This window comes from Chiroxiphia lanceolata, chromosome 3 (assembly GCF_009829145.1).
Source record: "Chiroxiphia lanceolata isolate bChiLan1 chromosome 3, bChiLan1.pri, whole genome shotgun sequence".
Classification (NCBI taxonomy): domain Eukaryota; kingdom Metazoa; phylum Chordata; class Aves; order Passeriformes; family Pipridae; genus Chiroxiphia; species Chiroxiphia lanceolata.
In genome coordinates, this window is record NC_045639.1 from 23,024,032 (window position 1) to 23,145,927 (window position 121,896).

Sequence of the window (121,896 nt, forward strand, 5' to 3'; positions counted from 1 at the left end):
CAGATTTCTGTTTTCCTTGCTTAATTGATACCTCTGATCCTAGGGTTTATTTTGCCTGCTTGCTCCAGCTTGTCTCAGGACTTAATTGCAAGGTCTCTGGGGGAGGGTTTGTTCTGTGTAACAGGCTAGCGTTCTTCGAATGACACAGCTTTTTCCCTTTGGAAGAAGCTGATTCATTGACATGGAAACATTTTGCACAATGGTCTTCACTTTAGTTAAATTTCCAGTTAAAGGAATTATCAAAGCAACTCATTTTGATATGGGCAATTTCTCTTGTCTCACGTTGCAGTGTGGTGCACCAGACCTACCTGGCAAGCTGGGGTCTGTGCTTCCCTGGAGGATGTGAGGGATTGTGCCTGAGCGTGGGCACAGGCACTGTGGCCATGGTGGTGGCACAATCCTGTGTTGCATCTGAGACTGCGTGAAACCCCTCTACCTTCAGCAAGGCTGGGAGCTGATGGGAACAGTGCTGAGCTCCAAGCCAGTCTCCTGCACTTCTCAGAGGTCCACCTCAACCATGGCCTTCTCCTGGGACCTGTCATGTGGTCCTCAGGTGCCCTTTTCATCACATGAGCAGTGTCCATAGGCCAGTGTAACATGTGCCTGCATGTTTTCCTCTGCTCAGGAATGGCTCTTGCTTTGCCTTGAAGCATTTTGCAGTAAGATTGAAGCACCTCCATCCTAGTGAAGGAGTGTCTGTCTGACTGTGGATTCCTTTCTTCATGAATTAATCATTCTGCTCTTGACTGTACCCCCTTTTTTAGGCCTATTCCTCAAGAGCATTTTCATTTTTCATAACAGGAAGTTTTTAATGAGCACATTGTTGTTGGGATTCACAGAGCAGGCTTTGTGCTGCTTCTGAAGAAAGTACATTTGGTAGAGATTATTTTTCTGGAATGGTTTAATGGAGAGGAAACTGAATGTGTCCCTACAGTGGTTTCCTTTCAGGATGAAGCTGCCAGAAGGGCTGGAGCCAAAGCCAGCCTTGACCTCAGCATCTGTGAATGCTTCAGGAGGTGGCTGAGCTGGTAAGCAAGGCTAACCTCTTCACCAGGAGAGACAGTGGCTTGCAAATGATGCTCCCCAGTCCTCATTCCAAAGAGGTCAGCTCCGCTGTTCTCCCTGAGCACCCAGGAAGGGTGTTGGTATGTCAGCATTAGTTTTCTCCTTGTGCAGCATACTTTGTTTGTTGTTTTTTTAAGCAGTTCCAGCTACAGCCTCATGAATGGGCAAGGTGAGCAACGTGTTGTGGAACTGAACACGATGTCAGACAGAGAGGCTGGAGTGGCAAACAACACTATGAATTCAGTAGTAATCATCAAAGACTGTTAGTTTTCAGAAAGGAGCCAGCTCATTCCTACTTATATGTGGCTACAGAGAAAACAGCTAGGGGAGTAAAAGTGAATTTTGAGTATGACAGAAACCACAGCACAGAGCTGGGCCAGGGATTCTTCCCTCCCAAGCGAGCTTGAGCAGAGATTATTGGAAACTGAACATTGCTGCAGGAGTGATGGCTTTTGCTCTTGCTCCTAGTGTGCATGTTGGACACATCAGTTGGGAGTCCAAGCAGAAGGAACCAGAGACGGAAGAGTAAGAGAAACAACATTCTCCTCATCCTTGGTGACATCCTGTTTGTATGAGTCCTGAAAAGATGGCTAAAACCTCCTGCACATGTAATGAGTGGTTAATTTGACAAAGTCAGAACAGGAGCCTTTAAGTTTAAGGAACCCAAAAGCAAAAAACATGTCACCTCCTATTTCAGGAAGTTATGGGTTGAGCAGCTGAACTTATATGAACTTTATCTCAGCAGGGGATTTTGGCAGGAAAATGTCTTATTTAAAATTTGGTGAGTTACCAGTAGTTTGCTTCAAAAGGATATATCCTGCCCTTAATTAATATCCTTAGATTCAGGACTTTTATTTTGCTTTGGCGAACAAGTGTTGTGAAATGCTTTTGTGAATCAAATCTAATCAAGTTGGTATTCCCCAGCTGGAGCCTGGAAATCTGCCCACAGTTCAGGGCAGGGGAGAATTGTGTGATAGGCAAGGAGTGATGACAACCTGCCAGAGGAGAGCTGAAAAAGGTGGAGCAGCAACTGTCTCCAGCAGACAAGGATATGTCCGTGCTTTTCTTCTCTTCTCTAAAATGTTTGAACTCCAGGACACACTGGGTGTGTGAGTTTACTCCAGTGAGCCTGAGGCAGTTTCATTTATGCAACTGTTTGCTCAGCAGATGAGAGGCCCAGCTCTCTCTGATCTCAGTGATATTCAGAGAGCAGACTCTTTTGTAGCACTCTCCAGCATCCAGATGGGCATCTGCCTGATGCCAGGTGTGGATGTGTTTTACATTTTTCCAAGCCATGTTTTTGAGGGGGCTGTATCTGAGGCCCCCGTAGAGACTTCAGAAGAAGAAACTGTTAGTATTCAAGGGACAGGGGGAGCAGAAAGAAGGGACACGTCCCTGAGTTTTCATTCTGGACATATGAGGATGACTCACTCCTGTGACTGGGGTAACACATGCAAAGGGGTCTTGGGCACAGGGATACACAGCCCTGTGAGCCTCAGCACTTTGACAGGCACTGCTGTTATAGTCACAGTAGCATCTGAAAGAAGGACTGTTCTCCAGGGTCTCATTGCATTCCCAGGCCTTCCCTGAGTGCTACAGCACCTGAGCTGGCAGTGACAATTCTGGTTCTCTCTCCACAGCTAAAGACAAAGCTAAAGACTTGCCCAGGTCACTTTGGGGAAAACCTGGGACATGGTCTCTGCGGAAGTTTGTGTCTGCAGTACAGCTCCACAGCAGCATCGTGTGCTGGCAGTGTCTGCAAGCACTTGTGTGCTCATCAGAGAGTTTGGCAGTCGCAGCCTATCACTCCCACAGGGCAGGCTGGCCACACAGAGGGAGCTGCAGCTGTAAACTGGCATTTCAGGATGTGCTGATGTATCTGTCCTGTACTGATCTGCACAGCTGGAGCAACCACCTTGACTTGACATATGCTAATTTGAGAGGCAGAGAGGAGTCTTCTTGTCCTCCCATGTCTCCTCGTGGGAGTTTGTGGTGCTGGCAGTACAGTGCCATCCAGCACCAGCACTTATCACATGCTTATTAATGGGAAGATTAGGAGAAACGTACCCAGCATGTCAGTCGCACTGAGCATCGCAGGGCTGACAGCCTTCACAAAGCGCTGTGGGTCGCCACGTGAAATGAGAAGACTGCATCAGCTCACCGTTTTCTTTGCAACAGACAAACAAATAGGTGTGTCCTATGGGCAAGCACTGTGCCCACATGCTGTGTTGAGCGCAGGGGTCTCAGGTCTTTTGGGGAAGACAGGGAGCCAGAGCCCTGCAGCACATGAGCCTGGAGGAGTACCACTGTCCTTCAGTATCGAATCCAAAGATCCTGACGTGACCCAGAGCAGAATGTAGGACAGCCTTGCATCAGGCCCAAAGTACACACCTGCCTTTTAAAAAAATCAGCAAGTTTGATTACAGCGCAGCGTGGCAGCCTGAGCAGGGAGACAAACAACGTGACTGGTACTTATCATCGGGACTGTAATTATGCCTGCAGGTCCCATGCTGCCTGGGACCCAGCACAGTAAGCGTTGTACGAGACATGATAAAGGATCGTCCCTGGCCTGAAGAAATTAGAATCTCATTTAAAGCATCCCAGGAGGGCAAGCCAAATGGGGATGGTGTAAGGGACTGAGGTTGGGAAAAAGCAGCGTGAGTTTGATTACAGATAAGGCTGCTGCTTCCTGCAGGCTCTGGCAGAGCCGGGAGGGTTTGCTGGCACCTCTGCTGCACCACGCCGGGCTGCTGGTGGGAATGGGCAGGCGGGGTGTGGAGGCAAGACACGACGGCACTACAGGCTTTGAGTTAAGGAGGAGGGAGGTGGGCTGCAGCGATATATATATATATATATACATACGCGTATGTGCGTGTGTGTGTATATATATTCAGAAAGGGAGGGAGGAGAAAGCTCCTTCTCCCAAGGCTGATGGAAGATGAGGGCGCACAGAGTCCCCTGCCAGCAGCGAGGCCACCGCCCCCGGCGGAGCAGGCGCTCCCCCCGCCGTGTGCCCCCGCTCGCCCCCGGGGCCGGTGCCGGTGCCCGCCGCGCGGTGTCACTGCCGGCCCGGCCGCCGCACCGAGCCGGGCTGCGGGCGGGGGGTGCGGGCTGGCAGCCCGGGTGAGCCGGCTGAGCCCATTCTCTCCCCCGCCCCGAGCCCCCCACGAAATCCCGCGGGTGCTCCGGGAGAGCTCCCGGGAAGGGGCAGCCCGGGGGCCGAGCACGGCTGAGCCCCTCACCTTCCCGCGCCACCCTCCGGGCTGGAGGAGCCGGAGGGATTAGCGGAGCCGGGAGTAGCCCCTGACTCGGCCGGGAGCTGACAGGAGGAGCAGGCACCTACACCGTTCCCAGCCCGAGGAGAGCAGCCAGGAGTGACTAACCCGAGGCTGGGGCAAAGTCGGGCTGCGTGCCACTGATTGCTCTTTGATTTATTAGCAGCGTTATTGATTTTCTCCTCTGTCTGGGCGCTTGCTTTGGAGCAGCTCGCAGCTGGCTGCTCTCCACATGATGCCGCCTCACCAGCCCGCTGCACCTTTCCAGGGCGGGAGGCGCTGGAAAGCTCGGGCCTCGCTTTTCTCTCGGTGTAGACACATCTGGCATTCCTCGGATTGCCCACTGGTAATTATTTACACCGGACATCGCAACTTTCTGGTTACAGATGGGGCTTCTGCACTACCAGAAAAGACTTCAGGGCAGTCAGTGCTATTTTTAGCACATGTTGAATCCTCTTTTTTAGGTAGGGAGAGGTTGATTTCTGCAGCCCCCAGGCTGAACTCACTTTACCCTACATTTTTACTTTCAAGAAGTGCTCTGCAGGCTGTAGATTTGGCGAGCTCTGTTCAGGAATCTAGCCATAGGGAGAAGGGAGATCTCTCTATCCCTGGCAAACTGTGAGCATGGTATTAACCCACTCACAGAGAACAGCCAACTTTTCTGTTCTTACCAGAAGCCTATTCAGCAAGGTTGCTGCAGATGAGTCTTCCTAACAAGCAGATATATCTGAGTCAGTAACCTTGCTCTCATAAAGCTCAAAAGGCAGCATATAACCATGTTACATTTTCAAGCAATCTTAACTTAATTATCCTTTGAGCAGATTTTAATAGCTTTCTCTGCTTCCTCTGGCTTCAGAATTTGCTTTGATAATTACAGAGCCTAAAATTTCATGTTTCTTTATGATGCCTGAAATTTACTACAGAAATCCACTTTCTCCTCCAGTTTGAGGAAGTTACCAGATCTAATATGAGATGACAGGCAAGAATTTCATACAGCAGTGTATATACACCGAACAACCGTGTCTCTGCAGGCTCCTGTCCTCTGATACAACTCAGGGTAGTTTTGGAAAGAAAAGCCCCTCATTTCCTAGGCATACCTAATCTCCAGCACCCCTGTACTGTTTGTATTTCTGTGCACAATTATTTCGGCATATGTGTTCAAAGCACTTGCAAGCAGTAACCCCCAGTGTGGCTGGGGGTGGTGGGCAGTAAACCTGCAACTGATGTTTGTGTTGGGTGTTGGTGTGGCCAACAACAGTCTGTCAAGCAGGGCAGGGAGCAAAACACTTGAGCAGCAAACCTCCTTCCTTCCTTAAGCTTCCAAGGGGTTTACTCTGTTCACTGTTTTTTGCCTTTTAGGGGTGTTCCTCAGTTTAAAGGGCTCCCCTCCAGATATAGGTATATCTCAGTGTGAGTAATATGAGCTGCAACTGCTCTCATTGCTTCTGTGCAAGGTCTCGTAGTTTTTTGTTCTCCTCAAGTGCCTTCAAAGAATTACAGAATTCTGTGAGAGTCTTGCTTTTGGATAAAAAAAAAAAAATCAATTCTGGCACTCATCTTTCTAGAAAGAAGCCTCACAACATAACTGGAGCACATCCAAGAGGCTCAAAATCAGAAGAGAAATTAAAATAACCTGAACTTGATTTTACGTTAAAGCTGGCAATTTTGAAAGCACATTTTCTGTGCAGGGCTGGGGAATCAGTGGACTTAGATACACTCCTTGATTTTGGTGTTGGAAATAGCTGTCTCAGTGCAGGTGGAAGTATTTGCTTCTACCATGTGTCTAATACAGAACTGGCCTGTGCATAAAACTACAGAGTAAATGGTGACAGCTGAGACTTGGCAAGACTGTTCTCATCTGGATTAGTTTTAGAGACATCTGGGCCCAGAGATGCAAGCTGGCACTGTCCTGGTTGCGCATTATACCACCAAACCATCTCACACAAAGTTCCCTTCCCAACGGCAGATATTAACAAGCACCAATTGTTACGGTGTTTGTCAGTGCCTTTCTTCACTCCCTCCTCTTCACCAGCTGTCAGTTTGTTAGATGATTTCTGAATGTGGCAGGTGGATGCAATTTCCTTTTGCAGCAACTCACACCAGATTCTACTGACCACACTTCTGGAAGGAGCAAAATCAGGTGCTGGTGGATATGGTTCTCTGGGGTGGTAATGGTTTTGGGGGCGTTGAGGATCTACCTCCCAGAGCACAGCTTATCAGTGTCTGAGGCCAGTGACAGACCCTCAGCACTCAGGAGACTTTGTGTGGCCTCTGGCAAGGTGATGTCTCTGTCACCAACCAGCTGCAGAGGGGCTGCCCCAAGCGTAGGACTGTCTGACCCCATGGAGAAGGCTGAGCTGGGCAGGAAGAAACTTTCTGGAGACAAGCACCTGGCAGGGGTCCTCCTGCCTGGAGGGAGGCTGTGAACAGTTCACGAATGGCAGGTTTGCGTAACAAGAACAAATGATGTAGCATCTGGACACAACATAGGCTGCAGTCATTTTAGCTGTCTTACTGCATATAGTCTTGCTTGCTTGAGGTATTTAGGAGATGAACAAATTTTTGCACTCCCACAGACAAATTAAACGATGCTGTGTACAACAAATATTGTATAACAAGTTTATTAAAGGCTGGAGGAGGCTTGGGCTGCTATGAACAAAGATGTGGGCAGAGATGTGGATTGATTTGAATGCATCTACATGATGTTTTTATGTATAGGGGTACTGTAAACTACCTTTACAATTGGCAAAGTTGCCTTAAGTTGCAAAAAGAAATCAGACTGGACACAAGGAAAAACTTTTTCCCTGTGAGGACAGTTGAACCCTGAAGCAGGTTACTCAGAGAAGCTTTGTAGTCTGCGTCCTCAGAAGCTTTCAATACTTAGCTGTATAAAGCCCTGAGCAACCAGGTCTGGCCTCATCGCTGACCCTATTGTGAGCAGGAGGTTGGGCTGAGATCCTCTGAGGTCCCTTCAAGGCCTTAATTATTCCTGACCCTGTCTCCATTCCTGGGAGGATTTGGCTTTGCCATGCAACCATGGCTTAAGTGGTGTCTGTGTGCACACCCACGCAGGCACACTCTCACCCCTTCCCTCCCTCCCTGAGCAGCTGGTATGTTGCCGGTGGGTGATGTCATCCCATTTGCTTACTTAAGAGAGGCATCATTAGTGAGTAAGTAATTTATGTAATGCTGCTGCTGGTGCAGATTAAGGTAGAGCCGTGTTAGGCAGGCCCAGGGCAAGGGGAGCACACTCTGTATGGTGGGCTGTGGAGGAAATTGCTGCAGGAGGCTAGTGGGCTGGATTACAGGAGATCAGAGGATTGAGGAAGGCTGGGTTTGTTTCCTACTCACCATACTCTTTGAGGCAAAGCAGTAATGGGAGAGGGTATTTAGTCTGTTGCCATAAGGGAGCTCAGTAAATGCATGTGCCCTTTACCCAAAAAGACTCGCCTTTGGTGATCAAATGCAGGCTCAGCTTCTAAAAAAAATCAGTTAAAAAAATCAGTCACTGTTGTAAGATCACTTTTGTTCTCTGCCTGTGTGGAATTCCATGACAGTTTTGCCTTGTGAGTCTCTACCAAATCCCAGAGCTACTGAGGTGCCACAGCAGCTAAGGACTACAGGATGGGGGATATATGGACCTCACAGCAACAGCAGAAGTTGCTCTGCAGACTTGAAGGAAAAGGCAAAACTCAGGAAAAGAGAGAAAGAGCTCTTGGAGGTTGTTTGGGCAGTAGATGCACCCCGGTGGCTTCTTCTCCCCCACTTGTGTGCTATTACTGCTTATGCTCCAGTGACACTTTGAAATGGCTCTGCTCTTGGAACAGAAATGGTGCACAAGAGAGTGCTTGGCACTGAGGGTGTATCTCAGACCAAACAAAAAACAAGTTTATGGGAGAACAGCAACTAGAGAGGGCTGGCCATGGGGCATGTCATTCTATCTCCTGACTGTACTATAAAATTAACCTTTTGAGATGTGTGTCAGATTGGATTCTCCTGAACTCTGAGGGAATTTAGAGTCTAGAGAGCTTATCTATCGTAGCTCAGGTCAGAGTCTGACTCTTCCCACCTCATGTAGTTGAGCAGATGATGCTCCTGCCCAGTTTAGCCTACACAACATTGGTTTACTTATGTTACCAGTAAAGGTCTTGTTTGGATTAGCACAACGGGCTAGGTGATCAGGAAGGAAAAGAAGTGCAAAGCCCTTTGGTAGTCAGGGTAATAATCACTGCTCAATGGCTCACTAACAAGGATTTTGCTGCCGTAAAGGAGTAAGTGTTATTGAATAACATCCTAAAAATTATCCTAAGAGATAATGGGAGAGGAACACCTTTGAACCACATGAGTTCTTGGGCTTTCCTGGGAAAGGAGCAGCTGAAAGGGTTGTGGAGGCTTGCCTTCTGCATCCACCCCCATCCTATACCTGCCAAGAGGCTGCTGGAGAGGAAAGAGGGGATTTTCATCCTGCCAGCATCTGCCAAACGCTACATCTTTGCTATAATTTGGGTTAAGGACGAAGGATCCCTGGTTAACATGTGTCATCCCTGTTCCCAGTGTAAATCACACCAGGAGAGCCACATAGCTGGTTATTAACCTGACCTTACACCTTACCCTCACCCTAATGTGGGCACACCCCTACTAACAGTTTAGTTTGTGCATTTAATTACAAGATCATTTACCACTGGGAACTGAGGCTGGCACTTGAGCTTTCTGGGCGTGATTCCAAAGCAAGTGGAAGCACACCTCTGTCCCTCAAGCTGGAACCCACTGAGATTGAGAGGAAGTAGCTCAGTTACCCTCCGCAGAGAGAATGGGCTTAGGATCTGTGGAGGACCCACTAATCCTGGCTGATGAACACCATCTGCACCACCTCCCTAGGGCAGCCTGCCTGATTTGGGGATCCATCCCTAGGCACTATCCTTAGGGCTGTCTGGCCAGGGAAAGCTGCTCTCTCTTTGGCTTGTTTTTTGGTACATTTTTGGGCATCTCCAAGGACTGCACACCAGTATGTTCAGCCAGTCTGAGGGTGACCAAAGTCGTGCGTAATTTAAAAGTAAAATTATTCATTACTACACAAACCTAAGTGCACAGTTATGGTTCTGTGTATTGTTTTTAAGCAAATTATTCTTATAATCACATTCATTAACAATTAAAAGCTTATATATGGAAATTTAGCTAAAGATATAAATGTTGCTGCTTGATTGTAATGACAAATTGCAAAAAGAAAGGAAAAAATAGTCATTCTCTTTGTTCTGCTTCTCTTACATCAAGTAAGAACCTACTTAAATCAGTTAACCACCATCCTACACTTCGGAATAATACTACTAAAAATGAAACATAGAATTAGCCTGTCATTTTTCTGTCGCTCACTTGAGATTCAAGCTATCCTTCTGCAAAGCTTTTAGTTTCCATTAAAATGCCTTGCTGCAGATGCCTGGAATTTTAGCAGCAGCAGCAGTGATAGACCCCAAACCAGTCCAGTCCTCATGTCCTTCAAGTATGCCCTGCCTGGCCAGTGCTGTTCTGCTCACTACTCACTGAGGGGGAAATTTTGTTTGTCCTCCTGAAAAGACCCTCTTGTAGCAAATCCTGCTAGGAGTGCAGCCACACCCTCCTGCCTGCATGCTCGAACTGTGCTCCATGGGTTGTCCAGCCCTCCTCTGCTGGGAGGCTCATGGTTACTGGGTGGCCCTGTTACAGCCTGTCCAGCTGTCCCCCACAGTGTGCACAGAGTCGAGGTGACTGCGTGGCTGCTCTGCTGTGTGCTGCTGTTGGGAAATAGGGAGCTGCCAGGAAGGCTCTGCTGGGAGCTTTGTCAAGCCAGTGGGAACCTGCCTTGATCCTCAGGGAGGACTACAGATGTGAGCAAGAGCAATCTCCTCCCCCTTCATGGCAAGTCTTTGGTGCTGGGTTTCAGCTGGACTTGGCTCAAATGGCATGAAGACCGGCCCTGGCAAGAGCCCAAGTATCTGCACGAGAGGGCCAGAATGAGAAAGACAGATGGGCTGATGGTCTCAGCATGTGCTGTAAGGAGCCAGTTTACTCCGGCAAAAGCTAAAGGTGCAGGTCAGATCTAATGCAGGACCACCCCTTCCATTCCAATGAGAGTCCCTCTGGAGACGCGGTACTGCGATTTCTGCCTCAGGCAGAGAGTTCTGTCAGTTTTTGCAGGACATCATGGGTTTCAATCATGCCTTATTGAACAGATGGGAGGCAGTGCTATTCAGGCTGTAGTACGCATTCAGGTTTGTTTTGGCTATTTTGGTGAAGGAGAAGTTTTTTTCCTCTGCTGGATCATGAAGAGGTCTGCTCTGCTCCCATCTGTTTGTACAGCGAGTGTCTTTGAACAATTGTGCAGCCAAACCAGCTAAACCACCTCTGAGATTCTGCTCCTTCAGTCCTAATCTCCTCAGTTTTCTCTTCAAGCTGTTGGGATCAAACAGAGAATTTTTTAAAACCCTGCAGAGAGTCTAGAGGCGAATTCGTTTCTAGTTTTAGCTGGAGGACGCTGTGCGTGTGTCAGCTGGCACGCAGCCAATGCACAAGGCCTGCCCAAAGCCAGCTGAAGCACTTCACTCGATAGCAACTCTTAGGCTTTCAGTTTTATGCCTTCAGTCCTCAAGCTGCCATGGATTTTTCAGGCAGTCGTTCTGCTTAATGCTAATTTTAGGATTTCACCAGTAGTTTGTAACAAAGCTTGGCCTTGCTTTTCCTCCACAGGTTGAAATGTCTATACATCACATCACTAGGGCCAAGAAACAAGTGCCAACTGAAACCAGTTCTAGCCATGGTGCGGGCTCCAAGCAGTCCTTGTATGCAAATTTTCATGCCAGGTTGAAGCAGGCATATCCAGTACTATAGCAGTGACCATTCCTAAGGACAGACCTAAGGCAAAGCTGATCAGTGTTTGCCATCATGCCAGCTCCTGCCAGAGAAGTGCTCGAGGACATGACATTAATAACCTGGTATAGACATGTTCCGGCACAGGTGGTGCCTGGTGATAAAATCTGAGTTAAGTTGTTTCTAGCAGTTAAATAGCTGGTTACAGGCTTGAAGGTAATTGTGGTAATTGTGAACCAGGGATTTTGCCAGTGGGGGAAGCCGGCTGCAAGAGGAAGAGATGTCTTGGTCCTTAAACCTGTCACATTCAGATTGTGCAGTAATAATTTTGAAATAGCTAAAAGCCTTCCCATGGTGCAGGGAGTGCATGAGCCTGCAGTAAAACTGCCTTGCTTACAGCTATTCAGTCTCTATTCCTGCTCATTTACAAGTTACTGTGTGCCTTTGGTGCTGCTGACAAGGAGTGCTGGCCAGGGCCAAACACTTCCTCCAGCTCTATGCAGTGGCTCACTTTTGACCTGTAATATTTGGTGAGCTTTTTTTTTTTCAGCGGAAACTGTCAATCGTGTTAAACAATGTGGAGGACATATGCTACTGGTAGAAGCTACTGGCAGAGATCATCAGGATTTGGGATTAGTTTGGTTGTTGTCACCTCTGACCTGAGCTGCACCAGGAAAGTTTGCTCACTCCTGAGCCCTGCCTGGTTGCTGGGTAGGAAGAGATGTCAGCGCTCCTGGCAGTTCACCTCTGCCTGCAGAGATCAGCCCACGCTAGGTCCCAAACTCCCCTGCAGTGCAGGGAGCTCGACTCCTCTTTGGTTTGATAGCCTGTTTTCCTTTCAAAGGTGACAGTGACTGCAGCTGAAAGGCAATGGTTTAAAAAATGAACCCCCTCCTAGAAAACAGAGCTTTTAACTTTCTCAGAGAGCCTTAAAACTTCTGCTAATGTCACAGGAAGCGAAAACAGTGGTGTTAGGAATAAATGAATGAATGAAACATGCCTCATCTACTGCTGAAGTTCATCTGTGCTCAGAGCTGTCATGCCTGGGACTCCCCAGCCACCCCATCGCAAGCCTTTGGGGCGAGTAGTGACTCATCCCCCTTATTCTGCTTTTTACACCTCCACACATCTGCTGTGTTTAGCGTGGCACTCCACTGTTTGTTTGCTTGGTGAAGGCAACACTACCAGTGCCTCGAAAAGCTCTGGCTGGTCCTGCTCTTTGTGAATGGCATTGGCATCTTCTTCAGTTATGTGAAACTGTTTTGACATGCTGTCAGAAATATTATAAAGAAATACACTGAGTGGGGATTTTTCATTAATTACAGTTTGACACTGGAGGATCTGGGATTTGCATCCCTGTGGCTTGCAGGTCACTGAGCCTCTCTTTGACCAGACTGTGGTGCATCCTGCTACTCTGCAGCAGCAAAGTCTGGGGTAGTATGTGACCGCCCTCCCTAAGAAAACATTTGGGAGGAGAGGCTTTGTGTTTGCAGAACCCAGAGAGTTCTGAAAGAAGGACATTTCCTTTGTATTTTCCTGGGGTTGTGATCCTGACTACGAGGTGACAACTCTCACCCAAAGCTCAGGGAGATACAAGACTCACCGTAGAGACTAAGGCTCATCTGCCAGCTTGGTCCTACAGGGAGCCCTGCAGGAGGGATGCAGGTAACTCTCCGTGTGTCAGTGGTCCCCTTGCAGACCCCGGTGAGTTGCTGCTGGGCTGTCCTGTTCTCCAGGCAGTGAAGGCAGCTGTGCACAGGAGCTGCTTTTCACGCAGGCTGCTGGTTCCAGCAGAGTTTCAGGTTTCCATAGGAAACTCTCCTCTCAGGAGCAGCGCCTGGTGTAACTTCCTGGCAGCCAACTGCAGAGTGGAAGGATGGCTTGACTTTCCACAACCATTTTTCTGAAGTAACCCACACACATACTTGAGGCAATGCCTGAGTAGATGCCTAATCTGAAGACTGCTAATAAAACTACAGGCAGACCAGTATTTTAAACTTTATTTTATTTATATTGAACCATCTTATAGTTGAGCATTTTTTACTTCAGAGTCAGTAGCTTCCTCTTTTTAGGTTTTCTCATTGCACAGTTAATAAGAACAGACTTTTGTGACTCTCACATTTTGTCCTCTTCAAGTTGGCTGTTCAATATGTGTTTAAAAACCCCAGGTGTGTGTCTGCAGGTTTGTGTGTGGCAGGCAAGTGGGAATGAGAGCTTGTAATAGAAGACAGCAGGAGCTCTTGATTTCTGCTCTTTCTATCACTTTCAGATACCTGTAAAACAAGGTGCTCCACAGCCATGCAGTGCAATCTGCAGCTATGAGACTGCATTCTATCTTTGTATTTTCAATTTCTTTCTTCTTTTTTGCTGATCTGAAGGTCTAATCCCTTTTCTGTGCTTTGCTGTCAGTTCCTGCAGCACAGCTCCTGACTCCTGTCATGCCTGAAATACGGTTTAACTGGCAATGTGAAATCTTACTCTTCGGCCCAAACCTAACTGAGAGGACAGTTCCATGTACATAGTCAGCTCCCAAAACAGTTGTGCATGGAATGTTCATGCATCTTCCCCTTTTCCTAGACACGTCCATCATTAAATCATCCCCAAACATACTAAGAGTGCACACACACATATGTTCATCCAGTTACAGAAGAATCACTCGTTACAGATGCCAGGACTCTGCATTTCTCAGGCGCGAGGTAAGCAACGTGCTGGGCACCAGCTGCGCACAAGCTGTCATCCCTCACATCACACATCACTTGCTACACACTGCTTGACCTCTGCCAAAGCATTATCCCAGCAGTCACGCCACATTTGGCTGTGTGAGGGGTGCCAGTGCCCTCAGCCAAGCAGAACACCGTAGCATTGCATCTGATAAGTGCAAACGCAGAGAAGGGGCCAGGTCCTTGGCTGCCATAAACTGTTAGGGTTGTACTAACCTCGGAGGAGCTACCTGCATTTGCAGTGCATAATCACCTTTTAGGAATCTGGGCCATTAATCAGACAGATGGTCCTAATCAAATTCTTATTGGATAGTTGTGCACATCACAAGTAAGACTTATTGGACTGTTATGGGCCATCAGCAGAGACCTCAAGGACTAGGTGTCAGTGGAAATTGAATGATTGCTGCCTCCACAGCCGGTCCCTCCCAGCCAGGCTGGAGCAGATGGCAGGTGGGAAGCTCTCTGTACAGTACCTGTTCGGTCACTGAAAGGAACACCATTTCTCAGGACAGTTACAGCTTCCATAAAGAAGAAATAAACCACCCACTGAGCCAAATAATAGCTCTAATAGCGATGAAACACCTTAAAGAATAAATGTGCAGGTAAATCCTGTCACAAAGCCACCTGAATCAGGATTCTGCAACTCCTGTAACTGATGTGTTTCTGCTGAAAACAGCATTGCTTGCTGGTGTTATGATTTCATTACAGTTGGTATCATAACTCAAAAATGCATTTGTCTGTCTTTGTCAAGGACCAGTATGGCATGGTGCGGGGGAAAAAAAAGATCTGTTTTATAAGCTCAGTGAACACTTCAGCTTACTGCAACTCAATCTTTCTTTCTTCTTTCCCTTGTGCTATTGCCTCAGCCATTTTTGAGCTGGCCCTGCTACTTTATAAACTGTCACAGAGCCCATGGGTGTCCATCTCCACCTTTCAGCTTTCTCTTGCTAGCATACAATGAACATCAGTCAATGCCAAGGATCGGGCCCCATGAACCAGTGTGATTTTTTGGCCATTCTCCGTGTCCCTTTTCAAATCCACAGCAAAGCCTTTCAGTAGAGTTAATGAATTATAGCTAGTCACTTTCTGGAACGCTGGACTCAGACATCACAGAATTAATCCTCTTGTAGCCCTATCACTGAAAACACATCAGTGTTTTCCCCCTTCATTTTCCTTGCATTTCAGCTGCTGGCATAGGACCAGCTTCATTCTGGCTGAGCTGTGTTTCACGAATCACATCAAGCCGCTCCTTGCAGAGATGATAACCATTCTAATCTTCTATCATTATCTCCCAAAGCATCAGGAATGTGCTATTTGCAGCAAAAAAGAGACCTCAACTCCCTGTGGCTGCGCTGGGTTAAAATCTGACCTTCTGCTTTGAGCTCTTCTTCAGTCTAAAGCTTGAGTGTATGACAGACACAGATGAGCAGGTGTGAAACAAGAGTAATGAGAGGGTGAAGGCATCCCTAGCCAGATTCTGCTCTAATGTATACGTGGGTTAGATCCCATGCTGGTGTGAACTGAGTGAAGTCAACACAACTGTGGTGGTATACCTTATGCTGAGTCCTTCAGGGTAATAGATACTGAACTGCAGCCATCAGAAATGTACTTATGCAAAAGGAAGAACACCTGAAACGTTAAGTTGCTAGATCTGGCCCTCTAGAGTGGGACTCAGTCTACCTCACACACACACATGCTCTCTTTCACAATAGAGCACTAACTGCTGCTGCACTATTTGTTTTAGCCTGTCTGCTCCTTCACAGTCACCAGATCAGCAACATGATGTGAAGAAGACTTTTTCTCCACCTGTTCCTTCTGCACAGGGCAGTTCAGCCTTCTGCGAAATGGAGCAGGTCCACAGCCATACAGGACCCATCATTCCTGTGATGTGGATCAGCGCGGTCATTGGGTCTGGCCCAGAGCCTCTCAACTCCATGTTTCATATGAGGGTGTAGGGCTGAGCTCTGAGGAGGAACCAGAGCCATCTGTATCATAGCACAGATACCAAGGTCACCATTGTTTCTCTCCAGGTTACTGGGAGGCCTTTAATGAGTCTTATGTTATGAAAGACTAAGATGGACGAAGGTAAAGCAAATGAGCAGCAGTGTCCCCATACTGGCTGAAGAGGTTGGGGATGGTATTTCTCTACATCAAGACTGTCACTTTGTGATGATGATATATATTCATAAGAACATCAGAAGACCAAAGCAAAGTAGGCAGTGCCAAGGCTCATTTCTCTGGCTCAGCTGTACCGATAGACATAGGGACTGGCTGGGAGCCTGAGGAGGGAGATGTGCTTACACCTCTGGAGAGGGGGCAGTGCCCCAAACTGTTATGTTGTGCCCAATCACAGACAGCAAGGAAGACACCCTACTTGTCAAGGAAGCAGGTTACCAACTGCTAGCACCACAACCCAAGGAGTTGATCACCACTGCTGAAGCACTGGCCACTCCTCTGAGCCAGCATCCCTCCCATTCATGCAGCTCCTTTCAGAGACCACCCCATTGGGACAGTTCGATTTCTGGTACGATCTAACAGCGGCTGGAGGGAAAGAAGATGGCAGTCAGATGCTCTACTTTGAATGCTACAGCTTTTTTGCCACTAGTATCCCACTCCAGAAGTTACATTTCCCCCAGAATTAGTGCTGTGTGTGCACTTCCCCATTAGAAGCACTCAGAATGTCAAAGAAAGTTGGTCACTGCCTGCAGGAAGCTGTGCTGGACTGTGCTTGCAAAATGAAGACAATATGAGCTGCCACGCACGGACAATATACCGTGCATTTCTGTGCCCCTTGCTGGCAGACAATTTTGCTGTAGCAATAAGCAGCTGAAATGGGAACAGGTTATTTGTTTTGCATTTTATTTTTTGTCAGTAATTTTCCAGGGGAATTTCTGTAGTTCTGCTACCTGCTGCTACAGTGGGTCCTCAGAGAGGGCAGTGCCTAGCCTTCCCTCTTCAGGAGAGTAGCCTGGTCACTCAGGTTTGTTTCATCTTCTGCTGGCACTTGAGGCTTGACTGCATGAAAAAAATTAGACAGCATTGAAACCTATGTAATATGTTATTTGGGATAATTGGGAAAAAGCAGTCTCACAGCAAAATAAGTGTGTCCTTGCAGTATCTGCTCTCAAATGACAGTCTCTTCCTCCCAGCAGGCAAGCTCTGAGCAGACTACCACTTCACAGTAATAGCAGTACTCAGGAAAGAAAGGAGGCTTTCATTTTTATGCCGTTCCTTTCCAGGTCAGCCATGGGTTGAGAAAGCATCAGCACCACTTGCAGACTGTCAGCCCTTGGTAAGCAGAGCTGCAGCATCCACCTCCAAACAGACAGAGACATGGGAGAAGCTCTGCCCACTGCCATGAAGGACCTCCATCCCCTCCGAAGGGCCAGGCTCCAGCCCTGGAGCACAGCTCAGTCACCATGCACATCTCCATGTGTGATCTTTCTCTCCAAACCACAAACACTGGAATTGGGGTTGAAGAGAGTGACCCTCTCAGAGACTGGAGTGGCAACAGTACCCACTAATGCATGTAAAACCACTTAAAACCTTTTTCCTCTGCAAGTCCATGGAGAGGCCAAGTGAGTATGGTGTGAGAGAGATTTTCTTTTTACAGAGGATTAATTGAAAGCAATGCTGAACAGAGATGTTCAGTATTTTTTTGCTAACTTCCATGAGGGAATGGCTGTCGTTTCTTGATATAAGGGGGTGGACAGCTTTTGCATAAGAAAAGAACTTCTTACTTCTACGTTTTTTCTCTACAGTGCCTCTGCTCTTGCTCAAAGAGCTGCCCAAAAACCCAGTCCTCGCTTTTCCAGCAGCTTCAGTCCCTTTATTTCAACAAGTGCTCCCACTTACTAAAGTGGTGTTTTCCACACTGGGCAGAAGGTACCAAAATCCCTGGTAGGTAAGAGACAAAAGAAGAAAAATTCCTCACAAAACCAGAGCCTGCATACTCTGAATTTTCATTCTGTGACACTATTCATAGAAAGGAAAAAAAATGCTCTGGTACAGTGGATGTGATTTTCCTGGCACACCTACGGGGAGGAAATCTTCAATGAAGTCCATATTGGTTCTCTTTTGTCCATTTAAGCTCACACAGATAATCCTGGTTTAAATCTCTCTCTGAATTTGCAAGCAAGTTCTAGCTTCAACCTGGGAGGATGTGTGTCCTGTACCTTGGAGGCTTTGTGTATAAATGTCTAAATGGGTGTCCTGGGAGCTATGGTTGGCCCTGACTGCCTTTGTCCCACAGAAAGGTAGCACTTCGGGGGACATATTTCTCTGCTTGTCTTGCAGAGCATTAATGCCACTACTCAAGAATAGATAGTCTTCATCTTGATGGCTGTTGAAACAGCATAAACCAGAAGAGCAAATCTTAGTAATGTGCAGGCCAAATCCTGCTCTTGGCTGCACAGACTTCTGTGCAACAATTTAGAAGTTAATGATGCACTAGGGACACTGTGGTGTAGATGCAATACCATAACAAATAAATGCTGGTTGAAAAATCACTCTCTGAGCTCTCTCTGGTTCCTTTATCTCAGTGTAAGAGGTAATTTCGAATAAGGTCTCAACAGGGATGTGCTGTGAGCCTGTCTCTGCTGGATATTTTTATTAGTGTCCAGTGGGGCTAACTGGAGAACATATTTATATAATTTTGCTATGACCTTCTTGCCAGAAGGGACTAAAAGCAGGAGTCTTTGTCACCAGTAGTGACCACCTTCAACACCTGGGCATCCACAGCACAACAATAGGCAAGTCAGCACCATTTAGCTGATCCCTCTTTGCTGCTTTATTGCTAGGCTTGGAGCTGGTCCTGCCTTCATCTGGCAGAAAAGTGGATCTTATTCTTAAATCCTTATTTGAGGGAATACACTTCCACCATACAAATGTCAGTAGGCAGCAAGAATAAGGCCTGGAAGGATAGAAGTTTTATTCTGTGCAAATTGTGGGACAATTGTGCAAACTTGCTGAATTTCTCCATGTGAAAAAAGAGGTCATAAGAGGGCATTTAAGCCATCACGTGTCTGTAAGGGTGTACGTGGACTTTTACAGAAAGAAAGGGGAAATTCACAGTGTTGTTGCCATATGTTAAGAAGTCACAAAAGACCACTGACCAGGCTTTGAGAAAATAATTTAAGAGGATTGGATTTTGAAGAATTCATGTACATTTTGAACAGCTCTCTCCCTATAAAAACCCCAAGATTATTTCAGAAAGTTATCAAGTAACACAGAGGCTAAATATATTGTAAAGACTGTGTAATCCAGACATTCAATTCTTAAAAAATTAAAATAGAATCTGAAGGACAGGTCAGGAAAAGCTTGCTTTTCTTAGCTGCTGTTGGGTTTCTTGTTCTTCTGCTTCTCCTGCACACAGGACCCCCTCCCTTGCCCCCATATTCCTTCCTTGCTTCATTTTCTCTATTGGGAAGAAGGTAAAAATGATGTGGTCAAAGAGACAACAAAAAAACTATAAGAAGAGGGAGCAGCATTGCAGTAAATAAGGAAACACAAATAGATCTTGATAAGTGCAGCCCACCTCTGCTACATTTACATATCCCCCTTTGCCAACATGAACAAAGGCAGGTGCTGTAGCACTCAGGAGAGGAAACGGGAGAAAAAGAGATGGATCTAATGGTGCATTTTTTTTGTCAGTTTTTACTATTTTTGGTTCTACTCTCTGAGGGAGGCAGCAAATGAAAGGCTTTAAAACAGCTGCCTGGCACTGGTGTAAAAATGCTGGGGAAATGCATACCTTGTGTGTGCAGAGGAGTGACAAGGACCTGTGCAGAGTACTCACCGTGCTGCTCCTTTACTTCTCTGCGGACTAAGCCCTAGAAGCCCCTTCCTCAACATTGTACACCACACTCACCGTTTCCCCGTGTCCCTGCAAATGCCAGGTAATAATGGCGTTACTTTCTTCTCTATGGAAAATTTAGATGTTTTAAACTTTGCCGTTCATAAACAGGTTGTTGGAAAAGTTGTTAGCCTCTGAGATTCAGTTAATCTTTGGACAGACTTTATATGGTGCACCGTTGTCTAGCAACTATACTATAAACAGCACTCCATTTGTCTCCTGTGGGTAATCACTGATTTCTTGGGGATTAAAGCTTAAGTAACACTCCAATCTAGGTGCATGCATCAGACCCCAGCGTATTACAGCAGATTACGCCTCCTAGCATACAGTTTGCTTAACCATTTAGAATCACAACACAAGACCGACAGCTGCAGTGATAAGAAAATGAGCACTAGCTTGTCAAATAATTAATATTTTGAGTTACGATGTAGAACATTCTACTGGCAGGCCCCAAACAGTTTCTGTCATACAGAAGGGTGGGGTGGCAGATAAGCACCATATTAGAATATCTCACCTAGGCTGAGCCTGATTTATTTCAGCTATATCTTGATAGCTGTCTTGATGCAGAGAACAGCCTCTGCATCATCTCTTGCGTTTGCTGCCTCATGCCACCTTCCAACGGAGTGCAGGACCATGCTGCAGTGAGGTTCTACAACTCACTCGTGGGCACAGAGGCTCAGGACTGACTGAACTGACTCTCTACGTGTTGTGAATACAATTTGCTAGATGCATCTGCTTGCATAGAGCACCGGCTGCTTAAGAGACCGAAACATGTGCTATTGCTAAATCACTGCATTTAACACCTTCCTCAGTGAAGCTCCCCTGCGGCAAGGACTGCCCTTGGTCTGATAGTCTCAGTGTAATGGGGGGTAATGGGTGAGTGGGGTGGCCTGGGGCTGGCCTTAAGGAAAGAGCAGTGGTTCGGTTGAATTTAAACAATATCTAAAAAAAGAAAAAAATAGAAAAATTACAGGCTCTAGATTTAGAACAAATCTCAGCATTTGTGGGATTACAGTTTCAAGTGTTGACCTCCCACGCTGAAAGAAATACAGGTCTGTGGGTGGGTAATGCTACGTATCTTTTGGAAAATAGGCATTTGACTGAAGGAGTTATGTTCAAGACATTTAAGATTTACCTTAAGAATCAGCATTTTAAAGAGAGCAAATTAGATATGGTCTGGAAAAATAAACTTATGCTAGAGCTCCCTAGTTCCCCACCCTCCCCTTGCGATCCTACTTTAATGGCTTGTTTGTGACCCACAGGGAGCAACTAAAGTCTCCCCTTGCCCCTGGAACACTCGGGCTCTTCAGGCTGTAGGTATGAAGTCAGGAGGCAACAGAGGCAACACAATCATTCTCTCTGAAACAATGTGTGCAGGAATGGGTAAATTGCTGTGAGTGCCCTCTGCTTTTCCCAGCCCAACTGAGCTGAAGTGTCTCTTGCAGCTCCTGCAGCAGTGGACCCCTCTGTCTGCAGGCTCCGGTGAAGAAAGTACACAGAAAGCAGGGAGCAGCCTCCCCAAAGGGAAAATCCTCCCCTGGCCCAAGCCAGTGTAAGCGTTGCAGTATGCCAGCTTTTGTTTCCAGCTGTGCCAAAAGGTATTTGAGGCTTATGGCCAGTGTTAGAGTACTCAACAGGTTAGTGGAGCAGTGCTAGGGGCACCCCAAATACTGGGTTGAAACTTAGATATAAGTGCTTTCCATGTGCTATGTGGATGACCTGTGAAAGAACCTGTGGATATAAGTGATATCTCAGGAAATGTGGGCTTACTTCAAATGCCCACAGGATGCCTCTCTCTAAAACACCACAATTTCAGAAACCTTCATTCTTAAGCAGTTGTTGGCAATGAGAAAGTGTTGATGCTACTTCCCTAACTGTGGAATGTAGGCTTTAAGGTTTTAGGGTGTAGTAACAGGCAGATTTTGTACCCTGCATCTTTTCCTAGAGCGTTTAGAAGAAGCACCTGTTAGACCCGAGGAGGATACAGGCATGCTCCAGAGCTCTGTCCGGCTCACTCAGAGTGGGAAGAGTTGGCTTTCTTTGGGAGCTGCTGCACAAACAGTGTGATCCCATGGGGACTTGTTTGAGTTTTCAGTTCTTGCCTCCAGAGGATCTTACTGCTGTTGTGTCCTCCAGTCTCAAATCCCAAACAGTTTCTTAGGTATCCTTGTCTTTTTTCTTCCTCCTGCTATCTCCTGAAGGGGTTTTATGTGTTAGTTTCTTGCCCAACACATTCCATTAAATTTCAGTAATATAACAAGTTTAGGCACTGTATGGAGAAATAATTAGATTCCCTATGTGCTTTGTATTTGTATTCAGAGAAATGACAGTATTATCATTACACACAGCCCTCTTTTTTTTCTTTCTTTTTTTTTTTTTTTTAATTTCCTTCCCAAATCAGCTGAATTCCCACCCACCCCCTCTCAATCCCCATCTTGCCACCCCCACCAACACTGATTTCAGTAGACTCTGGAACAAACTCAAACAGAGCATGGACAAAGCCTTGTTCCTGTTGATTTTAATGGCAAAACTCCTGTTGAACTGAATTTTGAACAGTAAGAAAGTCGCTCTTGAATGAAAGAGAACAAACAATTAAAATCCTCCTGGGACTAATGTAAATCTGTCAATTGTTGTCAGATTTGCAACACTGTAAAATAAAATAATATGTATTTTGGTAAGACAGAGACAAACCCCTTCAGATATGGTGTGAAAGTAGTTACATCTCTAGTACTAGAGCAATTTTCATCACATAGTGAAAATTAATGTTTAAAAAATTATTTCCCCTATAAAGATGACATCATGGACTGTGTCAGCTTTTGTGATTGTGGTCATTTTAAAAGCGAACGACCTTGACAACATCTTTGAAGATTATTGTTTGTTAATAGTGCACATTAGAAACCAAGCAATCACAGAGAATGCAATTAAGTGCATAATCACAGATATTTTTGACATCTGTCTACTTATAGGTTCTATGGCATTTTTTTGCATCTCCCCCCCTTGTGTCTTCGATTAATTTATCATGACCATCTGTGTTGTATTTTTTGCTGCTCAGCTTGCCTCACTACATCTGTTTTTTGGCTGAGTATTTCATGACACTTCATCATTTTCACTCATAGCGTTAAAAGTACAGAATTTACATTTGCCCAGTTAAATTGCTCAGTTAACATAATCAGCAGTTAAACAGACCACTACATTTATGGCAAACGAGTCTTTAAATGGCAAACAGAAAGGCAAGACGGAAGCCACAGCAGTTAAAAAACTGCACACCATGTTTTCTGGTGCTGCACAGGGGTTCTGCCACGTGCCGGCTCTGAATCCCCAGCTTCCAGGATGTTTCAGAGAGAAGAGGGTATGTCATGGCTGGAAGGGTATTTGGTTATTGTGCTCTGGATAGTCTCCTCAAGTATAAGTGTTTTTGAGGTTCACAGCAAACTACACTCTCTGCATCAGGGTTAAGGGTGCTCTTGACATACACAAGGAGCAGCGTAGATCCAGTCTCCCTTCACCCATTACAGTCTGTCAGAGGGAAAAAGCAGTTCAAGGTGACTGCACCTAGTGGGCAGTGCAAGCAGCAGAGAAGAAACATTTGTAGGTTTTTATTTCCTAGTGCTACTGGGGTTAGAGGTATAATGCTCCTAGTAGATAACTCATTCCACCTCCCTACAGTGAAGTAAATTTTCTATTGCTTTTCTAGAATCCTCTGAAATATTTAGCTTGGGGGCTCATCCACAATAAATATTTGGCCATGATACAAATCTTTTTTCTGAAGTCACTGCTTATGCCTAATTTTCTTTCCTTATATTTCTTCCTTTAATTAATACAAATTTTAAGCAATCTTTTTTCACTCCTGGCATTGTAGCATCCTGTGATTCTCTTTCCTATGGATTCAGGATCTCTCTCTTTTAGTAAATCATAGCAACTGTAATCTTCTCCTAAAAGAGGGAAGGAGAGGAAAAACCAGCATCAGAGCCTACTCAGATACTGTAACAGGCCTGTTGCTCAGGAGCTTGTATAAGGTGACAGGAGAAAGGCTGTTCACTTTAGTCAGAGCTATCTTTGTGACAACACTGTGGTAAGTTCATCCAGGAGTCCTTGATAAAGTACAACTCACTCTGAATAGTTCCACCTAACTTTTCTTGAGAAAGCCCTGTATACTGTGTCCATTATCCAGCTGTGCTCTGGAACACAACATCCAAGTATCTATCTTTTACTGACCCAGGACACTATTTTCTGAGTTGATTTTTTTAACCTTCTGAGTTGGTGGTTTCTGCACACCTCTTGCGGGAGGTCACACCCCATGGCAGCTGAGGTATCAAATCCAAGCATTTAAGCCTTAGTGGGCACAGCCAATGACCCAAACATTGCATATAGAGGGAGAAAGGGTACAGCCCCACAGTGAGGGGAGAGAGAAAGAGACATGTGCTAGAAAAGACATGGCAACTTTGCTAGTTATTCTTAAATGAGCCTCAGTCTCACAAAGGCTGGGGACTGCTGCTGGAGACTGAATGAACTTTCTCTTTTTTTGCTCATAGTGCACTTCTGTGTGGGTGGGCTGACTGGATTTGAAGTAAACAGCAGGAAGATGATCTTCCCAGTGAATGAAAAACTGTTCTGCTGAGAGAAAACAAGCACTACAAAAAAATATGGCAAATAGCTCTGGAAGTGGCACTTTTCCAAGCAAGGTTTTAAGCCTACGAAAACGCAACGTCCCCTCTGTGAGCCCCATTATATTAATTGTCACACTTCACCAACTAAGCCAAGAAACAGCAGGCCATATATAACCCTACCATATTATATGTGCTTTTTTGTCACCGATTCAGTGAGATTCTTTGCTTGTGGTTGGACCCATGCAGAAGATAGCAGCAGCGTGACTGCTACTGGTTGAAGAAGTCCACCTTTAGAGCCAGTGTCCATGGCTTTGACACCGAGATATGAAGGCTCTGCAGCTAACATCTGCAGTGTTAGTGATGTGCTGAGCTGAGTCAGAGAAGCATCTGACAAACCATGAAAACAGTAGTCTCAAATGGACAGCACTACAAATTGCAGTACGGTGAAAGTTAATTGTCACGACATGTGCTGGAAAATGTACCATTGAATAAATCTTTCCTTCACCTATGTTACCAGAGTGTTGCTTCCAAGCAACTGATGATTTGAGTGCTGACTGATCTGATAAATCATATCAGTACAATAGTATAAAAATCCTTGGCTTCAACTCATAAATAAGGTATAGGAGAGATGAACGATTTTTCCATTGTGAGGCTTATATATCTGCAAAGAAATGTTCCTGAAGATATTCCCCAGTCATCGTTGTCTGTGATTCAGGGCAGGAACTTCCAGGAATTCACTGCATTGGAAATATAACCTGGAAAATATATCTCTGCAAACTGGATAGTATGCTGGGCTGGTGTTGAAGCTCAGGACAGACATGTAATCCTCCACAGGTAATTAGAGCAGAAAATGCTTCTAATCTCTTTGTTAGTCCAGCTGTAATTTTTGATCTAATAATAAACTGAACTTTAAAAACCCCATCCTCGTACATTTTAATTTAGACTGCACTGGGCATCTTTTAACCTGTAATTTCCTTACTGGCCTGTTTTGATTTATGTGTGTACTGTACAGACATACGTAGTCTGAAACACCACTGTCCTCTGGCTGTGTGAGTACTGCATAAATACCAAGATATCAGAATTTGGGCCATAATTCATGAAAGCTTTTCAGTGGGGACATGATTGACTTTACACATGTGCTTACATTGCACGTGCCCTTGAGTGGTGCCAGCAGTCCACGTGCTCTCCTTACCCAAGGCTGTAGGTCAGCAACCCTCTGGCGCAGCCTGGCTCTCCTTGAATTTGATGGGGGTTTGACCAATGACACTGGGGATTGTTCTGTGCATTTTTGTACTGCAGTAAGAGTCAGGATCAGAAGCTGTGGGCTCACGGAGGTCACTCTGGCCACATGTGGCTGAGACCATCTAGTCCAGCCTCCCTGGAACAAGCAGGGACATCGTCGGGTAGGTCAGGTTGCTCAGAGCACTGTTCAGCCTGACTTTGGAGCATTCACCACCTCGCTGGGAAATCTGTGCCAGTGTTTCACCATTCTCATTGTAAAAAACTTCTTCCCCTTCGCCTTCTCCGTGCCCTTCCAGATCCCGTGCCGACCCCAGATCCTTCGTCCCTGCAAACCCAGTGAAACCCGTGTGGCTTTTGCGGTCGAAACCCCTGGGACAGCTTTATCTGTTACTGAAGGACATGGCGAGAAACAAATCGAATAGATCTAGTTACCGTGCCGTTATTTATCGGTGCAAATTCAATCTACAGAGGTGAGTCCCTGCGGGGGGTCAGCGCCGACTCGGGGCCGGGGCCGGGGCTGGTGCTGGGGCCGGGCGGACGCCCCATCGGAGCGCACCGCCCCTGGACCAAATCGGGTTATCGTAGTCGCTATGGGAACGGCGCCGCGGGCGGGGAGCGGGGGCAGCCGGCGGGGAGCGGAGGGAGAAGCCGGCGACGGCTCCGCTCAACTTGGGCGAAGCGGCGGCGTCGAGGCGGCGCTGCCCCGGCCGCTCGCTGCCTGAGCGCCGGCGGCGGGACGGGAGCGGTGACCGCGGTAAGGAGGAGGAGGAGGAGGAGAAGGAGGAGGAGGAGGAGGAGGAGGAGGAGGAGGAGGAGGAGGGGACGACACTGCCGGCGGCGGCGGGCGGGGTGCCCGGCGGGACAGAGGTGGTGCCGAGCGGAGGTGACCGCTGTCTTTGCCGCGAAGAGTCCGCGGTTGGGGTGTCCCTACTCCCGCCGTGCCGGCGGTGGGGTTTTGGCCGCCCAGCCCGAGGGGCTTCTGTGCCCGCCGCCCTCCGCCGGGGACAGCGCCGGGACAGCCCTGGGGCGCCGAGCCGGGGGGGCGACGGCCGGGGGGCGAAGGGAGCAAACGCCGCTTTACCGCATTCAGAAAGTCCCAGTGCTGTGAAGTACGTTCATTTCTTCAAAGTGCCGACTCAGCTGCAGGTTAGAAAACCCCACAAAGTTTTCATGTTTTGAAAGGACTTTTAAGTAGGTGCCGAAGTCTGGCTAAGCCGAGAGGTGCCAGCTCTTTGCCGGGTGACTGTGTCCGTGGAAGTACTGGACCGAGCCCTAATCGCTCAAAAGCACTGCCGTAAGCCCAGCTGTTATCCCTCGTCACCAGGGCTAATCCATGCCCCCCTGTGGGTTTAAGCTTGCTGTGCCAGTTTAGAGGGCTTGACTTCAAGCCACGTCCTCTTTCTGGTACCCTCTCCGCTCGCTCCGCGTCCATCTGTCCGCACAAGCAGCGGGAGCGCTGGTGCCAAAGGTGAGGCGGGATGGGTGGGCAGGGAAGGGGGCCAGGGTGCTCCGACAGCTCTCCCAGGCTGGGCTCGGGCACGGCTGCCTGCATGGATAAGCACTGGGTAACTGGTTACGTAAAGAACAGGCAGTTGAGGAGGAAAGCATGGTTTGTGCTGCCTTATGACACTTTTAAAATCTCTTAGATTAGACACCTGCCCTACTAAGTATCTTCAGTGGGGAGGTCCAGTATTTGGGGTACCCAGGCAGGTAGCACTAACATCAATCAGACAGCTCTGGAGTTATGGCAGTGCAACTAAGAATAGACTACACTGTATATCTCTTAAAGCTAACACATTAATTAAAATCTGTCTCAAGACAGAACTGTTCACTGCTTATATGACAGCTCTCTCTATATCCACAGCTGGGACGTACAGCTACTGCAGGGCAAAAAGCATGAGCTTTCCCAGAGCTGCTCACAATGCTGTAAGTGATCTCAACAAAGACAGGCTTAAGTTTTCAAACTGTAAATTTAGCTTTCTTCTTTTGTGTGCTAATTTTACAACGGTATTTTTAAGTAACTCCTGTCACAAGGATGAAACTGGTCCTAGTATTCTCCAGTACAGAGAAAACTCTCACTAGAGGCTTAGTTCTGCAGTGAATAGAGCCAGAGTGAGACTTTGGGGGTCTTCAGTCAATTGTCTTTCTGATAGATACTGTAACTATGGTTCAGTACTGGACAGAAGTGTAAAGAAGTCTGTTAAAATGGATTCTCACCTTATGATGCAATGAGTTACTTCTGCTTTCACGGAAGAATTAGTCCTCAATCTGGATGGAGAATGCAAGCCTCACCCACCTGTTTTCACAGCACTTAGTCTGGTCTATGCCACAATATATGATTAAAAAAAAACTTCAGAGAACCTGATGAGAGGTGAAATATCCTTTTGCATCTGAGTTTCAAACTCTTTCTGTAATTCTATAGATATAAGTATTTACAGTGGCTGACAGCATTAGAAGCTCCAGTCTGTGACATTACTTGCTTTATTGCAGTAATACCTTTTCTTTTTGTGGTTTGAATAACTAATAACAGGAAGGCTATGGGTCTGTGTTACCTTCTGAACTGTCATTTACATGGCTGAATGAACGGTGAAGAATACTTTAGGTTCCTCTGTCCTGACTGGAAACCTGGCTTTGTAGTCTGCAGAGATCAAAGCAAGATATAGCATTGAAGGTGCGTTTGATCCATCATGGCAAGACCTGAGCAATATATACGAGTTTTAATAACAAGTTAGGCAAACAGAGCAATTCAGTGTGTTTTAACTTCCTGGCTTCTGTAAGTCTAGAAAACAGTTTAGTGTAAGTTGTATATAACAGAGTGTTTTTATGGCTGCTACTAGAAACATTGTTTAAGGAATGAGTGGGAATTTGGCACGATAATAGTCCTGTTTCTCAACAAATAGAACTCATTTGCTCTGATAAGTAGACAAACTGTAAAATGCTGCTCTGCTTCATAAGTACATTTGAGTAGCACCCACCCTTTTGCTTCTGCAGCTAACACAAAGATTATCTTCTGTAGAGTCCCAGCCATCAGTAGAGCTCCAGGCTATTGCGCCCTTCCTCACTCTTTCTTTAAGATCTGCAGCCTGGATTTTCATCTGGAGTTAATCAACACAGCTTTCATTTATTTCAGTAAGGCAAATCTGTTTTCTATTAGTGCAGCTTTACTGTAGATCACAAAGCTGTACCAGTTGACCAGCTACCTTTTCTCATCAAGTTTTGGCTAGTGATTGAAAAACACCTTTCTCATTCATACCTGAGCTTGGGGCGCAGTTCGTGCTGAATTCTTGTTCCTTTACCCCTCTTGCAAGCAAAATGTAGATGTAAAATGCACCAGGTAGACTTGTTTGCTAAAAGATCGAAGCTCTAAGAATACATTACACACTACATAAATGCTGGGGGGCGAGAGAAGTTTCTGTCTTGCAGCACCTTGTGGTACTCTCTGACTGCCTGGTTTACCTCTCTGTCCGTCTGGTTTACCTAGTGGTGATTTTTACAGTCACTCACCTTCACTAAAGGCTTAAGCGACATGTAACTCTGTGGCAATTACACCAGACATAGAGTCAGCCCATTTCTGTAGTGCTGACAATGCAAAGTCTGCTGGAGAAAAGTGCATGCAGGAACGAGAGTACATGCTGAAGGGCAGCATGGTTCTCACGTATTTCTGAGCGCACTCATCCCTCAGAAGCAGACCCGGGCAGCAGCAGGAGCTGTCAGCCTGTGGCAGGCAGGTCAGACCATGAGCACTGCCCTGTTAGGGGCAGACAGGCATTACCTGGCATCCAAGGGCCTGCTGGCTGCCACAGTGCCCTGTCACAGCTGGCTCACTCTTGGATGCTGCTGTGAGGTCCTTTTTGCTACCCTTAAACACCTGCAGCCATGAAGACTTGTCAATAAATAATGCAGCGTTTAAAGCTTTAGCTCGACCCCCGGCACTTCTCTTTTTCAAAACTCCTTGCTACTTGTAATAGGGTCATGTGCCTGGATACATTTTAACCACTGGGATTTTTCAGGTTTTTTAGTCCAGAAATAGCTTGTGTCCATCACAACAGGGAATCTGTATGCTTATAAAGCAAAACACAGGTTCTCTGCTGTGGTCTATAAGCAGACTCCTGAGTGTCCTCAAAAGTTCTCTCTCTATTCTGCAGGTCAGAATGAGGAATGCTAGTGTGTTTATATAATTATATTAGCATTGCTTTTAAATTTCTTGATTGAAAAGCCCTACCTACTGCTTTTCCAGCATTAATTGCCTCGTAGCATCTCAGATTGAGGTTATAATAATTTCCACTGAGATTACAATTGCATGGTAAGTAGCTGTAAACACCTTAGGCTTCTATGTCACTAAACAAGAAAGACAGATAGGAAATAGGATTATTTGTAGGATTCTAGTAAGGTAAAAGTCTCTGTATGGAGAGGATAATGGTAAGTAATGGCAAAAAAAAAAGTCATAGAATCATAGAATATGGAAGGAACCCCCAAGGATCACTGAAGTCCAGCTCCTGGCCTCTGCGCAGGACAGTCCCAAGAGTCACACCATGTGCCTGAGAGTATCATCCAAACGCTTCTTGAACTCCATGAGGCTTGGTGCTGTGACCACTTCCCTGGGGAGCCTGTTCCAGTGCCCAACCATCCTCTGGGTACAGAATGTTTTCCTAATATCCACATTAAACCTCTCCTGACACAACTTCAGGCCATTCCCTCCGGTCTTGTCACTTCCAGAGAAAAGAGATCAGTGTCTGTCCCTCCATTGCCCCTTGTGAGGAAGGTGTAAACTGCTGTGAGGTCTCCCCTCAGTCTCCTCTTCTCCAGGCTGAACAAACCAGAAAGTGGTGGAGAAGAGAGAACAAGGATTCTTTCACAAAGATATGGTGGACTATATAAATAAAATTGAGAAGGTGTTGGCAGCAGTTTCTTAATTAGAACTTGCTAAGATTCTTAGGAACAGAATTAAAATATCTTTGTCCCAAGAGAAACAGAATTTGAGATTCATCTTTGATGCTGTCACTACTTAATGCTACTTCCTGCAGGTATGGCCAGTAGCATAGCCATGACCACAGTTTCTGCCTGAGCAGCTGGTTAAACATTGCATCAGGTAGCATGTACAGAATTCAGAGATGGGTGTAGCCAAATCAACTGTAGTATACCTATGAGTTGCAGTCCAGGGAGATATTAGATACCTTTCACTATCTGAAGGACATTGGACTTTCTTGGATAGAGTAATCCAAACTTTACTAAAGAAGTAAATAATTTAAAACAAAGTTTAATATGCTCCACAGTTTTGCATCATCTCTTTTCCCTGTGACTGCATGTCTTTTAAAAAGTATAATTATGAGCAGAATTTGGGGATGGAGCTTGTCCCACTTATTTTAAAAATAATTTTCATTGTTTGTTACCCTCTGATCTGGCATGTGTGGAAAAAGGCTTGCATGAACAAATTCTGCTCTCTGACTGTAGTAGGAAGGAACTACCACCCACAAGAAGGGAGAGAAGGCATTTCCCAGCTCCTCAGCCCCTTTTGTTGGTATGCTTTTACTGGATGATAGTGGATTTCCCAGGAATCTATCTATAGCCAGCTGAGTGACAATCTTTCTATTGACATCCCTGGACTTTGGATAAGATTTGAAGCCCCTTAAGACTTCTCCTGCTCTGACACAACTACCACACCCCTAAGGCTCTCGAGAGTCACTGAGGATGGTCAGTAGTACTTCTGGACTGAGAGACTGTGAAGGCAAAGACAAACCACAGGAGACTTGTCAAACCAAGGACATACCTTTAGAGAGAGTGCAGCTGTATTCTCATTTTTTTTCAGAAATGCACATTTCCCACCCTCTGCCTACATTTTTCTTGTCCTCGAGAGTGTTGCAATCTGGGAACTAGGAAAAGGATCAATGGAAAAGGAATTTTTTATTCTCAGAAGTTAATTTTCTATACACTAAACAGGCCCTGCTGATTGACTCATGTTTTACAGAAAGTAGCCCTGCTGTAACAAGTCTTAGCAAGTGGTGATCTAGCCCACAAGAGCCTGAAGGAGACTGATGTCTGTTGGGTTGTATGAACAGCCTCTAGCTGGCCAAAGAACAGCCAGAGAGAAGGTTAAGGAAACAAACTCCCTTTGTTGGAAAAAGAGCTAGGAAAGGCTGAACTCCTGTTTTAGGAAGGTGAAAAACCAGATAAGGCATGTGAATGTTGATATTTCTGATGATTCTTTGGTGCATTCTCTGGAACAAAAAAAAATCACATGGGGAAATATCAGAGAAGGTAAAAAAGTGGAAGATGAGGTGAAATTGTACAGAACATGCCCTGAGAAAAGAATGGGAAAGCTGTAAAGTACATGAGGAGAAAAACGCAGGAATTGCTGACAGCATAGAGAACAAAAAGGAGTTTTGAAGGAAGGCAAAGCTAACAGGAAACTTTTCCCTGAAAAAGTCTCAGAGGGACTTACTAACAATCGTTAATATTTGAAGCAACCCTCTAGAGGCTGTGAGAGAAAGTAAGATATTCCAGACTTCAACATAGCCAAGGTAAATATGTGCTTAACTCTGTGAGGTGCTTGGTCAGACTTGCAATCAACAGTGTGAGGGGAAGGCTTGTCTTCTAGGCAAAGGTCTAGGGTCAATAAGACCAAAGTCTTGAAACCCAGATCTGTTTCTGGAGTGGAACATACATAAACCCCTTTGAAATTTTGCTTAAATAACACTAGAGGAATTTATCAACTGGATTGTGTCACCTCCCAGGATAGCCTCTTACAAGGAATCAGGAAATGGACTAATTATACAACAGAAAGATGTGTATTCAGCTGGGACAATGTCTCTTTTTTAAAATAATTTTAATGTGGTTGCTTGCAAAGTGGAAATTTGTCCTTTTCCCCATTAAGATGGTCAGGCTGTAACTTCTGCCTTCCTTTAGTTGTCCATATCCTGCTGACAGTCCTTCCAGTTTTTCCAAATAGGAAAGCCATTTTGAGTCAGTTAATTATTAGCATGCCTGTGAACTTTAATTTAAAAACAGCAGCCACAATTAATGGAGCCCACAGTGTTTTCTGCAGGCTGCAAAGGGCAGTAGTGGGTAGAGTGGTGGCTTGTTGAGCCTACTAAATAGAGATGGCCACTTGCCAGCTCTCGAAGAGAGGAGATGATGGATGAGAGATGGGGACGGAAACCATCTCATACAAACAAGACTCCCTTAGGAACAGCCAGCACAAGCTGCCAGTGTGCATGAAATGCTTGCAGGGGATTTTCCTTCACTTGAAAATAGGCCATTTCAGCTGCAGGTGAGTGCTTTCCTTCCTTTATATCTTCTCCTGTGGAAGCAGATTTTTTAATGTCAGACAAGTGGAAGTCCCATTCAGAGCCTGTGGCATTCATGTTCCCACACCAAAAGCAAATCTGCCTATTACCTCTACTTTATGAAAGCTCTGTGACTGAGCAAGGCTCAGGTTCAGCAGGCCTTGCTCAGACAAGGTATGCAAAATATTTTTCTGTTTATCTTCTGCAGTACTAGTGCTAGATGAAATGGTTCTCATGCAGAATGCCTTGCTTTGAGACAGACCTATGAGAAAAAAACACATAAAGGCAGTAAGAACAGCCCAGAATCATGTGAAAGCCAGGGATGTCAAATTAGACCCCAAGTCTCCTTGCTCTCTTTCTCAGTCTGACAAATAATTTCCTCTCTTGCTCCTCTTCTAATGAAACAGCTGGTGAGCTAGGAATAGCTGGAAGGGCATTCTTCAGCTTCACACTTGTACTGATTGCCTCCTAATGCCCCTGAAGTCAACAGAGTTAAATCAATGCGAGACCAGGTCATAGCCAGAATAAGCCCAAAGTAAGCTAACACTTTGCTGGTAAAATAGAGAAGGGCATGCTCACCTTCATCACATGAAGGCACAAATGGAAATAATAATGGTACTTTAATTGGTCAGGTACCTGTAAAAGCTTACAAAATATTGCAGTTGTCACAGAAGCTGAAAAGGAACAGGAGACTTTAAATTATTTACAACAGCTTGTGGCCTGTTATGCTCCTCAACTTTGTTAGCAGGGCTCACCTATGAGATATACAAGGGTTGATGAGGCCAAGGAAAAGGTCTTCAGTTTTAAAGATCTTCACCCTTATTAATACATAATGGTGAGTGGAGGCCACCATGCAGCAAGATCCAGGTACATGTGTGAATGGTGGGATCATGGAGTTGAAGCTGTCAGCACATCAGTTCCAACCTGAGTTCGTTCATGTGTCTTGGACAAGTAAGTCAGCAGCAGACAGCCAGAGCACTGTGTGGTGATTTGAGAGCTGTTAACTGGAGTCACCCTGGTGAGAAAAACAAATGAAAGGACCCGCTGCTCCTCCTCCTCCAGAGCACAGAAATGAGACAGGAGCAGGATTACTTCCAGCAGCTGCTGACTGTGACTGCTGTCATAAGGATAATCATAGCTGATGCTCCAGGGCAAAGCCAGTTACAGCGATCTCTCATGTATAAGTGCTGCAAAGTAGCAAAGGTGTTAATGTTTACACAGTCTCAGGAGAGCACCTGCAGCACCACACCAAGGTAGCTACATCTGTGACCTGTTGAAGTTTTCAGCCCTTTTATGTCTTCCTTCTGAAGAAACTGGTATTGCTTGCTGGGAGAAGTAGGATATAGGATTAGGGAAACTAGTCCTTTGGTGCAGTTTGGCAAACTTCCCGATTCTGGAAAAGCCTAAGCATTAGACCCTGAAATAATTTCAGGCTTGGGCATTGTACAGACTATCCAGGTTTTTGGAGCATTTTTCTTTAATGATGTGATGTATTTACATAGTATGAGCATTTTTGAAAGAGAACAAGGCTACATTACGAGAAGTGATAAAGGCATGAAAGCAACTTTTCCTCATATTGAGGGCAGAAGCCTACTGATCATTTCTCATCCAAGGAGTCTGGGAGCTCGTGGCTCTCAGCTCTAGTGGGAGTATTGTGTAGTTATGAGCTTCTGATGATTTGCATTGTCACTAAAGGCCCTAGACCCCAGTGTGAAAACTTAAAAGCATATTTTCTCCATTTTATGTCTGCCTTTGTGTGTGTGTCTCAATAATGAGGATTTGCTCAGGCCCTGCAGAATCAGACTCTTTAATCCATTGCCCTCATGTTAACTTTTGACGCCATGCCCTGATTGGGCTGCTGCCAGGAGTAGCCTTTCTGTAATCCCAGCTGCAATCATTGTTTGTGCCACCCCTTCTCCCTAGGGGCAAATGGAAGGGAGCAACAAGGCACGTAAGCGCACTGTGTGAAGAAACAGATGCTGTTTTGCTCCTGTTCAGGTCCCTAGTGCCTGCTTTGGATTCCATTGTGTTTAAATACAAGTACAATAGGTAATAACTTTGTTCCATGCATTGTCCTCCTGAAGGGACAACATGAAGGGACTGGCTGGGTGGGGAGTTAATTCCACCTTTTTCTGAGCTGATTGATGCAATTTGTTCTGTCTTCTAAGTGCTGGGTAATGCCCCAGAGGTAGAAACCTCTTACTTAGAAGTAATAACAGTTTAGACCTTGGTATGCTTGTACTTCCATCTCAGACCAGCCTCGGTTCCCTTGGCACTGATGGTAGTGCTGAAGGAATGCTCTTGCAGGAAAGCTGATAGTTGGACTTCAATCTATAGAAGGTGGTGTAGCCTCCCCTGCATTCAACAACACATTTGCTAAATAATGGTTAAAGCTCTTTCTGGCCTTGTAGCTAATGCTCCTGGGGGTACTACCCAATATGGGTTAGCTCTGCTGCTTATGTTACAGCAGCAAACCTACCCAGGTGTGTTTGGTGGGAGTGGCAAGGTTTTTGGAGGGGGGTGCTACAGCAGCAGCTTCTGTGAGAAGCTTCTCCAATGTCCAACAAAGCCAAAGCGAGGCTCCAAGGTGCAGCCACCACTAGCCAAGGCTGAGCCCATCAGCCCAGGTGGGAGCACCTCTGGGATAACAGATTTAAGAAGCAGAGGAGAAAAAAAGAGCAATAGCAGCTAAGAGACAGGAGTAAGAATATGGGAATGCAACAGCTCTGCAGACCCCAAGGTCAGCACAAGAGGAGGTGCTCCAGGCACCAGAGAAGGGGAAGGCCATGGTGAGTCAGCTGTGCCCCTCCAGAGCATGGACGTCCACGGGTGGAGCTGATATTCACCTGCAGCCCCTGGGAGACCACACACCAGAGCAGGGGGATGCCCAAAGGAGGCTGTGACCCTGTGAGAAGCCCACACTGGAGCAGGCTTCTGGCAGGACCTGTGGCCTCATGGAGAGAGGAGCCCCCACTGGAGCAGGTTTGATAGCAGAACTTGTGACCGTGGGGGGCAACCATGCTGGAGCAGTCAGTTCCTGAAGGACTGCACCCTGTGGAAGGGACACACACTGGAGCAGTTCATGAAGAATTGTAGCCTGTGGGGAGGACTCACATTGAAGAAGTTCATGGAGAACTGTCTTTCATGGGAGGAAACCCATGCTGGAGCAGGGGAAGCATGTGAGGAGCCACCCCCTGAGGAGGAAGGAGCTGCAGAAACAACATGTGGCAAACTGACAGCAACCCCCACTCCCCATTCCTCTATGCTGCTGGATTGGGGGAGGTAGAGACTTCATGAGTAGAGCCCAAGAAGAAGAAAGGGGTGGGAGGAAGGTATTTTAAGATTTCATTTTATTTCTCATTATCTTACTGTGATTTGATTTGTAATAAACTAATTAACCCAAGCTGAGTCTGTTTTGCACATGACAGTAATTGCTGAGTGATCTCTCCCTGTCCTTTTCTCAGCTCACAAGCCTGTCTCCCCTGTCTAGCTGAGGAGTGATAAAGCAGCTTTGGTGGGGTCTTGGTGGACACTGGGGTCAACCTACCACACGGGTCACCTATCCTGCCTCCTCCCTAAGGATCTCCTGGCTAGCATGTACCTCCCAGCAATAGTTTGGCTCCATGGATTGATTTTTCACATGTAGGGTTGCTGCAAGCTTGTGCCCTCCCATAGGGGTACAGACAGGCAAGCCCTAGCCCCAGCTCTTCTCTGTGGGCAGGAGAGGGCTTTCCCAGCCTAGCCTGGAGGAAGCAAAGTATCCTTGTAACTTGACTTAAGGTGTAAGAACCGTGACTCATTTTAATTACATGATGAGTGGAAGTTAAGGGGACAGTGCCTCTTCACCCTTTGTCTCACCCTCTGCACAAGTTGGCTGCTCTGGGTGAGATTTTTCAAGGTGCCCAGCACCAATTATTTCCAAGTGGCTAATCCAGTAGCAATTTTAGGTGAACAACAGACTGGGGGTGTGTGGGGCAGAATGTTCTCGGCTGAGGTTGTTGATGACGGCACTGTTCTTTTTCTCTCCTTCCCTACCCTCAACCCACTCCCAGTGAAGACACACAGAGCACTATGTCATTGGCATCCTGGTTCAGGTGGAATGAGCCCCCAAGCCGCATTTCCCAGAGGAACCCCACAGAAATGGTGGTTGAAACGCTGATGATGGAGCTGAGCTGGCAGATCAAGCAGGCAGAGAAGCAGCAGCGAGAGCGGGAGAATGAATATCGCAAGATCAAGACTGGGGTGGACTACGGCTGGCTGGTCAGCTATCCAAAGCACAACTATGATATCAGCCCAGGAGAGCGGCTGCAGTTGGAGGATATGTGTGCCAAAATACATCCTTCCTACTGTGGGCCTGTCATAGTCAGGTACAGTAAAAGATGTGATGATACAGACCTTTCCTTTCCCCTTTTCCTCCATATGATATGCAAAGAGGGAATGAGAGTTGCCAGGACCAACAGAACCAAAACTTGGCATCCTGTATGATAAGTTCTGTTGGGACAGTGTCTTTGTGGAAGAAGGGAAATCTAATGTTTTAAGTCAGTTTAACACGACATTATTTCCTCCAAGTTACTAAATGCCATCTCCCCCTGAGACTGGCTTGAGTACTTTATGCTCCTGAACAGTCAGAGCAGCTTTATCTTGCCTGATGAAAAGTCACCATTTCAATATTGTGATGGCTTTTGCTTCAGACTTTAGAATCTTGGAGAAATTGAGGTTAAGAGAGACCTCTGGAGGTATGTACTTTGACCTCCTACTCAGAGTAGGGCCAACTTCAAAGTTAGATCAGGTTGCTCAGGGCCTTGTCCTGTCCACTGTTGAATATCCCCAAGGGTGAAGATTCCACAGTCTCTGAATAACTCCTTTGGTGTTTATCCACTCTCACTGGAGCCTTCATTCCTTGATTTAGGCTGTCCAGCAGGTCTATTGAGGCACTTGTCCTCAGTGTCCAAACTAGCCAAAAAGTGCTATTATTTTTTTTCAGCCTGTGAGCCAGGTATTCCCAGAGAAAGGAGGGACTTGAGTCTCCCTCCTCTGCCCCCTCCACACCCTTGACATGGAGTGAGATGCAGGTGGGGCAGTTGGATTGAACAGCTAAGTGGTGCTTCTGACTTCTGCAGTGTAGATGTAAACAGGACTTGCTGTTGAGCCTTTCAAGTGTTAGACATAGGATTGCTGCTTGCCAGCTGAGTGACCTTTCGTGGAAATGCCTTTAGAAACTCACCTAATTCTGCCTTAGCATCCAAACTGGAAGGGAAGGGTGTGGCTCTTTTTCTTTTGAGGTGGCTGTTGTAAGTTAAACCCTTACTTGCATTTAGCACAGTGCAAGTGACAAATAGTGACTTTGAAGCCCACCTTAGCCAAAGCAAAGTTATGAAATGGGCCTTTATAATCAAATTCCCCTGTTCCAACATGTTCTTCAGTTGGGATTAGAAGACAGTCCTTGCAGGCCATATACAAGGGGGGTCTCAGCACTCTGCAGTCCCTCACTGCATATGCTGACACCTGTTTTCCCTTGAAAAAATGAATCTACAGTGCTTGAACTACAACTGTAAAAGCAATGGAGTAGCCAGGAAAGGATGCCAAAGCTACCTCTCTAGCCCTGGGACTGAACCTTAGAAGCAAGCCGGCGCAGGCCTTTGTTGAAAAGAGGGCCATGGTGTCAGAATCAGAGATCGTTCAGTGGCCAAGTTCTCTCCACTAAAAGTTTGCTAGGCAGCGCCTCCCTTGTATTTGTATAACTCCAAGCTATGCTGTAAACAAGCCACTCCAAATCCCTTGGGGTTCAGAGTTATTTTCACCATCCCCAGGGTCACTGAGCGGGGCCTATCTGGCAAACAGGTTATTTCCATGAGAGCAAGCTTCAGCTGCTGGACCTGGGAGGCCCCAAGGTTCATCATCTCCTTCTGAAAAGTATTAAGCTGAGCCACATACAACTTGCTCTGCTATTTTTTAGTATTTAATTTTTATTTTAACTGAAACAGATCATGCAAGATGTGTGATTTCAGTGCAGCTTGTAGTGTCGTTCACTGTTCAGGATTCAGCATACTGCTGGCAGTAGATAAACATACTCAGCAATGCTGGTGGGCTCTATGTGGGCATGATTGAAAAAGGCTAAAACCATCCTCTTAAAACTCTTACAAATTGCTATTGTAGGCTATCATAAGTTGTATTACAGCATGATTCAAGAAGTGGCCTGTTTTTGTTCCATACTACAGAGTTTGCATGGTTCGCAGAGCCACATAACAAAATGAGGCTTGCATTACTTTAGTTGGTTCAATTCCACAATTGAGAAGGGAAAAATCATAGCCACAAAAACGGTGAAACTGGATTGAGTCAAAGGTCTGAATGGTCTGAATGTGCAGACTGTGTGTGAGAGAGTGGCCAGTAGCATCAGTGTAAGGAAAATAGTAAAGAATAAGGCAAGAAAATCCAACAGTACAGGCAATTACAATACCTTATATACAGCATCCAACTAATTGTGCCTTGTAACTGGGAGACTTTTGGAGCCAGAAGTGGACTTTTGGTCCAGAATTGGCTGATGTGGCTTTTTCTTTCAGTGGTTTGTTTAGGTTGTGGGGGGTCTTCTATTTTTGAACACAAGTAAACTTCTAGCATTTGTGGCACCCTGTGGAAGAGTCCCACTCCTGAACTACAACTCTGCTGTAAAAAACTGTGTTTTGCTTGCCTTTAACTCATATGTCCTAGTTTTATTCAATAATCCTTTCATCTTGTGTTCGAAATGTAAACAGTTGATCCCTCTTCTTTTATAACCTTCTAACCGAGAGCTCTGTGATTCCAAGAAATCCTCACTGCTGACATGGAAACAAAGAAAAAGAATGGGGCTTGCCATGTTAGGAGCTGAAAATGTACAGGAGAAAGAAGGAGCATGCAATTTAATTGAAAGACAGCCAAAATTGGACAAATGCTCTTCTCAGAAAGTGAGATAAGCTAGGGATTTTAGTAACTTCCCCAAAATTCCACAAGATGAGTATAATAGGAATTCAACAGAAACCTTTACATTTCCAGTGAAGTACTTTAATAACAAGATCATTGCACCACTGATGTTTCCTCTTGAATACTCTGTGACTTCATAATATGCAGCAACATCTAGAAAAATCTTCCACAAAAAAACCCCATCTATGAGCTTGCAGTTGGAAATTGAAATGCAGAGTGTGTACCCTACTGAAGTCCTTGGTTCTGACTGAAATAGTAAGCTTGATCCTTTCCCTTCCCTTTTAGGCATTTGAAGAGCTGAAGTCCTTTTTGATGTACTTGGCAAACACGTAATACTTAAATAACACAAGTAGCAGGTAACTTGCAAGACTGCAGAGTTTGTTTTGTTTATGTCATGCAAGGTCTCCTTCTTTGTGAGACTGAGCTCAGAGTCAAAGCAAGAACAAAACATTTTTGTATGGGTTGTCAGAGATGTCACTTCATTCTCCAAAGGCCTAAATGATATCCAAACTGTCCTTTTCTGTGGCTACAGTCTCATCTACTGAGAGGTAAAGTTTCTATAAATTTGTTTCTTTAAATGTGGAAGAGGCTGGAAAGGAGCACTTCACAAATGAAAGGGTTTTTTTCACATCCAGTTTGCTAATTTTGTATTTTGAGTCAATAGAAATCTCTCTTTGAGTCTGTTGGAATTCTGGAAGGATTCAAATACACTGCAAATACCATCAGGTATCTGGAGACTCTGATTCACCTCATGCAAATAAAGCTATTGCATTCAGGAGTAACTTAGCTTTAGGTTACTGGGTTGGAGATCACTGACTATTTAAAATTAAATCCTGGAGCCATTTGAAAGAAATGACAGTGAGGCCTTTGGTACCTGACTGCCATGGTTAAACTGAACAAGTAGACTAGTAGGTAACAAGTAGGTTACCAATACAAAACTCTAGATTTTTGCCATCTTAACTCAGAGCTTTAGCCCTAATCAGAGTTAGTGAAGGTCTCTTTAATTTCTTTTGGTTTCAGCAAAAGTGAAACAGTGGGTTTTTGTTCTTCTCTGCCCAGAGGGAAACAAAAAAACCCCACTAATATTGAAATGTAAACCTGCATTTTGGTGACCCAGATTGTTAGCAATAACACAGGCTAAGGACTGTAATTTTCTAAGGTTTGTGTATAGCTGAAGTAGCTTTTCTAGAATGCTTGAAGACAAATGACTAAAATCAGAAATGGATTTATTTACAATTATGAGCTTAAGTTTGAGGTGATGTGATATAAGTGTTGCAATTAGTGTGAATGCCATAATTCTTCAGGAGTCAAGGAGCCTTCTCTAGCAAAGCTGTTCACAGTGTTACACTATAACCAGAATTCCTGTTCAAAATTCAGGAGTCAGCAGCTAATTATTAGCACTAAGCACCCCACATTTTCTTTGAATTACTAAATCCACTTAGAGGTCCCAATTCAGCCAGGCACTCAGGAATACACTGAACTATAAGCATATTGTTTAAGTCCATGGACTTCCATTGGATTTAGCAGGTCTTTAAAGTTCAGGCTGTACTTAGGGAACCCTCCGTACTGGGAACCTACAGAATAACATAGGCAGGTGACAGTGCTTTAAAAGAGCAGTGCCAGTATGAGCCAAGTGCAGCCAGATTCTTAAAATCTTTAAGAAAACAGAAGGGTCACAATTTGAAAAACAAATTTGTTTGAATTGTGATTAAAACACTGCCTGGACTGGGGAATGTGCTCATCCCTATGTATGCCTATAGATCTGTCCCAGGCTTCCGTGCTGGTTCAAGGTGAGTTTTGTTGACAGTCACGTCTGCGTGACTTGCATGATGTCTTACACAGCAGTCTCACAGCTTGTGTTACAAGATAGATAGATAGGTAATGCTTTTATGATGAATAAGGAAACCCTGTTGAGGCATTTCTAGATATGGTTGTGCAGTTGCCTAGTTTGAAACTGTTCCATGCAAAAGCATAAGGGTGTTAACCTGTGCTAGAAGATAAGTGAGCCTTGTGCAATTTTGTGTGCTAAATTCCACTGAGCAGCTTTGAGTGGAGCTTGTTTGCCAAGGTGAAAGCCCATATCCCTTGATTCCAGTGGTTTTGCTGTTTTTATACATTGGGTGTTCTGTGCAGAGAGCAGATTGATGGATCATCCAGCACACCAACTGGCTTTCATTGATAAGCGGGTAAGATGGCTTTGGTTATGTGTAGGTGTCTGCAGCAAACGTCATCTGTCCTCTGATACACAGACTGGTTTAGCTACACCTCAGCCCTGATAGCCTGTCCATCTTTTCTGCTGAGAAATATCTGTGGTGTGCGCACCTTTTGGATTTCCTGCACAGGCTACCCCTTACACAAACGTGCCAGTACTGAAGTTAGGTGAGCATTAATAAAAGGATAAGGTAATTCATCTTATTAGGGGACAGAAAAGGCTCCCCTTTCCCTTCTCCATCAGAATGTGAGTGGCTTTTCATTGGGTGACTAGCAGACAACCTTTTGGATTGCTTTCTCTTTGTTTCTTAGACCTGCTCAAATCCATATGAAGTAGTTTTGATGTTGGACCTGATAAGTCAGAGGTAAATCTTAACAGCAGAGTTCACAAAACTATTCTTACTGTCCTAGCTAAGAAGAGTGCAAACAGGCAGATAGCTGTGAAGGTGGAAAGTTACTCTGATTCTAGAAAACTATTTCAGCTAAATTGGTTGGGAGTGTTATTAGCAACACAAGGCATAAGCATTAGAGCTCTGTGCTATCAACCCACCCATTTCCTCTCTCGTTCCCAGAGCCAGTCGCTGGTCCAGTAATAGCCTGACACATGCTGCTACCTGCTCTGGAGCCACAATCCAGCAGTATGACACACAACCTCTAAAACCAGAGGCAGTGATGAGGCCTTTTGGGTGCACAATTGTCAACAGAAAAAAGGAGAATGTACTGATATATACAGATATAAAATATGACAGCACCTCTCTTTAAAATACATATGGAGATAAAATGATGGAATGACTCATTTAGTTCACCTCTGCAATAAAAATCCTTTGAAGGTGCTTTCCCTGGTATACTAATAATAATGTTGTGAAGACTTGGGCTTCCATGCACTTATCTGTCTATACTTCAAACAGGATAAAAGGAAAAATATATTTATTGTGAAAACTGCATTTTAGGCTCTTTGATAACACAACTGAAGTGCCTCCTCAAAAGGCAGAGAGAATGTTTGCAAAGTGCAGCAAATCCCTGTTACTGCTGTTGTGTGCTTACCCTCGGCAAGACCTAGTCTCTTGCTTTTACAGGCTGTTTGGCATCACTGTGTAAGTACTTATGTACCACTATGAACTACAGTGCCTCAGAGGCTTTTTGCACCCAAATGTTCAAAGTTTAAAAGGTTTTGGTGAGGGGAGGGAGACTAAGAATTCATCCAAAGCAACTGAAATAGCTTAATGCTGAAAGGGGCTGGTGACTTCTGCTGACACCGAGTTCCCTTGGGAAGCAATACTGACTGGTGTCTCCACAGCTGGACATGGAGCTGCCAGTACCTGCTGGGAGAGAAAGGCACTGAACTATTTGGGATACAGCATGATGTCAAGATATATGTCCAATAACAGGCCTTGGCAGTAAGAGTCAAAATACATAAATGCACAAAAAGTCTTTTTATTTTCTCTCTGGCTTTCTTCCTGTCCTTATTATCTTGGGTACCCTTTGGCACACCATTAAGCAGTGCAATGCTAGATGTGCTAAACTCCCTGTTACATTCCTAGGCCTTACCAAAAAACCAAGAGTCAATATCTTCTTCTACCTGCTTCTGATGTATTAGGCTTATTTAAATACAGCCCTACTGTTTTCCATCCTTGTTAAGTTCTGTTGCAGAAAAATATCAGAATGCTTACAGACCTTATACACTTTAGCTTCCATGAAAAACAAATACCTGCATTCTAATGAAGTACTAGTTCAGCTCTCTGTCTGCTTGTAGGTGCAATTTTTATAGTAAGAAGTGAGTATTTATTAGAAGAGTACCTATATTACCCTCTGTCATAAAAACATACTGTTTCAGGACAATTAGCATATCTACATGACTGCTGTGTGAGCCTAGGGAGTGGATCCCTCACTCTCCAGGCTGGGGACCAAGTCGCCCAACAAAGTGTCAGCAATGGCATGCTCTCTTCTTTACCTGGCCAGTGGCCCACTCAGTGGCTTCATGAAAACCATCCTGCCCTGCACCTCATCTTCCTCACCTGCAAAATAAACAGTGGTGATTCTTTTCACTTCCTTGGTATTAAGCTAGTTTACTAAATCTCAAAAAAGGCACTGAAGTAATTCACAGTTATCTAATTAGATACAGCATGATGCTGATAATGAACTGAGCCAGTTCATTATCTTACAGAAATCCATTGGAAGACGAAATACCACTTCACTGAACGTTAGATATTGAAAGACTAGCAAACAAAGAAGAGTTTTACTGGATTTTTGTTTATCTAATGGCCATTGGGTATGGGGAACAAGCATTGGAAAAAGGGGAAGTCTAGTGGGCCTTTCCCTGGTCTACCCTCAGCTTCTAGTAAGCTGCAGTTAAGGGACTGCAAGGATTTGCATTTGGACAATCATATTTAATCAGTGCCGATAGGGACATTTTCCATAAACTTGTCTAATAATTTTGTTTCTTAACTATTGATAGCACTGACTTCTGGTTTAATAAGTATTATGTGAAAGAGCACTTCCTTCTGTTTCAAACTTGCCTTCTAGCTTTGTTTGGTTCTCCCAACTATCTTTTATGCTTATAAGAAACAGTGATTCATTGCTTCCTTACATTCCATGGCGTGCTTGTGATTTTAGAGACCTTGAGCATATCTTCATGGCCCCTCCCTGTTGTTGTTCCCTTCAGTCCAGAAAGTCCCATTTAGCAGGAAAGTGCAAGTTCCAAGCCTAGCACAGGGATTTGGCAGCAATCCGTAAATTGATGTTTTTAATCAAAGCTGTGCCTTGACTGTGCTTTCAGATTCCGGCAAGTTGTTGCTGAATATGAACCAGAAGCACAGGAAGTATCCCGGCTCTTCCGGTCTGTCCTGCAGGAAGCTGCTGAGAAGATCAAAGAGGAGGAAGAAGCCAAGAAGCTTGCCAGGCAATGGAACACAAAGAACAGAACCAGCCTCTCCTTAGCAACATTTAAATCTCGGTCCAGGATTTCCCCGTTCATCAGTGATATCAAGACCATCTCCGAGGATGTGGAACGGGGCACCCAGCCCACCAGAAGGGTTTGGAGCATGCCAGAATTTCGGCACACCAAGGATTTCTGACTCTATACTGAATAAGGTTTTTAGACAGTGATCTTCCAAAATCCCAGCTAACCCTTTTTTAGCTCAACTATTCCTTCTTTGTTCCAGCTCTCTCTTCCTGCCTATCTCTGTCTTGGAAGCTGTGTCCATAGTAACTGCAGCTGATGCCTGCAGCGGATCATACAATTTATTACCAAACATGGTAGCCTTTCCTTTAATTTAGTAGCTATTCAGTAACCTTAAGGGCAAGGCTCACTTACTATCTCATTTTTATTACTGCTCTTTTGTGGAAAATGAATTAGTTCTGCTATGTCTGTCTTTTCCCTTTCCCCTCCAGCCTGGATGTAGTTATCTATAAAAACTTTTGGCTCGAGCTACTGAGAGCTGCTGCCTGGACCAATCTTGCTGAAAGCAAGACAGCCACTTAAATGAGTGAGGCTTGCAGGATCAGGCTTGTGAGGTAAAGCTAGTATCTGATTTGGAACTGAACTTCCTCTTCCAACTAATAGCCTTCTTCAGTGCTACAACAAACTTCACAGGTAACCTCAGCACTGCTCTTGATCCACTTTTTGCTGACAGTTCACAATCCAACCTGAGTAGAAAGAGACCCAAGCTTTTTGAGATTAAAGACCAATATTATTCCACAACAACCAGTTTATGCATGTTCAGGTTTCTTCGGTATTTTCTCTTTTGTGCAGGCAGAACCCCGTGAACCTTGCACCTGCAGAGTAGATAGAAATTGAACAACCTGCTATGTAGATATGCAGGTGGATACCTCAGAGCTGTGTCAAATGCTGTTGTGGGTCCTCAGAGTTCTGTTGCTAAGGTCAGTGCTCCACCCTACATGCCAGTAATAAATCAGTAGGTTGAAATTAATGTTTATGGCCAAGCCTGAAAGAGTACTGAAGGAGAGTATCCATGTACAGAGAAGGATGAAGGGACTCAGCATTCATTGCCAGGGCTCTTTGTACAGTAGCAACAGGTGAGATTATTTGAACAGCTTGCTGCTGTGAGTGTCTGAAGGGCTCTGGAAGATGAACGTTCTGCTGAGAGCTCGAAGAAGCAGGAAAATGCCATTAAGGAAAAGCTGCTAGGGCCCTAAGTCAGCATCTCTAGGGAGAGCTCTCACCAGCAAAGGAAACAGGACAGCACACTGTGAAAGTCATGGGTCCTGAAGAGAACCCAAGGGCTAGGATGCTTTGTGGTGACCAATGGAAGATGGGGAAGGAAGAGAGGGATTTGCCTGTATGACTGGCTTTTGGGGAATCATCCCAGTGGGGTATAGCCTCCTGGAGGACCCTGTAGCTTTGTTGTTCTTTTGTCTGTTTCCAGCTCTTTTCCCTGGGGATCTTTGCAACAGCATGTGGGTTCTACAGCCAAGAGAAAACCCTTTGAAGCTGTGCCAACTCTGGGAAGAATTCCAGTGCATGAGATCTATCCTAGAGTAGAAATGTGTGGTTTCTTCCAGAGATGGGAGAAGGCAGAATAAAACAAAGATGAAGATCAAACCCTTAAGAGCTCTCTAAGACTGTGAGATTCTGGCTCTTCCTCTTTCCCCTCTGGGCTATGTAAGACTGAAGACAAGGCTTTCTTACTAGCACCAGGCTGTAGTTTCTTGCCCCTTGGTAAGCACTGCTGCCAGCAACCCTCCTAGGGACAGATAGCAGAAGCTCATCTTGGGGCCTCCAAATACAGCATCCACTTTGGGACAAGCTATTTCAACTCTAGGTCAGTGAGGGAGAGTTTAAAGCCTTCTGACAATCAGCTTAGTGTTTTTCAGCCGTATGTCCTTGTGAAGTAATGTGATTGTGTATATGAAGTAAAAACAAACGCTTGAGATACTTAGCATAGCCTTAGCTGTCTAGAATATGTAGGATCTCTAGCAAGGGATCACCACAATTTTCAGAAAAATTCTTGTTTGGAAAAAAGTCAGCCATATTTTTTTTTTAATATATTTGCAAGCCACTGTATGGTACTGAAGGCCGAGATGAGTTCATGAATTTCCTGCTACAGCGCTGCAGTCATTTTATTTGCACTTATGTTCTATTTGACACTTTCAGTATTGACTGTATTGATGTGATGTTTGATGGACTACTGGAAGACATGGGACATTTTGACACACTGACATAAAGCTCTTTGTTACACTACAGTGTCAATAGTGTGCTCACTCTTTCTTAAGGAAAATCAGGAGTAACTAACTTCCCTACACCAATGTACAAAGACAAGGAATCACCTGAAGGGTGTTCACACTATCACAGCAGCCTGTGATCACACTGTGCCCTTCATTAACAACTCCCAGCTAGCAGATACCATTCTCCTGCAAGAGCCAGCCAAGGGAGACAAATCTGATCTTTGGTGAAAACCCTGCATGTTACGGAGGACAGACTGTGGCAGTGCTTGTGACAGCGGTTTTGTTTCAACTTACCCAGCATTTCTAATTCCACAACAAAATGTAATCCAAACTTTTAAACAGTATCACTCTCCCTGTACTGTTTCTGCAGGTTACACTGTGTGAACTGAAGGCAAAGGGATATTCGGATACCAAGCTATGGGAGTTCTATTCTCACTCCATGTTATCTAGTACTCCTAAAGGGATAGAAGTACTACCACGTTCATGTGTGGCCAGCTGTTTGGAGACTGACTGTGACCTTCTGCACTGTGTGTGCAGCAGCAGGTACTGAAGCAGAGCTGGAGAAGTGGTTTGGATGCACGACTGTTGCACTCTGCTTGTGGTGCTCCTTTTCCTTAGGAATGCTGTAGACTGAACCATAAAAGAGCCTTTGGTCACAGCATGTAGCAACAACTACCCACTCATGTTTGCCTTGTCCTAATTCCACATTTCTGTGTGGCTAAATTAGCATCTTAGTTCAAATCAGGAGCATGAAACTCCTAACTGTTCCCACCTACTGTGCTGTGGTCCATGGCACTGGGCACACACGGTGGGCAAACAAGATTGCTTTTGGCTGAAGCTAACCCAAATGATCCAGGTGGCTTATAGCTCCATAAAGCTAGACTAATGGTGGTCTGAAATAAATCCTCACAAAACTTATGTAGAGTGAACTGATAACTGTCTGACTCTACAGCTCTGCTCCTCCTGGGCTGCACTACTTGCTAGCGTAGAAAAACTAAACAAAACATTTCTACACAGCCCTAATGGGACCCTCTGATCTGTTCTTAACACCTCCCTAGAGCTAGTCCAGTGTCTTAATTCTTTAAGAAGAATAAAAAGTTAACTAGTAGTACATCATCATTAATGTACAAGAGTGAACTGAACAAGAATCATTCTAAATCCTCAAAGATTCTCTCGGAACTGAGCAGGATTTTGGTATCAGCTCAGAGCATTACTGTTGGCCCACTGCTGATAGCGTTGTGCTGCCCAAAGGACACCGTCACACCCAGCAAAAAGCAGTCCTAGACTTGCTATACATTCTAATGAGTAACAGCAGCAGCTCAGTTGCGCTGCTGGGCTTCCAAGGGCTAACACTTCTCAGAGGCACTACTCACCTGAGGGAGGCTGGGCAGCCCTGCTTCTGGGCCTTCTACAGATGGGCCTTGTGCGGAGGCTGTGGCAGCCAGCAGGGGTGTGCAGTGCAGGAGGTGAGTCTCCTCACCCATGTCGGCACATAGTTCAGGCAGCTGTCACGCCACAGGGAACTGGAGTAAGCTCTGCGGGAAATACCTGTCTGCTGACATTGCACTGTTTATATATTTCATCATGGAACCTTGGAGAATTAAAGCAAAGCTGTGGAATATAAACTAACTGATTTGTACTTGTTGTCTTTAATTAAAGATCTCCTGAAATATAACCTGTTTGCATCTAGCCAAACGCAACAGCTGTTTCTCTGCCCTACTCTAATGTGTGTGTATCAAAGGAGGAAGGCAAGAATGGTAAATGTACTTGATCTAAGCAAAAAAACCCATCCTCTCTCTACAGGCTACAAATGCAACTGCCCATCTTCCATCTTGCTACCTCTAAAAACAGATCTCAAGATACAAGGTTTTAAATAACCAAGATTAAGCAACTGCAAAGGTCTGGAATTCTCTGAAGCTACATGATTTACAGATACAAGCTTGAAATCATCAACATGCTTCCAAGCACGTCTTACATTAACCAGGATTACCACAAAATGAGAAGATATAAGTGACAAAATGGATGTTTTGTCACCAGGTATTTTTGAGTCACTCCATTGATTCCATACCTGATCCTGGGTACTAGAACACCTTAATATCATCAGATGGTCCCAGATGACTCAGGACTCCCTCTGCTAAGCATCATACATGCAAAGTATGCATGTATCCCCTTTAACAAAGGGGAACATTTTTTTTCCCCACTCTGGTGATCAGACAGATGAGTGGTTCCAAAAGGGGACTGTGTGAGTACAGAGGGTTAGTAAACCACAGTGGTTTAGATGCAGCCTATAGCACAGGGCTTAAGCTACTCCTTGACAGAAGCTGTGGATAAGCAAATCTGTGTTGTTGCTTACACTACTTCCCCCAAACATTGCTATAGGCCTCTCTCAGAAGGAAAACTACAGACAGGTTGACTGGATGGTCATTCTGATATTCCTGTGTTCTGCTCTACCTCTCTGATGAAGGACATGGCACTGTAGTTTTGCCCAAAAAGCATTCTGAGAAGCACAGTCACAGCCTTTTTGGTTGTGCCCTGCCACAGAGGAAGGGCTATTAGGCCTCCCTCAGTTCCATCCACCTGTGCCAGACAGAGACATCATAATCTTGGTGCCTGCCTTTCCCTGGTACTGCCATCTGTGCTGTGGGCTGTTGGCACAAGGACCTCTTGTTCTCTTTGCATAATCAGAGAAGCCATGTTTTGAGCTGGCTTACATCAGGAAGATACTATGCTGGCCTTGAATGCTGGGTCTTGGGCCCAGGTCTCCCAATGACTACCATGTATTTTCTGTGCAGTTGTGCACAAAGATATTCTCAGACTAAGGGAAAATCCTTACAGGATGAGAGCTTAAAAACACAAGAGAAAGGTGAGGAAAAGGGATACAAGAAGCACAGTGGATTATGTGGTGATTTACAGTTATCTGCGTACACTGTACACTTCATAAAATTATGAATTCTTAGCGTCCTGGCTAGATAACCAGATCATAGCATCTTACTTTTCTATTTCAGTCAAAATCAGGTGTTGCCTCTACCAAATAAATGTAATCTGACCCAGGAGAAGATATACAGAAGTGGGGGAAAGATCTTTGTTTTTGACATCAGAGTACCTACTCTCATAATGCCACTACTATTACATCTGTTCAGTGATAACAATGTATTCTCAAAGGCCTCTATCATGTCACAGTCCCTGTGCAGTACCTTTTCCAACCTCATTCTCTCCAGTGTCAGGTTGCCTAAAGCGACAGATTGCACCTTATTTGGTCTGAAGACTATTTAAATAACCAGATGTGTTATGAAGCAGCAACAGTGAAATACTCAAGTTGGTGGCTTTTTTTTCTATATTCTGGCACTGGTATTTAAGAGATGGAGAAGAGCCAGGTGCAATTTCTGAAGAACTCAGCAGCCCCAGGCAGGGTGGTGCAAGAACACCTGGTCCTTCCAGGTCCCTACTGGCTCTCCATAACTTGCTCCTGTTGCATTCAGCTACTGAGAAGTTAAAGGCTTCCTTCTGCCTTTGGCACGCAAGCACCAGCAGAAGAGTTTATTGTCTGTCCTCAGCACAGCCAAGGGCAAGAAATGAACAAAGACTGGATTAAATTCATAGGACAGCAGTAACAAATGTTCCCCATAAACAAGCATAATTATTTGCAGGCTAATTAAAGGGTTTCAGAATAAGAAAGTGCAAAGCCAACGTGCAAAGGTAAAAACAAAATAGATTTCCGTAACATTCCAGCTGGGCAGCAATGCCACCTACTGGCGGATATCCCACCATCGACTAACCAGGGAACAGGCAGCAGCAGCTTTCTAACCAGGCCTCTCCTGACAAATTCCTCACTCTGGCACTACTGCTGTCTCACACTGCTGTCACCCAGAGAGCAGCACGCGAGCGGAGAGCACAATGAACGCAACTAGTGTTAGCCCTGGCGTTTAGTGCCTTACTGGAGACGGCACCAGTGGTCAGCGTGCTGGTATGGGAACAGCTGTCATCTTAAACACTGTGCCTCTCAGACTGGATATTAATGTGCTCTTCATGCTGGTTGAAAGGGCTCAAAACATGCCTCCATAGACCCCTCAGCACCATGTCCTGCTTGTCCCTCAGACAACACTAGATGTGTCATACTCCTTGGGAATCATAATTTAAGACCGAAATTGAACAGGCAGAAAAATAACCCCTGTTGTCAACATCATGATCTGTGCTCTGGACAGTAATTTTGATAATTAATTTTGTCCATAGATGGAACTAGGTGGCTGGGTGCTTGCCAGTAATTTTAAGCAGCAGCTCCTCAAAAGCTCGTCCCCCTACAGCTTCAAGTACAACCAAGTAGCAGACTGGAGGATTCCCAGGTGTGCCCAAGACCTCATTCCTTCAGAAGAACCCAATACCCGTAAAGTTCAGCCGTTTCATGGAGTCCCCAAATCACAGTGGAGCTTCCCACCTTGACAGCTGAACTGGAACCTTGGAGACTAAATACCCACAGCAAAGATCATGAGTTTTACACACCAAAAGACATCAGAGCTCCATTCAGCTGTCAGGGCCCATGCCCACACCAGTGCAGGTTTGGCAGGTGATCCCAGGACAAGTCACTTAGCCTCTCTGACCTCTGCTCTTCCCCTCTGTATAGAGCTCACTCAGATTTTCCTGCTACAGAGGATGACTGGGAAGCTCATACATTCCTGCAGCATGAAACACCCAGGTACAGCAAAACAGCACAACTTGCCCAAGTTTAATCATACTAAATATTGAAGAGTTACCACAATTGCAGACCCATCTCTCAGTTCTGCAGGATGATACACCTTAGTTCCATGGACCCAGATACTTTCAAGACAAAGTGGCATTTATACACATTTCCTCAGCTTCATCTCTTCTACATTTTTGTGTGGGTAAAAGAGTGAATTTCAAGCAAACCATAAAGGAAACGAGTAACAAAGAATTACACAGTGACTTCTGTTTCTGGAATTTCTGTTGTCAGAAAAATTCAGCTGAGTTCTGCCTGATTCGCAGAATGGAAAATGGTACAGGGACACAGAAAGTTGAATGTGATAGGGAAGACTGTCACACACACACACAGACACACGCACACAAGGTAGATTTTCGTCAATGATTCATCATTTTAGGAAGAATCTCAACTTGCCCAGCAAGGTAAGCTTCTGCAGCCCCTTCTTTATCACCTGACCTTGGCCCCACACCATGACTTCTGACAGCAGCAGTCTCCCTCCATCCCTACCTCATACCTTTGCTATTGCTCTATTGTTCCAGCCTGCATCTTCACCCACAGTACGCACCTTTTTGAGACCTGGTAGCAAGTCTCTCTATCAGCCCCTTGCCTACCAGGTTGACATTCCATGTCACTTCACAGTTCCCTCATGCAAATTTCTCAACCTGATGTTCACCACAATTTTACTATTTAACCCTCACATCTGGTTCAGTCTGTGGTTCAGCTGCCACAATAGTGATTTGAAGCAGTATTAAAAGAAGCTATGCTTTAGTGAAAAGGTCAACAAAATTAACTTCTTTCCTGAGGCAGCAAAGCATGGACAATTATTCTGGCTGTAAGGGCCTGTGCTCACTAGGGAGGACTGGAATCTGCTGGCCAGCTCCAGACAGGAGCCTCAAAGATACTCAGTCCCAAGAAGCATGTGATCTCAATGCTTGTGGGGAAAGACAGAGAAACAAAGGATGCAACATTACTCAAACCACTTCAGAAACCTGAGAATCTGCACGGAGATGGGTAGGAAAGAAAAGGAGGTTTATAAAAGCAGCAACTGCTGGGAAGTCTCAGACACCACCTCTAACTGACTGGGGAGGAGAGAATAAAACTGAATCACTGCCACAGAGCTTAAGCAGCTTGGCTCTCTAAAAGAAATGATTGCTTAGAAGTAAATCCTGGCATAGAAATATTTTAAAGCATCACTAAAGCATATCCAGCATGTCAGAACTGAGTGGGAAAAACTCTTGTCTTGAAACACGAAGAAAGAGAAAAAGGATTTGTTTGTTTTTTAAGAAAAAGCGGTTTGACTTGGTTTTGCATCATTAGAGTCAGCAACTACCAAAACCCTAAAAGAGGAACAGACCACATCATATTTCTAAAGGCTCTTTGCCTTTTCCATACTAATATGGAACAGGGAAGGAGTTTTTACAATCTTGACGAAGGCACCAAAAAGCGAATTATTTCACTTAAGTCTGAACCTTCGAACCAATGCAGTTCTTTACAAGTGTGATCGCCGTGTTTCCCATTTCTATTTGTTTTCCATCTTCCAAATTTCTACTCCCTCCCCACCCTGACAAATTTTCAGAAATTATACTATCTTTATATAAAATAAAACCTAAGGAATTGGAAGGCTTTTAGTGTCTTCTAGGAGAGTGTTTGGGATTAACCTTGTTATGCAAAGACCAGAGAAAAAAAGCTGCTTATCTGGGCAAGATCCTTTGACATCACTAGCTAGAAGATACCAAAGTAGCATAAATCAAAGCATTATCCTCACAAAAAAAAAAAGGGGTTTTCTTGTTTGTTTTTCCCCCTACTGACATTTCAGAGCAGTACTTCCAAAAAAGGCTTCCATTGCCAGATTACAAGTCAAGGAAACTCCAGTTCTTACCTATGTTTTTCCAAGTTTTATGTTGATAAGGATGTAAAGGCTTGCTTTTCTGGATCAGGGCTTTAATCTCTAAAGAATTACATCTCTGCAACAACTATAATATGCTTCACAATAAAAGAAAACTAGGGAAAAGACAGGATTCTAGCATCTTCAGAAGGTTTCACACATCAAAACAGTTATAAAATTATCCCTTGAGCAACGGTACAGATCTTCAGGTTTACTTCAAAACACCGTAGGAGACACAGATGCAAGGAGTTTTCCACACTCTGACCGCTGTAGACCTGATGCTCTTGTCAAAGTCAACTACTCTTGACTTCTTTTTTTCAGGCATTCCTAAACGGCAGTTCCTGGGAAGCACTTGCTTCGCAAGCGATTCAAGTGGGACTCCCACATTGGTGTTATGTACACAGGGGCCTGCTGGCTGATCGAAAGTCAAGCTCTGGAAGGAAGGAAGAGCACGAACACTGAGCAAACTACCACAGCTAACACACAAGTTATGCTGGGCTCCAGCTGCATACCCATACCTGTCTCATCTCACAGCGGGCTGTCAACATATCCAGAGAGTCACTGGCACTGCCTGCCTCTGATTTATTCCTGCAGCTCTTTCTCCATTAGGGTAAGGTACGTCGTATGTGTCTTGCTTCACTTCAGACAGAGAAAGATTTGATACACAACTCACAGGATCAGAAAGGCAGGCCAGAACTCCAGAGTTTTTAGGTCTAGGAACTGCAAACTCCAGATGGGGGGGGGTAAACTATTTATTGTGAGCTGCCTTTGAACAGCTGATTGAGATAAACAAACAAAATCACAGACCTTTTCCGCTTCTATTTTAGGATACAAATCATTCGCTACCATTATTGCTCTAGAGTATTTTGCTTTTACATTTTCTAGTGAGAGAGAGCAATAAACTGTCCAGAGAAAGATCCTATCTCAAACTCTGAAAGAAAGTAATATATTAGTTAGTGAACTTTCAAAAAAATCATTTATGTAAAAGCATGTTCTATTTACAGAGGTCATTTTGCTCTTTAGGACAAGTATAACCACTACCAGAAAAAAAATATACATATAAGAAACACCTCATCTTTCAAACAGACATTTACAAATACTCTGGTTAAACTACTAGAAAAATTAAGACATTTGAAATTAAGAGTGCATTCTGCATGCAGTTAGGATAGAAATTACATTATTTGACTTCAGTGTGTCATTTCTTATCATTGTCAATGACACACTCCTGGGCTTTTCTAAAACACCACAGCCTGGCTATTACCTTAGGATCTCAAAAGGAGGACATGGATCTTCATTAGCAAGTTATTAGCTACTCTTCATTTTGCCATTAAAAAAGGACATCCCGATTGTCTTCTCAGCAGGAGGGTCTGGTCTTGTCAAACTTGGCATCCTTTTCCCTGAGTTTCCCTTTAGTGTTTTGCTAGGCATGATGATCATTGACTTGGTATATCTACAAGTCCTTGGCCAGCACTCTTCCCATTACAAGGCAGAGTTCAGAAATTCCAGGAGCTGCGCACGGTTCCGGTCTCTCTGTAGAGCAGAGAAGCAGAGGCAGCAGCTGAACAGTTGAACAGACTCAGTGGAGCAAGGCTGCAGATCCCTGTTTTCTGTAGGGCTTTCACATCCACATTCACACAGCTGGATCTAACTATCTATCAGTTGGGTGTGAGTGCCCGGGGGAAGCACCAGGCAATGGGTCCTGGGGACAGATGCCCTCGGAGACAAGCTGTCACTGTCACTATTGCATGATACATTTTCTAAGTGGCTCCCTGCAGAGGCTCCACTGGGCTGTAATCATGTAGCTCACAGTCTGCTCAGGAGGGAACTCACAAGCTGAACAGATGCTATTCTCTGGTGTCTGAGGCGACTTTCACTGTACACACAGCAAGTCTTGTGCTTTGGGAAGTATAATTGTTTTTTCTGTGCAAAACCAGCAGCTTGCAGCACAACAAAACATTGAATTTATATTCTTTCTCCACGTAAGAGATGGCTCAAGCAGTCAAAACACTTGTTTCAGTGTTTTTTCTAAAAGTATCGCATCTTTAAATACTGTAAAGAATGGATGCTGTTCAATTCAGCAAGAACACAGGAACCAATCAAAAAAGGACCAACATCAAATATTTGATGTTAAATATTGTAATGAGCAGGTTACTAGGACAGAACTGACAAGCATAATTTAACACAAACTGCAGTGCCCCAGAAAGAAGATAATGCATTTTCGATCAAAGTTAACTTGGAATGCTCATATCTGCTTCAGTAGCTACAGAATGAATTGTTATGGCTGAACCAGAATCTGCCAAGTTGGATATACCTCAACAAAGTAGCACTTCTAAACACGTACTGACTAGTACCAGAGCCCTCTGCAGGCCACTCTAAGGTGTGGAAATTGTTGAAAAGGGTGAACTTACTAAATAAGTGCTGAGTCCAAACACTCATAGCAATAGCACAAAACACTACTCATTATATCAATTTCCCTGGGTATCTCAGCAAAAACATTTGACTGCTTTGAGAGAATGCATGGTCACATGGTCCTAATACTACTGTTGTCTTTTTTTTAAAATTCCTCTCTAAATAATGGCTAGTTTTGCATGTGTTAGAAAAACACAGTAAAGCAGCAATTACCACAACTGATCACAAGAGACTGAAAGAAGATGAGTACAATTAAAACCAGTAAATTACATCAACAGAGAAAGCTATGAATCAACTAACCATTAGAGACTGAAATTCTAAGAACCTGCACCAGCACCCTTTAGTTTATCTACTCATGCCTGAGTATTCCAAGCCCACTCGTAACACAAAACCTGCCAAAAGAATGAATTAAAATGACTCAGATGGCATCATAGCCACACTAAAAACTACACTCAATTTACAACCCCTAAGTGCAAGACTGACTCTTCTACAAAAGACAGTACTATTGCAAAAATATTAAAAGATACAGTATCTTCTCTTAGGAATATATAAATATATAGACTATTTTAACTCTTACCTCTATATCTTCCTTAGTCTTCTTAATTTTCATCTTAATTTTCTTTCCGGTTATCATGCTGTAGTTTTCATTCTTCTTTTTGTTTTTGAAGAACTAAAATGAGATCACACATTAAAAAAGCTTTGCTTTATTTTGTAATGTTACAAATCACAAGTAAAATTACAGATGATAATCTTTTATATTTCCTAACTGTTCAAAACAATACTATTGTATTTTGATTTCTATTTGTTTATGACAAAACCGGTGATGTTATACACATTTTTATTACAGGACAGATTAAGTATTTAGATGAAAAATGTAATGGGGCTTCAGATTCACACAAGCATACCTTGGAAAGCTGGACAGGTCCTGTTTTCTCTCTCTTTTTCTTCTTTTCTTTCTTTTTCTTCATTTTGTTCTCTTTTTTCCTTTTCTACAAGAATAAGACATATATTCTTAGGCTTACAGACTCAAAAGGGTAAAATAAACCAAATCCACAAGTATCTCTCAAGGCCCTGACTAGTCAAGACATCCCTTCTGTTTGCCCTTACCACTGCCAGACAGGTAGTAGCTGAAATACAGAAAGTAACACAGCAGGGTTAGCAACCCTTGGGACCCTGAGAAACAGAAATGGTCTGATTCCCTGTTCTCTCCCATTTAATGTTGTCCTCATTTAACCCCAACATACAAAATCACTGAACAGAAGGTCCTGATAAAATAGAAAAATTACTACAACAAGAATCTACTACCTGCTTCTCTCACTGACTAAAAATCAGTTCTTCTGACAAATTCTATACAGTTATCAAGATTCCCCACTATTCTTTTCTTCAGAGACTACTCTGAATGCTAGCTGGACCAGCTATGACTGGCAAAAGTAACTTTTAAATTATTTCTTTTTTTGTATACAGTCAATTAAATGCCAACCTATCAGTTCAGCTACCATAACCCTAAAAGCATGATTCAGATTTATAGAGCCACAGACAACAGCATTATGTCTCACATGACCTTTAAGGTTATTGTTTGTTAACTCCCCATTTCTCTTTGTAAAATGTTTACCTTTTTGTTGTGTTTTTCTTTTTTCTTTTTCTTTGATTTAGACTTAGGAAAATCTAAAGTTAAGGAAAAACAAAAAACAAAATCAAATCCTCTAAGTTTACAATTCTTGAAAAAGGCATTTGGTTTTACAGATAAGGCATACAGAAATGTGAAAGCTAAAAAGAAAATGCCTTAATTTAGCTACATACATTGACACTGCTTGAACCTAACTCAGAGGAAAGCAACACATTAACTGACTGCCTCTTACTGGTCTAACGTGGAAATTGAAAATACCTGATTTACTGATTCTGCAGACATGCCAACTTTATGTGAGTCCTCAAAGGCAAATGCTTGAAATGTTAAGACCAAAGCAGGACTGAATAAAAAACCCCAACTCAGGTCTAAATAGACTAGTGAAGTAGAAAAAGATCTGTGTTTTGAAAGTGTAATGATTAAAGGAGTTTAAATATACACAACATATCATTACAAAGTAACATTTTTTTAATGGTAGTTTTTTATTTTTAAGTTATTTAAACTAACAAAAGAACAAACTGTGTGCAAAGAGGCACCTTAACACAGCAATAGAAAAAACTTATGAGAAAAACACTGAACACACAACATTGGTATTCTGCACCATCACTTTTTGGTGGTTTAGCCACATTTAAAACAAGCTCTAAATGTTTCCAGGAGTACTATCAAAACTGGTGAACATCATGTGCACATGTGGAGGTAGCTTACCTCTACTACTTGAAGAAGATGATCTTGATGAAGAGCGTGATGAAGAGGAAGAAGTGGATGTGCTGCTAGAAGACGATGTGGATGAAACAGATGATGATCTGCTTCTACTGCGTTTCCGTTTCCTTTTTTCTTTTCCTTAGGACAACACAAGGTAACAGTGACAAGCACGCTAGTAACTATGGTCTACAAAAACGACTCTTCACAGAACTTAAACACAGTGAGCCCCCATGTGCCACGGTTACTAATTACACGGTTGCTAATTACCATTAGCAAGTGACCATGCCCAGTATCGGGGTCCAACCTGGTGACTGACACAGAGCATCACAACCCTAACACCAGAGCAGGGTAACAGACCAGCAGTGCCTACCTCGGACCTTCAGCCCTTCTTCTGAAGCTGCACACAGTGTCCTACTTTTTTCATCCTTGCTGTTATCCATATCTAGTCAAGAGGCAAAAGTACATTAATAACATAATTTCCAAAAGATTTTGGAAAGGGGAAAAAAAAAAAAAGGCAGTGCGGAAACCGAGGAAATCTGAGAACACGCCTTAGGGCAGCCCCGTAGAATCACAGAATGGGTTTGGTTGGAAGGGACCGTAGTGGGTCTCCCGGTCCAGCCTCCCGGCCCAAGCAGGGTCATCCCAGAGCACACGGCACAGGACCACGTCACCTGCCCTCACACTGCACCACACTCCGGGGGGCCGCGCCTTCGGCCGAGTCCTCTCGCATCGGGAACCGGAGGCCAACCCCCTTGTTTTCGTGCCACCGCCAGTGCGGACGCAAAGGGGGTTTTTCCCCACATCCCCTCCGTGTCAGGCTGTCGCTGGATCACGGGACCCGGCCTCGCAGGGATCCCCGGGGCCGCGCACCGCCCGCGGCTGCCAGAGGGCCCCGCGCCCGGCCCGCCTGTCCCCCACGGGCCCCGATCCCCCCCTGCCCGACCCACCCGGGATTGGGACGGCGCCGCTCCCGCTCGGCCTCCCCTCTCCGCGCTCGGCCCGGGCCCGCCCGCCGACCCGGAAGGGCTGGAGCAGCCGCCGCCGCTTCCTGCCCCTCACACGGCAACGGGGTCGGCGGCGGACACAGTTACCGAGCCTATTTCCAACGCTCTGGGCTCCACCCTGCCAAGTTTTGCGTCCCCCGTTTTAAAATACCATGTCCCCAAACACAAAGTAATCACGGGATACTGGAACAGTTCCTGATTCTGGTCTGAAGTGAAACAAATCCAACCCCTGCTGAGCCCAAAGCGGCTCCAAACAGAAGTAGCATCCAGTTCTGATTCCCGTGGATCCTCAGATCTTGTGGATATTCGTCTGGTCTAGCTTGGAATTTACTGAACTTCTATGTGCAGCTGCTTTACGATATTTAAGCGTAAACAAAAATATCTATGAAATACATTGATTCTTAATCTAAAGAAGTGGTTTTGCTTGTTGGTTATTATTATCATCATCATCATCATAAACAAATATCCAGTACTCCACATCCTTGTAAAAATCTCCTTAAATCCAGCCAAAATGAGTATTAGGCCACACTCACTCCAGAAGGATGGTAAAATTATTTATTCTTACATTAGTTTATGTACACAGTGAAGACATTTGGCTAGAAAAATGCCTGCATTGTAGTAAGAGATATTCAAACAACTACAAACTGTCAATAAATACTTTAGAAACATACTGTATGCTGATGTAGAAATACCCTAAGCTCTTTTGGTTACTTATCCAGTACAATATTATTGAAAAGGTTTTTGGTATTTTTTTCATGCAACATCAAAATTCTTCCTGACAATTCATGCTATACAACATATTTTTTTCCTTATTAGGAATGGGGTGAAGTTTAAAATCCTGTTTACAAGTAGTAAAAAAATCACTGAAAATTTTAACATAAATCTCTCAATTACTGTAATAAAAAAAACCACAAACAATTTAAAGAAGGTCTTGCCTTTAAAAAAATCCAATTTTCTCAACTAATTCTTTATAAAACAGGCAGTATGTCTAAAGGGATGTTTCCAACACCCAGGACGAATCATTTGTGCTTCAAAATTTTAAGAGGAATATTCGTGGCAAAAACCTAAACCCAACCAGTAGGTAGAGGAGAGATTGCAGTACAAACTGGCTAAAACCAAACATGATTTCAAAATCTGTCCAGGAAAACACTAAACACTTATCCATGTCACTATGCCATCACCTACTCTAACAATTAGAAATGGAGTTTTAATAATACTTAGCTCTCTTCATGCTCAAACTTCTTCACAAACATTTAAATAGCTCTAACACTTCTGCAAGTATTATTATCCCCATTTTACGCTTGGGGTAGTGGAGGCGGAGAGGGCTGGGTATTTCCCAGGATACAGACCACATCCTTTCCATCTTGCCTCCCTTGCTTGTCCAAGTTCTTTATCATTTTCTGTATTTTATACTCAAAGTACTGAGGAGTCCCAGGACACATGGTTGGTACATTTCCATCAGTTATTAGTGGTTATTATGCAAGTTGTGTCACTTTGAAAGTTACCTGACAAAGACTGAAGTAATAATCAACATGAAATCCACATCTGAGGCTCACGGTTGATGACACAGAATGCCACACCACTGTCAAACCAAGCTTTCTCTTTCTGTAACAATGCTAGGGACATGCTGTACAGCTGAAATTACTCTTGAAGTCAATCATGGTGGTGCAAAAGAATACAATTTGTTCCTTGCCATCTGTTTCTGGGAACACGGAAAGCCCCTACGGTGGCTCAGTACGTCCTGACATTGTAAAACAAAAAGGACTTCCAGATGAAAACAAAGATTTCAGATGTGCTAACCCACCATGAGGTATAGATTACTAAGGTCTCTTCCCTTCCACCCCCCAGTTTGAAAATATATGTGTCTGAGTTACGTCCTGAAAACCACGTGGGAAAGTAAATGTCTAGCAATAAGACTGCAGATACAAAATACAGTATTTTGCCTTCATCTTAGTACCAAACCTTGAATTATTTTAGTTGATATCAACATCCCGCACAGAGAGGGCATTTTTCATTTTGCCACATTTGCCCTCTTGAATTTTCTGCCTTATACCTTTCAGTCCATGCCCTGTTTTGATTTTTATCTTGCCTAGTTTACTCTTACTCTAAATCCAGCTTATTGTCTTGCTGTCTCTTGATAAGCTTTGGAGCAATGGATAATGCTGTGGTGTTTCACTACCTGATCTGTGAGAGATGAGAGATGCAAAACTCTGTCACTTGTAATAACAAAATGGCTGAGAATGCAAAATTACATCCCTGTTACAGGCACCCAAAAGGCTTTAAAAAGGCACGTGTATTCTGTGTCACTTATTCCTCAGTGCCTGATCTTGATAGTTTTAGTGGGTCTCCAATAAACCCCATACAATGCACACATTCCCTTGCAGTATGGAAGGAACTTGGAATGAGAATTAAGATCTTCAGACAACACAGTCAGCAGTTGTTACTGTGGCTGTGTCACCCTTTAACAAACGCTAGAGCTGCACTATTTGTGAGAATTGGGTTCCTACTGCAACCTCACTCCCTAATCCCTTTTCCCCCTTCTTCCCCTAACATCCAAATTTCTAGGAGAGAGGAACAGTGCATGTTACGTGGGCTTTCTCCCAGGCAGATATCCAAAGCTTTTCCTGCCTTTTATAAAGCTTGTAGGCCAGAAAACATCAATTTTGCACAGATGTGGAAGAAAAAGAACAGTTTTGCCCCTCTTCCAACAGCACAGCCAAGAGCTGGCAGGCTGGCCGAGTGCCCTGCCTCTGGCCATGTCCTGAGAGGTGAGAAGTGCCTGCAGCTTTTGGCTTCAGATGGGGACTGTGGATGTTTACCACTAATGGAAATCAGTCCCAAGGCACTAGGCAGGAAAGGAAAGGACATAAGAAAGCTGTTGTGACCTGGGTGTACTCTATATAGCTGAAAAACCAGGCTAAAAAAGTAAGAGGCATTGGTGCCTTCCTCTGGGCTTTCTGGAAAAACATAATTAAAACAAATTACAAAAATGCAAGATACTTAGCAAATGTTTTCCCTGCCTGACTGAAGCCATTCTCCACTCTTCAAAAATCCAGGAGATGGAGGGATCAAGACATTAATTCAAATTTGCTAATGTTGAAATGTTTCTATTGCAGACAGGTGAAACGCATTTGCACGTTTGGGCATGGCTTCACTGCTGTGTGAGGGATGGGAGCCCACAGGCCTGCCTGGGCTCCAGGGAGGTTACTGGAGGAGTTTCATCTCCAAACACCAGTTTGGTGATGGGAGAAAAGCATTCCCCCCAGCCTGGACTGAGCCAATCTGGATTGAATGCATGTTTGCACCAAACGGGACTTCTAGCTGCCTTAAAAATGCAGTCTTGAAAAAAGGGTTAAAAAAGGAAAGGCTGACACTTTGGCAATTCATTATCTCTTATGAGTCCAAAAGCTGTGAAACATTCTCAGTAGCTTGACTGGTGGCAATTCACTATTGCATGGCTGGTAGTCACCAAGAAAGCAGTTCTTAATGGTTAAAGCAGTCACATTGATTGGGAACAATTTTCACAATTCCTCCAGATCAGTTAAATCCACGACGACTTTCAAAAACAGAGTGTCATCTCTGATATAGGTGTTCTTTGTGTTCTCCAGGACCGCGTGCGGCACGAAGCGGGGACATCCGGAGGCGATATTCATTTCCCCGTCTGGCCTTTTGAAACTGCTGCTGTTGGGGTCGGCTCTAAAGACTTCCACAATGTGATTTTTTTTCCCACTTTGGTCCAAAAGCATAAGTGTAACTTTTTGCTTGAAAGGCCACAGCAGCAGCGAGTCAAATTCCCCCCTCATCACTACAAAGTAGAGAGAGATGTGTGTTCCCTTCCCTGAGCCATCCCCGTTCAGGTAGGCTCTCGCACACAACCTGTACCCACAGCGGCTGGTGTAAAAGGGCTGGCTGGCTATGGAGAGGACACGGCCTTCCACCGCTTCTTTCTTTTTCATCTTGTAGTCTGTGATTTTCCAGATTAATTTCCCATTGTAGCACGTGCCTTCCAAAAGCTTAAATCGTTCTTCATTTTTATTGAGCTGGGCTTTGTGAATATTGATCTGGAGATCATGTTTGCTGGACTGATCTTCCAAAACAACTGAGAGAACGGGAAACAAAAAAAGAAATAGGAAAACAAAACAAAACAAAAAAAAAAAAAAGAGAGAGAGAGAAACGTAAATAAAACTGTCTGAGCACCCAGACTCAAGGTGACAAAACTTAACTACCCAACTACCCAAGCCTGAGTACAGGCTATGAACTAGTGTGACTACAGCTGTTAACTTTTACAATTGTAATTGCAGCTGGTAGTTGCGTAAGAAACACTGGTAACTACAAACCAGATTGAAGGCCTGAAGATGGATAGCACGATGGCCTTCATCACAGTGCACCAGCCAGACCAAGGCCAGTGCTCTGGCCCTGCAGTGCCACAGGAATTTGGGAGACATTGTGCATTAGGGCAAGGTGGGAGAACACAGCTCACACCATCACTGTTTGGTCTTAGAATGCAAGAGGAAGGAAGCCCTTTCTAGCGAAGAGCTGCAACTGACTGACTGTAGCAACAGAGCCTCTACTTAGCTACCAGCAAATCAGCAAACTGCCCCCTCCACAGAAAAGAACCCAAAGTGCTGACATACCCAAGCGCTGATCGTATGTCTCCATCAGGGCAATCTTCTGTTTTACATTTTCGATTGTGTCAAACAGGGGCCGCAAGTCTAATTTACTCTGCTGCTGGTTTGCCATCTGTATTAGCTGTTTCACTTGTGATTCCAGGCGTGCAGACTTATCCAGGTGGCTGGCCAAAGCCTTCCCAGTTCATGCCATTGAGAAAAGGTGGGAAGTAGAAGTACAAGAGACATCCATAAAATCAGCCATTTTCTTTGAATTAAGATAATGAAGTCTTTAGCATGTCAGCAGTATCGTCTATACGGTGCATTGAAAGTGCTCAGCTGGCTTAGGAACTTACCTCAAACGCTCCTTCGTGATTAATTCAGCACATTTATGGATTGAGAAGCCATCCCTCATTTGGATCCATTCACGCTGCATCACTTCACTCAACTAAATTATTCAAATTTATACCAGTGTATTTGCCATGGGCATCTGGCCACAAGGATTTGTAAAGTGCTTTTTGCCCACATCAGGTAACCAAACATCTTTACTGATTAAAATGAAAAGACAATACCATAGTGTAAAAAAGCAAAAAGGGCTTGTGGAGATTTGTTATTGCCCTGCTATTAATGATAACTAGTACTCGATAAACATGTCAGAATGTAAGAAAGCAATTGATAAAAAAGGTAAAAATCAATGTCTCACCTGTGTGCTTACCATCAAGTTGCTATTTTTACCAAACAGTTGTGTATACTGTCTGAATTCTTTCTCACACTTTTTAATGGCCTCTGCCAGCTGCTGGATTTTAATCTCTTTACATTCCAGGCTCTTATATAGGTCAGATATCTACAGATGGGAAAAGCCGAGTATAAATGCTAAAGAACACCAACATATACAATAAAGAAATTAAAACATACGTGGCAGTGGAAAAGTTTATAATGCAAAGCCTCTAACTGAGCTAGATAGAGCACTACTTAATTCACAGTTTGTGGATAAGCACTAGCAAGAACTGAACATAAGGTAATCAGACTTGAATAGATCTGTGTGGCTACAGGTGCAAAGAGGCTCATATCTCTCATCCCCATCCCCTTCAGCTCTATAGTGGGATAATATATCCCTATTTGCACACGTGTGCATGTGCGTTTCTGTGTATATGTATATACATTTTTTTCCCCTCGACTGAGGCCTAACCAGTAAAAGCGATGAGTCAGCGAGGGATACAAACTTCAAAACCAAGTTATAGCGCTTTGGGACACTTGTTTTTTGCATAAGCAAGCAAAGAGGAAGTCCACCATCAGTTTGGATGCATTCACCTCAGTAAGACTGGGCGTACACCCAGTGTCACCTGCTGGAAGCCGCAGAAGTGATCATGAGCAGAGAGGTGCTTGCAACTGGCTCTGGTGCTGCCTCTATACAGAGTGAGTGACTTGGGCGTGTAAAAGCTCCTTTCTGGAGCAATCTGACCAGCCAATGAAAATTTAAAATGCTTTATCTCCAAACCTCATATCCACTGTAAATAGAGACCAAAAGCAAATGAGGTGAGCCTCTGTGCCTGGTGGAGAATACACACACCTGAGCACAGAGAGATTTCCGTGTAACTGACTGACTTCACTAGAAAAGCTTATTCTGACTTCTGAGGTGTGCGAAGACCATAAAAACAGTCTTCTAAAGTGTAGCTGAGCTAAACTAGGCAACAAATGTAGAGTATCATATCATCCTCCAACCAGTCAAGAACCGCTGAAGAGTGATCATTAAACACAACTTACCTGTTCTTCCAACCGGGAGTTCTTGTCTAAAATCTGCAGCATGTGTTCCCTCAGGGCAGTGTTTTCATGTTCAGCAAGTTTCCCTCTTTTAACCTTAGTGAGGCAGAGGAGGAAGTGAAAGAATCAAATAATAAGCTGATTTTTGAAGCTGTTAGTAAAAAATTTATTGATGAAAACATTCAAAATGTCTCCTCTGTGCTTTGAAAGTGAGGGAATGGCAGTCCTGATTCTCTAGCATAGCATCTTAGCCAATGTTAGAAATGACTGTGAAAGGACATAAAATGGTTATTTTGATTAATGACACTGACTGGTTTGGGAGACAAAGTCCAGTCCCAGTAAAGACAAAGATCTGTAAAACAGTACCTTTGCAAGACATCCGTACTGCTTATACGGGCAGTCCACTTCTGCTTCAGGGCACACAGCCTGGTGCTTTTCAATCTGCATGTATTAACAAAAAAGTTTGGAATGAAATAAATATTAAGTCATTTGAAGCACTTATAAAATCTGAAAGCCTGCATCGGGGTGAATAAAGGCCACTGTCACGACAACTGCAAACCACTTAAACAGGAAAACGAGTGTTCAGAGTCAATAAGCAAGATAGGTATTCTTCCATACTACAAAACATCAATGGCTTACAGTGACCAAATAACACACTTAAAAGATGGGAGATATATCCCTTTTAGAATCAAACAAAGAAAATACTTAGAGCAATGGAATTTTATTGGCATGGGCCAATGTGGTCTGCAATGCAGCTTTCAGTTTTCATAAATGCGTGTGATCTGCTGAATTGCAGTATATGAAAAAATAATAGTACCTCTTTTTTCAGAATTATTTGTGAACAATTTTGGAGACAAGGCACAGGATAATTAGGACAGTCATCTTTTTCATGATTCTGGGGAAAAAGAAACAGAACAAGGCAATGGTTTGAATTTTTTGTGAAGTAGTACATATAGAGGAAGTTATGCAAAAAGTAATCCCAAACATACATGTGCAAGCCACATATCACCTTGTTGTTCATAAGAGAGCATCAATAATTAGTATTATTTAAAGCATATATATTATACTTTCTCCTTCAGCTACTCAACCAAATTTTGTTTCAAGAGTTGTTAAGTACCATTGCAATGCTGGAGACTTTTCACTCAGTAACATCAAGAGGAAACACATACTAGGGATTCCCAGGGAATGCTTCATAATCTTACCTTCATGTTAATGAACACCACATATGTATTACAGTACTGACACATTTCTTCTCGAAATTTACAGTGCTGGCTCAAGTGTTCTTTCACGTCTTTCCGAAGAATTTGATCACAACATCCATCATTAGTGCATTGCGTGCTTTCAAACAAACACTGCTGAAGATGCTCCTGCAACACACAACAACAAATTAAACCCCAAAGTATTTAATTGCATCTCAATTTACCCAGCAGACCCACAGAAACAGCTGGCAGAGTCCTTTGTATGACTTTCACTTTTCATTCAATAGATACACCAAAAAAAGGCCCAAATGGCCAGTATGACTTGGCAAGTTTCCTTGAATCAACATATGGTACCTAAGCATACAGAATCTGTACAGACACTGGATATACTAAAACTACATAAAGCAAATGGTTCTTATTAAAAAAAAATAACCAAAGGCCAAGCTGAACAAGGTAACAGCCATAACATTTGTTACTTATGGTGTATAGCTAAGTCATAATTTTTGTTCTTAAACCAAATTGCTGCAATCACTCTGGAGACGATGACTGGGATTTAGCTGATCATAAATACACAGAATTGTCATGAAAATCAAAGGCTTCAAAATCTGATCAAGCAAACTAACCTGATATCGTCCCAGAATTATTTTTGAATTGCAGTCAGGAAAGTTTTTGCAGAACACATGCAAATTGAGAACTTCTCTCTTACAGCAGTTGTCTTTGAATACCTGTAAAGGAAGCAAACCAGCTTTCATATGCAGCCACATAGGATGTTATGAATAATATAAAAGAGCAAAATATCACTACAGATCTCCTAAGCATGCAAGTGTAGACTCCATAATTGTGAGTATGGCTCTTGATAATTCATATTGAAAATTTATATTATAAATATAAAAAACCCCATAAATGAATTTCTAATAAGCACAGGCCTTTCTCCCCATATTCCACATCTGTTATTCCACAGATGCTGATCCATCCCACAGCCAGCAGGACTAGTAGCACAGGAGCTATATAACCACTGTCAAAGACTGCCTGTACCTAGAAGAAAGCAGCTGGAGCTAACAGGCCCCAAAGGCCATCCAGCTCTGTGCACACTCCACAGTGTTCAAGCAGTGCAGCGTGCCTTTGGGATGGAGACGATGCCGAAACATCCTTTCTGTACATCCTACAGTACACAACTGTACTCAGTTGTGTGTGCAGAAGCAAATCAAGCCCCCGGAGCAAACTTTAAGTCTTATTTAGAGCTCCTCCTGTAAGGAGCACCGTTGTCATCAAAATTTGTACAAAGTAGAAGATGGCAAAGGAAAAACAAAAATCACATGGACAGTCTGATTACAGCTTCCTTTCAGGAGTACGGCAGAAAGGAAGCAGACATTTGATTTCACTACAGAATTCATTCTGACATGATCAAGTATGTATACTTTTAAGTATACTTAAAAGTAGTATACTTTTAAGCTTTGGCATATAAATAAGAACAAATTAATCCATTACAAAAAAACCCCGAACCAAAACAAAAACTAACCAAACAGAACACCCTCCAACCAGAAAACAAAACAAACAAACAAATAAAACCCAAACAAAACAACCAAAACCAACAGTAATTTGTAAAATAAAACAGATGAATTTATCTTTTCTTCTAAAAGTCATCCAAAAGTAAATTAAGTCTGCAGGGTTAATGAGATCTAATGGAGATAGTTAAGGAGCAAATTATAGCCAAGTGAAAGCAAAGACAACTAAATAAACAAGATAACCCAGCAAGATGGGGCATTAAAAAGTAAGTCAATAAACTCTCCACTAAAAAAAAAATCTGATGACTAGGGAAGATTTAGAACTTTGTGAAACTCTTTGACACTTTACTGAAAATAGAAAAGACTAACATGAAATAACTTCAGAGAGGTATAAAAATAAATCTTTATGTATACAGTCATACTTCCTTTCCAGGAGAGCATCACTGAGTACACTATTTCCCTTAGCATCATTTCAGAGACAAAATCCTGCTCTGCCCTGAGGACTAAGAGCCACCTTGTTGTCAGCACTCTTGCCTTTTCCATGCAGATGTTGCCTGCTGAAGTAAAGCTATAGTCACTTACCTCGTGCATTTTTATTGTTTCTTTGTCGACAGGACAGGTGGGTACCGCATTTAACTCCCTAGAGCATAATTAGAGTCATATTAACTCACAGAAAATTTTATTTATTTTATGAAATTGGGCTATGCTATAATCTGACTCTGACATAAGTCATATGATACCAGATACCATAAAAACAAAAAAAGTGCTCCAAATCCACTTTCATCTGGCAACCACACAGCCAAATTCTGGCCAGAGTTCTACGAGGGCATTAATCTGAATGTGAATGTGTAACAGAAAACAGAGTTTGTCCTATGAATGTTAAATGGTAAAAACCATAAGATGGTTTTAAATTAAGAGGACTTTGTCACTCTCTGGCCATCTGCTGCTCTCAAATGTTGCATCTCAAAAAATCCCATTGTGTATTAAACCTAGCCTTTGCCTAGCAGAAGCAGTGCCCTCTTTGCTACACCAGTGAAAGATCTAATGGCTGCTGCCTTAAAAGGCTTTGAGAAATCCTGTAATAAGGGGCAGGAAAACACTTATTGAGGCAGTACAAAAGGGATGCAACCCAGAGAGAAAGCAGCAAATATGAAGCATCTAAAATTCACAAAAGGTAACTAGAGACATCCATCCACATAAAGAGGCTCCTCTGCAGCCTTGCCGGGAGAAATCCTGCCCTCAGGAACAGCAAACAGTACATAATGTATTCCCAGACAGGTCTGTGGGGTAGAGTCATTTGTAGCAGATAATTCCCAAGCAGATGCCAGCAGCCTTGTGATCTGACTGCAGTATCAGGTAATACTAACAACAATTTTATAACTCCACTAAAAAAAAATTTCCAAAGAAACTTTACAGAAGAAAGTGAACACCGCTTAATCTAACCACCAGTGCCAATACTGTGAGACATCACCGAAACCAAATTCTCTGCAGAGCACCATGCCAGACAGACAGACTGAAACAGCATCTCACACAGTAGTGCTCCAGCTTACATAACAATTTCTTAATGCTGACTTCCCTGTGGTTCACCAGCACTGGGTATGGTCTTTAAGGACACCTTTAAAACACTGAGCATGCAGTCACTGAGTTCATCAGAGTCTTTCCATTGACTCCTTCAGCGTCTTACTGGAGCAGTAATACTATTATGGCACTCACTCCTGATTCATAGAAGACGTTGAATTTTTCTTTAGGAAAGGGAATATGGGGAGTTTGCGAACACAGGAGGAGTTTGCACTCACCTCAAAGAAAGAATGCACTGCTGGCAAAATCGGTGCCCACATCCTGTCTGGTGAGGGTTGTGAAGGACGAGGTGGCAGTAGGCACACTTGTACCGATCCTCTAAGGTTTCAACAAACTTGTAGTCGGCGTCAGGCTCAAAGTCCAGAGAGGTGGTGCTGGCAGAGTTCTGGCGTGTGAAGATGCCCGAGAGAGCAGTGGGTTCGTCACAGGCCATGGGAGCTGCACTGGGAACCAGACACAGGGGGAATCTCTTCAAATACTCACTGGCAGCCACGCTGCATCAGCTACTGCTTGCAGCAGGGTGCCGCTCGCGGGAGGGCTGGCATCTGCAGAGGGATGAGACAGATTCCAGAGGGAAACACGGCACCAGCTATGGAAGAACAACAAAACGCTCACAGAACTGCAAAATGATAATTACGTGACAAGCATCAAAGCACACTCCTTTGGAAAAGAGTATCACAATCAGTAAACAGAGATCTTTATGTTTGGGGTTTTTTTTTAAATATTTTCTTGCAGCAGTTCTTAGTCTGGAAAAAACTACAAGAGTCAGTAGTCAGACACAGTTGGGGAAAGCAGAGGCCTAGTCTTTGCCCTAATGTTCACCAGGAAAGTCTATACTTAAGGTAGAGCCCACCCACATGATTTCACGAGTTCATTGCACTGCTTCAGGCAGGAGGTGGCTTTGTGGTTCACAGCAAGGAGCATACAAAAAATAGGCAGCAAAGGGATTTTACCTTCAGTTTAGGTGTTGCAGGAGTTGAAGCCTCTTAACTTGACATCTTTCTTTTTTCTGTGGATCCCTCATTTATAGCAGTAAACTCCTACTTTTTCAAAGTTTTATTAAATTATGTTCAAGTCCTTGGCTATATTAATCCTGTCTGCAAGAAGTGGTGGAAAAAAAAGAAAAGCGAGATTGCAATCAGAGGTGTGACGTAAGTTTTTCTTTCAACCTACTGATGTTCATACGTGGCACAGGAATGCAATTTCCCAGTAGGAAAAACTGTCAACATTTTTTTCCAGCCTTAAGACACAAACCTCGAGACCTTTGTCACCAGTCCCTTAATCTCACAGTAGTTTTTTTGCAAGTAGCTCAAGACCTAGAGCCACTCTGGTTTGCATTTCTTGTAGCTTTGCACTCAGAAGATGTTTTCCTTACAGGATGCATACAAAAGCACAACACCTGAGCTCTCAGACTGTTTCACAGGAGAAGTGCTCAATTTTATAGCGGTGCCACGAGATGCTATCTCTCCTCTGTGCGCACCACCCACCCTGTCAGACACTCAAGTCATTCTTACTGGCTTCAGCACCTCTCTGAGAGCTCTCACTCAGCTGCTGTAAGGTCACTGAGGGTATCTGCTGCTTTCGGAGGGAAGCAGGGCCAACACACCACCAACCTTTTGGCTGGCATGAAATAATATGGCAAGTACAGACACACTGCCCTGCCTCTCTGCTGCAGTGTGTTCCCGGCCCATGAAAGCAGTGACTAGTGCTGTGCTATGCACAGTGCAGCACTGCCACAGACCACATCAAGCTTCAGAAAGCAACATCCATTTTCCTTTCTATTTTAACAACCCACACTGGGCAAGGAATTCCTGTGGACAGTTAGTGTACCTGAACAAAAAACAAGCCAAAGCACTTAAACAACTAAAATGTATTCCACAGCAAACATTTGAGTGCTCCTGTAACTCAGCACCCTTGTTCATGGTTGTACTCTGTATTTACCTTCCCAGCTTGTGAGGGTCTCCCTGTTATCCACCAGGCTGAATGTCTGACATACTCCAGCACAACTGATCACCCAACATCGACAGCCCTCAGGAATATTTCAGGCATAAAGACTTATTATTCCAACTGGAGTTTGCAAATTACCCTGTTTGGTCCCTCCACATGAACAGCCTCCTGGCTTCAAACCAGAGATGGTTGCCCATTTGGTCCTTTCATTTTGAAACAGCTGACCTTTCTTCTCTGAAAATGGGGTTCCTAGTTCCCTGACATTTAATAAGGACCAATTCTAATTTCCTCATGTCAACCAGAAATACCAAAATGCAGCCTGAGGGATTACCACCCTCATGCCTGGGCTGCCTCTGTAGCAGATGCCAGCAGCAGAGCATGCCTGCTGCTTCAGAGGCAGATGGAGAGCTGTCGCCATCAATTTCCACAGCACAGATTACCTACAGGATGAACTGCCCAAGAACTCATTCTCTTGTCAGCAGGTGAGAACCCTGAAACAATTTTCCTTCCTTTTTCTTATTAGTGCTCTCTCCCATTTACATGGCATCCACTTTCCTGAGTCCTATTACACTCCATTACTTACATCATCTGATGGCATGGTTTAGCAAGCTAATGCCACACAGTCTAAAAACACATATAAAAAAAAAAAATCAATGTTTTATCCATTTTGCTGTTAAGGGTCTTCCTTAACTCCAGAATTTCTTCCAGCTGCAGTGAACAGATGCTTTAGGCAAAAAAGTTATGGGACACATTAAGAAGAAGCATAGTCACCAGCCCAAAATCCCATCTAGAAACTCCTTCAGAGCTCTCACTGTTCATTAAATCAACCAAAGTCATTCCCATCTCTTTCTGCAAGGAACACTGCTGTGGTACAACGCCTTCCAATTCTCTTGTTGAAATGAGAGCCTTTATCTCCTTAAATACTTTCACAATGCACCCAAGCCCAAAAATGGAGACCCTCTGTGAAAGAACCTCCTCTACCTCAGCCTTACTCAGGACTGCACTGCACAGCTAAGGGCAGCTCAGGGCACAGGAAAGAGCACTTCAGGTGAAAGGTGAGCCTGCCTGCTCAGAGTGCAGAACGGAAACCTCTGGGTGCCCAGAAGATCAGGGATGTTTGCCACTGCTGACAGCCTTGCAGAAGGTTTGCTGCAGGGTTTGCAGCTGTTTTGCTGGAGGAAATAGGCTGCCCCAGGAGAGAGCCTGTGGATGGCAATGCTTTGCCCAAGCTGGAGAGGTGCCTGTGTGAATCAGCTGGGGAGAGGAGCTGAGAAACAGCAGCCCTGTGCCAGACCTAGTGCCAGCCAGTGCTTGGTGGGATGTGATCCAAACCATCACAGGCAGCAAGTAATTCCCATCCCAGTGGTCACCAGTGACTCGGGCGGGTCACAGAAGCTCTTCTTCCACTTCTGGCTTCCAGCACCTGGGCCTCTCTGTACTGAAACCAAAGGGAAACCGTCAGGGGAAAAAGTGCTTTTTGGTGACAGTGAGAGCACACCAGGGTTATCTGAATCAATTTCCTGCTTACGCTAATGCCTGGCCAGTGCACGTAGGGGATGAGAGACGCTTTCACTTCTGCCTGCTCAGAGCTAACAGCAAGGGGAAGGTGTCCTGTCTTTGTGTACTCTCAGATTTTTCAGCACACGTGTGAACCATAATGCTGTTTTAAAATAGCAGAGAGAGGCGGGTTTATGCTGTATAATGATGCTCTTGTGGCAGACACACAGTGCATGCAGTAAAGGGATTTTCACTGCACCTCCACTGCAACAGCACACACACACAAAACCCCCCAGTTTACGGAGACTGAAAATCTACACATTAAAAACCTGGATTTCCATATACTGAAATAAATAGAATTAATTCTGGCCACACATAAAAAAAAGCAGTATGACTCACCAAAAGCTAAGCCCAAGTCCTATAAACAGCTACCAGTGAGTGGGAGCTCAATGGCAGCACAGCACAAAGAGCTCCCAGCTGCACCTTCCTACCATTTCAGTATCCCAGCCCTGCCTGCACCAATAGCTGTGCAAGCAAAATGCTTCTGGAACAACTCTTTATACACAGATGCTTTAACTTCACTGGAAGTAATCCAAGGAGGAGAATTTTCATAACAAAAATAAACTTTATTAAATGTGGGCTATCCTATTTTAACTACCACCGCACCAAATTGAGCCCAAACATTTTCCATTAAAATACACCCCACTTAGTATTTCTAACTGTTCAGAAACTGAGCAAGACATGAGTACAACATAATATTAAGGAGAAAAATCAGTATGGGCATGACTTACTAGGATATAAAATGGCATTAACATTTTAAAGCCATGTTCAAATAGCTCCCCTCCAGCAGTGCTGCTGCCTATCTATGGCACCAGTAGTCAGGATGGACAAAGACCATATACAAACCTGATGTCCCATTGAACTATTGTGGACAGATTAACTTCTTTTAGTCACAAAAATATACTTTCTCCACACAGATTAAACATTCCCTATAATGTGGGTGCTCTTTTTCAAGAGAGTATTTTTCTCCTGTTTCCTCTCACATGAAGCCAAACCCCCTAAAAGATCAGCACATATGAGCTATGAGTGCACCATTACAGCAGGCTGCAGCACCAAAACTTCCAGGACAGCAGACCTGAGGCACAGGCACTGGGTGCCACCCATGCCTTTTAGACTGAGAAGGGCAAATATCTGTGTTGTTATCAGAGATTTGGTCACCATGGTTGGACTAGATGACAGGATCCTTGGTCCTGCTGCCCAGCAAATGGGGGCTGAGAGCATGGCTTCTGCTACGTTCACTGCACGAGGGGAAGGCAATGTTCAGCAACTCTCCAGGATTGGGGTATTGCTCAATAAAAAGCACCGTGATTACTTCTTCACTTACCATGCTTCCATGAAGTACATACAACAGGGAATAGAAAAAAAGTTATACACCTGTGTTCCTATAGCTCTACTTCAGCTCTATTGCTTTGCCCTAAGATACCTGGCAGGGACAAGTCTTAGAAGATGCCCTGTCCCTCTCTCTCAAATTATGTACCTTTTATGGTACCTCAGAACTAGAAGCCTGTCTTAGTCACAGTGGGAAAAGTTTGTCAAATTTAGAGGTCTAAGATCAAGTCACTTCATTGGGAGCTGACAGGCAGAAACATGATGGAGGGGAACATACCTTGCATTAAAATGACCCTGTCCAAGTTGCCTTATAAGCTAGGTAGATTAGCTACCTCCATATTTTTTAATTAAAATAAAAAAGTTGTATGATTTACTATTTACTATAATGCCTTCTACAAAAACACTGTAATCTGGGGACAAGAAATATATGCCCCAACTCTTAACATACAGAGTGGAAGAGGTAACAGTCTGCTAAAGAATGGCTAAAAATATCTGTACAGTTTGAGATATATATTTAAGACATAGCAAATTATATGGAGTCATGTGAAAACAGCAGATTATGACATCTGACATCACTGAGGGATCATCCTTGTCCCTTCCAACCCAGAAGAGATACAACATTTTGACTGCTGACAACAAAACACACTTGCAGAGTCCCCATGGGGGAGAAGAACCCCGGCTGCATCACGTGTGTTACCCCAGCACAGAGGCTGTGGAGGGGAAGGATCCCCTACTGCACCAACACAGACCCACTGCTGATACTCAGGGCTTACTCCCACTTCACCTGGCACTAAGTCAGCCTCAGGAGCTGCTCTCCTGTTGTCCTAATCACTTCAAAACTGCAGTGCAGTGACCAGCTGGTACCCAGGACAGAATATTTCTAATAGCAACAATTTCCTACTGGATATGTGCCTGAGCACCTACAGGGGATGTTGCTGCAAAGGACAGCAGAACAAACGTTTTCTTTTGGATATAGACAATACTATCCTATCCAAATTCCAGTATTACCTTATTGTCAAGGCACAGTAAAATCTTACTAAGCAAGCATCAGTTTGCTAATCTCCATAGGCAAATTTTCACTAAGCAGAGTAAGACAGTAGGGTTTCCTTTGCGTAGAGGTACAGTCAAGCATTACAATGAATTCCTGTAAGACTAGACATCAGCAAGTTTTTAAGACACAGATTAAAACACAGATAGCATTAAAAAAAATATTAAAAAATACCCTCTTACAACCAATGAAGTCTGTCTGGTGCTGAAGCAGCTCTGATTTTACAACCAGTTTATTTATTTGCTACACCTACTATTTTCCCTGGATGTTCTAAAAATAATGAATTAATTTTGCATTATCTCTCTATGTCTAATCAACACAATATTGTTACAGTAATACAGAGAACTTTTGCCTTAAAATAATCACACTCATAGCTGGAAAATAACTTTGTTCCCATCACTTCTGTAGCAATCCCTGGCTTGCACGTTCCCAAGCACCAACAGAAATTTCAGTAACAAGGCTCTGCCACTCACCCCTATGACACTGTGGCACCACTTTGCCGGTTCAGGGGTGAACGCAGTTTCTGAGATGTTTTGGGGTCTGCAGCCTTCCCCCAGTGCAGCCCTGTGCCACTCACACCCCTGTGTGCCACAGTGTACCCCTGAAGAGCCCTTCAGAAATGAGAAATAATTCTAGCAATGGTAAGATCCTGCCAGCATTAACAAGACACGTTCTGGTGAAGCCTTACCTGGAAATGGTAGCTGGTCCTCAATGGGGAGAAAATGAGAGAGAGAGAGAGAGAAAGAGAGATAGAGTGCACCAGCGTAAGCTTTGTGGTTAACACAACAGTATGAGCATTTTAAAACAGCAAGGGAGTGGAAATCCCCCAGAGTACCTTTGAAAAAGATCATGTATAAAAATGTTTTAGAAGTGTTAGGATAAAAGGCAAGCCACTGAAAAGTATTTTGCCTTACTGAAATGATGAAGGGACTGCAGAGTTTACCATCTGGAGCAACACAAGGTTACCAAGGATGTTCTCACAGTTTTTAATCGATGATACAGAATATTTTTTACCTTTCACAAAAGTGGTTATTGATGTGATTAAAAAAAAAAATACATGGGCAGCAGGAAACACATAAGGACATATGGAAAACCCAGGTCCAACCCTGTTTATCCCTCCATGGCAGCCCTGGCAGGCACAAGTGAACCCACTTGCTGCAGGAAGTGAAGCGTCAGCTCGTGGAGGAAACAGCACTGGCTCAGTCGCATCAGCTCATGCTACTGGCTGCACAGGCATGTCACATTTAAACAGAACCCTCAAACTGAAACAAAATCCATTTTAAGAAAATAAACATTTATATTTGGGTTTGTAATAATTTAAGTGACCATAAGCCCTAATGATTTTGTAGGCAGAACTTAATCATGCACACAGGATTCTTGGCAGCCTTCATCTCCACTGACTGTGCATCAGCTTCCCTTGCCAGCCAAAAAATGTGCTGCCCTTGCAGCAGTGCCAGTGACTCCATCTCTTCCCCCACTCTTCCTTTTTCCTTCTCTGCCCCCTCCCCTTGCTTTCTGGTCTCTTGGCTTTTTTTTCTTCATCCCCTAAAATAAAGTATCTCATTTTCTATAAAAGCAATAATTTTTAAGTCTCTTGTTATTTAAAATACTAATTTTTCCAAAGAAAGCTTCTATCTTGTAGTAAATGTAACATATACCCTCTTTAGCCTTTTCCCTTTAACTAAGCTTGCTCCCAGAGCATTTCTAACCTATTTCAATTTCCATCTGCCCTCCCAAGAGGTATCTCAACCTCCTGCATGTTCTCCTGAATCTTCCTTGAAGCTCTGGAACAGACTAGTCATTGCATCATGAAGTCAGTGGGAAAAGGAAAGGCATGAACTTGCAGGCTTGTTGCTTCGTTACGGGATCAAATCAATTGATCCAAGATGCATTTCTAAGCGCAGCCTAAGCTCACTTCTACAGTCAAGCTTTTTATACCAGAAAGTATCCTTTCATCCTTGCCATGAACCTGTCCTCAAAGTGCTTCCTGGTCAAGCTGTAGACTGTACACCACCTTGGACCAGGCTGACATCAGAACAGCACAACAGCTTGTACATGGGCTTTCTTTGAACCTGGCAGCTCTGAGGGAAGGACACATCCGCCTGGTTTTGTCAGGAGGAGACAGCACTGCATGAAGTGTAATGCTCTGTAAGCACAGCTCCAGGAAGCACTATCTGCTTCTGGGAAGCTTTGGGGAAAACCCCAAATGGAGAAGTTGAGTGGGAACAGGATCTTAATTTTAAACAATCTGTCTGCAGATGAGTAGAGAACAACAGGCCAGTGTTATTGTTTGCAATCAGTCCAGCACCAACTTCAGTGCTGAAACCCTGACCAAGTTTCAAGCAGATTCAAGGGGATGAAGTTGAGTGAAAAGACAGACAGTAACAGCATTTAGGAAAGAGAATGAAGGAAGAGACATAAGAACAAAATAAGAAACAAAAGATACTGAAAAAAAGTAACAGGAACAGATGGAGAACAAGACAATTAAGAGGTTTTAATTTTTTATCTTTTGTTGTATTGAAGCCAAAGTGAGTCCTCACTTTTCCTAACAAACAATACTTCATTACACATTTTGCAGAACTAAGTCTTTGAGGCTTTGAAGCCCATGTCTCTTTCTCTGCCCCATTGGGACACATTATCCAGGACTTCAGTTGGTTTGGCCATGAAGAGATTCGCTAGGCTTAACTGACTCTTGGTTTTAATTTTCCACACCCTGACCCTTTGACTCAGTCTTAATAAAGAACTTCACCAGTATCTATACAGAAATCTATGAATCAACTCAAAGGTTATTCATTCGAATTACCAGGATGAGCTTAAATTTTGTTCTAACACACGCATGTCTGATGACATACAGACACACATTTTTCTAGTCACAGTCATCACTGAAAACATAACTGCTAACGTCAAAATCCAAATGCAGACGGAGACCCCTAGAATTTCCTGTTGGGAAAGCAGTGAGAGCAAAAGATTGTCACCATTTTCTTTTCTAAAAGAACAAACAAACAAACAAAAAATCAGGAGAAAGGATGTGCTCTTAAGAAGTCCTTACTATTAGGACAGATTTACAGAGGTAAGAACCAGGAGCAGTGCTTTCATGTGGCCCCTTCTCTAAATGCAATCAGCACTGGAAAGCCTACCCATGAACGCTGCCACAGCCAGGCAGCAGCACAGCAAGCCCCAGCACTGCCATAGGCCTGGATGAATGCTGGAGCATGCCACATGGACCTGCTGAGAGGGATGGAAGACAGAACCACCCCTTTTGGTATCAGGCAAAATGCCACGATGCTGAACATGCTGTAAGCAGCATCCAACCCTGCACCAGTTCTAGCTTTATTGCTTCCAGCAGTGAACAACATTGCTGTTTCTAGTGACATTAAGGTGCATCTCAGGCATCATCAAGGTCCAAGTTCAAAAGTCCTGAGTGAAAAACTGCCATGACACAAGGTTTAATGACAATGAGAGTGAGAAAGACAAATGCACAAGCTTTATTTTTTTAAAAAAGAGCACCCAGTAGCCTTTCATAATATCTTTCATTGGATACGTGATCTGTCAACTGTTTGTAACTGCTCTAAGACAATATTGAGAAACTAAACCCTTGATTTTTTCTTTCTCAGTTATAAAGAGCCACATTCCACTTTCAAGCACATGGATATAGGAGACAAGACTGTGAACCATCATCTTCTGCAATGTTGCTACCGTATGTTCACAGTAACGTACTTACCCTTAGAGAGTCCCTGTATGCAAAATGTCAGTATATTACACACAAAAACTTGCTTTATCAGTCCCACTCCCGGAGACAAACATGCTTAACTACAGAGCACTCTGGGCAGTCCCATATCAAAACCACTGTGGTTTAGGGTGCAGACAATTTCTCACACACTTGTTTATTTGCTGCAAGATTGAGCTGAGGAGACTGTGGAAATTTTTGCAACATTTTTATTAACAATACAGCGTGACTCAAGTTTCTTCACTTTTACACACCAAGGTAAAGAGGTTAGCATCTTTCCTGGGCTGAGGGAAGAGAGTGGAACAATTGCACATCACAGCCTAAACTGGTATAGATAAGGGACTGACGACAAACAGCGTGATTATTAACGCTCCACAGTTTTTCCCCACCAACTGCCTCAAAAGGATCAGGAGACCAAGAAAAGTTACAACTCATACAAACTGCCTGAAGGGCCAGAGAGAGGAACACCCTTCCACAGTTAGATAATTATTGATGATAAATGATGTCTGTTTATGCAAAATCAAAGGGTCAGACAAAGAACTGAAGAAGATAGAGAGCTATAGGAAAGCTCAAAGGTGGGACACAAATAAAGTACAGGGGATGAAGCAATTACAAGTCTGCAGCTGCCCACTGATGGGATTTGGCAAAGTGACTGAAGCAATACATGGCACAGAACAAAGAGCTCCTGACCTATCCTGTAGCTTTGACAGCTGTGTAAGAACTGTGCCCCTCTTTTAGGGTACCTGATTAGGGAGCCTGTGTGGTGAAATAAAGAACTGTCTGGTTTCTGCTATCTACACGTATTTGAAATTCTTTTCGACAAAGTCTTCAACAGCAGCTTTCTAGCTTTAAAATCTTGTCCCCTACTGGATATCATTCCTTACCCTCTCAAAGCTCTTCCCCTCCTATATGTCATTCCTTACCCTCTCAAAGCTGTATAACTACTCCCATACTCCCCAAAGTTTCTGTGAGCACTACAAACTTTTCTTTCGTCCTTCAGGATGTTACTCTGAATCTTATCTTTCAGCAGCTTATACCTCTTCAGCTGAAGTTTCCTGACAGCTACTCACATATGTGCCCTATCGCCACAGACCATCTTTCTGCATAGGCTGAACTCTCAGCCTCTCCTTTGATATCTGGGCTGTGGATGACTACCAGTCTGGAGGTAGGTGGCATGCTCCCCTCAACCTTCCCCCCACAGGCCTTCTTCTGCACAGCCCCTATGCCCCAATATGACACAACCAGCATGTAATCCACTCAGCTCCACAATCATCCTCTCTCTCTCAGGCTTGAAGCATTAGATCTTCACAGTATTCCATCAACTTCTCCTGCTTTGTATCTCTATGTGATACAGTATTTCTTGTCCACTAACACAAATAAAACTTGTCCATCACCATCATCCTCTGGTTTTTCATAGAATCAAGCATGTGGGCTGGAAGAGAACTTAAAGACCACCTAGTTCCAACCTTCCAATCATGGTCAGGGACACCTTTCTCTAAACCAGACTATTCAAAGTCCCATCCAGCCTGGCCTTGAACACTTCCAGGAATGGGACAAACACTCATTTCCAAACACTTATGTCTCTTGAAATGTAGTGTTTTACTTATTTACCCATCCTGAGTGCTGCCGCAGGGATCATTTTTCTAAGCCACAGCTATAACCAGATCACCTCTCTCACTGTCCCTCCACTTTCCCACTGCACCGAAACCTCTTCACTTTCAAAGCCTATTCTAGTCTCCCTCCACTTGCCCCTACACCCCTCCAGTGATACAGAAGGACTGTTTTTATCTCTGGCCAAATGATACCAACAGGCTCCACTGCCTCCTTGTTATGTATTTGAACAAGTGTGCTGGAAGGGCAGATTTTTTGAGGGACATTAGCAAGCTATTCTACTTCAAATCTCTTTTCAAAGATCTCCTTTGCCAAGAAGCTGGAAACAACTGGCTTTGGACTATCATACTGGTCCAGAGGGTCGCACTGTCTCTTATTGCCCTCCTGACTTGAACTATAAACTCCCTTCAGCCAAGGGCTGCGGTTTTACCCTCTGCTCGCACAGCTCCTGGCACACTGGGGTCCTCAACCACAGCAAACAGCTCTACGAAACAGAAATAAAATAAGATAATCAAGACTAACAGCAAAGGAAGTTACCCTGGGTGGTTTTAGGCTGAGTGCAACACACGACCACCATGGCTCACACTAAGCTCAAAAGCAACAATGCAACGCAGTCCTCGGACGAAGCAAGATGAAGTGCAATACTGGCCAGGCAGGTGCTCAGGCACAAGGACATCCCAGAGTGCATCAATTTTACCTTCATCACTAAACCTGTGCGCTCTGTGTGCAATCAGCTGCGGTGGTTTAAAAATACAACTGTGTTACTGCTGCCAGCCTGGGCCTGACCTGAATACACCCAGCTATTTTTAGTGCATCATTGCACTCCTTTCAGCCATCCCATATTTATAAAACGGAAGTTATGAGGAAAGTTATTCTTGGCTGGCAGCGGGAAAGAGCAGCCAAGCTAACAACAGGCAGAGCAATTCAAGAAGTGCCAACAATAGGAGCTCCTTATTTTTCCTTCTAAATATGAAGAGTGTTGAAAGTGTATGGTTAAAGCCTGCTGCCTCAAGATGCTCCCATAGTGCTGTTAATCAGGGAAAATCAGAGGACTCCCTACACACGAATAGAGGGGAAATTCCCTCTCCCCAGCAGCATTCAGTTGACACCAGCAGGGATGCTTGTTACAGTTCCCTGCAATCTGAAAAGATCAGAGCCACTGCAAAGGCATTCTTCATTCACTCGAGCAGTCCTTGATTTGTTTCCCTTCCAGCCTCCAAAATTTCGGCCCTGCCAAGCTCCGGGGCGGGCACCGGGCCTACCTTTCCCTCCGGCATTCCCGTGGGACAGCGGCCGTGGCACATCCCTTCGCGAAGGGAGCGAGGCGCTCCCGCAGCCCGCCCGCCCCGGCCCGCAGGGCAGGGCTGGGCTCAGCGCTGTGCAGGGGGAACCCCCCGCGCCGGGGGACAGGGGCTCTGCCTCGCCAGGCACAACTCCTGGGGCGCCAACTTCGGGTTTGCCACCCCGGCCGCCTTTCCAAGAGAAAACGCGCCGCAAAAAAGAAACGCCCCGCGCTGACTTCCCTCTGCATCGCGGGGGCAGGAAAGGGACTTCGGGAAGGTGTCGCCCACCGTCAGCCGGCCACCACCAGCGCCCCCGGGCCCGCCCCCGGCCGGCACCCACCGCTGTCACCCGCGGGCCCGGCTCCGCTCCCCAACACGCCCCTGCCCCGGCGGGACCCCCGGCCCGCCCGCCCCAGCCGCACCTGTGCCGGCGGTCGCTGCCCTCGGCGCCGGGGCCGCGGGGCGGCCGCTGCCGGCGGGTGCGGGCGCTGCGGGGCCGCCCCGGCTGCGCGGGGCGCGGCTTCGTGCGCGGCGGCGGAGGTGGGCGGGGAGCGCGGCGAGAAAACGCTCCTGCCGCCGCCTCCCGCTCCTTTCGCCGCCCCTGCGGGGGGGAGCCGCTTTCGGTTTCATGGCAACCCCCGGGCGGGGAGACCCCGGCCGCGGCACCGCCCCGCTCCAGGCGCTGTCGGTGCTCCCGGGCTGGGAAGGAAGCAGCAGCATCCCCCCCGCCCCCGCCTCCCCAGGACCGGCAGCACCGCTTACCCTGAACTGGCGTGACCTCCGGGCCCCCGCGGCTGGGAAAGGCTCCCCCGGCACCGGGTTCACCACATCTCCCTGCAGCCTCCCGAACGCCCTGAGAGATTTTTATATGGTCGGGAGAGCAGTCCCACGCAGGCCAGGGAGTTAGTTTTCCAGGAGGAGCTGACGCGAGCCCGCGGCGGTGGGGCTCGGCAGGCCATGTCCACTCCGCCCTTGGGGATAGCAACACCCCCTGCTCACACCTCACCTGCCTGCCTGGAAGGCAGTTAGTTACTCCTTCATTATTTACATCTGCGGGGCTGAAATAGAGAAACAAAGCCCGTGCTAAATAGGCAAAGGACACGGACGTGCCACATGCCAGATATTACTGGCTATTACTATATTACTATTCCCACATGCCAGTATTATTGGCTAACGGCTCGAGACATACCAAAGGGTTCCTTACAAACGAAGGCAACACAGCCATACAGATGCAATGGCTTTGCCGCTTGCTCCCTGGCACCTGCTGCTGCACTTTGTTCTGTCTTTCACATTAAACCACTTCTAGGAAAAAGAGTCTCTAAGGAAAATACTATACTAGAACACGCACAAAAGCACTAAGGCTAACAAAAAAACCCCAATTGTCCCTTGATAGCTGGATTGTCTTCAGAGGAGCTCTAAAAACAATACTAATGAAATGGTATCAAGAGAAATTCTTTTCCTACAATGATTCAGACTTGTCACTCCCAAGGGAGTCAGTCCACAGTGGGTTGTTGACTCTGGGAATCCAGCAAAGGCATTAGTACAACAGAGACCTCTTAATACACTCCTTCTTGCAAAAATTGAGGACTTTTTTTTTTCTTTTAAGCTTTTAGGAATATCCTGATTACTCTGGGTACTACTTGTCTGGGAAGTTCACAGGAAGATCCATCAGAACAATGAGCATTCTGTTTCTGTAATTAAATATTTATAAATGTAAATCAATAGCTTGGTGATGGATCAGATTCCCAAGATGGACATTGGCCACCCTCATGGTCTTCCTACTGCAGAACATGATAATTTCCCAAAGCAGTGCTTTGTGGTGACAAGGATCTGTCAAAAGGATCATCTGATATCAGGGTGCAGGCATTAGTTTAGAAATCACAACTCTTAAAACTCAGTAAGTATTAGACGAGGCCTGGTCTGCATTATGGCAAAATCGCATCCTTGAAGCTGCAGTAGAGATCACACTCCCTGAACCTCAGTGCTTCCTTTTGTGCCAGTCCAAGGGAAAACTTCCAAGTCAGTACCAGCAATGAGGATTTACTGTGTTGCTAGAATTATTAGAGTGTAGAAAACTGCACTGGAAAAGATTTAAGAATTGACGCAACTGCAGAGTAGCAGCCTTCACTAGTGGTGAAAAATTAAGCAAATTTTTTTCTCAAGTTGTACTTTAGTATTATTTTTGAGGATGTCTGTTCTAAAAAAGGGGGCAGTTGCTTATTGAACAGTCCAGGTACTGTTGCCTATATATTCTGCTTCTCCTCCCTACCTGATGCCTAATTCATCAGTAATGGAGTGTAAGTGGTGCTGGAGTTTATGTTTGTCTTTATCTCACATACAAGCACCTAGGATCTTAAAGTACATGTCTGTCGCAGCAATGCCCACTTTTCACTCACTGAGAAAGGCAAACTCTGAGATTTAGCTACTTCAGCCTCAGGAAAAGCTGGAGGTTCAACTCATTTAACAAGACTACGCAGCTGTTTCAGCACCATTTACAGTGCACTATTCTCCATTGGAGCTGTGACAGTGGCTGACTTCTCTACAACTTCCTTTGCATTCTGAAACACATCTCTAAGCAAACAATTTCATGTTTGGCTTTGCTTTTGTCTGACAACAAATTTCTGTCTGGCACCAGCTGTAAATTCAGTCTATTCCTTTCTTTTACTATAGAGGCACAACACAGTTTAGTATCCTTCAGCCTAAACTCTGCAATCTACTCTATCCCTACATAAACTCCCACACATATAAGATACTGGTTTTTGTTTTGTCCTCTATGAATTGTGAGGTTTCCAGAACAAAGAAAAATTCCAACGATATAAGGATGAACAAAAACCTAAGGACAAAAGTAACTAATTCCTTTTGCTCACGATCAACAAATTAAACTGCTTTACTATGATGTGCAATGTTTAGTGATTGTTTTATTAAATGCAGAAATATCTGCTCAACTTCGTACCCATTCTGATTTAAAGTGCAACAATTAAATCTGATAGCTCTTGTACATCCATATTTTGCAAGTGTTGTTCCTAGCATACATGTCGTTCAGATTATGCCTTGCATTTGTAAAATGTCATTTTTTTAGTACCGTTTTGCTTTATTAACTAAAATAAACTGTACAAAAAGCTGTAGTTACATTAGCTTTGAACAATGTAGAATACACGTTCTCTGCCAAACTTTAGTGTGCAAACATTTTACATTTTTTTAAAGTGACAAAATTAAGCCAACCTTGAAGTCAGAGTTCATTACTACATTACAAAACAGGAGACTAGATATGGCAAAAGAAATTTCCCACTGAAATCAACACCATTGTATAATTTTATTTCTAATTCTTAAAAAAATATAAATGAATTTAGAAGAGAATCACAGTATAAGGGCCCTAACATATTAGACCATTACAAGGTACATAAAAATAGAAGACACAGATTTCTTTGAAACTTTAATCCTTTGATTAAGCAGCAAGCATATCACTCTCCAGGCAAACACTGCTTAAAACAAACCCTACCCCCCAAAACAGGACGTGCAAACTGTATGCACATATTCTGCAAAGCACACAATAAAGACATTTTGCTATGTACATACTTATTTAGTACTACAAATGCTAGGAGTTCCCTACTGTGTGCTACAGTGTATGCAAATTAAGAAATACTACCCTACCTATCTCTGACCCTCCCTCCCCCCTTCAAATACAGCACCTTTGCCCAGTTATAGAATATTTAAACAAGATTAAACGGAATTACAATGTACTGAACAGTTTTATAGCAGTTGGTGGTGGCCAACTGTACTGTAACACCCAACATTCTGCATACTGAAGTCTATCGACAAGAGACAAGACAAAAATTAGCAAAGGTACAATACACACACCTGGGAGACTCAATGATAAAAACAAAATAGAAAAGAAAAAAAATCCTGAAGATGAATCTTATCACTGTTAACAATTAAACTGAGATACTTAGGATGTCAAAATGTGCCAGCTTAGTTTTGTATTGGTTTTAAAGACCAGAGAGGAGCCAGATTTGTGTGTAGGGGACACTTAAGACTTATGACTCCCAGAACACAAATTTCCGTGGCCATGAATTCCTTGATGCTTGTTTTATAATGCTGCTTTTCTTAGACAGAAGGTCATCTGACGCACATGTAGTGGCTAAGCATCTACTCTGATGCAAAAGAAAGTTTGTAAGATTTGTATTTGTACAACACCTCAGCACACCAGTGAAAGCTGTTCAGAAAGAAAAATCTCTCAAGTTTGATCTGAAAATATTTTTAAATGAAGAACTAAAACATAAAGGTCAATACTAACTGCAATTCAGGCTACAACTATCAAATCTTAATACTAGATTTTCAAATTAAATAGGATCTGATAGTATACGAACTTCCCTTTGCACATAAAAAAAGACCTTACCCAGCTGCTAAACTAATCGTTAGTCCATCCAATTTGTCTGTGAAAAAGCATAGGGAGAGCACAATCCATTTTCAAGTAAATCTCATTTTAGTCAAGAGCAAACCTAGTTAATAACAAAACTGATTTAAAAGAATTTTCAAACATGATTTCAGCTATAAGCAAAAATAATTTTCTAAATAGTATGACAGTCAACATAGATGTTATTACATAGTCAAGAATGCCTTATTTTTCAATAGCTTAATTTAGATCAAAAAGTTTCAAACAGTGCTACTCAAGTTTGGAGCCTGGTTTACTTGGAGGGTAGAGGCATCTACTTTAAAAAAAAAAAAAAAAATTAACACCCCCCCCACCCCCCAAACACTGCTGGGCATCAATCAAGACTTCAGACAAAAATGCAGTGAAATGAGTTTCTTTCAAACTCCTAAAATTTGGAAGCACTAATTAACACCCAAATGCAGGTTTTACTGAGTCAATAAAATAAAACAAACACCCCACCCCTCCTCCATGCTCTCAACTCAGCTTTTTTTGCTGAGAAATATATCAGGAATCAGAGATAATCACTTAACAGTAAAACTGGGTTGGCAGGAGGTAACTACTATCATGATTTTCTACCAGCACCACCAGTGTCTATACTTCCCTCATTAATTCTTAGGCAAGACATTAATGATTTAACATACACGAACTGCAGACTGTCATTCTCAGAGGAATGAAGTTTTACTGTACTTACATTAGAAGAATTAGTGGAATAACAAATTAAATTAATGGTTCTTGCTAGATGATTCCTCGCCTGTCAACCCCCTGGGTGGTGGAAGCTGCTGCCTCTCTACCCTGCCCAGCCCACAAGAGCAATTGCAGCAGGAAACTGGACTCCTGTTTTCAGTTAAATCCTTTGAGTAGAACACGCATGAGATTTAATAAGTTTGGTACAACAGCTCATTGAGTCTTCAGAATACTCTGAAGGAGGAGTATTTAATGAGCCACTACCTTTTTAAATAAGAAAAAGTGTTCTGGGAAAAACGTGAAGAGAAGAAACATCTACATTTTACAAGTGTGTGAAATGCTTCTACCGTTACCTAAACAGGGCCAAAAATTCCGAACCTAAAGCTGTTATTTTCATTCACTAAAAGGTAAAAAAAAAAAAAAAAGGGGCCAAAAATTCACACACACAAAAAAATCCAACACTATATTAAAGTCTCCTACAATATTATCTATTCCTAGATTTGCCAGACTACTTTCCTGTAGTTAGATGCTTCACTATAAAGAACTGTAATAAAATAAATAGAGTAAAAATCAGTTAAACAAAATCTTGGTGTGTTGAACGTTTATTCATTTAAGAAGTTAGCTTCCTTCAACAGTTATTCGTATAGAGGAGGGCTGCATTGTAGGCATTGTTCTGCTGTACAAGTCTTCGGCATAAAAATATTTTTATACAGGTGGTCATTCACGTTGTTCCGTTTCTAGTTATTAGCTTGCTCCTCTGGGAAACTGGTCTGATACCTGTGAAGGCTTGCTCTTTTCTCCCCTTCATTATTTGGAAAAAAAAAGTACACTGATACAATTTTTCAGATGTGGGAGTTAGCATAATTCTGCTTTATTTCTTCAGTGCAGAGTAGACTGAGATTCTGTCTGAATTCCAATAAGCGAGGGTGGCTGCTGGCCACTAACCGTGGTTAACACTGGCCTTGGGTTTAGACGAGGAGGCATGGAATTAGCTGGGCGGATGAGCGGTGGGGGAGGCTGATTTAGAGTCGGCCGCGGCTGAATGAATCGCGCCTGCTGTTGAAGCGGTGGAGGCTGCCGATGGAGAGCAGGAGCAGCAGGAAGTGCTGGACGAAGTAACGGGGGCGGCTGATTTAAAGTTGCCATGGGAGCGGCAGGTGCTGGAGCAGATGCCTGCGCTGGAGGTGAAGGGCCTAAACACTGAGTGGCCGGAGTGCTTTGTGCCTGCACAAAGGACAAAGACAAGACTGCGTGAACAGCCATCCCAGCCAGAACGTGACGTAGTTGGGCTGCCACTGTCCACTACACAGGAAACAGCATTTAAAAAAATAAAACCAAAGAACTGAGAAGTTATTGAAAAGAAATCATCAACCAAAACATTACAGACAGCAGAACTAAAAATATTTATGAAGCAAGTCTTCTTCTAGAACAAGAACTGTATTTTAACAATAAAACAATAATGTGATTGTCACTATCAAAGGTGCAGTCCTGCTCCCAGCTGGTTAACGACACTGGCTGAAGTTCTAAGCAAGCTCATCATCATTCTTTAGAATGCGGTTTGCCACTCCATACCAGTTAACCTTACATTTTATCACTAAATAAAATGCTGTTCCTCAACCCATGCTTACTTATTTCTGGTACACAAAACACACCTCATCTTCTTCATCAGTGCTCTTTCCTGATGGCACATTAGAAGTATTTTTTGTGTCCTCCCCTAAAGCAGAAGCATCACCATTAGAAGCCAGGGTTCCTTGTTCCGCTTCCCATTCCTGCAATACCTCCTCTAAGTTAAACCGACGCCTGTAGTTTACAAAGAAGTTCTTCACTTGGCCAACAGTCTTGTTGCCAATTACATCTGCAATAGCTTGAAAATCTTTACCATATTTTCGGACACCTGGAAGGCAAAGTAAATAACATAGCTGTGAAGAATCAGTCAGACACAGCTACGTGTGATGTATTTATAGAGAGAACCTATGGGACCTGCAAACCAAGGACTCACTAATTAGGAGGAATTCTCAATTAGAAGAAGGGCCTCAATTTCTATTAAAACATAGTAATTTTTAATTGCATAGCTATCAACATACAAATCAAGAACTTGGTTAAAAGGTCATTCATTTAAAAGGTCATTCTCATTTTCTTAAGAGATCCTGGCTTACTCACCAAGCCTCTCAGCCTAAAACCACAGAGCTCTGGCATCAGACAAATAAAGTAAGTCCTTCAATGTGCTCACAGTAAGGGCAGAAGCCCAAGACAAACTCAAAATGAGAGGAAGGGGGACCAAGCATGTGTGTATAGCTGTAAACAGGGTATAACACTAGAAGTGTCAAGTGACAAACATTGATATCTTCTACAGGTTCCCCACATGTGAGCTGCACACAGATGTTTCTTTTCCCACAACCAGAGCAGAAGGAGTGGCACAGGGCAGCAGCTACTGGACAAAAGCACGGGGCAGAAAGAGAGGCACAGTTATGTCACAATACACCGCTCATTCTTGCACTTATGACATGCTCTCTTGTGAGGCTATGCAGAGCAACTGGCAAGAATTCACCTGATCAAGTCTTCTTGAAGCTTTCATTCACTGTTTGAACTGGGTAGAAAAATCTGGGGGTTTGGGACAACCACCTTGGAGAATGTAAATATATATAAGCTGCTGGTGTCATAGTTTATAAGATGGCCCAGACAAGCCTCCAGGATCAAATACCCCAGTGAGCAGCAGCATGACAGGAGATCTTTGTGTCATTCTTTTCATTCATTTTTGTATTGACAGCAGTAGTCACTTTTGTTTACAAGCACTTTGCAAGAAAATCCCAAGAAGTACTTTAAAAAAAGTTCTAAACCTATATTTGCATATAACGCAAAACCCCTTGAGCAAAACATTCCATAATTTTAAACCCAAAACTGGAATTATAATACAAAGTGCATTGATTTTGATTTTGTTATATTTAGAGTATGCATCTAGTTCCTCCTCTCTCCTGCTTAAGAGAAAAAAAAAATCCTCAAACTCTCCCACATCCTAGAACATAGCTTTTAGCTGCACGAAGTATATTTTTAATTACAAATGTCCAAAAGTTTGGAGACTAAAAGAAATAAAACAGTTTTATTCCAGAGTGAGTAAACAGAAAACTCATTTTTTTGCTCTCAGCTACACATGAGTGAATTACAATTTGACTTTTCCTGTGAAGCTCCTGATAACTAAACTCATTCAGAACATATTACAGTGCTTAGAGGACAGGCACTGTCTCATTACAGGAAGAGAAATTTATGCCTGATTTCATGCCTCACTTCAGAAAGTGAAGCAAAGGATTCAGAAAGTGAGAGTTGTTTCAAATCTGAAAGCTATGTTCGTTTTCATCATAATTGTGAAGAGTGTGACCTTCAGCTTGTTCTGCTCTTTTCTACTGTCCTCATTATTAGGCATTTCTGATGTGCTAATGCACACTCACTGCAATTTAAAAGAGAAGTTCAGCTCCAGGATAGTAATGATTTCTGTACTGAAGCTGATGTTTCAACTGTCAAGAGCCCAGCTACATTATTTAAGATATTTTTGGGGGCATATAAAAGAATACAACCACCCTGATTGCAAGAACCTTGTAAAGATGTCAGAATCACGTGGGAGGGCATGTATCTAGGCAAAACAAAGACAGATTTGGCTCTGTGCTTTATCAGTTGTGCAAAGTATCAGCTATACTCCCCCTAAAAGCTGCGTGCACCCAGGGAACAGTCCCTCCAGTGTCTCAATATTCTTTGACTGACCTACCATGACTACCCTTACTAATTTATAATGAGCATTAAATTTTCACTGCAACATATCTAACATCCTGTACAGTTAATCAAGTGAACAAAGTGCCCAGCAGAACAGAGCACATTTCTATTTCAAACCTAATTCAGACTTCCTTAATTTGCAAAACAACTGAGCCTCTTGGCTAACTTAACTAAAGTTGTCAAAAATAAGGTCTTAATGCCTATTTCTGAGCAAACAGCTTGAAAACAATGTATCTTGCCTTCACTGAGAAATAAGGAAAATAAAGTTTCCTTAGTTTAGTTACATGCAGCATTACTCATTTCGGATTCTTTTCCGAATTGTTGTTTACTACTGCTCTAGCATTACCACAATACTTCTACAGAATGATGTAGTAAAATCCTTTCAAGCTGCATCAGAAATAGAGGAAATTCACTGCATGCTTGTGAAAGTTTTAAGTATAAGGTATTGGCATATCTGTAAGAGTTGATGCCAACCCATCATCCCTGTCAAACTGGTGCACATTACTTACGCATCCTTATGCAAATTCAGGGCTAAACACCACCCAAATTATTTCTCCAGTGCTTAATCCATTATTCAACAAAAACAATTTTATTAGGTTGCTGAAAGTGAAGCTCGAAAACGCATAGTCACTTCACATGTATGAATGCTTTTCTCCCGGCTCATTTGAAAGTAGTCCTGATCATGGGAATCCTTCAAGCTCTTCAAAACTTCACCCAGCTGCAAAGGTGCACTGGAACACGTGAATGCTCTTGCTTGATTACAGTGTTTCATCTTGAATGTCTAGCTCAGAGAAACTCATAAATCTAAGTTTGATGCTGTCTAAACTGCTTAATGCTGTACAGCACAGCAAACACCGAGAGGCACACAGAATATTAGTCTGGGTCCCAAGCAATACAATACAGCACTACAACGAGGCAGGAATAGTTAACGGCAACCTCTGGGTCATGAGAGCTGCAGTTTCACTGTGATGGGAATTACAGTGCTCCCAGCAATCTTACACAGAGTTAGATACCAGTTGTCCCAACTGTTTTCCACTGCAATGCCATGATAGTCATGCACACTGCTTTTCAATTCCAATTTTGTTGTCTTGAACAAGAGTTAAAACATTTTTATAATTGCATTTTTATATGGCCAAGATCTTAGTTTGAAAATATGATCATGCTCGTACGTTTCTATACATGAAGTTTCTAATTTAAGAACACTATCTGATGAACTAGCCCATTACATTCAATAACTATTCAGACAAGGCTGAAGTGTTACCTGATATATTTGCAGTACAATTTATCGGTTCAGAGATCATAAGTCTGAGTCCACAACCCCACTGCAGGCACCCATGCTGCTTTTAAGATGACTCACAGCTCTATATGAAGATGGTTTTTTCATTACCCCCTCTTCAGTTACTGGCAATGTCTTAAGATTAGCCCACAGATAAGAAGAGTTTTTTCATGTTTAGGAAAAACAGTATCAAAATTATATTACTACAGATTATTTTTATGATTTCCATGGTTGGATTTAATGCCCAAATTGAAGTGAACAAATCACAGAAGTGTCACCTACCTGCATAATGCTTATGATCTTTGTAAAATTATTAAAAACATATGCCAAAATGTATCAATACATTTGATGAAATAAATCTATTTTAAATGTACAAACTAAGTGTCCCCATGCTCAAGTTAACTTCCAAGTTCAAGCCTAACAAACATTATGGTAGCTTTTAGTACAGCAACTATGGCTACCTTCTTCTAAAAACAAGCAATTATTATGAAGCAAGAGATTAAGGTCCTTTAGCCTGAGGGATAGAGGTTAATACCTACAGCACTCTTCATTTCAGGAGGAAGAGACTACTAGAGGGCAGTAGGTAATGGAGGGATAATAAGAATACTTTGTTTCTGAGATTAAGGTTCTGTCCCATTTCCATTTTAGACAGTGACAAAGAAAAGGGACTATTAAGGAAACAATATATATAAGAAACACATGTAAATTCAATGAAAACAGATTTCTTCCACAAAGGCTGATTTCTCACCCTTCCCTTAAGTACTGCAGCTGACTAGCTTTATAAAACACAAAACATCCCCTAGGGAAGAAACCAGAAGACTAAAACTCTCCAAGGAGTCACCACCAACCCTTGCCCTCTTTTGCCCATCCTCCAGTTTTATTATTTATCTTGTCAGTGCCATAGCTTAACAAAAGCTGAACATATTCTTACAACTTCCCAAACTGACGATCAGTTTGACTGAGCGTTTAGTCACGCTCTGGTGACTAAACTATGAAAAGCCAAGATGGCTTCAAACCTTTCAGGCTAAGGCAGGCACAATGACCCTGGATTTCCCCCACTTCCCCAGCAAGCATTCTACTTACTAGATTATCATAGACAGGTATCTCCTTCAGTTTCATTTGGGAACAAAATTATGATCTATTTAGCAATACTGAGAGGATGAACTTGGGAATCCAAGCCTGAAGCATGTAAGTTGAAAGGCATGACTTCAGACACACCATGCTCTTCCACATTTCCATTCACGCCTCAAAATAAACCTGTCTTTAGGTTCAGTTATCTGACTAATAACTTCCAGGTATGGCACACCTGACAGCTTTTAACTGATACCCTGACCCACTGAACATTTTATACTAAAATTCAGTTTTTCAATTTAGAGGTAGAGAATACAGAGAAATAAAGCAGATATATCATCTTTATAAAAGATGATTCGTAGAAGTGAGTCAATATATAGTGTCTTCAAGACAGAATCTCCAGGTATTTCCCTTACATGTTCCTTGATTGGGCAGTGCATGTTAAAGCAAGACAGGAGTCAGTTTTCCTTCATATAAGTGAAATAAATGCAATTTAGCTGTATGAATAGCCTACTAGAAAACGTTTGGGTTTTTTTTTTCCAATAAGACTTAGTCAAGTATCCATATCCAGCTTCAGACTCTTAAAAGGCCTCTACTGTGGCTGTATAAAGATAGCTGCTCTTTTATTCCCTCACAAACAGAGAGAGCAACTGTAAAGCAGATTTACTTCTGGTTTTTCCTACTTTAAGAATATAGAAATGTCTTAAATGTTTGCTTCAAATTTTATTACTTCAGTCTTCCCCATCAGAGAAAGTCATATAAGGTGATTTAGAAGATGACTTTTTAGAAGGGACTTTTTGGTACTAATACAGTTTTTAAACCCTGTTTAGTTTTTCTCTTTGGGATTTAATATGGGTTAACAGAAAGACTAGTGTCATGTTGCTTTCATGAATGCCCTAAATATTCTCCCTAGTTCTACTACTTTCCCAGTGACCAGATAAAATTTAGCTTTTCATTAGAGGGAAATTTTTTTTCATTAGAGGGAAATACAAACATAAGCCTGAGTACCTCTGCAAATCCTTTGAATCAGATTTCAACTTGCTGCTACTATTAACATACCTTGTACTGCAAGAAGCTGCTCTTCTGTGGTCCAACGGGCATTGATTTTCTGATTAGACTATTAAAATTAGAAAAATGGCACAAAGATCATTAAATTGTTTCAACAGCTGCAAAATATCTGAGCAATATATTTTGCTTGCACTACATTTTGCAAAGTAGGTAAAAGTCTCTTGCTTATAAACCATAAATTTGTAGTTTAAGATTGTTTTCATGAAGAGGTAGTAGTATTTATGAATTTGAGCTTAAAACTATACCAGTACTTTTTCCTCTGTTTTATTACAGTTCTTAGTATCAGCTATACCATAACTTATGCACAAGCTAATGATCTTTATGCAGACAGAATTTGAATTTATAGTTACATTTATCTAAACTATTAGGACTTGGTGACTAGAATGTTTTGCATTTATGTTTCATATCCAAGCCTTTAAAACCAGCCAGGAGAGAACTTCAGTAGTAATAAATCATTCACTTCAGATGCCCAAATGTATATATAGTCATGTTTTCCCACAGAACATAGAATTTATTGCTGGCAATCTACACTACCTATTTTTAATCCAAAGAAACCCCCCATGTATCAGGACTCAATTTCAGCTCCCTCTTATTATGAACAGACATGACATTTCAGTTTTTTCTGCTTCGTTATTCAGCCAGTTGCCATAAAAAAGCCTACAACTGATTTCTTGTAAAGGAGCCAGACTCACCCCTACATGTAACTCTATGGATCCTGTTTGAGCTGCTGCTGAAATGCAAACACTGCACTGCAGCAAAACACATTTCTGCAGTTTCCCATTAATGTAAGTGCAAGGCCACAAGTTTTAATATTTATTCTGATTTACCTCAGGAGGTTTGAATTCTTCAATCCCGCCTTCCATTTTCTGTTTAAGTGCACTGTTTACTTGCTTAGCATTTTGAACCTTGGTCAAAAACAACAAAGTTAATCAGCTCCACAAAGAAAGTTGGTCACTTTACACATATATCTTCACTAGGATTGCCACAAGTGTACCTCCTAAGTTAGAAAGAGAAATATTATGGTTTAAGGCTTCACTACTTTTAATTGTTTTTAAAAAAAAAAAAAGCCACAGCACAGTTTACTATGGAGAAAAAATATTTAAGCCAGTCTTTCAAAAGAACAGTTTGTCTGCAAGAATATTAAAAGTTGGACACAACAAGCAAGTTCTGATAATGATGTATATGCTCCTGAAGAATGCAGAATACTCTAGACACAACTTAATTCTTAGAAATGTGAGATGTACTGCACACATTAACTTATTAGTTTCTTCCTTCTCCAAAAAAAATAATATTCATAAAATGCTTCCAGTTAACACCTTCTGACAGACTTTGTTTATTGACCTTAGACCATATTCTGATTTTCTTTAAAGGTGACTCTTGAAATTATTTTAAATATTTCTTAGTCTGTAAAAAGGACAGAGCTTCCAAACTACGTATATACATATCTACGAACCACTTAAATCTGACAGTGATGCACACAAGGTAACATAGGTAAGAAAATAGTTTTGCATACTATGGTGCACAGCTATTACAAGTGTTCTTAAGTATGGACACAAAAGTAGACAACTCAGTGGGAGATTCCAAAGGCTGCATCTCTGAGATCACTGCAAGAAAAAAAAAAGAGAAACACAACCTCAAGGCTGTAACTCACCTACACTTAGGCTAAAGAGTGAAACCCACCTATGCTATTTAGCCCCAGAGTCCTGCTGTGACAGAAAGAAGCATATTTCTCCTGTAAAAGAATATAAGGGAGCAAAACCCCCATGAAACCCTTTATTCGCTCCAGGATTTTGCAACATGGCAGCTGTATAGGGAGGCAAAAATTCCAGGAGATAAGCCTTAACTTTGCAGCCTCATCGCTCCTAGAAAACAAGCATGCACATACTCCTGTACCCTTAGAACCTGAATAGATTCCACATTCCAACTTTAAATGCCAAATTTTAACTTCTTCATGCAAAGGACACAGGCAATTGTCCTCTTAAAGGTGAAGACTACAAAGCTTTTCTAAATTTAATAAGAAGTAGAAAAACTTATCAATTCGAACAGAGAAATAACTAGGCCCATGATTTCTACACACCTCCCATATTTTCATGGTATGTGGGGAAGGACATCCAGAACAACAGCTACAATTTAAAGCATAACAAATGTAACTTCCTCTGTGTCATTGGCCTTATTCTCACTTGTCACACAAATACTTTTAATAAAGCTAAAAAAAAAAAAAAAAAATCAAATGATATATGACTTTAGATTTTTTTCCTGTCCCCAAATCTGTAGCACTGTTTTTATGCCACACTTCCACCCACCCGTTTTTTTTAATTAAAACAAGAAGTCATCTTGCTTCATTTTATCCAAAAGAGCAGATGAACGTAAAAAATAAAACCAAAGAATAGCTAGTGTCCAGCATTTCTGGTGATAACTGTGGAATAAAATGAGGAAGACTCACATTAAAGAAGCTTCAGAATCTTCACAGATAATCTTCAAAACCATTACAATCAGAACAATCTGAGATGAAAAAAAAAACCAAGACCAATAACCCATGGTACCTGTCGCTTTAACGAGATTAGTTCCATATCCAGCTGTCTAAGAATTGTGTTGGCTGCATTGGGACTACAGGAAACAGCTATCACATCTTCCTGGGTCAGGTACATGCCTTTTGGTGGACGGCATTTGGAACGCTGAGAATGGTGGCGATGCTGCAAGCTCTGATACTCTCTTCTACCCAGACCTATTTTGCTGGTCTGAACAGGCTGCTCATTATTGCCCTTTAATTTACAAGAAATAAATCATTAAAGAATAACAGTATCTTGTATACAACTTCATAAAGTACCACGTAGCATTGTAATGTCAAATTTATGACAAAGAAAACCTAAGCTAACATCCTCCTCTGCATGTAGTATCCAAATAAGCCTTGCAGATGAGTTGATGGAGCATATCAGTCATCTGCTGGATAAGTCTGCATTAGTCTAAGCAAGGTCAGTTTTCAAAACTTTTTTTTTTAAACATGGCTGCAAATACAATAAATGTTACAGAAATCCCAGTCTGTATACTCTGAAAGAGGGCATAAATTTAGAATCTCTCATGTGCAGAGAAGGTAAACAATATCTATCTATCTCGTGTTTAAAACAAGTAATCAGTGACATTACACATTTATTTCTGATCAGATAGGAAGAGTTCAGGTAAAGATTAAGTGGGAAGAATGACAAAGTCAACCAGGACAGGCAAGACCTGTCCCCACCTCCACCTGCTGTAAGCACTCTACAGAAAGAGATTATGCTGTTTGCTTTGGGAAGAGGGTGAGATGACTTGAGATTTGAAAGAGAGAGGATGGACGTACTTTTGCAGTTACTATAAAAATCCCCGTAATTTAGAAAACTTAAGCCTTTGTTGTCTGCCTTTTTGAAGACGAAAGGGATAGCAAAGAAGAGATAAAGTCTCTGTAACTACTGTTTTGACATGTTTGGACACCTAAACATTTCAGCCTTATCTTCAATGAGCATTGATACACAAGAGCTAGTCTGCATGTATGTGACTTGGTTAGAGCAACTGATTAGGTTTCCTATAGACCAGGAACAGAGACAAAAATTACAAAAATTAGTTTCTCTGCCAGGATTTTCCAATTCAAAGCAATACTTAGTACCAGAACAGAGATGGGACTTTTAGCTACTTCAAACAGCTCCCTACTGCTCCTCCCTGCTGGCATCCATGCAGGTTAAGAGGAGGTGGTCATCTGATCACAGCAAACAGAAAACAAAGTGCAGCAGCCATTACTATGTTCTGTAGTGTTAGTACAGATCAGCAAACAGTATTTTGTTCTACTACACTTGACCTTCTGCCATGTTCTCTTCCCAGCTAATGTAACATCTTAATCCAGTCCACAGACTTCACAGAGGCCATCTTAAAAGCACATAAGATATGTGCACTTTCTTGGAAAATTGATATAGAGCCTTACATCTTTGACATCTAAAAGTCCCAAGATGAAGTTTATTTCTGCCTCGTTTATACCATTTGTTTTTCTGGTTCTGCACTGCTCTTTCATTATGAAAGTGCAGTTCCCTGTCTGTTCAATCAGGATTTTAAGCGAAAATATTCTCTCAAGCTTTTGAATTGCCAAGCTAGAGAGTTTAGCTTATTTTAGTTTTCTCTGGTAACAAAGTTTCCATTGCTCTTGTATGTTCAGGCAGCCTACTCAGTTTATATTTTGCTCAGGAAGTGAAAGTACGCAAATCTTACCAGAAATACCAGATCACAAAGTTATCTTATATAAATGCAAATAGCTCATCAGAAACTACAAACCTATTTGTCCTGTTCCTAGAAGTCTATCACACAGTATTGTTCTGGACTGCATGTAGTGATTCAAACAGTAACGAAGTAAATTGAGCAAAATAGTCCTTATTTAGACATGGCTTGGGCAGCAACTCCAATCATTAGATTGCAAGAACATTGTTACAATAGCAGAATGAAATGTAAAAAGGTTCACCGTTAGACCTTGTGATATCTCAAGTTCTAAAAAAACATACCCCCACATATTAAAAAAATAATCTCTAACTCTTTTACAGAAAGGGGTAATTGTAATTGTCCTTTTTTTTTTTTTCCTCCCTAAGGCAGCTAGATAAAGCGAGACATTGAAGGTCACTGCAAAGCTCAGAACAGAATCTAAACCTATCAGTCTCTTACTCAATATAATTTTTGTTAGAACTGCAATGTTTTATTAATAATCCTAGATACCACTATCTGGAAGTATTAAAATTTTGCACTACTTCTCTCACTCTCAAGAAGCATGAACTGTCACATTTAGGAAAATCACAAGTGTTTTAAGTTGATCAAGGAAACAATCAAAGGTTTTCACACTTTAATGTGTTCTTCTAGTCTTGTTCATAAATACCCTAATAAATACCTTTCAAAAAGAACCCCAAAAAATCCCCCAAACCTGAACATACCCCAAACAAGGCATTTATCTGTAAAGCTAATGGTAAATGCTCATTAAGAGGACAAAAATGTTTTTCTCTACATTTATTTGTAGAAAGCATCTCAGTAAAGCCACATATTAGCTGAAATGCATTGCCTCACTGTGGCTTCGAACAAACAACAAGAGTTGTTCTTAGAGAAATGTAATTTAATTTTAAAATGAAAAGAAAACATTTTCATTCAAATAATTCACCACCAGTAAAATTGTAAACATATTAACAAGACAGATGCAGGGGAAATACTGTTTTACCAGGTTGCCAGAGCAAACACTTTTTATAAAACTTGAAGATCTCTCAGGACACAGTGGAGGTAACAAGACATGCATTTACATCCCCAAAACAAAAATATATGATAAAATTTTGTTTCAATAAGAAGTTGTCAAGATCTCTATCACTTAAAGACCCTGAAGTTTCAGCAGGCTGCAAGCTAAACCTCTGTACTACAACTTATTCTTCACAACAACACATTCACAGAAATCAAACCAACATTCACCATTAAGCAATTTGTTACCTCCTTTTTGGCTTCTTTTTTGGGATCATAATCACTATCATTTCCATCCATGGGATGAGCTTCTTCTACATCATCATCACTAAGGACAGATTATAAAAAAAAAAAATGGTCATTTTATCTACTTTTTAAACCCAAATATATATATCTGTACCAGGGTAAGACAGAATTATCTACTCTAAGTAGATGACATGTCAAAATTATTTGTAGTTTTCAGAAGACAGCTGTTACAAGCATATTTTCTTCATTTAATTCCAGGTATTATTATGATAAACAAGCAGTACTAAACTACAGTTTCAAAGTTACTTTAAGCAGTGCTGGTACCGCTGCCAAAAACTTCGGTGTCAGTTTTCTTTAATTCGACACCTATGCCAGTGTGAACACTTACATGGTCAGCTATACCAAGCCTAGAAATAACCTTTCATTTGCCTCATTAGTTTTAATTGATCAATTTTCAAACCACTGCATCAGGTGAATAAACCCCTTTTGAAGTCTGTGGGGAGCAAAAGAGCACAATATATGATGGGAAAGTGTGGAAAGTGTGGGACTACTTTTTCACCAAAGTGCTCAAAATCTAGCAGTCTGGGGGAGGGAAATGAAATCTGCTGAACTCAAAGAGAAAATGCTGAAAAGTCAACTTAGTCGAGTCCAATCCAGTCATTCTGACAATATAATTTCCAAATAAATTCATGCAAAAACACACGAAAAATTTCTAGTTATTACCATGCTGTAGTAGAAGCAAACTGATTTTAGCTTGTAATTTTTCAAAAATAATGTTATTAAACAAGCACATGAATTTTAGATTTCAGGAGTTATTTTCAGTAACAAATTAAAAAGACCCTTTTGCTCCAGTTATGCAGTTTTCCATAGACATAAAATTATACTTTCCAATATAAAACAGAGATTATGTTACTTATATATTCAACACAGTAAATCACCTTTTAAGAAGAGCAAGTTAATACTCAAGTATACTAAGCACAATATAACTTGAATTTAATAGTAACTAAGGGAAATATTATTCCCTTCTAGGCATGACAACAAAACTATTTTGAGCTCCAATTCTCTCTGCCTAATAGCACTTCTAAGTCTCCTAAAAGGAGAATTTATATAAAGTTGTTATAAAACAATACTTGGGCATTCTAATCACTACATCTCTTTACAAGGGTTGATCTTTCAGTTTTAATTCCATCTTAGTTAAAAAAAAATCCAAACAAAAAAAACCCAGAAAAAACCCACTCTCCTCCCCATACAGTAATATAAGGTTAGACTTCTCAAACTATTATTTCTAAACCACATTCCCAGACTTCAGGGTTTTTTAAATCCTTGTTTTTACACTTATCCATTAAAACACTCCAATCTGTTATTACCACTCACACAGATTGGAGTGATAGTTCTTAAAGCACAGGGACCAAGCCCCTTGGTAAAATCAGACACATCACAACAGATGCTAAGACCTAAAAAACATGGTTCATACTGAAACATAATGGCTAGAAATTACTCCCCATCTCTACTTTGGAAGACTTTAGTCTCTGGTTAGCTACTTAAGAACCTATAACTTACCTGTCACCTTGATTATTTCTATTAGCTAGTTTTCGAGCCTGACGATCCATCAAACTTGTCCTAGACCGAGTTTTTTTCCAAGAATAGTAATATTTTACAAGGCTTGCAATGGTCTTGTCTGGAAGCTAGAAGAATTCATTAACATATTAACACTTTTCAAAATTAAAATTCCACCCAAAATTATAATTCTGCTCTGTTTACAGCTACCTTTAACAAAATATTTTAAGTGCATTGATAAGATTGAAAGAAGGGATGTATTTCATGTACATTTTTAAAAAGGGTGGGGGGAGGATTTTTCATTAGAGTGAAAAAGTTGTACGTCCAAGAGACATGATGAACTTATATTAAATCACTTATTGAAGGTTCTTTCTAAAGCTTTTACACAGAAATCAAGATGAAGTTTCAGCCCAAGAGGAGAGTTTGTTCTAGCGCATCTGAGCTATTCAGTGCTTCTGATTAAAATATTACTTTACCATTTGCTGGATCCTGTGAAAGCTCTTTCCATGGAAGCTAAATGCTTGTTCAAATAGGACTTTATCTTCAACTGTCCATTCATCAGGGAAAGGAGTGAAGTTAGGGAGATCGGCAAGGGACTTCTCAATATTGTGTTTATGCCAGAACAACATGCCGAGAGCCTTTGAAAAGAAATAGTCCCTCTTTGGATTAAGTCAACTTTCTAAAATGTTGAGACAAGCTAAATAAAACCAGGTGATTTATTTATTTAGAATAAAATTTGACTATCAGAACCCCTTCTCAAAATATATTTACAATTTTACTGGCTTTTTACTGTAGGTTACAAAATTCTCTTTAGAGACAGTGGGCACATCTGTACTTTATTAATGGTATGAAAGCCAGACAATTTAAGGTTGGCATGGCAGCAGTAATTCTAGAGTAGCATAAACTAGGCCGAGAGGCTCAAATCTGACCTGTTTTCTTACTTGATATGCATATATCACCTACACAGTTCCTTACAGGCCTTTATTACCAGCCCACTCAAAAAAGAAAATAAAAATACTTTTCAGCAGCCAGAGGATCATCCAAAATGCAAGTCTGAAAGTTCAAAGTGAGAGTGGTCTTTCTACAACTCTCCAATCCACAAATAACAGCACGGCCACTTCCATGTCATGTGCACCTATCAAGGAATGGAAATTTAAATATACTTTCTTACAGAATTTCATTTCTTGATATTCTAAAAGAATTTTATGTTCATTAGGCTTTCTGCCAGGGAACCATTGACAGATTTGATGCCAAGTCTGGCATGGGAATTGGGAAATGTAATCCACTCAGTTTCAATCATCCAGCGCAGACACGATCACCATTCGTCTTTCTAACCCCCTGATTTCACATCTTCCAATAACCTGGACATAGCAAACTTCTTTTCTTGTTAAAATGGCAAGTGACAAGTACCTCTTGCAAAGATAATTTCTATTCCACTGTGAACAGTCCATAGATATTTTGTACCAGAAGTTATTTTTAAAATTCATCTCTTTTAGACTCGGGATCCATCAGTTTTCTCTCTTGCCTAACAAAAGTCAAGCCATAAACGAACATCACGAGACTGCAGGTATTCTGAACATTGTAACACTGGCAGCCTCTTTTTCAGACAGCAGTTGATGAGCAAGTCTTTGCTATTATGAGCTTCCATCCTCCAAAACTTGATCATACAACTTGGTTTCACTTGCACATCACATGTTTTTTCACAATAGGTAACCTCACTTTTACATAAATTGGTTAATTGATGAAGAAAATTGCAATAAAACTAAGTGCAGATCAGCAAAGTTTTATCCTTACTTTTTAAGGAATGGTGACTGAAGGTTGTTAAATGAAAAGTGAATTTGTTTGTTACTTTCGAACATAGACTTTGAGTCTGTTTTCCTGCCTCTGAAAAAATGACTCAAAATTGGTTTGTCTTTTTTTTTTAAATATGCAAGAAACCTTTTCAGTACCATCCCTATCACAATTAATGGCTCAAAATTGTACCATATTTGTATTCTAATGTTAAACATTAAATTTGTAAGCTGCTTCCCTAAGAAATTCTTTAGCTAAATATACACACACAATTGCATGACATGCCCAGTGTATCAAGAAACATACCAAACCTTTCAAAAGTGCACATTACAAGCTGAGCATGTCATGAAAACAAAGAGCTCAATCTTTTGCAGAGAATCCAGACCACAACTGTATGCAGATCCATTTAACTGCAGTGTTTGCTGCCGTGCCTGAAGAGAAACAGCGTTAATTAATGGTAACCAATGGGAAAAAAACCAAAAAGCGTTGTGTTACAGTTTTATATTTAAAAAAAATCCTTTAAATGAGTATCCTCATTCCATAGCACTTACCTGTTCCACATTGTATCCATGTTTTTCCTTTGCTATTGCTATATATTCATCCACTGTAACAAAGCAATGTCAGAATTATTCTTTAGTACTTTTAGCTCTGCTATGTGACACAGAATAGAACATGGAAAAACAGTCTCCCCATGCTTTAATACACTGCATAGGCCCAGATTCCCCAAAACATTAACTATAATCATAGTTTAATTAATAATAAATAAACACACTGAATTTAATCCAACATTTTATAAACTTTTACACAAGCTAATTCTGCTTTCTTTCACATTTTTACAACAACAAAACCACAGTGGTTCAATTTATTTATTTAAAGCAGAGACTGACTGGTTATTGAAAGGCTATGCCTTTCTGGAACCCATTCCAGTGTTAGTTTTAAATTGAAATACTTCTACTGTTCATATTCCCAAGCATGTTAAAAATTAAAGAGGTCCTATATCAATGATTATGCGTATCCTCAATATCAACATAGTTTTCAATGACCAACATTGATTTTAACTATGACATTAAGTCATTTCCCAATAGAAAATATAAAAATTTAATAATTAGGTCTTCAAATTCACCAATAACACTTTTTAAATCATATTTAGCCACAGTAGAGCCTGCTTTGAGTTGAACACTTTCCATCATTTTGCAATTAAGTACTACCTCTTTTCAAAGAAACAAACTCTTCCCATTTACCTTCTACAGTTCACAATTAAATGGCAACTACATAGTTGAAAGGAAGTATGATGGAGAAAACAAAATTATATTCTCCTTATTCAAAGGGACAAGAGATGTCCTTGCCATGAAGTGTTGCAGCAAAGAGTTAATTGTACTTCAAAGAAACAAAGTATTTAATAATCATAGTTTTAGAGTATTTTATTTCTAACTGTTCTGCAGTAGTTCAAGGTATGTTCTCTCAAATGTAGAGGGATACAAACCTCTAACTACTGGTATTAGGTAGAAACTGTCCTGAGGACCAGGTTCTCATGGCTCCATGCTCCAAGTTTACTCCTCTGTATTACATTTGGGAAGTTCTGGCATAGGAGACAGGTTTAAACTAGATTAACCAGATAAGTGATCACATTTAGTCAGATGACTCCTGTATTTCAGGTCACTTTTGAAGGGAGAAAATGTTCAAATTTTCCTTATATGGCAGTAACAATAATTTCCCCTTTAACTGGGCCTCAACACATCTTTTCTTCCACTGCAACTCCTTCTCCTATTAATTTAGAGCAGGAAGTTCTTGTGTTCAGATATTTTATTTTTTTATTAATAACTAAAGGTTTCACAGACACTGATGATATTAATACAACATAGGCAGTGTGATTTGAAACAAAGACTTAACTAAAATAAGAGAAGGTGATCTTTCCTTTCCTTGGAGTTTTCTAAATTAAAAAAAAAAAAAAAAAGAGAGAGAAGCTTTGTGTTTAATTTACTAATTTGCAATTTGACTGTGCATAAAAAAAGAGCAAACAGGCACACCAGAAACAATTTAGTTATACTTAAGCACTTAAAACCCTAAGCAGCTAAAGACTTACACTTGGCATCTGGAATATTATGATATGGAGACCATACAAGCATCCCTCCATTATCTTTATCAGTATATTTTGTGGCACCTGTAAGAAAACAAGTAAGTCTCAGTATTTCTAATTATGATCTAGAGAACAACTACGTGACAGTAAGCAAAATTCAACCATATTAGGAAGGCCAGCCCAGCTACTAAGGGGAGGAAAAAACCCCAATCATTAATTCCACACTATCTTAAGACATCGAATGGTTGAATTTGAACATTATTCTTATGAGGTTCAAGCATAAATAAACATTGAAAAAGATCCTTGTTACCACAATTAAACCACTCAAGTGCATTGCTAAAGTTGGAAAGAATCTTATCTAGTTCCAATCCCTTCATCACGGGCAGGAAGACCTTACCCTGTCCAACCTGGCCTTGATCACTTCCACAGATGGGGCACCCATAACTTCTCTGGGCAACCTATTCCAGTGCATCACCACCTCATGGTGAAGAATTTCTTCCTTATATCTAATCTGAATCTATCCTCTCTAAAATTGGCAAGGATACAAAATTTAGAGGTAGTTGTCTTCCATCAGTTTTGACTGCTTATTAGTACTTTAATGTTTATCACTATCATAGGAGTATTAGGACCTACTGTGTTAAGTTAGGCTTTCTTAAAACAAATCAAAAAATAGGTAGGAAGTAGAATACAGTCACCATCCCTGATCCCTCTTTCAACAAGGAACTATACTAACAACTATGCCAGAAATAATTTTGTTCATCTCTCTCTCTCTCTCTCTAGTTTTTATTCTACTACCCATACAATTTTGACATTCACAGTCAATCGAATTGCATAGCTTTAGAAAGCAGTTAGGTGTAAAAGTAATTTTTGGGTTTAGCTTGTTTGTGGTTCACCTCCACCTCATAGATTATTTGATTTTCGAAAACATGCTGTAAAAGTAAAGGAAATTCCCCAATACTGGAAAAATATTAATAGCTACTTTCCATTATTATTTCGCAAATGGAGGCTACTACATAAAACCCCTCACAATCTATTTGTTTACAAAAGTTTATCTTGCTAAGAAATTGCTCAACAATTGGAACATTTATACTTATGTTAGTATGAATTCCTTGAGTACTCACCCTCACTGTAACTTTCTGTGCATCCTTTTTGGAGAAAGTTTTTTTTCAGTGAAACAAATAACTTTTCACTCTATTTTAAGCTTACACGCTTGATATTTAGGCTCTACATCTTGTTGAAGCAAACAAAAAGCTAAAATCAATGCTTTGGAAAAGAGAACACCATAGTGCTTTCCCTTTATGTACTATGTTCTGTTGCTCTTCCCTCTTTAGTTTGGCAGTGTTTTGCATCTATCATCTTTGCGATCTTTAGATGCATCACGACTGTGAACTCAAAAGCAGTTACTTAGAAAAACTAAAAGAACTCATGCGTCTTCCAAAAATGAGACGTGCAAAACACATAACCTAAATGCAGCATAAACTCTGTAACAGGTCAAAAACGTACATACATTCATAAAGCACTAGTTTCAAGGCATAAGCACTACTAAACTCCAAAAAGGTTTTGGTATATAAGAACAGACTCCTTAGTATAACATTCCACTTCAGAACAAAAAAGCGTGCCATTTTTAGTCATCAGGAATGTAATACTTCATGAAGAGTAACCCAAACGTGTTACAGGCACAACATTTCTCTTATATGCTCTTTTTATCACAAGTAAATGGCCACTACCCTGCACTCCACTCTGAGATGAGGAGAAAGCAGGACCACTGGAGAACTTATTAGAATTTCTCGTTGAGAGCAAGAAATGCCTAAACTTAAAATACTTTCAGAAAAATGGATATTGTGGATATTATCGGGTATTGAATACTCAAGTACTAAAGTGAAAAAGAAGTTTCGGAGTCATTGTGCCTGCAGGAGATCATGTATGCAGTGACACTTCCCTACTGAGGTGCCACCCTCATGTGATGAACAAGTAGTTTCCCCCAGAACACCCCTTTTCAAAGCAGTGCTGTTACCCCAGCAGCAAACAGACAACTGTTTCCATTCAGGTGGCTCCTTCACACTGCCAAAAGGAAAGCAAGGATGACGAAGGAATAATGGCATGCATAAAGGTAGCTTGAAGGAAGGTATCCTGCCCCCAACACAGGATGTCCCCAGCTGCAGTACAGGGATCTCTCCCTCTCCATATGCAGGACCATAACTTACCTTTATGAGAACATCTTCTTGTCCTTTGTGCCCTAAGCAATGCTCCCCCCTCCCACCAAAAAAGCTGTGTTGTACCTCAAAAGCAACATGATCTTTATCTGCAAGATCCATTCTTGTTAGGGACAGTGGCTGGAAATACCAGGGAACATGTTAACCAGAGCGTGTTAGAAGAGTAGAGTTGTAAGCCAGTAAGGAAGACAAAGGTCAGGAGCTGCATCTGAAGTATAACAAGTCTCCCTCTGCCCAAATGCCTCATTCGAGTCCCTTAGGAAGAGGCGTCTCCTAAGAGAAGCTCCTAAGAGAGCTGCTGCACCTCTCTGCCAACACCAGTCAGGAAATGGAGCTGGCTGAAGATGACCAACAGGCACTCTCCACCACTTCAGAACAGGGAAATTACAGCAGCAAACTGACGCTCTGTAAACTTCAGCTTCACATTAGAACTTGGGTACACACGGATGGTGCAGCTCTGTGCATGACTCCAAGGACTGAGAATAAAATGATAATCCAGAAGCATACAAGATGTAATAAGGGCACCATGGGGCAGCATGGAGATTTAAAAGTATACTGATTTCCAGCATACAATGTACCATCCTCTGTTTAAGACTAAGCTTTGAACTAAGCTAGGAACAAAAACACGGAAACTAACTGGAGGAAACCCCAAATTTCTAAAACTAAGGATTGGAAATAAGTAAATGAACAAATAAATAAAAAAAAACTCAACAAAAAACAGGGAATATGAGGACAGATGGCACAAAATAAATGGAAAACATTATATACTTCACTACAGCATATAATTTCAATTTAAGAAAGCTTGTTTTCATATTAGAAGGCTAAAGGGAGAAAAGTTATAAGGACACACAGAGAAATGGGTTCCATAAGTGACATTAAAAGGTATAAAATATTCTTCTTGACAGCCCCAACCTCATCCCTGAGAAGAGGGCAAATGGGAAACAAATATTTCAGCATTAAGTAAGTAAAATTCATACTAAAACCTTTGGAAAGTCCAAATCTGAGCGGAATAAACTTCTCTAGCAGCTATCTTATAAGTGGATGACACAGCAGCATGGTACATTCTCCACTATGCTTTCCAAGAGAATGCAAGCAGCACACAACATAAGGATACATCCTGCTATATATATAGGTGGGTCAGAAAGTACAAGTAGAAACATTTTCACTAAGAATACAAAGTACTATAGGAAAACCAGAAGATAAATCCGGAGGGCAGGAGATGGTGTATTAACTCAGTAAATTAGATAAAATAAACCCCCTAAATTTCCTTATTAAAATTGGTTTTGCAGTGACAAAATTGCAGTAATATCTAATGACAATTAAAAATGCTATTTCCCTTAAGCTCTGTCTGAAGGCTTGCTTGTAAAAAGGGTATGGTGTGGGAAGTGGTAAGAAGGAGTATGTTTAAACTAACTTCTCCTAATTGCTGCTTCCAACCACAATCCACTTCTTCCAAGAAATACTGAGAAATAGTTGATCTGCTTTTTCTTAAAAAAAGTATTTTTTATACAAACTCAGTTGAAAAAAAAAAATAAATATTTACTACCATCATAACTTGATTATGAATATTTTGTTCCTCAATGCACTGTTGCAAAGCATTGCTTATGGGTATTTTTCAACACAGGCAAAGTGAGACCAAAGGATTGGTATTTGTTGTACTCATTTCAGTCATCTGTGTTTATCAGAGGGCTGACTGTGTCTTAGAGTTATGTCTAGTTTCATCCACCATTGATTACCTTCTCCCACCTATTTGTTTTAAGGGGCTTAAAAAACCAGCCCTCCGAGTATCACAAATAAACACACACTCTAAAGTATCAGGTAAACCCCTCAAAAAAGGGTATTAAAGCATTTCAAGAAGAAACATAGTTAATCAGAGATAGCATCTGTGTCGGTATATGCAACCTAGAAGTACAATGGAGCATGTTACCTCACTTGCTACAAAAAAGTAACCTAAATGTAGCTCTAAGAGCATGGATTTGCCTTGCATTGCTTCTCTAAGAAATGATACCTCAAGACTCATCGGAAGAATAAACTCAATCAAAAAAAAAAAATGAGATGAAAGCATGAGATCTTGCTGAGATCTCCTCAGATAACCAATCCGTTAACTTGGTAAATATGTGCTGTACTTTTACACTTGGACTTTTTTATTTATTTCATATTTTGTAAGACTTAGGTGTTCCAAAAAAAAGTCACTACCTTCTTGTCTTCATAATCAAAGTAGACACATTAAGAAGGACAATACTATACATTATGCCTCTAACTCAGGACTTCTTAAATAAACATCTCCATCATTAAGGAAATTGATAAAGTGAGTATATATTAGTCCCAGTTATTGGGGAAAGGGGCATTAGTTGAATTCCATCCCCCAGAAACACTTAGGAGTTCTAAAAGATCTGGTTATAAGAGAGCATAAAATTAGTTCTGCAGTTGCAATGATGCCAGTTAATGATATTATTGCATATACAGTTTACAAAATTGAAACCACAAAACCTCAGTTGCCCTACATGGGCTGAGGAGTTCCTTTAATCAAAAGAAAAACAAACACTATGTGTTTTTCTAATTTAAGTTGCCTGTAGGAAAAACAAGCCCTGGCTGCAGCTTAGAAACAATCATTTTTTTCTGTGTTTATTTTTATGTAGGCAATGTAAAAATAAAGGGTGTAAGCAGTTAGCCTTATTAACAAAGAGACCTAGACTACGTGCTCCTTCCTCGGGGAAAGGCATTCCCTTATGCCAAGATCATGCATCCATTTAATCCCACCCTCCCCCTTTCTTTCTCCCGGCCTTTTCTTTGGCCTGTGGGGCTTGCGCCCATCAAGAGGGGCTCTCTCCAGCTTTAGGAGGCACTATGTGAGCAATCCTCTTCCGGTGAGAAATCATTTGACACCAGTGGAGCCCGTCTGGAGAACAGGAAAGTAGATAGGCTTCCTCTGACCACTACAGCAAAACTGATAAACGCTCCTCCGGTCTCCCCGCTCCGTGTAGTAAGGCAAGACAGCATTCTAGCGATTGACTTGCTAAAGCTGAGTACCAGGCTATGCGAGCGTACCCAGTATTCCTCGGGGCGGGGCTGGGGGGACAAGGAAGGCGGAGGAGAGCAGCTCAGCCTGCCACGGCGGGGCTAGCGAGGCTACTACAGCACACAAAACCAGGAGCAGGAGTTTCCCACCAAGCGCATCTTCCACCCAGCGCCTCCAGCACGCAGCCAAGGTCTGCTCCGCTTCCGGCAGGGCGCATCACTTCCCACCCTTGCCCGAGAACATCCATCACCCCTCGTCAAATATTTTAAAATCACCTGGTTAATGTATTATGTGCGTTACGGTTTAAGGAGGGGGGAGGGGGGGGAATCCGACCTTTTTCTGCTTCACCGCCTCCCGCCGGATGCACATAATGAGGCCGATAATGAAGTGAGAATCCCACTCCGCGATGCCCCCCCGCCCCCGGGCGCACGGAGCGCAGATGCTGCCCCGGCCAAGCCTCCCGCCGCCGGCACCGGATCGCCGACACAAAGGCTCAAAAGCAACCTAAATACAACCCCGCCGCCGCCGGGGAGCGCCGAGCCGAGCCCGCCCCGGCACCGAGCCCACCCCTCCCGCCTCGGGAGATGTCAGGTTACAGCCGAAAAGCCATTTACCGGGCTCGAAGTCAGGAATGCGCGCCTGGTATTCCGCTCCGACCCTCATTCCTACATCTGCAAGGCAAAGGGGGGAGAGAAATTACGGGTTGGAGCGTCCCCGGGCGCCGTCCCAGCTCCCGCCGTGCGGCGGGCGGGCGGGCTGGCGGAGCCCCCGCCGCGGCCGTGCGGAATAAGCCACCTCCCCTCCCCGCCGCCCCCCCGCCCGCCGCCGCCGCCGCCGCCGCGGATTAAGCCCCGACGACCGCCGAGGAGGGGGCAGGAGGAGGCGGAAGGGGGAGTTTATTGCAGCGGAACAATGGGGACGGCGGCGGCTCCCGGGAGACACTCCCTCCCCATCGCTAAGTACCGCGGGGGCAGCCGCGGGGCCGCGCCGCGCGCTCCCGCCCCCCCGCCCCGCACACGCGCGGCCGCGGCTCGGCCGCAGCACGGACGGAGCGGCGGAGCCCCGGCTCCGGGAAGGGGAAGGGGGAGGCGGCTCGGCTCGGCTCGCCGCCCCTCCCGCCGCCTCCGCCACCCCCCCTCCCGCCGCTGGCGGGGCGGCCCCAGGCTCGCACCGTGCTCGTCGCCACTGTCGCCGCCGCCGCTCTCCGGCTCCGAGTAGTGCCCGTTGGAGGGGCTGCTGCTCTTGGCGCCGTTGGGGGCTGCCCGGCTCTTACCCCCCAAGAGCTCCGCTCCCTTCTCCATCATGCCCAGCATGCCAGGGCTGGGAGCGGGGGAGAGCGGCGGCAGCGCTGGCTGCCGAGGGGGGGAAGTTAATACGTAGCCGCCATGTTGCCCCCTCCCCGCCCCCCCCTCGGGCACCTCCTCCCCCCCGACCGCCGCGCCCCCCCTCCCCCGGCGCTGGGAATCCCTCCGCGCCGGCCCGGCCGGATCTCGCCGAGGGGGCGGGGATGCCGGCGGAGCTCCGGCGGCGCGGCCGAAGGAAGAAGGAAGGATTCCTCCCGCTCCCAGACCGCGGCCGCGCCTCCGCGCCGCGGGGCTCTCCCGGCGAGCGGGGCTGGAGGAGAGAGGGGACTATTTCTCGCCGGCGGCGCAGGGATCCCGGCGGGGCGGGGTTCGGGAGTCGCCGGTGGTGCCGGGGCCGGGAAGGGGCCGCGCGGGGACAGGAGCGGGCGGGGGGCCCGAGGCGGCGGCGGCGGGGGGCCGGGGCCGGTCACCCCGGGGCCGGTCACCCCGGGGCCGGTCACCCCGGGGCCGGTCACTTCGGGGGCGGAGCGGGGCCGGGGGGCCGGGCCCTGGCGGTGAAGACCGGTGCTGTCACATCGATGAAAGCGCACGATGTGCGAACCCGTGCTCGTTTTTCTCTCTAATTTTTTCTAATAATTCTTTCTACTATTTATTTATTTACCTCTTTAATGCAGTTCATGTGTGTTACCAAGTGCTCCCGTGTCACCGCCCAGTTTATATCATAATATTCGCGTTTTATCAGGTGAATAAAAGGCTGAGAGGCCGAGACTGAGTTACAATGTCGCAATAGTCTTGCTACTAAATCTGGAGATGCATTAGTGTGGTTTGTTTCTGTGAGAATGCATTTAATGTTGTTGTGGCTGTACTTTAATTACGTGTTAAAGGTATTTTTAATGATGCAGTGATAACTTGTCAGTGTGATTTCCTGATGTAGGGAAAACAGTATAAACTTAAAGCTACCATTGCTATATCTTGTAGCCAAGTCTCATGTTCCAACTAAGAGTGGCTGACACAATCCATTACCCTTTATCACATCTCAGCAGTTCTTCCCAAACTTTGCCCTGTCAGCTGTCTGCCTCAGGTTGGTTGGTTGATTGATTGAGGAATGCTAGCTGGAATGGTACAGCTGCTTTCTTACAGTGACATTAAAGGGAGATGACTACTTGTGTCCCTACTTGTGACTACAAAGTGTTCATAGTGTTTTATGGTAGGTTTGTAACATGATGTGGTTAGCCATGTTTGCAGGGTGCTATTGCTTGATCCTTGTCTTGAAATCAGCCTGTTATGGTCAAATTATATACTTTTGAAAAACCTTTGATTTACTTGCATTTCCTAGAATATGTCGGGATACTATTGTCCAGACTCTTCCTGCCTTGGGAATATTGGGGTCTTTGAGGAACTGTTTTTGTGGCAACTTTTGGCAGATGACGATCAAAAATGGGAGGAAACAAGCTGTGACTCCTTTGTGCTTGCTGGTCTCTCTCTCCAAGAGTTGGAAAGAAAGATCAGTAAGGAGAAGGTCAAAGCAAAGGTGATTGACTGCCTGCAAGTACCTCAACAACTGAGGATTTGTAATCTCTCAGTTTAATGTACACCAAAGAATTCACATAAGAAAAAACGGACAAATGCCAGAGCCACAGGAAAATCTTGAACCAACATTTGTACTTTTTGGACACAAAATCAATAAGAAAACTTGCAGGAAGTTGGCATTTGTTGTTTTAGTTCTCCTAAATCTGGCTATTTGAGGCTTTTTAGCTTTGTTTTCTACAGGTGTGAAGTTTGGGCATATGTGCAGGATTGATTATGACTGCACATGTCTGACAGTTCTTAACTACTGATACGGCCACTGAAAATTTTAGTAAGCTGTTATAGCTTTCAGGAATGCTAAGTTGTTACAAGTGTCATGAAGGTAACCACCTGAAAGGAAGAAAGATTCCTTGTCAACACAGGTGGGAGGAGAATTGTCTAAAGCACTTGACCTTTTTGTTTCTGTTATTTGCATGGTAGCTGATAAAGCTGCATTTCAGAGGTTGCATTAAAAGAATGTAGGTTCACTTAGTCAAGCACTTAGATATTAGCAGATGCATGTAGTGATTCTTTTTCCCCATGCTGTCTGAATGCTGGCTTGTTTTGGATTATTCCTCCTCTTATAGTCTTGTGTTATCCTTCTCTTCTGTTTTTAATTTTATTTTTTTTAATTTTTTTTACCCCCCCCCCATAACTCCTATGTCACATTCAGTATGTGGGTGCTTCTGGGTTAGATGTGATGTGCTAAGGCAGGCAGTTGTTTGAGATTGGTCCTGCATTTGTTCTAGAAACTATGTATAAGGAATTAGCTTAGACTAATATTAGCATACAGAATCATAAAATCGTAGCATGCTGTTGGTTGATTGAGACCTTAAAGATCATCTAGTTCCAACTGCCCTGCCAAGGACAGGTATACCACTTACTAGATCAGGTTGCTCAGAGCCCCATCCAACCTGGCTTTGAACACTTGCAGAGATGGGGCACCCACAATCTCTCCTTATTGTATGCTATATCCTTCCTTCTGTGTATCCTTATTCATAATTTGTGTTTCTAAACATAAGCTGTGGAGGGCAGCAATGTAACCAATGCATTCAGAATGTGCAACTTGGGCCAGTCTGAAGATTCTTTCTATGAGCCTACCAGTTTTTTGTTCTTGGAGATTATGCCTTTCTTCTTAAAAAAACTATTTTCCAAGTCATAGTTTCAGGGGGAAAGGTTGTGTTTGGGCAGGAGGGAAGGGATTCCTGGAGTGTAAAGTGGATTGCAACAAAAAGGAAGGGAATTAAGGAGTGGAAAATTTGTAAACAAGGAAGGCGAAGCAGTTGCTTCTTCCCTTCTACTGAAATTGCTAAAAGGCTTTAGTAGAAACTGAAGCTCAAAAAGGAAACAGCTTTCACTATCCATGAATTAACTCAGCTTAAAACCCACATGACTTCTGAGGTTGCTTCACACAGGTTTGTTGCCTCTTGCAATCATATTTGTTAGTGCAAGTTCTTGGAATTCATTGCTTAAAATCAGGCTCTTGAGCTGTGGACTTCTGTAATTCATTATTATTACCTTACAGTGAGGGATAATGACAGCATTAACTGTTGAATGGTGAGCCATGGGAAAGTAAAGACAGTTTATTCAGAAGAAAATAGCTTCTTAAAACTATGTGGGTTTACATGCTTATATTACTATAGAATCCTTTAGGTTGGAAAAGACCTCTAAAATTATAGAGTCCAACCATTAACCCAGCACTGCCACCATCACCAAAACATGTCTTTAAGTGCCACATCTACACATCTTTTAAATACCTCCAGGGATGGTGACTCAACCTTTTCCCTGGGCAGCCTGATCCAGCGCTTGACAACTCTTTCTGTGAAGAAAGTTTTCCAAACATCCAATCTAAACCTCCCCTGGTGCAACTTAGGCTGTGTCCTCTCATCCTATAGCTTGTTACTTGACAGGTGAGACCACCCCCCCACCTTGCTACAACCTCCTTTCAGGTAGTTGTAGAGACCAAAGAGTTCTCTACTCAGCCTCCTTTCCAGGCTAAACAACCACAGCCCCCTCAGCTGCTCCTTATAAGATTTGTGCTCCAGACCCTTCACCAGCTTTGTTGCTCTTTGGATGCTCACCAGCACCTCAGTGTCTTTCTTGTATGTTATGCCCATCTCACCTATGAAATTTCTAGCTCATGAAAACTATTGCAGATCACATGTTTGGCCTCTATCTTATGGTGACAGTTACATGCTTTCAGATTTTTTTGGAAAGAGCATTTTGACAGTTGCCTGTATTGGCAATGTTACTTTACACCATTTAAAATCAGTGTCTTTTTAGGTATTTTTAGAAACAGGTCAGACAGATTTGTGATGCTTTTTCAGAAAAATTATGAATATATAATATGTGTTGTGTGAAACAGAGAAAATGGGATGACCTCTTTGGCAATATCCAGCTTGGAAACTTGTGCTTTAATGTGAGGTTTATAATTTCCTTTGGTATGAATGTTCCATAAAGAAAAGTAAGCTCTTTGTCTTCATAAACACATTAAGAAAAGCTTGCCTGGAATCAAGGTAATTTCAGATAAATTACACCTCTTGGAGTCTGTTCGCTCCTCTGCTGGAAAAATATATAGGTGTCATCTGTCAAGTACTGTGTTTCTTTTATATTAAACACAACTAGGGCTGCTGGGTGGTAAGTGGGAGGCTTAGAGTGGACAGGGTGAGATTTATTATTTCTTTTAGACTGATGGTTGTTGCTGTGTTTAATTCAACATTCTTGAATTTTCCAAAGACTTCACATTTTACTGGAACCAGTAGAAGATGGTGGAAGTTGTGGGTTTTATACAGTTCTAGAAAATCAGACCTTCAGTCTCAAACTAGCACTTATTAGTATTTCTGAATTCTAGTTTTAATTTTTTATTAAGTCAGAAATTAGTAAAAATTTGTTCTATAGCTTACCAGTAAAATGCAACAATAAAGCATTCACTAACTGCCTTGCTGGTGTTAATATCCCCCACTGGAGAGTTGAGATTTTTTTTCTTTGTTTTCTTTATTTTTTATAGGGCTGCCTTCCAGTTACAGGTTTCAAGAGTTACCTGCTTTCCAGATCTGAATGGAATTCTTCTGCATCAGGACAGTCAGTAACTTATTCTTGGGAGATGCAGAAAGTCATGCTGTAGATTCTTTTGGAAGTCTAAGGACTTCCGCAGTTGTAGAATCTTTTTCCTATTTAAATATCTGCCACCAGCTGATCAAATCATGCTCTTCTGAAACCTTTGCCAAAATTTGATTTGTGCAGTGTTGGTGGTAGATATGTTGAATGGAGTTGGGTATGTTAGGACTTGGCACTGTGTTAAAAATAGTATTTTGAAATAAATTATTTGCTGCACTGTAGGAAGGCTTATTCAGGAACGAGCATAATGGGTTGGTGCTAACATCCATCTTGTCCAGTACTTTGATCCTGACAGTTATGAACAGCAAAGGCTACAGAGGAACTAATTTTGGGGCCGGTGCCATAATCTCCATTCTATGTTGGCAAGAAGCCTATTCTTGGTATTCTAAAGATTTGCTGAAGCTCTGAAGCATGAAGCTTGCTATCTTTTGAAGAAAAATAAAACAATTTTGATTCCTCTGGTTGCGTTATGAAAACATCTGTTCCACCTTCACATATTTGTAGACTCTTGTCTCAGTGACTTTATATAGCAGTGAGTTCTACTGACACTATATGGTGATTTTTTTTTCCTTTATAAGAAAGGTTTTTTTCTTTTTCTTAACAGAAGGGACAATTGTTCCTGCTCAGCCCTTTCAGTATCATTATTTCATTTCTCTGCAGTTAATCTAAATATCTAGTAAGCTGTACTGTTTACAAAAATTAAAGAGGGTTCTGTGTCCAGTTGATTATCATGACAGACTGTGGGAAAAGCCTGAGTTTAGCTGGCTTAATCTTGTCTTATGTAGGCAACTTGGGACAATAGATCATTGCAGAAAGTTGTTTTACAGACATCATTTAAGCCACTTATATTTTTGCATACCCTCTTCAAAGTAAATTTTGGTAATAGCTGGCAGTATGCCTTTGAATCAAAACACTGACATTCACTATTGTCAGTGACTGTTCTCAGACTGCATATGAATAGCCTGTGTACATGGCTGAAATGGTAGCGTCTTTTTAGGAATAATTTGTGTTTAGAGCCAGTTGTTTCCCACAGAAAATAAAAAAGGTCTTATAATTGTTTTGGTAAGCTAGTGTGCTTTTGCTTTGTCCTGTCTTACTTTTGCATACATTTATCTGAACTACTTTTCATAGGACTGTTCAGCAGAAAGCAGGTATCACCTAATTGATACTTACAGCTGTTGGACTTCTGTAAGAAATGTTACTTTGTTTCTCCTGCATGATATCTACATTTTTGTGGGTTCGTTTGTTGTGGGGTTTTGTTCATTTTTTAATGCAAAGCAAAGCAAGTACTTTTGTTCCATGCACTTGGTGAAATGTGTGCTAAACTTGTGCTTTATTCTTTCTTGTCAGGTTGTCCCTTGCTGTTGTACTTGAAGAGGTGACCATTTGCTGTGAGTTAATAGTGTTTATTCTCCTGTGTGTTTCTCCTCCTTCTCCTTCTGTGAAATAACATTACAAAAGGAAAACATACTGTGCAAGATTTTCTCCTTGGAGTTAATGAACGCTCACTTCATTGAGAAAGATGTTCTTTAAAACATATGAGAATAAAATAAAAAAAGATGCTCTGGTATGTTACCATGTTGTGTGCCTAATCCTGAAAAAGAGGTAACCTTGCCCCAATCACCTTACAGTTTGTTGAGGATCCAGCCAGTGTGTGTGTAATCAACTCTAGGAAAACCAAGGGAGAATAAAGGAAACATCAGTTATATGTTAACATGAACAAACTTTGTAAAATTACTGTAACCCCGTACTGCCCATCCATTTAAGACACAGTGTCATTGCAGGAGTAATCTTGAGGGATGTGAAAGAACCAAAGAAAGTAGTGTTAAGAACTTCACTTGAGGAAGAAGATGTATCTCTGCATATGGAAAAAAAGTGTAAAGAGTGTTATAGTAACCTGCAGTGACAGCTTGTTTTGCTGTATGTCTTGGGCCTTGGGCTGTCAGAACATTTTATGCTGTAGCATACTGGAACCTCCTGCTAAATTTTGTTCTCCATAGCTTCTCTTACCTGGCTTCGTGTGATTTAAGGGTGGGGAGGAGGGGTATAAAGTGGAAAATAACTCTGACTATGTATGACCAAAAAAGTCCCTGAGGTATTACAAGAGTTTATATTTCTGTTTTCCACTTCGTTGTTTCTATAGAAAAGTATATACTGTTTCTTAGAAGTCCCTGTGTTGTGGAGTTGTGCTGGATTTGGAGGTCAGTGTGGCTGGACTGTGTAGATATCAAAACATTCAAGTATCATATCTTTCCCTAGTGTAACTATTGTTTGGCTGATGTAATGATCTATAGTCCAGATATGTAGTTTAGGAAGGATCAGCAAGAGGTTCCATTTTGAAAATATCTGTCGGACGGAATTGCAAGCAATAAAAATATAATTATTAGTTAATTTTTTCTGATATATATATATAAGATTTATTTTTCCACATGGAAATTGTTATTATAATACAATTTTACTGGATTTTTCTACAAGTGTAGTCTGTTAAAAAAACTAGCAACTCAACAAAAAACAAATCAATATGGCTCTCCAGTTTGTATTATATAATGTTTCCAGTGATTATATTCTCTCTTCTCCTGTCTGAGGCAGATAAAACTACATAAATATAAAACTGAAATCTGCAATATTTTGCATTTGAAGGTATGGATAAATACATAAAGGGTCAGTCTACAGTAGGAAAATTCTCCTTGGGAAGACTAAACAGTTCACAAAATTTCTGACAGAGTGTTTGTTAAACAGAGAGGAAAAACAAAAGCTCACGCCTATATAACTTTAGGGTGAAAATGCTGGATATCACTAGGACCTTGCTATCATAGGTTTCCACATAGTTTTTAGAAAAATACCCCCTCAGCTTCATTCTCAGCCAGTGCATTATATTCTCTTATGCTGGAGGTAAAGTTTTTACTTGTTCATATGTAGTTCACTATCTTTCATCTAAATTACATCCCTTTTAGTAAAGATGGCTTCTATCTTTGGTTTAGGGGTCTACCTAATTAAAACTTGAAATATGTTATAGTTCGGGAGCCTGTTATGAGGTCCATGTGTATTAGACTTCTAGTGTTCTGAAAAACCAAAGAGATGATCCAGGTTTCAGAGTTGCTCTCTGAGCCATTGCCAGAGATCCACTCCCTATGGGTACTGCAGAACTGTCAAGGGCATTTTTGATAGATGTTGCTTCTGCTGATGTTCATGTGTAAATGCTCACTTCTAACAAGCATGTGTCCCAGCCCATCCACTCATTCCTTAACTTCACCTTCCTATATGCCATGTGCTGTATTTTGGTTAGGTAGGTGCAGATAGGTCTGAATATTAAGCTCCATCTTTTTTAAAGAATGTCCTGATATTTCACTGTACTGTGTGATATTTTACACAGAAGTTTTTGTATTAATTAACTGGTAGCAATCTTTGCTTGACAATAATCGATGGAAGCACAAAAAGGAATCCTGTTCTACTTGGATTGTAAAAAAATTAACCAAAATTAGAAAAGGCATAACCCACTCCCCCATAGCAAGTATGCAAGTGTTTATGAAAATTGTAGCCCACATGATACTAGCCACTAGGTATAGATATGAGTCCAGTGCTGATAAAGGCCATGAAAAAAATACCTTTAAGATATGATCGAATTTAGAAAATTAGTAATTTTTTCTCAGTGCAACTGCAGGAGATAATAATAAGAGATTAGTTAGAATGAGAAAATATGTAATCAATATATTTAAATTTTAAATTAAAAAAATTGGTAGTACTAAGGTAGTAACAAAGTGTTTGGGTTATTTTTTTTTCTTTCTTTTTTTCTTCCTATCCAGATTTGTGTTCCTGAGTTGTTTGGCTACTTCTGTTTATTCCTCCCACTGTCAAAGAATGCAACAAAGTTCTGTCTACACAGAAAGGAAATGCTACAAGTAATCCAGCCTGTTGACAGGAAGATCAGTAAGTGGGAAATATGTGATGAGATGTTAGGCTCAATAAAACTATGAAATGAAGTGAGAAGGGTTTCTTTTGCTTTGTTTTCTTCTCTATTCTAGGGAGGGGTTTTTTTGGAGGAGAGGCTGGTTTCTGTCTGTTGATAAACCTTCTAAAATTGAAAAAGTAGAAGGAACTGGTAACAGTCAGTAAAGTTGTAAGGTAAGAGATCAACTTTATAGCATATATAACTCCAAAGCCGGAATTCTGAGCACATGTAAGGCAGAAGGTACAAAACACAAACCCTGTTCAAGAAACTTATTCACTGTGTTAAGAATAGTTTTATACTGGTGTGCAAGTTTCAAGCTGGCTTCCCGCCAAGTCTCCAAAACTTGACAACAAGTTCCCAGAGAGGGAAGAAAAAAATGAACCACAGGAAAAAAACTGAAAGAAGTTTGAACGAAATGGGATTCTATCAAAAATATATATTTACAATTATATATATATAATTTGAATAGATTATCCACAACAGGGAGCTCCCGAGGGGGAAAAAAGGGAAAAGGGAGGGGGAAACAGGGATAAAAAGAAGCCTAAACCCAAATATCTCCTAAATATACCCGTTAATAGAGAGCTAGTCAATAAATATAAAACCCAAATTAAATACTTCCCTGATCGGGACAGCAGAGCTGTGCAAGGCAGCAGCCAACTCCCCCACGCCTCCTGGAGAGACTGGAGATAACGGCAGGTCTGAGTAGTAGGCCCTGGCCTATACAAGCAAAGCCCATCTACAGAGAGACCTGTCGCCTTCAGCCACTGGAAGAGAGAAGAGAGCGAACTCTCTTATCTGCACCTTTTTATA

The 121,896-nt window shown here is 42.7% G+C and overlaps 4 protein-coding genes and 2 long non-coding RNA genes across 17 annotated transcripts; 2 read left to right on the forward strand and 4 right to left on the reverse strand.

Moving 5' to 3' along the window:
• Positions 1-25,945: 25,945 nt before the first annotated feature.
• On the forward strand, positions 25,946-48,864 carry RD3 (retinal degeneration 3, GUCY2D regulator). Of its 6 annotated transcripts, XM_032681572.1 has the most exons (4): positions 32,617-32,870; positions 34,810-34,935; positions 36,939-37,253; positions 44,831-48,864. In XM_032681572.1, the coding sequence occupies exons 1-4, from the start codon at positions 32,746-32,748 to the stop codon at positions 45,126-45,128; spliced, it is 864 nt and encodes a 287-aa protein (XP_032537463.1). In that variant the 5' UTR covers positions 32,617-32,745; the 3' UTR covers positions 45,129-48,864. The 6 variants fall into 6 exon arrangements, with proteins under 6 accessions (XP_032537468.1, XP_032537465.1, XP_032537467.1 ...); XM_032681577.1 differs by lacking the exons at positions 32,617-32,870; positions 34,810-34,935 and adding an exon at positions 25,946-26,073; XM_032681574.1 differs by lacking the exons at positions 32,617-32,870; positions 34,810-34,935 and adding an exon at positions 26,221-26,357.
• Positions 48,865-54,096: 5,232 nt separating this feature from the next.
• LOC116783760 lies at positions 54,097-57,256 on the reverse strand. The gene is made up of 4 exons (XR_004355816.1): positions 57,152-57,256; positions 56,824-56,916; positions 54,356-55,367; positions 54,097-54,270 (listed from the first exon to the last, which is right to left on the reverse strand). It is a non-coding gene; the product is annotated as an uncharacterized LOC116783760 (long non-coding RNA).
• A 93-nt stretch (positions 57,257-57,349) lies between these two features.
• Positions 57,350-59,636, reverse strand: LOC116783623 (ADP-ribosylation factor-like protein 6-interacting protein 4). Its single transcript, XM_032681277.1, has 5 exons — positions 59,520-59,636; positions 58,943-59,014; positions 58,576-58,710; positions 57,859-57,911; positions 57,350-57,373 (listed from the first exon to the last, which is right to left on the reverse strand). The coding sequence occupies exons 2-5, from the start codon at positions 59,010-59,012 to the stop codon at positions 57,350-57,352; spliced, it is 282 nt and encodes a 93-aa protein (XP_032537168.1). The 5' UTR covers positions 59,013-59,014; positions 59,520-59,636.
• A 473-nt stretch (positions 59,637-60,109) lies between these two features.
• TRAF5 (TNF receptor associated factor 5) lies at positions 60,110-83,179 on the reverse strand. Of its 3 annotated transcripts, none has more exons than XM_032681569.1 (13): positions 76,796-78,473; positions 73,544-73,611; positions 71,180-71,323; positions 70,445-70,815; positions 69,231-69,288; positions 67,767-67,868; positions 67,147-67,311; positions 66,762-66,839; positions 66,311-66,385; positions 65,948-66,040; positions 64,887-65,027; positions 64,211-64,379; positions 60,110-63,675 (listed from the first exon to the last, which is right to left on the reverse strand). In XM_032681569.1, exons 4-13 carry the CDS (start codon positions 70,657-70,659, stop codon positions 63,098-63,100), a joined length of 1,674 nt encoding a protein of 557 aa, XP_032537460.1. In that variant the 5' UTR covers positions 70,660-70,815; positions 71,180-71,323; positions 73,544-73,611; positions 76,796-78,473; the 3' UTR covers positions 60,110-63,097. The 3 variants fall into 3 exon arrangements, with proteins under 3 accessions (XP_032537460.1, XP_032537462.1, XP_032537461.1); XM_032681571.1 differs by having other exon boundaries at positions 63,098-63,675; positions 70,445-70,669; XM_032681570.1 differs by lacking the exons at positions 73,544-73,611; positions 76,796-78,473 and adding an exon at positions 83,151-83,179 and having other exon boundaries at positions 63,098-63,675.
• A 2,447-nt stretch (positions 83,180-85,626) lies between these two features.
• On the reverse strand, positions 85,627-112,585 carry RCOR3 (REST corepressor 3). Of its 5 annotated transcripts, XM_032682622.1 has the most exons (13): positions 112,322-112,551; positions 111,765-111,821; positions 105,925-106,002; positions 104,393-104,445; positions 104,153-104,272; positions 102,527-102,688; positions 102,054-102,178; positions 100,497-100,575; positions 97,565-97,783; positions 95,849-95,926; positions 95,013-95,070; positions 89,497-89,738; positions 85,627-89,068 (listed from the first exon to the last, which is right to left on the reverse strand). In XM_032682622.1, the coding sequence occupies exons 6-13, from the start codon at positions 102,677-102,679 to the stop codon at positions 88,724-88,726; spliced, it is 1,299 nt and encodes a 432-aa protein (XP_032538513.1). In that variant the 5' UTR covers positions 102,680-102,688; positions 104,153-104,272; positions 104,393-104,445; positions 105,925-106,002; positions 111,765-111,821; positions 112,322-112,551; the 3' UTR covers positions 85,627-88,723. The 5 variants fall into 5 exon arrangements, with proteins under 5 accessions (XP_032538513.1, XP_032538512.1, XP_032538516.1 ...); XM_032682621.1 differs by lacking the exon at positions 104,153-104,272 and having other exon boundaries at positions 112,322-112,581; XM_032682625.1 differs by lacking the exons at positions 89,497-89,738; positions 104,153-104,272 and having other exon boundaries at positions 112,322-112,585.
• A 3,437-nt stretch (positions 112,586-116,022) lies between these two features.
• LOC116784807 lies at positions 116,023-121,121 on the forward strand. The gene is made up of 2 exons (XR_004356252.1): positions 116,023-118,528; positions 120,941-121,121. It is a non-coding gene; the product is annotated as an uncharacterized LOC116784807 (long non-coding RNA).
• Positions 121,122-121,896: the final 775 nt, after the last annotated feature.

Bases quoted from the DNA above. Each gene is read 5' to 3' on its own strand.
- RD3 (XM_032681572.1), top strand. From the start codon at position 32,746: ATGGGGACGGAAACCATCTCATACAAACAAGACTCCCTTAGGAACAGC. The intron at 34,936-36,938 runs GTAATAACTTTG...ACCCACTCCCAG, and splicing joins TTTAAATACAAGTACAATAG to TGAAGACACACAGAGCACTA. The intron at 37,254-44,830 runs GTACAGTAAAAG...CTGTGCTTTCAG, and splicing joins TGTGGGCCTGTCATAGTCAG to ATTCCGGCAAGTTGTTGCTG.
- LOC116783623 (XM_032681277.1), bottom strand. From the start codon at position 59,012: ATGGATAACAGCAAGGATGAAAAAAGTAGGACACTGTGTGCAGCTTCA. The intron at 58,711-58,942 runs GTAGGCACTGCT...TGTTGTCCTAAG, and splicing joins AGAAGGGCTGAAGGTCCGAG to GAAAAGAAAAAAGGAAACGG. The intron at 57,912-58,575 runs GTAAGCTACCTC...CCTTAACTTTAG, and splicing joins ATCTTCTTCAAGTAGTAGAG to ATTTTCCTAAGTCTAAATCA.
- TRAF5 (XM_032681569.1), bottom strand. From the start codon at position 70,659: ATGGCCTGTGACGAACCCACTGCTCTCTCGGGCATCTTCACACGCCAG. The intron at 67,869-69,230 runs GTAAGTGACTAT...CTTCCTTTACAG, and splicing joins AAACAATAAAAATGCACGAG to GTATTCAAAGACAACTGCTG. The intron at 66,386-66,761 runs GTACTATTATTT...TAATACATGCAG, and splicing joins AAATAATTCTGAAAAAAGAG to ATTGAAAAGCACCAGGCTGT.
- RCOR3 (XM_032682621.1), bottom strand. From the start codon at position 112,463: ATGCTGGGCATGATGGAGAAGGGAGCGGAGCTCTTGGGGGGTAAGAGC. The intron at 111,822-112,321 runs GTGCGAGCCTGG...TTTGCCTTGCAG, and splicing joins CGACAGTGGCGACGAGCACG to ATGTAGGAATGAGGGTCGGA. The intron at 104,446-105,924 runs GTAAGTCTTTAG...GCTTTGTTACAG, and splicing joins TAATATTCCAGATGCCAAGT to TGGATGAATATATAGCAATA.